Below are 123,030 nucleotides of genomic sequence, written 5' to 3'. Positions count from 1 at the left end.
TTGAGCAAGGACTGCTTGCAACTATAAATTGAATATTTAGGACAAATGCATGTCACGATTTATAATGAAATCGAAAACTAAATTGTTGCATTTTATTGATAGGACAATTTTACGTGAATTGAGAAGTATTTACAAACATTTCCTAGTTTAACGAGAAACATTTCAATGATTGTTGTCATCTACTGAAAGTCTAAAGTCATAATGTCCTTGCCATTTTTAAATTCATTGTCAATATAATCATCATTGTCCAAATCTTCAAAAATCTCATTTTGTATCAATATTTCGAGGGATACATCTGGACCATATAAATGAAAGAAACTAAATTGTTGCAATAAATAATTTGCTAAAGAAGTATATTATTTTGGATGTAGCCCTACACTAATGTTCTCGATGTAGCTCTACACTAATGTTGTCGCACAATAACACATGCGCTTGCAAATTATGAGCGGGTCCACAAAAGAAGGCCAAATGTGGTTCTTTAAAGGATTCTCAAGAAGTCTTCAACGTGATTCCACAAAAGAATGTAGGCTTTGTGGAACAATCTCATTACATTTTACATGAAACATGAGCATTATGAAAGTGCATTGGAATTTTTAAAACAAATGCAATTAGAAGGTATTACTCCTGACATCATCACATATGCATGTAGCTTGAAGGCTTGTAGCAACATTCGAGCCATTCAGAAGGGCAGAGAAATACATTGTGTGATTGAAAAGGCATCATTTGTAGACAGAAAATCAGTTATTGGCAACGTATTAGTTAACATGTATGCAAAAAACGGTTCCTTAAACACAAACACAAGATTTGTTTGACAAGCATCCAATCCAAAGTGTAGTTTTGTGGACTATATTAATAGTTGGATATGTTGAACATGAGCATCATGAGGAAGCATTGATTTGTTTCGAGCATATGCAAATCCCTGGGTATGCTGAAAATTGGCATGTTGTGGAAGCACTTATGTGCTTTAAGCAAATGCAGCTTGAGGGTATTTCTCAAGATATTTTAACATTTGCATGTACCTTGAAAGCTTCTAGTATCATTAAATCCACTAGGAAGGGTAGGGGAATACATGCTATGATTGAAACAACAAGCCTCTTGAAACAAATTCTATATACTAGAGCTGGAAATGCCTTGGTCAGTAGGATACATGAAACATGGTGGTGGTCTTGGTGAGGAAATATTGAACATTTTTGGGCAGATGCAAGAAAGAGGAGTACCTCCGGATGTTATCACTTACACATGCATGTTAATAGCTTGTGGTAGGATTGGAGCCATGGGTAAGGGCAAGTCAATACATGGTGATAATGAAAGAAAAGGTCTGGTTGAGACAGATTGCATTGTTGGGAATGCCCTGGTTGATATGTATTCAAAATGTGTTGGTCGAATTATATGCAAAATGTGGTGAAGCCCGTGAAGTATGGATTATCTTTAGGGTCTCTTTGCATGGGATATGTGTTATGGAATGTTTGGAATAAACCAAGATGGATATAAGGTTGTCCAACGTCTCAAATGTATGTTGAAATCAAGTCTAAAACCTAACGCACATTCACATGCAATATTCATTGTAATAGTGGACTATTTTAATACCAATGGAGGATATTTCTATGGAAAAAAAAGTTGTGAGCGGGTCCACAAAGGACTTGAACTAGAGAGGAAGGAATGGGTTTGGCCTGTCATCTCCAAACCTCGAATCTACTTTTGCTTCCTTTGTAAATTTGTGTTTGGCAAGGATATATGAGGTGGCAAGTAGTTTTAATTATATTGATATATTACATGTGTGCGTATTCACCGTTCAAAGAGCAATAAAAGTATGTAATTACTAATGTAAGTTTATACACACATAGACAAATGGAATGATGTGTTTCATAATTGCTTAACTTGTATCAAGGTGTGAGGGTTCATACGTGTGAATTTAGGGTCTGAATAAATATAAATATAAAAATTTATGTGTTTTTAGTATGGCTCAATGTGTGAGTATTTAAGTGTGAAAGTCTAGGTATGCTTGTATGAGTGAATATTTGTTGGAAATAGGAGGGCATTCATCGAAATGGGAAGGTTTAGTTTATGTGGGTAGGGTCTAAAGTTTAAGTTTTTTTTTTTTTCCAAAAAAACACTACTTCGCATTAGTTAGCAAACAAAATTACATCATAGAACACCCAAAGTTCTTCTCACCAGCCCTCACTTTGGCCTTCCCACCAAAGTGGACATAGTCCCCACCTCATTTTCAACAAACGTATCCAAACAACTCCAATAACCTAATAATTTGTACCATATCTATACAGATTTACAGCACCTAGACATTGTTGGAAACCGGAAGCAACCATCGGGGTGCTTGGTAGTTCCATTGAGGCCCTGATGAGGATCTGCCCACCATAGGAGTGAAAGGAAAAATAAAGTGCTTGGAATTGAGGGCTCAACCTTGGATTCTAAAGCTAGAATGATAGTTCATATTTCTAAGAATGAACTATCAAGCTCCGAAAAATCCATTACAATCCATATTCAATTACAAATCATAATACATGGATGATTCACCGAAAAATATATTATATATCAAAATTCTTGAATACACCGAAGGTTCTCGTAATAGTTGAGATACAAATGAGTTATGCTTGACCCCATTACATGGAGTAGATTGAAGTCATGGAGAAGAAATTATAAAAGAAAGCACGGAACATATTCGATCTCCTTGTCAATCCATTCAAATTCCTCTCACTTATCTTGTTGATGTTCACTTGACCTCTCACAGCCCAAACAAGACTCAAACCATTAACCTTTCCATTTATAGGGTAGCTCTTAACGATTGAGCTATCCTCGTCATCTCCCATTTCCATTTGTCGTACTTTTGCCCTACCTTTCAATATTTTAAGACTCTTAAGTTTAACGTATTTCCACTTGTGAGCTTCCCACATCGCAACAACATGCTTAGGGGAAGCTAATATTGACACTATACTAAAATCACTTGCATCTACTCTTTGGTAAAAGCTCTATTTGCCACAAACAACTACCAAGAAGATCAACACAAGGACACCGTTATAACTTTCTTATATTCTAAGAGGTGATTCATGGATGGGAAGTATAACAATTATTCAAAGAGGGCTTATTATTGCAACAATGTTCTCTTGAGGATTGTAGTTGTTGCAATCAAATTATCTTGATATACACAATTTGCACTAAAGTCAACCAAAGTATATATAGTTCCATACAGTGTATGATTTCTTGTCAAATTTGGGGTTACATTTCTCAGATTTGGCAAGTAAAATTTGTTGACAACAAGAACAATGGGTGTTTCACAAATTACATATCTCAAAATGAGATCATTTTCCTCTTTTTGAGATATTGGGGATTGCATCATAATTGGGATATGCATAATACTTTTTATTGGATGGCATGTAGGGAGTTAGAGCATATCTACAAAAGCTAAGGGGAGTATTGATGTGGCAAATTTCTATATTAGAGCAAATCAAATATCTTCCCTCAATGGAGCGTTGATATTGTTTATTGGTGATTTAACATGTCCCATTACCCATGTAAAGGAAGATGGATAGATTTTATTATTGTCTTTGGAGGTCTGTTAAGTACTTGTAACCTGACGAATTTAGCATGATTGAGAATATCGACGTTGATACCAAAATTGCAAGTGTGAGCCCAAGAGAAGAGAACACAAAAGAAATAATTCTAGAGCTTAAGACTTATGCCGATCCTAGTGCGAAAGGGGTTAATAATTTTGCAATAGACTATAAATATCACTTGTAGCCTTCTTCTAAATCGTCTTGGTATCTCTTTTAAGATTGTTGAGAATCAAACTCAACTTGCTGTGTGGGAACACACTCTAGGATACTCAAGTGTGTGACCACCCCACCTCCTTGTATAGTAACTAGTGAGTGTGTCATAGAAGTTAATATCCTATGACACATTCTTTAAGTAGTTAAGACTCAACCTCTTTCCCAAGAGGCAACTCTAGTGAGAGAGAGAACCTAGAGAGAAGGTGACTACATAAGCACCTTCTCCTTCTCTTTGTAATTGTTGGCTTATGCTTGCTTCTTGTTAATACCGTTTTTTTGTAACGCTCGAGTTCTCTCTCTCTCTCTCCACACACACACACACACACACACAGAGTTCTTCTGCTGCATAGAATCATCACCGATTCTTTACAAAGTCTTAACTTAGAGCCATCCCTCTCATACTCTTGAGAAATGAGTATTACATGCACATTGACAACCAAACCATAATCTTTTTCTCTAAAGTGTATGATTGTGGTTATCCTAATTAATGGATGTGTGGGTGGCCTATTTACCCGTATTCTCCTCACTTGCGCTATATAGCACATGCTTAAGCCTTAATATTAGCGATTAGTTTCTTAGTGAGGGCATCCCTTTGAGAGAGACAAAGAAGCATCTATTAGGTCTAGATATGTGAGGTTAGTGACGAGAAAGTGCTTGACAACCATTCTTGTCGAGCTCGCAGTCAACAAGGTATACAATGATTTTGGCCCTTTGACAAACAATCTCCATAAGGAGACACAATTCTATCAAAATGAAGATGTATGCTTGGTCCTTGATTGGACTCAAGGTCAAATATGACCTATGAGACAAAAAATGTAACAATTTCACGTAATACATGTGAAAATGATTAGTGACACTTGATGTTCAAGAACTTTAAAAATATATTCTCAATTGAGAGAGCACCTTGTGAAGGTCGGAATTGTGTTTGGTCAAACATGTGTGGAAAGCATAGTCGAATGTGATCAAAGGTAGAGCATTGTATCAAAGTGTGCATAGTCAATTACTCACATCAAATGTGCCCCAATGTCTCATTCGGATGGGATGGTTGACAATAGGAAAGCCTCTAACATGTATTGATATGTAAGATCTCCCCATTCAAGTAAGAAGATTATGGTTCTATAGCTAGGTGCACCATATGTAGTATAATGTGCGAAATGTGAGCCTCCACATTTTTCCCATGTCATGATACATTGGCGTTGCAAAAAGTCCCTATTCATTGAGGTCTATTGATGGATCACAAGGCAAGGGCGTTGTATCCCATCTTCCCAACCCTTTTCCATGTCTATTGCATCCAACTATAATGCAAAAAAGATTCTTTAATGTGTCATTTGGATCTCCAACGAGCTTGGGTTTCCTCTCGACGCACCTCCTAAAACTCTTGCACTTCCCATCGAGCTTGGTGGACCGAGTGGGTGTGTAGTAGACAATGTGTCCGTTGAGAGCGAACTGAATTTTCTACTACTCCAGGATCTAATAATCGTGTAGATAAAGCAAGGGGGGTATTACGGCGAAGGTTCCATTATTGCATTGCCGCAAATGACTATGTTGCATTGATTGCCTCACGAGTGATCACTACCGGGCCAATTGAGAGTTACGAGGTACTTCTGAGATACCACCAGAGTCTTCTTCTTCTTCAGGAAGCACAAAAGGAAAGGGTTTCACACATACCATTCCTTCATTCACTCATTCATTCATTCATCATATCATATGGTACATATACATACATACATACATACATACATACATACATACATACATACATACATATATGATATATGTATTATGCATACGGTAAAAGGCCTTACTTCCTTAAAATTAAGCTGAAGAAGAAGACGAAGAAGACGCAAATGCAGAAGCAGAAAGATCTAGCAGACAGCAGACAGGTGAATGATGTGGCTATGGAAGAAGGGAAAGGACGTCGTTAACAGAGAGGGACGTACTCTTTGATCCAGTCTCCTCTCTCTCTTTCTCTCTCTCTCTACGACATCACCATTCTTCGCCATGGTGGATGAACAGGAGCCTTCCAAGGTCCTTCTCCCCTACCTTCATCGCGCACGAGAGGTTGAGAAGTTCAAGCCTCGCATCTCCTATTACTGTAAGTTCCATTCCTGCTTTTTAACGCACTTCAAAAACTTGACGAGAATGTTGCAGACAATATACAGACACGAGACGTTCCATGATTGACTAAAAATTCCATCTGTTGTCGAGAAAGAGAGAGAATTTTAGTCTTCGTATATAGTAATCGCTGTACACCTCCTAGATAGGCACAAATTGAGGATCCTATGATTTCTTATACATATATGTTTATACTGTACTGCACAGATGAAGTGAAACTAGAGAGAGAGAGAGAGATAATAAATATGGAATTAAATTTTAGAATGAGACTTAAGCAGAACATTAAGGAAGGGAGATGATGATGATGATGGTGATATATTCATATTCTCGGGTGATTCAACATGACCCATACAACCAAGAAAATCCCTACAAAGAACTCTCCCAGTCCTGTAGGTGGGGATTTTAAACTGGTAGAACATATAGAAAAACTAAATTAAAAGTGGCAATGAAAAACGAAGCTTGTTTCCTAATTTCTCGATGAGTTTGGTTCTGTGGTCGAATTGATGAGCAGAGAACATTCATATTGTTGTCACTGATGGTTTCATTCTCATTAGGAGTTACTCAAAGCTAGTATAACCTTGTAGGTATTTCTGAAAATCATGTCTGATATACTCACGTGTGCGGCATTTACAGCAACATCTTCTTCTGTTTCTAGTTCATTGAGACAATTGTCACCTTCTATTTTCAATATCTGAACTTCTGTCAATTGACTGGGGACCTGCCTCTGATATTTACTAATTTTCCCAATATGAATACTTGAACTTAGATCTACGTTGGGCTGTTTTCCATTTTTTGTAGAGTGCTTATAGTATGGCTGGGTAAAACATTTGTTCTCTATTTCATTCCATTAGCTTGCTGATATATAGTCTCCAAAAACACGGATGCATCAATAATCAGTTGTTCTACCACAATGATGTGTAATCAAGGAATTTTTGCAAAACATTACTTTGGGCTTTCCTCAAAAAATAAAGCATGTTGCACATACTGTGACACAGCAGTTAAACGAAATTCAAACTGTGAAGGAGTATCTGAAAATTTCTGCTTCATAAATATGAATTCTTCACCTAGGTCTTTCAATCCCAGATTTATTGCCCCTACACACGAGGACCAGAAACGTTAACTTATGAGTCAGGTGTTGAAACTAAAGGATATACCTTTCATCGAGATAGTCTTTGTCCATCCTTAGGCGACGATTTCAAAGAGTCATTCCATAAGCTTACGGCACAAGATCCCTTCCATTTTGATGGTTGTAAGTTGTAACCAATGTAATTGACCAGATGTCACAAGATTATTGAACTATAATAAAATGGGTGAGTGGTAATTGCCTAGAGTAATGTACTAGTAGAGTTATCTTGCCTCACCAAATCATATAATGTCCAAGAATCCATGATTGTTCATACAATATACATTATTGAAGTTATTTTCAGATAACCAATAAATTGGGGGGTTATTCATCTTCATTGAAACAATCTTCGGCATGCTTATATGAATTGTTAGTTTGATTCATGCATGTTAAAGGTAGCATTGGAATGGTTTCAATTTCTGAGTATCTGAATGGAAAAAACTGTGACAAGCTTAAACCCTATGAAAAGTCCCTTGTCTATTCAGTAGAGTCCTTTTCAGTATGAAAGCTCAAAAATTGCATGAATTACTACCTGTCAAATTGCAGTATACATCGTAGAGTTCTTGCTATGTGATCAGGGTGCCAGTTCAAAAATGCATAATTATCTCTCCAATTTCTTTTAACTATTTTTAATGACTCCTCGAATTAGTCTTGCTTATTGAGTTTATTTCTACTATAATACAGTACAAGCTATCGTTTACTGAGTATGCTTCACAAAGAGGTCTGTGGTTTATCTTCGACTGATACAACTTAGTATCCAGATCCAGATCCAGATCCATCCCTAGACAGGCTGACCTCATCGTGCAGCTGGTTGGATAATTATGAAAATGACTTCATCCTTGGTCAATTTATGAACAGATTCCTGCCCAAGATTGCTTCTGTTCCAAATGTTTCTCCTGGTCATTCTAAAAGTTTTCCTGAAAATTTAAGCTGGGCTGAAGGTGAAGAGGGAAGTAGCAGTCATTCCCTGATTTGACCTTTTTATTCGTATCAAATTTGTAGGTTTCTCTATACTATGGTTTAGCCTGCCTTATCTTTAACTACTTGCATACGATGATAATTCTCATCCTAAACCCTAAACCCTAAACCCTAAACCACCCTAGACTCATTGTGAGAATCTGCAAGACTTGCCACACGGCATTTATTTGCTCTTTTTGATAGCCGAAGATTGTTTTCTTCATGAATATGCCTTTTTTTTAACCTTAAATGGGCACTCAATATGGCTAGATACTTTTGAATGCTTTTGTACCCTCTTACTCATACTTTAGTTGTGCAGTGCACTTGACTGTGCTCAGGAAGCCAAAACTGATGACTATCCTAATGCCAACCTTGGGCAGCTGTGAGTTGACTCCTACGTGGTTCTTCAGCCACTTCAACCGTTTGAAGGAAAGATGAAGTGTGTTGGTATTAGAGAGCTACTCTAACAAGTTACAATGATGGAAGCTTAAGGGCTAGATTATAGCTCATGTTCTCTAGAAGACAAGAAGAATCTTAAAAGACTGTTAAAAAGTGTCTTTTATATCTTTTACGATGTTTTAACCCTTTCCATACTATTCTTAGTCACCCCTTTGAAGAGTAAGCCATCATTTTCTAAGCTAAGAGGAATGATACCGGAAAGAGGGCCAACTCTTGCTTGCAGAATAGGATGTATGAGACATTTTATCGTTAGACTTCACACTTATGATTTGCATATGATCAGTTAAAAAATGCTTGAATTACCTGTTGAATCGCAGTATAAAGCCTTAGGAACCTCTTTGCATTCTTAGGGTAATTATCAAATGAGAGAATCCAGAGAAGCGTCTATCCTTTGTGTGTATATATGAGAAACAGTTGGTCATATCTTGTTCAATCAGCATTGACGAGAAGCTATGCTGGGTGTATTGAAATAGTCTCTTTTACACGTCCTCTAAATGGGTGAAGAAGCTTTACCCCAATTTTCGCTGACTGAATGATTTGAATCTTACTCTGTCGGTTGATAATCAGACAGGGTAAGAGAAGAAGAATAAAAAATCAAGTCTTTTACCATGGCAGATCAAGCGGAATTGCCTTTCTACAACAAGATGATGGATAAGACCATAATTGTGTAACTCATGAACAAGTTAGTTATTTGTTTTGGAATTGCATCTACTGCAAATATTCTGGATCAAGTTAACGTTTTAGGCTATCATCAAGCCACAGAAGCATCGGTATCATTATGCATTGACAATCATTCAGCAATACCCTCCATAAGATGGCTCGCATAAGAAGCAGAGAGGCTGGGCTATGTCTTGGAGCAGTAGTATTGTTATGGGAATCTGCATGCTGTGCCATAGTGTTTGTCTCCATTTTGAAAGATATGGTTAATCCATAATCCATTAGTTCTGAACATCTTACCTGATGTGTCTGAACCATAGCATTACGATTCCATGAGATTGAGAAATAAAGGATATGCGAGAATATATGTATATATTGCTACAAGGATCCTAATTCATTTTGGATGCCTTCCAATGGATTTCTTCACCAAAATCGCAATTTATTTCGAAGTTAATGTTTGTGAATTCTGTCATTTGTGAACCACAGATACTCAGGTATCTCAATGCATTTTCCTTAAACAATCATTATCCTTTTAAACTCACGTATCTTTTGCATATCATGTAATGCTTGTACAATCTTTTCTCTGTAATTTTGCAATGTGCTGGAAAGGATAGAATAACATTGTTTTTCTTATATGACCACATCACACGGGATTTTTAATTTCTTACATTTGGACATGGTGTTACAAGCTCACATATGCTGAGATTTTCATGTATATATGTCAAATACTTTATTGACAAGGAAGAATGTGATAACATTCATTGTATTTGTGTAATTTTTGAATATATTTTTCATATGTATATGCTGAGATTTGCATGTATATGGTTTCTATAATATCGATCTGAATGCATTCTTGCTTGATAGCTTTCTTTATTGAGTCTCTTCCGTGGCTGGCAGGCAGGCTTTATGCATTGGAGCGCGGACTAAAGATTCCCCTTGAGGAACGCACAAAAACAACTCATGAAATTCTACTCTCGCTGGTGCATCAACTGGAAAAGGTAACATTTGGACACTATACCTAGGGCCTAGGGTTGATAAGAGGCAAAGGCTCATATATTCACATCAAACTCAGTTTGATTTTGTAGTATATAGTCTGCATGTTGAAAACTTGAATCATCAAGAGTGCTATTTGGGAATGCTTTCTAGGTTCGGTTTGACCAATGTCATACGATACAAGAGAGAATGTGCTATATATTCCTTTTGTATGTAAGCATATGGGATGCTTCATAACTATGTAATACCTAATGTTGCAAATTACTGAATAGAAAATTTATTTTGTAAATGACCAAATATAAATTGAATTCTAGATTGATAATCGTTTTCTGCCATCTGCTTTTGCTTTAACAAAGAAATTTATGTACGTGACATATTTTTCAAATAAAAGTAGTGTACTACTTTTTGATCCTTTCATTGTTTGGCCAACTTAGACATAGTCACATCAAAATGAGAATCGGTCATATGCAGTAGGATGTCCTAGGAACTATAACAAACGATATATAGATTTAGTACATCGCAGAAGACTTAAAAGTCTTGTGAGAGCATGGTGTATCTTGGTTAGTTTGGCAACTTCTACTCTGAAAAGATTTAGATTCAAATGTTTACAAAGTGTTTATGTGAAGTAATATGCAGGATAAAGATTCTGGTAAACGGAGCACCGAAGATAAACTTTATGTTTCTCATTTTGCAATGGATGTGTTCATGAAAGCTGACAAGCAGGATAGAGCTGGAAGAGCTGATTTGTATGTGAGACAACAGAATTTAAATTAAGGGAAATTTCTGAAAAATCCCTGAATTTACTTATTTTCCCAATGGCCCTAGTTTTTTTATTAGTTGCCCAGTGATCCAGATCAACCCCCAAATGTGGAAATGAAGATGAACTGATCATACAATGCCCACATAGCTATAATTTTATAATTGGTCAAGGCAGGGTTGACTGAAGGCATTTGAGGAAATAATAAAAAGATAGGGGCCGATTGGGGAAATAAAGAAAAACTCAGGGTTAGTTCAAAGTTATGTTATTGTTTCTTAAAGGTGGTTTTGTTTAAGTACACATCTTTCCATCATTCAGAGACACTGCCAAGGCATTCTATGCAGCTAGTTTATTTATTGAAATTCTTCATAGCTTTGGTGAAATACAGTCTGATGTAAGTTCTCCCTCCCACCCACTATTTCAAGTACACTTCCTTTTTTTGTGGATAATTATCTCATTGGTTATGCACGATGTGCACAGCTTGAACAAAAACAGAAATATGCTGCATGGAGAGCAGCAGAAATACGGAAAGCTGTGCTTGGACAAAGGAAGTCTGTACCAGATTCAGTTCCTTGGAATGAAGGGAAATTATCCAATCATGAGGTGTCATTGTACTTTATTTTTCCATTTTGTATGGTTTTGGAAGTTTTGTAAGTGTTAGGTTCAATACTCCCCTTACAGTGCGAGTTTTTTTAATGCTTACTTATTGTTTATGCATATATCTTGCAGTAACTGTTGATTTTCCCTTTTTTGACATATGAAAGTGTCCAATGGCTAATGAAGGATAACTTAGTTCTTACCTTGTACAAACTCTGATATATTTTGATGATCAGAAGCACAACAAAAACCAGTGATATTGTAGGATCATGATTTTGGATCTTTGTTTAGGATCTACAACATTGTGATGAGATGCATTTGGTTGTCCCATGTATGCTGGTCTCAAATACTAGTCACATTTGTCATTCTTGAACACGAAAGTTTCCCTAGATGTAGTAACATATGTTTGCATTTTGAAAATATGTGCTGTAATAGGACTCTCACTGGGGAAGAAAGTTTTGTTTCTAATAAAGGTCATTAAAACTTTCATTGTGTTGATAATCATACCTGTCACCTGGGGTTCCCTGGTTACCATTCACAGAGCTAGTGCTATAAGGTGTTCGAGAATACACAAACAGAAAAGAGAGAGTGATGCTTACTTCTGTTTTTCCATCAGATTGTATAGTGTTTGCAATGGGCATGTTAAACAAATTGTCATAAAATTTGTGCAAACTCTTGTTTGAGTTTGAAGGATCTGCATGTATCACGATTTCTATCCTGTTTTGTCTCAAGTTGAGTTCCTTTAGTAAGTCTTGTATGAAATGTTGTAGTTCATGTAGGATCTGTTGTATCAAAGTTATTCTTTGATGCTGCTTATTGTACTGATTTTTTGTCTTATTATCAGGCTCCTGGAGATGGGCTACCAGATAAAAAGACATCAGAAGAGGAACTGGTGAAAGAGGCATCAGAAGTGAGGGCAGAGCAATCATCAAATGACGATTCTGAGAACGAAGTATGGGAAGATGCAGCTTCATCAATAAATGATATTGATGGTGTATATACATCTGATCAATCAGATATCGAAGTAGATGAAGAAGACACATCCTCTTCTAAGAATGATATTGATCCTGTATCTGCATCTCATCTGTTAGATGTTGAGATAGATCAATCATCAAGTCGTAGTGTTGTTTTGCCTGTATCTCTGGCAAGCTCTTCCTTTGATTTGCAAGAGGATTCAGACAGAGTCTATAATGAAAATGATGTCATCGAAGGTGATCTGGCAGACAATGATCATATTCCCATTGAATGCAATATGTTCAGGCCTTCAGCTGCAAAAATAGCTGAAGCACATAAAATTTCAAAGCTGGCTGTGAGTGCCCTTGCCTTTGATGATGTACCATCTGCTGTATCATTTCTAAAACAAGCCCTTCATTTATTAACCATCCCATAAATATAAATAGTAATTTGTAAATCAAGTTTGTGCAATATTGCCAATGTTACTCAGGAGAACCAATTTTGTAATAATCAAACATTTGTGCATATTATATAGGAAGATTGACTAATTTGAATAAGCTTATCTTTCAAACTGGTGATGTACATTGGGAAGTGCTGTGTTTCCATCCATGGTTGATATATATAATTTAGTATCATCATTTGAAGACACTTGCATAGAACACTTTCAAAGATAGCACTTATTAAGGATAGTTAAGGATCCTTTGTAGACGTAAAAGGTGCCTGGAGATTCAATTTCACATAGGAACAATACAGTTATTTATGTATGTTGTCAACTAAATATAAGGTAACATGGATTTTTCTATAAGAACATGAATAACAGGGAACAATGAATTTGTCAATATATACATTTTTCTGATAATTGCTAGAACTTGATAATAGCTTTGATGTTGATTTACAACAAAATAATGTACCTGCAACAAAACAATGCAATCAAGTCACATGCATGCCTACATTTTCTGGAAACAATTCAAGCACAGATTAATGTGCTGTGCCAGATATCCATACATGAAAGTTTTGTTATAATCCAAATATAACCATGCAACACAAAAAAATTTACATCTAAGTATACATTTGCGAAAAATAATTTTGAGGCTTCGTTATCCTTGTAAGGGTTTAGGGTTTCTATCATTATAAGATTGCTCATGGCTGTAGTATCCTTGATTTCTCATCTCTCCAGCTCATACTTTATGGAAGTTGTCCATAGATAGAAAAGGTTCGTCACGGAGAATGATTGGCCATCAATGTATACCCTAACCAGGACCAGCCCTCTGATAGCTTAATGGGGCTACTCTAGTCTATTGACAAAATAGAGCCATGCACTAGGTTAGTTAGACCATCATATATCAATAATCCCTTAGCTGCCATAAATACTACAGGGTCAATCATCCAATAGCTCAATGATGCTAATATAGTTAATTACATGCTCAATTGACCATCAAATAGCTTAATAAGGCTACTTAAACCCTGAACCCTGAACCCCTTGTAACACAGTTATGTAAATGCTCGTAATAAAGAGGGTTTTCAGCAAGGCTTTCATTTCTAACTGGGCAGCAATTGAACTTTTCCTAGAAAGAGGTGGATAGATGGTGGGCCTGGGAGAGATCAAACGAAGCATGTGATATTGTAAGGAAAAGCTGACATAACTTATAACGTCAAAGTTACAATGATAAGATGATGCACCATGACTTATAAGGTCAAACTAAATAATGTGAAGAATGAGAGCTGGGTTTCCTAATTGTGTGGGGGAAAGAATCTGGCACTTAAAAAACAAATTTAGTGCTCAAAAGTTAAAGGTAATCAGGCAAGGAACATGATCAATTTATTCCTCACCCAGGGATGATCCTGCCAAAGTTCTCCAAATGATGATTACCTAAAAAGAAATGCAGCAAGATGCAACAAGAATTAGATGCTATCATATCAAAATAAACAAGGGCTAAGTAATGTAAGGAATGTGCTCATTCTTATTAGAATACTTTATTTTTATATTAGAACAGGTAGTCCTTGGTTTAAGTTTTCAATTACAAACTGAGAAGAAAAAACTCCATTAGCGTATAAATCATGCATATCCTCTCCCAGCACAATTCAAACAGCGTTGCAACCTGCACAGGAAGACAAAATGGATGCAATACACTAAGATAATGTATTAAATTGTAAGAAAAGTATATTAAAAGTCACTTCATAGTTTATCATATGTAGAATTTATAATTTACCTATTTCCATCACACGTGGGACAAACACACGGTTTTGTAATAACAGGATCATATAGTGGTGTCCAGTCAATAGTCATGTTACCGTAGCATAATTTGCAATCCACGTGTCCTTTTCCTTTGCAAATCCAACAACAAGGTGCAGTTTTCTTCTGCAGAACAAGGAAACTGACTAAATAGCTAAATATATCACAATCACAAAAATAAAATCATAAGAGCATAACAGAACTTTGTCTGATATTCATCTTGGTCTAGCATAATAGAAATTTGATAGTATTCAGCTTCGTCCAATGATGAAACAACTTTAAATCAATAATGTGATACACCAGATTTAAGCCTACCATTACATCGAGTGAAATATCTCATTACGATCTTATAAATGTCAATATATACAGAAAATTCAACATCTTTCATATTTCCTTTTCTATTCATATTAATCTCTATCCAAAATATTTTATTTTGGTCCCATTGGTCATATTTGACCTTCAACGATGATAATAAAATCTCTTTTTCCTTCTGGTGAAAAACCAATTATAGCAATAAATGTGTGAAAAACACTACAACGATACCACAATTGAGTAGTGTCATTGGTACATGGGTAGTGGGGCCTGCTGAATTGCCAATAGGCAAGATCCATACTCCAGTGAGAAAAATATTTCAACTTGCTTTGATAAATAAACTTTCACATCAATACTCCCTTCACTTCCGTAGATATGCTCTACCTCCATGCCTACTATCAAATGTGAAAGCATTATGCCTATCCCAATTATGACTCACCCCAATATCTCAGAAAGAGGAAAACAATCTTCATCTCTGATCTCAAATTGAGCTATGTGAATTGTACAGACACCCACTCTCTTAACATCAAATAACAATATCACTAAACTTGTCACATCTAAGAAATGTGACCCCAAATCTGATGAGCCATCGGATATTGTATGAAATGATGACTAATATCTTCCACTAGATATGTGCAAAAGAAACAATTGCTTTTTGCTTGTCCAACTCTCTTTAGAGATAATATGAAAACCCCCAATCAATACTCTCCAAATTAAAACCTTTGTTACAAGTGGCAATTTAGAATGCCAACTATGTTTCAAGATCTGCCAACATCCCCACTAACCATACATCGTCACCAAAATGAGTGACTTATACCAAAAAGTGATTACAAAGATCATTATACACAACTTGAGGAAAATATTTATCCTGCATAATTAATACCACACCTGAATAATGATTATTAAGGTGGCACACAACGATCCTACACATACCTAGGTGTAACATTCACAAGGCTTCATGTCTTCTTAAGGGCTGCTACCTGTGCTTGACTTTCCATGAATATACATAAACCCTAAACCCTTTGTGCTCTTGAAAGATTGCAAATACTTCATCATAAATTTGGCATGTTCTCTCTGTTTTATTTCTTGTAATCAACTTACCCTAGTAGTAAAGGTAGACAAAAGGACTCCAAGACTCTACCTTTAACCGGCACTAACTAGTTGTTAATTCCCTAGAGATATATTAATTATAATTATGATTAATGAATCTAGAAGTAGCTTCACGTGGGTAAGATTTAGGACTAGATGAGTGATTTGTAGAATAATACAAACGATACTTCCAGAAATCATAAGGGTAAACTTGAACCTTTTTGGCTTCGATGATTGCTTGAAAAGCATGCATAGAAACTGATGTAGCAAATGATAATGTAAAGAGACCACCCAATAACACACCTCCAACTGTTGCTACTAATTTCAACGGACCACCTCTCATTTTCAATTCTGCATCCACACAACACATTATTGATGACAAGGCAATAGATGGATTTATTTTGCAAAAAAAAGACGTGTTTCAAATCAATAATTAAAAGACTATATGTTATATAATTTTATACAATAACAAATTTTGCTCAAAAATGTGTTTCTGAATTGATGGTCGCCCTGGGAGCTTCTTCTTCCATGAATCCACCACTTTAGAGTACTGAGGTTCGTCTTCTGGATAAGAAGCTATAAATTACTACAATATATGTGCCTAAATTTCGTTCTTTCATAACATATACCTAATGCATAAAATGACCTCGAGATAATGTTCCCCTCAAGTCGTGCATTTCTTTTTCCTTTCTTCAAACAACATTAATATGACCATCTTCTGACAGCTTTACATTTTCTGGCACATTCTCTAACGACCGACGAAACAAGGTTTAGGGTTGCTCACTCACTCGGGAAAAGAACGAAAGAAGCAAACATTTTGGCAGCCGATCCTGCTAAAAAGGCCATGGGAACGAAAAAACCTACTTGCGTTTTGGGAAACAACTCGCGAGGGGAAGAGAGAAGAAGCTGACCTGGAATGGAAGCCTGCAGCAAATGATGGAGGGTTGAAATGGTTGTGAAGCTTCAATTCTGTTTCATACAAAGAAAGAGCAGGGAACTAAGTCTCAATGTGGTAGGAAGAAAAAGGATATGTATTGTGTTAATTTGTGTATGTGTAACATATTGATATGTGGTTAGTTCCCTAACTATTAGCCGGGCCGATGATGATTCGATTGATTAATCAGGCATTTCAATATCCTGCATGTTATCTGGACACCAAAAATTCGAGTTCATGATTTAGGAAAAAAGGATGTGTGTTGTGTACCACGATGATATGTGGTTAGTTCTCTAACTTAACTATTAATCGAGCTGACAATTCAATCGATCGATCGATCGGGGCATTTCAATATCCTGCATGTTATTGTTATTTGGACTCCAAATTTCAAGTTCATGAGTTCCTTTCTATGTGACACAAGACACGCACACACAAAGAAAACACAAGGGTCATCATGGTGCAAAAGATAATGCGCTCATGTCTATGTGTACATATGTTGATGCAACAATTTGTTAACTTTTAAATGTCAAAAATGTTGTATTTTTGCTCCCTTCTTTTAAATTACAAGAAGTGTGCATGGTTATAAACTTATATATCACAAAATAGATTGTGCTAAATTTTAGCCAAAGTACAAAATTCACATGGAAAACGAACTCACAAAAGCCCAAAAAATAAACACATAAGCCCATTTGGAAATATCCACTAATCACAGACCAAGGTCTTTCATAATTTCCTCGCTTTTAAGAATAACATCTATGATGCTCGCTGATCCTCATTTGTGAACACTACTTGATACCCACAATTGTAGCCAATACACATTCATACCTCAAGATGGTATATAAGTGTTCTATATAGCATCCTCCATATCATTTTTTTTTGAAATCATGCTTCTCTCTACATGAAAATGAGCATCTTTTTGTTCATTTCAGATTTTATTATGTCTCATCATAAGTATGAATCTTTCTTATCATGAGATTGACCATCTTCCTCTTAAGTTGTTGACACCTTTCAATTCTAAATGATAGTATGGCATAGCACCACCATAAGCCAATCATCTTTCATTGCTTGCCACTATTTGTAATATTCACAAAACCAAACGCTTCACCATTGTTTGTTTGTCTATTACCTTTGCCATACTTCAACTACTCTGCCAACAGCATAGAAATCATTTATCCATTGATATAGCCACCCAATTGACGTATTAATTGGGGTTTGCAAACTAAAGGAGATATATCATTGTGAAGTTTTCACCTTATAATTAAGGCCCATATTAATTCCCTTGCTTAGTAAGGAAAATATAATAACGTATTTAGGCAAAAGTGTGCAAAGACCTTGATACATCAAACTATTCTAGAAATGGTTGTGATGCTCACATATAAACATTGTAAAACATAAATCATATTTCCATTACTTCAAATGGCTTTCCTTCCAATGATGTTGTGAAGTAAAGGCAAAAGAAAATTTATTGCGCATAGACGAAAGACAATATGAACCGTTATATGTGGAGGGACATTTTACAACGACTCATAAGCACACATCTACTAGCTAGATTTGATTTCCATTACTTCAAATGTCTTCCTTTTAATGATATTGTGGAGGAAAGACAAAAGAGAATTTATTGAGCATAGACCAAAGACGATATAAACAGTCATATAAGATAAGCAGGTCTACTCGCATCTTGTGACTTCAGACTCACTTCCCAATATTATATTGTGCCATTGGCTTTGACACCATTACTCACGGCATATATTTTTTTATCAATTGGCAATTCTTTATGTGAATACTCCACACCTTTGTCTCCATCTACAACCTGCCCATTTCCTCTTAGTAGCCTGCAAATTATCTTCTATATTAGCAAAATTCTTCACACAAGATGCTGACGGTGTAACTTTCTACTATTAAAATGGCAAGAGATGAGGTACTAAATTTGCATATGCATGCATATGCTCAAATGTATGTACAGATGTACATGCAGATATTACTTTTGTGGAATGTCACATATGCATGGACTGCTTTGTACTACATATATATCAAAAAGTAAGTATATATGCATGTGGCAATCCAATGTAGAAATTTGTACAAGGATAACTTAAGATGCACTCAATACTGAATTAACAATACAGTCACTTACCATCTGGTTGTAAGCAAGCCTTCCACACCAACTGGACCACGTGCATGTATCCTGCTTGTGCTGATCCCAACCTATGATCATATAGGATAATGAATAATGCAGTTGACAGTAGAAAACAGACCAAATAATATAAAATAAAACACAACACAGAATGTTCAAGATTTATGAAGAGACCTGCAAACATATAACTTCCATAACATGATTCAAAATAGTTATCTGATTCATATCACACAATTCTAAAATCAGGTCAAAATCCTTTGACCAGAACGTGAATCTCTTACTGTATAAATTTCAGAATCACAGTTTGTTTTCATTTTCATATGAATGAGTGGTCATTGAATACCTCAGCTCCAAGTCCAAAGCGCGCTCCATCACAAAAGCGAGTGCTAGCATTATGGAACACTGCAGCACTGCAAAAAAGAAGGAATTTACCGTGTTCATAAAACCTTTCTAAAATGTGAATGCCTACTATTTGCAATAAGAAGTGTACAATCAATCTAAGTGGAATGCCCTTCAAATGTGAATAGTCCTGTGCTTTATGGGGGAGACATGAAGCATAGACTCCACTCGTCACATGTAGCATAGACAGTCTCCCTCTATTAGGTAAAGGAGAAATTGTTGAGGTGATCTGCCCAGGATTCATCTCAGTGACAATCTCTGAGAGGCTTGCAGTGTCATTCAGGGGTGTTCAGTAAATCTATTCAATCACTCTCTGTATGAAAAACCGTTTGTCTGAGGGCCACCTAGAGTACGAAAGTCAACAGAATGAGATGTATGTTTAGCTTAAGATATTGGTTTGCAAGTGAAATAGCTGACACGAGCGAAGCAATCCTGACTTATTAGGTGCTTCAGTTCCATCTCCTCTGGGAGGGCAGGGAATCCTATTGAGTAGAGTCTACCATGAATCTTTCTGCCTTATCCAGGTGAAAGAGGACATCCAAATCTTTACAGAAAAAGGAATTCTGCAGCTTATTTCCAAGATTACTGAAAACAAAAATCTAATGAAATTCAGAAAGATAGATCCTTGCTGCCTAAGACTAAGTGCAGAGGTTCCAAATGTTTCCCTACATAGATAGTATCAAATACTGTAGACAGTCACCTTGCTATTACAATCAAGTTATCAACGACGAATCTTGATGCATAATTTTTGTTAGTATTGATGACTTGAAATATTCTAAATTTACGAGACTATCCCAAGTGTTGACTTCATACGTACCTGTCAACTTGACTTAAAAAGACTTCTGCTGTGTCTCCATCTTCTGTCACAATGCACTCTGTGTGGGAACTGTACTCAATAAACTCATGTTAGAACAAGCTAGTGTTCCTCATTTAAAATAAAACACAACAAAATGGTAGTTAAGAAAATTAACCTTCCATATAGATGAATATGATCAATGCCTGCATAAACATCCTCAACAACCTCAACAGTGCAAGCCAAAGCATTATATTCATGGTGAAGATCTACTGCCTTCCCAATTTTAAAAAGAGCAGAAGCTTTTGCACCACCATACAATGTAACACCTACAGGGACAACACTTTTTTAAGAGTTCAAAAAGATGGCAAAATGTGGTAAAATGTATTTAGCTCTTAAAATACACAACCTTTAGACTGTAAAGCAGATAGCAACTGATTGACTACTCCTGATCGAACCAAGTCTTCATGAACAAGCAGGGTCTCCTGGAGATGGTTTTAGGAACCGTGGCAATCAATCACTTAGCAGATCAATCAATAAATATTACATTGTTACATGTTTCATCATTTTATAAAATCAATAATTACTGACCATTGCATTGCAAGCAGCTGGATAATCAACCTTTGCATCTACTACAATTCTTTCAGCTTTTTGAACGTCAGCATATTTGTCCACATAAATGTGACACACACCATCTGATACCAACATAAAACTAGCATCATTGTCTGAAATCAAATAGTTCATTTTATGTTTCATTTAGGATAACACATTTGGGCTGTACATGACTTCTTGTGAGTGTAAAATGAAACATACACAGGACACTGTTACTCATTAATGATGTTTCATAACAAAAGCATAACCAAGGTCAATCACAAGAACCATACGAGGTATTAAATGAACAAGGAAAGGCCTTTCTTCGATTGCATGACTTTTGTAACAATTAAAGAAATTCTAAGACGTTTGACCTGCTGCAATACATAGAATTTCATGCAGACTTTCTTAGATTGCATGACTTTTGTAACAATTAAAGAAATTCTAAGACGTTTGACCTGCTGCAATACATAGAATTTCATGCAGACTTGCTTCACAAAGGAAGCATGTATCCAATGGAAACTTCCATCAAGGAAAAGTTGGCCTATTAAAAGACATATCTACACTTGCATGTAATGATATATGCAACAACTCTCCTTCATATACATGCATGGCACGCTTGACTTTTGACCTACCATATTTGGAAAAAAGGTGAGACTTAAAATCAAATCTGGTAGGGTAAGGGTTATTGTTGTTGGATGTTCATAATTATACTCAGGTTTTAGTCAATCAAAAAGAGAATGTGAAAACAGTGATATTGCTTCATCAACATGGATTATTAGTATTTAGAATTAACCACCTAATCTGAACATAGGCAAAGAGACATGGATTTTCTATATAAATAGTTGGAAGTAGCAGGTAATAACATTTACCAGCATGACCAAGCACAGGTATCTTTGTGGACTCTTTGATTTGAGATACCAGCTTATTGCTTCCTCTAGGAATCACCAGATCAATGACATCATCCAACTACATGAACACCATCACAATCAAACAATGCTCTCAAAATGAATTTCAACAAATGTGACAATTGTATTACTTTAAGAAGGTTGGGGATTTCATCTCTTGTCGATACAAGTCCAATAAGCTCCTTTCCAACTGAACTAGGAATGGCATCAGAGAGAACCTGACGTGTTCGCATTTCAGATGTAAGCAAAATATATATCATTTCGTAATATACATTATTAAAAAGAGAATTTCAAGTTGATATATATCAAGTGTGACATGCATTTTTTCACAGAAAAAATGGCAGACATAATCAAACTTTCAGAAACAACCCTGTGTCTGATTTGTTGTAAGACACACAATATTAAAATTTATCATTATGTACCTTGTGTAGTATCGTATTCGAAAAAGCAGCCTCTTTTCCGCCTTTCAGCAACAGACCATTACCGCTACGGATGGCCAGTGCTGCAATCTGGAACATTAGGTTTTAGGGTTGTCATATTGTTACAGGATTACAAGTACAGAAAGTATTTACAAATTGACAGGAAAAAAGGTGACAGAAACCTGGATTAAGGCATCAGGTCTAGATTCAAATATGACAAGAATAACTCCTAGAGGACACGTAGTCTTGTCCAATATAAGATCATCTGCAATCTAGAATACATATAAAGATATCAACTCAACAAGAGACTCTGCAGGAAATGTTAAATATGTGAATAGTAAGAGAGATGTCTGATTAAAACAAAATTAAGCCTGCCATATCACCATGGTTCTCTTCAGAATTCTTCCAACAGGCTCTTCCATATCAGCAAGCATCCTTAATGAGTTTGCCAAACTTGTTATCTGCAATGTATGTCCAATAAAGTTAAGGATAAAAATTTGAAAATGTTTCATATCTTTTAATGCATGGGATATTTGATGCAGGATAAGTGCAGGACCTGGCCTAATTACATCCTTTGCCATTATGTATACATACATACATACATACATGTATGCATGCTCATATTTTGAGCATTTTGAGGACATCACACAAGGTTTATAAGTCATTTAAATATAAGTATGTGCACAGCAAATCAAATATATAGCTTATGTCATAATTCCCAGGAAAACAGTAAAGTTTATACATCCATGGAATTATACAGCTGTGATTCATTAAAATAACGCATTGATCCATCATCACTCTTCATTCAATCAACTTAATCTAACCTTTCCAGGTTTGATTTGCAGTCGTGCTAACAAGGACTTAGACAGACCCATTTTTTCTGCAGCTTGTATATCCATGTCATTCTTCTCCAGTATCACTTCTATGTTAGCTTCCAGGGCATCTGCTATCCGCTGTAATATGCTGCTCCGTTCTGAAGAACTGAGTTTCTGTACCAAATGACCGATTAAGAAAATTGGGTCAATTTCCCTAACTAAGAACAAATATTTATTAAATTACCTGCAATTTCCGGCTTGCATCTCTAGATGCCACAGCCATCTGACGAGCATTAGCTTCTTTATTTGAAATCCATAAATGAGCGTCCTTGTGGAAAAGAGTTCCTATGTATTCACCATTCATCACCCTCAGTATACCATCTGCAGTAAATCCACTTCAAGAGACATGGAAATTGTTAGTTGGGCATATGCCTCATACGTGCTAAATTTGGTAATGATTTGATACACTCAATGAAAATTACCCAATATACCTTGTTATCACAACAGGAACTCCAGCACTTGCAGCAGTCCATGCAGCCAAGACTTTTGCATTCATGCCACCTCTGCCAACTCTGGATTTTTCACCAAAGGTGATAGTCTCCACATGCTTTTCTCTCACATATGTATGAATGAGTTTTGAATTTACATCACTTGGAGGCCCACTATATAGTCCTTCAACATCACTAAGAAGGATAAGAAGGTCTGCTTTTAGTTCCACTGCAAGGAGCCCAGCCAAGCTATCATTATCCCAAAATATGCCTGTAGAGTCCTGAAAAAATTGTTCAATACTCTCAGAACTCCAACCTCAAAAGTATATACGGAAAATCTTCTTCATATACAGAACCTCATATGGAGCTTTTCTTGTACTTATTGCATCATTTTCATTGAATACTGGAACAACACGTGATCCCAACAAGACATCAACTGTCTTTGAGAGTTGTTTTCTGAAATCTTCGTTTGAGAAATCCTGATCTGTAACAAGTATCTGAGATGACTGCACATCCAGCTGCATACAAAAGAAGCCTAATCACACATCAATGAGAACACATTAAAACATAAATATTTCGGTTACTTCCATGCTAGCTTCATTTACCTCCTTTCATCTATAAGGAAAAATATCTCATTAATATTGAAACTTGTGGCATTACAAGCATCTAATTAGTGCAACCATTAAGGATAAAGAATGATTCCCCTTGAATGATATTGAGATTTCACAAAGCATAAAATATCCATCATTGAAGATATTTTCTTCTGGAGCTTCTGTTGGATTATCAATCAAAATAATTTTTCTCATATTCAGATAATATTAGGGATGTGTTCCAATTGCCCCATCATATTGATTCTTCTTGAAAAATCAGCCTTCAGCTGGTGCAAAATTCATAATGATCGTAGATACATTTGCATGCATCTTAAACATGTAATGATGGTGAAAAAATTTTGGTATGCAGCCACATTCACAAAAAATCAAAAGCTCCAGGAGACACTATTTGGCAATCCACCAAAAATTTAGATAATTTACCAAGAGATTTTTCTTCAATAAGGATATTTGGAATCTTCTAAAATTGATGAAGAACTTACTTTCTTACCTGAGTTAGAAGACCATCATAGAGAGCCATTAGGCCACTCTGACCAACAGCCGCACAAGGCTTTCCATCTAGCTCTAGTTGAGGCTTCTGAAGATCTGCAAAACTATACACACCAACATACAAAGAACATAACATATTGGTACGATGTGCAGGACCTACGTTGCAAACACTGAACAAATACAAACCTAAACACAGAAAATAAAACGATGGTACAAGGTGTAACTCCTCTAAATTACAATCAATCACTAAAAATAAATAATAACCTACACGATAGAAGTATAATGCATATAGTGAAATCAGTAAAAACAAGCAGCAACCTGCTATTCATGAGACGTTGATATCGCAGTTTTTGCCGACCAACACCAATTGCACCAGATGTTACCATTATAACCTCAGTTCCACCAGCAATCAATTCTTTTACCTATAACATGTTATATGAGGTATCGGGTCAAAAAATACCACAGAAAACTGATGATCTGGAAAAAAAATATTAATACTACAAGTGTACAGGATTTGGGTTGAAATATTATACCTTTCTGCCTAATTGCATTCCCTTCATAAACATTTCCAAGCAGCTAGTTCAAGAAATAAAACTTTATACATTTTTTTATTTTTTTATTCCCTTGACAAATAGTTTCAACGGACAGTTTGAAAAGTTCAACCTGCATTTTAGCTTGAATATATTTCCAGCCAGCCGATTCAAATATTCCAATATTTTAGTGAATAAGAAACCTTTTTACTTGAATGCTGCATGATCAAATGATCTCAAAGCATTTATAAGAAGGAAAAATAGATATGTGGAATTATAGGATATTATTAGAAAATTTTGCAGAAATCTGGTGTAAATTTTTCGACAATTTTATCTGATTTTGTGCAATTTATATTCAGCAAGTTCAAAATTTTGGTAAGAACTCTAGTGAGTGAGGCAACCATTGTTCCTAAACACTCCAAGACAGGATGATGATATGAATGCCTTTAATTACAACACGAAAATACATTTCCAAAATAATTGGAAATTATGAAAAAGGATCCAGAAAGTGACAGAATTCAGCACGGATTCCAAATATGCCTGGCCAGCAAGTGCAAATATTTATTGATGTTTTGATTAAGAGACCAATATTTCTTACCGAAACACTGAATGATGAGATAATGATCTAAATGCATTTACAAGAAGAAGATCCACGTATAAAATAATAGGGATTTATGAAGGAGATCCAGAATTTTTCCAGGATTCTGGTTGAAACTGTATTATACATATGTGTGGCTGAATTCCTTTCTCTTTATTCACATGTCCAACATAATATTCAAATAATTGACTTACAAGAAGAAATTCCATGTACAAAACAATAAGGTTATGAAAGAGTTCCACAAAATTTACAGGTTTCACGTAGAAAATGTATATGTGTGTGTGTGGCTGACTTTTCTTCCCTTCATGAATATTTTCAGCCATGAAGCTCAAAAAACTTGACCGAAGCTTTTTAGATGAGATGATGGAATGATTTCAATGTTTTACAGGAAGGAAGGTCATGCATGAAAGGGTAGAGAATGTTCTGACGAAACATCACAAGTTTAGAGCAATTTGGTTTACAAAAGGTAAAACCCATTCAAATTCGGTTGCATTTAGGTGAGAGAAAACTCAGTAATCAGAATCCAAACCAAACCAACCTGTTCGCAAAGAGATCCGATTCTTCCTACAGCCAAACGGCCATCAGCTCGTGTGACAACTGCTGTTCCAACCTACGAAGGAAAGCAAAGTTTACACAGAGAAAGAAACAAGGAAGGGGTGTTATCTATTAGACGGCTATGTATATACAGCACCAATCACGATACATGCATTTGAGAAGAGATGTAGAAACAAACGAACGTCTTAACCTTGACTATAACTCTTCTCGCTTGTTTCAGAAACTCGCGGGTCTGGTCCATGGCGAGAGAGGAAGAAGAGACAGACGGAACGGCACCACCACACACACAGAGGCAGGCAGCAGGAGTCGGAGATGGAGATGGAGATGGAGATGGAGAAAGGAAGCTCAGTAAATGAACGAGGGAGCTTAAAACCTCAGGGCGAAGAGTTTGGATATTTATACGTCTGTATCTGTGTGTGTGAGAGAGAGAGAGAGAGATTGTGTGTGTGTTGAGAGAGAGATAGAGATTGTGTGTGTGTGTGTGTTGAGAGAGAGAGTGTGTGTGTGTGTGTGTGTGTGTTTAGAGAGAGAGAGAGTGTGTGTGTGTGTGTTGAGAGAGAGAGAGAGTGTGTGTGTGTGTTGAGAAAGAGAGAGAGGGTGTGTGTGTGTGTGTGTGTGTTGAGGGAGAGAGAGAGGGTGTGTGTGTGTGTGTGTGTGTTGAGAGAGAGAGAGTGTGTGTGTGTGTGTTCAGAGAGAGAGACTGTGTGTGTTCAGAGAGAGAGACTGTGTGTGTTGAGAGATAGAGAGAGAGAGAGAGTGTGTGTGTGTGTGAGAGAGAGAATCTTTGTGACTCTGTGAGTTGTGAGCCCATCCATGATGAGTTGTGTCCGGCTTGGACCACTTTAGGGTTTAGGATCTAGTTTAGGGTTAGGTTTCAAGGTTTAAACCACACTTCGGAAAGACCACATCCACGAAGCTCCTTCCAGACAACACCATCCACCATGCCCCAAAAGACCCTTGCCTTGACTTCGATCCATTCACACCCTTTGCCCATCAGCACCATAGCTCCCACAAAATGCAATTCGCTCATTCGCTCGCATCTAGATGCGTATACCCTCTTGGGTACGCGCCTTCCGAATGTATTCCATACCATGCTAGATTAATGACATCGTAGACTCCAAAAATGGTCCACTAATTCTTGCTTCAAGCCCATGTGCAAAGCAACTTCAAATATATATTACACAATCTCGACATTGTTTTCGATTTGTCCACACTTTCTACAAACGATGTTGCGATTTTCAAATATATGTCCACATACTCACTTGGATTCCTCCACAATCTATCGCACATGTTTCACGTGCTATAAAGTTGCTCCAAATATTAGTCTTCATTAATCCACATATTCAACAACACGCATGCAATGGATTCAAAGTGTTGGCTCTAACTCATTCTGGCTCTCGATTGATGACGCTTCCATTCATTCCATATTTGGACATAAAATACGAACAATGTGCACAATTTGGGCTAGCACTTAAGCATTATAAGGGAAGGTGCCATCTCTCTTCTTTTACTTGGATCATCATACTTTCAGACAATCATTTTTTAACGTTGTGAAAATTAACAACATAACTTTTGTCATCTCCACATGAGTGGTAGTCTATGTTTAGGCATGTTGTGTATTGTGGATATAAAACTAAGTGCTGGCGATGGTATGGATTTGTCCATGCATGCAAGTGGATAATGAATCTTAATTTGTAAGATGTGTGTGTGTGTTTAGACATATTGTGTATTGTGGAGATAAAAGTAAGTGGTGGTGATGGTATGGATATGTCCATGCATATATTTTACAAATTAAGATTCATTATCCACTTGCATGCATGGACATATCCATACCATCACCACCGCTTAGTTTTATCTCCACAATACACAACATGTCTAAACATACACTACCACTCTGTGACACTGTTTTATTTTGAATGGGTGGAGAATGTGAGTCTAGCCTTCTATGTGTTTTTAGTGACTAATAATGCTCCTAGTGTACCAAGTAAGACGTGCTCCTCCTAACAATACATAGGTTGGCTTTATTTTTATTTTTTAATCCAATCAAAATACCTTTCGTTCCATACAAAATGATCAAGAAGTGTTACCCAATTATTGCCAATAACATTTTGTTTAGGATAGCGTTGATCCATTTCATTTGAATTGTTGTTACCAATTGTATTACCAAATGATAAATTTTTAGGATTAAGTAGTCCGCCTTGTTCATTTAGGTGTGCATAAGTCTTATTATCTCGAGCGCAATGATCTAGTGGGCAATTATCAATGTAAAAAATCACCTATGAACATACAAGGTTGATGTCCTTGTTCTTGCAAAGTTTGTAAAATGTGAAAAAACGTGCAAAAAGATGTAGAATGAGTTGTAAATGTTTTTAATTTGTAATAATTGAAGATAGATATTTGAAATAACAATGGTGATGGCATCAAATTGAAGTAGAGCTCGTAATCAAACAAGTTATTATGTATATCATGTCAATAAAAGGTAGTATATGCATTGATTTTTTGAAGATAATTGAGAAAATCCACACAAAATAGGTAACGCTATTATCAAAGGGATGATCCAACTCGGTAGTTAGGATGCTCCTCTATATTTCAATGGGTTGCACCTCCTAAATTAGCACCTAAATTTGTATTACAAAGGTTTGTTTTTCGATTCCAATGATATATTGAGAACAAGAAGACAAAAATGTGGATAAGTATATTGTGTTGTTGCTTTACCAATGTAGAGTTTCGAATTTGTTGATTAAACACCTACCAGAATTCACTTGTGAGCCTCAGGTCCACATGGAGAACATGTGCACATGACGGGGAGAAGATGCAATATCCAATGAAATCAATAGGGGGGAGAAATTGCATGAGGTGGTATGACACTACAATGTGTGGTTTTGACATGCTACAATCCTCTGATTAGGCGTAATGTTGATACGAGAATGGAAAGGTTGGCGAGTGAAGCACATGAAATACAGAAAGTTGGAACAAGAAGATGACATAGCATACGAACACAAATTAGTGTTATGAGTGGTAAACTGTCTATCCCCTCCCTGTTTCAAGATTTTTCAACCTCAAGACTTGAATGTAAGTTGTTACGAGTGATACTTTATGGTCTTTATACCCATACTTTACACATCAAGCACACAACAATAATTGAATAGTACACCCTCCACCATTTTGAGGACGATTAAATTTGAGTCACCCTCTTCTTCTTCATCTACCTTCTTCGTGTTATTCTTCCTATGTTGTTCATGTAACATATTCCTCAAAGGATGCTTTACATGACGTCATTTATGATTGACATCCTCGTAGCCTAGAAACATGTATTCATTTCTTACTCCTTGTAGTGGGGAATTTCAAGCTCACAACAACTTACGTATTTAAGAATATCTCTGTTGTGGAGCTCTAATATCACTTGCACTCATTCTAATCACGCCATCAACAAAGTACATTCCTCTTAATAAATAAAAATCCCACCTAGTAAGACCTAAGGATTGTAATGCACATGGACAGAACACACACATCATTCAAGAGAAGAAAACATGCATGAATGCAAAAAAATAAAGTTGTCCAAGGTTTGAAATATATGACTACTTGCTTCACATACAAGGCTTCCACATCAATAAGGAAGATATATACACACAAAAGGGCATGTGAATACATTTAGATTGGACTTAGGTATTGTACCCCCATTTACCCCTTAATGCATATGGAAGAACCATTTCTCGCTATGGAGCCATAGCCACATGAGTTTATGTCTATATGCATAGTTGTACAAGCTTATTCGTGCAATATCATAGGTCAATAAATCATTTTTTGGGGTAGGGTGCATGGCAAGAGGAGGGCCTTATTGACGTTGCTATTACACCAATTCAAATGCTTGTTCGTGCAATATCATAGGTCAATAAATATTGTTTTTGTTGTTGTAGGGTCCATGGCAAGAGGAGGACCTATTGACACTGCTATTGCACCAGTGCTATTACACAAATTCAAACTTGATGTGAAAATCATTAAGGCAAAAGTTGGAGTTACTTTCATGTACATAAATTATTGTAAAGCCAAAATGAGATGACTGCCATATTGGAACAAATATCTACATTTTAGGGAAGCTAGCTATCCTTCGTGGGGAACAACTTATCAACCGATATTTCAATTACCCGAAGGCCTCCTACATTCAGAAAGATCTTACAATGCTTCAGAGGTATTGATTAGTACGATTGAGTTGTGCAAGGTAAAAGCCACAAATGGTGACGAGAAAGCAAGAAAAAGTTGGTGGTGCATTTGTATATGTATGTATGTGGGTAGGCCGAATGTGTGTGTAAAATCCAAATCCTTGTGTTGTTGTTTCTTTCTATTCGTTCTAAGACAAAGCCCCCGCCCCCCCCCCCCCCTTTCCCCTCAAAAAAATGGAGACATTAGAGTGAGCTTCTGGCAAAATATGGGCCCCTACATATGACCCTACCCCCCATCTAATTAAAAAAACAAAAGAAGAAAATTGAAAAAGAAAAATGGCGAAAAAAGGGAAGGCATGAATGAAATACATAATAAACAAATAGTGTTAAGGAAATTGACGTGGCAACAGAAAATAGAAAAGAAATGTTTATTTTATTTTCCTGCATGAAAAAATAAGAAGTCAAAAAAAAAAAAAAAACAGGGAAAAAGAAAAAGAAAAAGAAAAAGAAAAAGAAAAAGAAAAAGAAAAAAGAATGTTTTTTTTTAACAAAAGAAATAAAAAAAAAGAGAAGGATTTTTCGGGGAAGACGGGACAGAGGAAAATGATTTTTTACGGGGAGTCCGGCGATGAAATTCAACATAGAAAAAATGGAAATATATAATAAATAATAAATATATTATTATTTATTATTAAACATAAAAGGAAATATATAGTAAATAATAAAAATAAAAATAAAATCCTGGTGGAACGTCGTATTCCCAATCGCAGTAGACCCCCCAAAAAAAGGCGGGAAAAGAATGCGAACGGCCGGCAAATAAAAAAGAAAAAAGAAAAAAGAAAAAAGAAAAAAGAAAAAAGAAAAAAGAAAAAATGGAAAAAAATAAAAATAGAAAATAGAAAATAGAAAATAGAAAATAGAAAATAGATTCCGGTGAGATGTCGCTTTCTGAATCGGAGAGTAAACAAAAAGCGAAGAAAAGTAGTGTCGGTGAGAAGAGTAGACAAGCGGTGACCGAAGGAGCCGGTGGCCCCCCGGTCACTGAAGGAAACCAGGCTGTCTCTCTCTTTCCCTCTTTCTCTCTCTTCAGTTATCACCAAAGCTTCCCTTTCCTTTCGTCTTCATACCTTCGCTTCGCCACAAATCTCTCTCTCTCTCTCGCCATGGAAGCTTCCTGCAGGTAAAATAGTCTCATATCTCTCTCTCTATTCTTCATCTTCTTCTTCTTCTCCCGTATCTCTCTGTCTGTGAATCATTGTGGTTTTTGTGTACATTTCCCGTATCTCTGTCTGTGAATCATTGTGGTTTTTGTGCACATTTCCCGTATCTCTGTCTGTGAATCATTGTGGTTTTTGTGCACATTTCCCTTCTTCGTCTTCCTCCTTCTCTTATACCTCTTCTTCTTCTTCCCCTTAGGGTTTTGTATCTCTTTCTATTTGTTGTGGAGTTTCTTTGTCTGCTCCGCGACTCATTAGAGTAGATTCTGTATATCGTCTGTGTATCCTCAAAATTTCTGTATCTCCGTCTGTATAATAATGGAGAGATAATTGCTGTCTCCTTCTCCTTCCTCTTTTTAGTATTTTGTATCCATTTCTGTGTATCACTACAATTAACCCCCTCCTCTTTCTACCTGTGGAATTTGGTTGGTATTATCTGGACTCTCATTTGCCTTCTGCAGTTCTTCTTTATCCTCATTTATGTGGCGTAGCCTTTGTAAATTCACAATTTTTGGTTGTGTTTTGCCGGTGTAATGCCCCCTTCTTCTGTCTTTAGCTATGATGTTCTGATGCTAAGTTAATTGTCTCCGATTTGTGTATAAAAGCATTCAAAGGGAATGCAGTATCTTTGAATTTCATTTGGATGAACTCTCTATCTCTCTATTTTATTCCACGTTTTAATGCCTGACTTTTTAACTTAGGCATAGATTTATGCCTGACGCATCGACAAATTTTACATACTAGTCACTGTCCTAAGAAAACATTATGTTTATCAGTGTTTGTATTTAGTCAATGCGATTGGGATCCTCATTTTGTCGTTCCTTTGATCTGCCTTTATTTCACCTATCTCTGCTTGATCTAGCCTTGCAAATTGGTTTTACACCTTTTGTCCAGTTTTTTCTGAAGCATAGCGTTTTCTTTCTTCTGGTTTGTTTATAAATCTACGTAGAAAACACATGGATCCAACTTGGAGATGGTTTACCTATCTCTCCATCCATCCATCAATTAATTCCTCTTACATTGTGAAACCTAACATGGCTGTATGCTAGGTATAACAACGAATTGTACACAGAGGATGCGCCAGGAGGCAAAATTTCTGCTATTTAGCACGTTCTGCACTCTGTTACCAGAGTTTGTGAGATGCCGATATAGTTTGTGGATTTTAAATAGTGGATCTCTGAGTGCGTAAACACCGTCTTATCACATTCTACGTTCAATGCGTCATTGTCTAACGTAGTAACATCTGTATCCCGACGCAAATAATTTCTACGAAGGAGACATCAGTATCATGAAATATTTTTGCTTTCCTGCTACGTAAGAACCAGAGATGGTTTTTGGTCATTGAAATGCCGGTTTTCTCTCTATGTAGCAACAAATAATATCATTCCACGTTTAATGCCACATTGGTAACCCAAATTTGTTTATCTTATTTAATAGAACAACAAGATCTACTTAGTCGACACTGTTTCAGGCGAGGTCTGTTTTGTTTCTACCTCTTTAGAAGACTGGATACCCACCCTTAGGTCATATTACCAGGGTTATGTTAGACTTACGTATGGTCTACAAACACTTAATACTGGATCTGGATACTCATTCTTATATCATAGTACTAGGGTTATGTTAGACCTATGTATAGTCTTTAGGTATTAAATAGTGGATCTAGATATGTTACTCGGACACTAAATGCTAGATATACGTATTGTTATTGAAGATTAAATGCTGGTCTCTTTGTGTAAAGAATCCAATCTTAAATTACTGTTGCATTCGCCACATAATGTGGGAGAAGTAGTGATGGGAAGACTTGGCTTTACTCATCATAAGTTTAGAGGTAGTTTTTAGAATAAGTTGATATGGTAAGATATTAAATGCTGGATCATTTCATTTCTTGCATAAAGCGTAGTAGCAATGTCTGAAAATTTTCTTTACTTACCTGTGTTTTTGAGAGAATACCACCAATTTGTAGATTTTTGGTAGCAAATTGATTCCTTTCTGTTGGATTTGGTTCCACCTCTCTCTTGCTCACTCACTCACTCACCCTCTCTCTATCACACATACACCCACACGCACCGATCAAGGCAACTCAATTCAAATAATATTTCTAACATAATTTAGATGGAAGCAACTCAATACATGTAATATTTCTAAGAAAACTCAGATCAAGGTAACTCAATTCAATTAATATTTCTAACAAAATCTAGATTGGTGTTTTTAGATGTGAAAACTGTTCTCCAACCATGTAATGTCTAGAACAATTTAATTCAGTAAGCATTTTCCATATTATGTATGCTTTTCATGTGCAGAGCAATGAAGATATATAACATGCTTTCACTTGCATTCGTTGCTGTTTTGATGGTCCCTGGAGCTTCAGCATTCAATGCTGTCTGTGAGAAAGGGCATGCTTGTGTTGCAAACAAGACAATTGCAGAAATCTTTACTTCAGAACACTTTGAGAGATTCTTCCCAATGAGGAACAACCCCTTGGCACATGCCAACTTTTTCTGGAATTATCATGATTTCTTACTTGCTGCATCGACCTTTGAACACCTAGGATTTGGTACAACAGGTGGAGATGAGATGCAAAAGACAGAGATTGCTGCATTCCTTGCTCACGTGGCCCACGAAACCACATGTATGTATATTATAGATTCTCGTTGAAGTTTTTATATTGCATCTTTATGTAAAATCTTGTTAAATGTGTCTGTTTTCCTATATCACGTATAAAGTGCTAAGTACAGAGTATTTATTATCGAGTCATCAATATTGAATGTCGAGTGTATATGGTTGAGTATAGAAAGTTCACCATAAAGTTTGTTGTGTATGTGTGAGTTAAAATAGTCTTTAGTATAGAGAATTAATTATAAAGCCGTGTACAATGTAGGTGGCTGGTCAATGGCTTTGAAAGGACCTTTTGCATGGGGTTTGTGCTATAATGAGGAGCTTGCACCAGCTCAGCTTTACTGTGAGGCCAGTGTCGAGTATCCTTGTGTTCCAGGAGTTAGCTATCATGGTAGAGGAGCCTTGCCTGTCTACTGGTACATTCCTAACTAATATTACTCTCCTCAAACTTTGTTTGCAAGATTCTGGCTAATACTGAGTTAGATATGTGAGCAACTTGATTTAATTCGCTTTGTAGTATGTGTCTTGCATGATCTCTTACGGTTTGTGCTTGAGAATTGCAGTAAAATGGTGACTTGATATATCACTCTTCTTTTGCTTTTTGCTAGGAACTACAACTACGGAAGATTAGGGAAGTTCTTGAAACTGAACTTGCTCCACAGGCCTGATTGGATTGCATCCAATTCCACGATTGCATTCCAAACTGCAATTGCAACATGGATGCTTCCAGTGAGAGAGAAACAACCGTCTTGCCATGACGTTATGACAGGAAAGTGGAAGCCTTCAAAGAATGACACAGTCAACAACATCACCCCTGGGTTTGGAATGACCATTAACATTCTCAATGGATTCGTTGAATGTGGTCATGGGGAGGATATCCGAATGACTGATAGGATCTCTCATTACTTGACATTCTTGGATTTGATCGGTATTGGAAGAGACAATGCTGGACCTTATACTGGATGTGGTCTTCAGAAGATGCTCTACACTCCTTTTGACAAGATGTGAAATGATCTGATGATTCAAAAGATAACCATGGTTTGCATATTCTTTGGTCTACCTATTTTATTACTCTTATTTTCCAATCCGCTTGGAGGGAGCTTTCTGGTCTGCTGCTCAATGCACACACATTGCGCAATAATTGGAGATCTTCCAATGCTATGTGCTCTGCAATTATATAAGCAATATTCTAAGGATCTAGGAATTCCTATATGCTCTATAATTATATGAGCAACATAAGGGCTTTGTGTATGTTTGGTTCAAGTGTACTATGGTTTTTTTTGGTTATTTATTATATACTGCTTTTACACAAGTCTAGACATATTGTTTTCTTGCAGAGAGCATATTTTTGTGTTATAATCCTTGTAGAGGTCATGTGTTGGGTGGAAGAACCATAGAGTGTGATACCTGTGCTAAAAGCTTATATGGTTGTTTAAAAATTATATTTGTAATCTATGTTCAGAGGAACAAATTGAGAGGTTTATTTGGAATTTGTGTTCACTGAATGGAATAAAAAGTTATGTATGCATGATCTGGGATGAACACGGTTTCTTCTAAAATGTGTGCTGCTAATGTCTTTCCATGTTCATGTGTAGTTTGTTGAATGAAAATCAGATAAGCAGATGGCTGAACAATGCAGTTAGCTTTGAAGTAGTCTTAAGTCTTTCCATATTCATGTGTAGACTGTGAAAACCAGATAAGTAGATAATTGATTAGGTGAGATAAGGTTAAGTTTCTACTGAAGCATAAAAAGTTCAGTAGAAAGCGAGTTCTATTGAAGACGACACAACATTTTAAGATTTAGCTGGGCTGGATAAAAGATGTTTGGGTTTCTCGCATGGAAGGATTCGAACCTCTGAATGATGGGATCAACCCACTGCATCTCTTTTTATCCCTCCAGATCAAATCAACATACACCGACGCAAGTGGATCAGTAGAGTCTCTGCTCTGCCCTCTACTATTGGAACATTTATTTCTTCATTCCTTTCTCAGTTTTCACTTTGTATGTATTGTATCATGTAATTTACAACCCATGATTTGAAAATACTGTGACTTGAACTACATCATACTCACTAGGGTTCATCAATTCCCTTTGTGTAATTGTACAAGAATTTAGGTTATAATGTATGATGGAGAAAGTTGCTTGCACTACCTAAAATTTATATTTTATTGTTGGTATGTGTTATGGATCTGGTGTTTGGTGTAAGACATTGATTGATTGCTATATATTGTAATTTGTCTCTATTGTTGCCTTTTTCTGATTTAAAGGCATCATGTGGTGGCAAACAAAAGTAGCAAATTTCTACCATATGTTGAGTGATAATGAGGCTTGTTGGTTTGACGTGGTAGTAGGGCAAGCTTATTATATGCTGTAGCCTTTATGATGATATCACCACATATGCTTTCCTTTAGGGATTTACAAAGTGTAGGATTTTGATTTGTGGTAAACCACGTCACATGAAGTAATCTAGAAACCATGTCACCCGAAGTTGTATGGAGACTTCCATGTGCTTGCTTAGCTATACTTGAGACAAATGTGTCTATAAATAAAGGCATTCATCTATGGCTTATCAATAAACTCTAAGGCATCTTTCTTATACATTGATCTATCATATTTGATCCATTCCTCTTTTTTATGTTTCCCTCATTGGTATCAATACGTTAGAAAATATGTTGACTCCAAGACATCTTTCTTATACATTGACCTATCAATTTTGGTTTGTTCCTCTTATGTTTCCTTGATTGGCATAAATATGTTAGAAGATGCATTCATCTATGGTCATGTATATATAAAAGTTTGATAAGTTAGAATTTTTATGTTAGATGTAGGAAAATGTCTTAATCCGTATCAATCGGTTAGCTCCCTTTTTTGTAATGCCCTAATTGTCACCAATAGCTTAGAAAATATATCAATTATTTTATATAGAAGTTAATCAAGTTAAATTTTTTTATATCATAGCTATAGTAAAATGGCTTAATTTGTATTTAAACTTAAATTAGGGAAGATTTTAGAAAACCACATCAATTAAATGTCATTACAATGAAGAACATGTAAATTTTACATTCAACCAAGGATCTCTTAACAAAATGACATATGGAGGAACTTGTTTTAATAGCTAGCCACATTTCCTTGTGAGCTCTCTAATAATTAGTTCAATGATGTTGTGTTGTAATATTTGCAACCTACTTATCCTATAATGACCCTATTACATTTCCTCAAGAATTTTACTAATGAAAGTCACAATCGAGAGTGCACATTGTGATTGTGAGACAAACAAATCTGACCCATAAGACAAACAAATATAACATTTTCATGTAGTACATGTGAAAATGAGTATTGACTCTCGATGCTCAAGAACTTTACTAATGAAAGTCACAATCGAGAGTGCACACCGTGATTGTGAGAGAAGTTCATGCAAGGCTTGGGTTTGGTTAAAGATGTGTGGGAAGCATAGTCGGATGTGATAAAAGGCGGAACATTATATCAAAGTGTTGCTCAGACTCCTATTTAGGGCAAAGCGTGCAACGTAGTTAATAACACTCATCACTTGTGCCCCAATGCCTCATGTTACATCATAGTGAGTGTGAGCAGAGTCACATAGAAGCAATGGTTCAGATGGCAGACAAATGGATGGGTTCTAACATGTATTGATATGTGTTGTTTCCTCGTTCTCAAAGAACATGGTTTTGTAGCTAGGTACAACATATGTAATGTACAAAGTCTGAGCTTCCACATTTATCCCATGTCATGAGACATTGGCATTGGGGGTTTGGGGTTTAGTGTTTAGGGTTTACACTCTCACATATGTGCACACACCCACACACAAACCAAGCAATTGTTGGTGTGAACAATTGAAGGCTACAAAATTATACCCGAATGGCCATGTCTGGATTCGAACTCCCAACCTATAACATTATGTATAATACCCAATGCCAAAAAAATGAAGGAAAGAAGAAGGCCTTCATATATTCATTCATTCATTCATAGCCATGTCTTCATATTGGTATTGATAAGCTTGATTTGATGAAGAATTCATGGCATGAACTTACATACATACTTCCTTCCATACCAGGCCAGGAACTGTTGTACACAGTCTTGTTGTAGCTATGGTGGGCAGCGAGACCTTCTTTCTCATGCCCCATGCCTTCTCCTTCCCCATCACTCCATCGCACTCTCTCCCTCGAACCCCCTTCCTCTGTTCTTGCTCTGATGCTGCCGCTTTCAACACCTCTGTTTTCCTAGCAAAGCCTGACCATGACATCCATGGCCAGCAGAAGCTTCTCCTCCATCAGATCGCTCTTGAACTAGAGAAAGAGAAAGACAAGAGACCCTTTGCTCCTTCCGTTCGAGTTCTGTTCAATTCCCTAAAATCTATACAAGACGTGGACCAGGTACAGTCTCTCCTTGATGGTTTGTATTTTCCTTTACCAGTGTTCTGTACAGTTATAAGGAAGCTTGGCAGCGCTAAGCTCACGAAATCCGCGTTCTCTGTATATGAATGGCTGCACACAAGAGAAGAAAAACCAGATATATTCATCTATTCCAGTATTCTTGGCGTGATTCATAGAAGTGGTCAGTTTGAATTTGTAAGCAAAGTGATTGAACACATGAAGGTGAATGATGTAGAACCTGACCTTGTTGCATATAAGATCATTATCTCATCTTATGAGCGCATGGGCCTTCATGAAGAAGCCATGGGTACTCTTAAAGAACTCAATGAGAAGGGTTTTGTGTTAGATGATCCGGCAACTTTCCGATCGCTTCTCGAGGGCGCAGAAAAGATGATTGATATACATAGTGGTTTGAAACTATATGAACTTTCAATAAAAGCGAATTTGGATAATGAGATTGCTTCACAATTCAAAGCCGTGGTTTCTGGAATAGCTTATCGATCCATCCGAAGCATGTTGTCTTCTCGTAGAAGATCCGACGCCGAAATACTTGGTCTTATTGAAAAGGTAGAAGATACCATAACAAATCTATGCCTAGGGGATTATCAAGGGATTATATGGTCTTGTGGGCCGGGCCCTGAAGATCATATGGTTGCATACCGGATGCTAACTCGCATGCAAAAGGGCTCGAATTATCCAGTTTCGGTTGGTGTTTGTAACCATGCTATGAATATCCTTGGTAAAGCAAGGAAATGGGAAGCTTCATTAGAGATTTTTGAACGGATGCTAGCCGATGGCCCTGTCCCTGATAAGGATTCGTATATTATAGTAAGGTCACAGTTTAACTTGCTTTTGAGTTCGTCTCGGGAGGTTCGCAATAGCCATTGGAGTGTAGAAATTCTTGAGAGGATGGAATCATGCGGTATTACACCTGATCAATATGCATGGGATACTGCCCTCATAACTTGTGCTAAGAGAGCTGATCTCCATGGTGCATTACTTGTTTTTGAGAGAATGGTAGAGAAAGGTCAAATACCGAGCCTCATTTCTTATGGAGCTTTGCTAACGTCTCTAGAGAAATGTGACTTTTTGGATAAAGCCGAGCAAGTTTGGCACCACATGAAAAAACTTGGTATCAAACCAAATATCGAAGCATACACGATCATGATCTCAGTTTATTCAAAGTCTTGTAATCAAGAAAAATTGTCACTACTCATCGATGAAATGAATGCAGGAAAGGCAGAATTCACGCTTATCACATACAATGCGCTTATAACATCATGTGCTAAGGTTGGGGATGCAAAAGGTGCACTCAAATGGATGAAAAAGCTTGTTGAAGATGGGTTCAGTCCCAACACTATATCGTATGATCAACTTGTAAAAGCCTTATCCCATGGTGGGGAAGCCGAACTAGCTCGTGATATGTATTTTGAGGCAAGCAGGATGAATTTAAACCTCTCTCAATCTGCTTGCAGTGCTTTGGCTTCAGCTTGTAAAATGCATGGTATACCCCACGATTTGGTCACTCAATCCATACAATAACCTACCTCATGGCCCTTAATACTTTAAACAGCAACTTGAACCTCAGTTCATAATTACAAATGATGTAATATTAAAATTGTGTATAGCTATATAAGCTAGTTCATTGCCTGAGAACATGTATGAAATTGGTCTCAATGGAGAACACGAATACATCCAAAACACTCATAAGACAATGGTTATGCCATTAAGACAATCCAACTTCAAATTGAAATTGTCATTCTTTTCTTCGAGTGCATCTAAGCATTGTTAACATGTGCTCATCACGTCATGGGGCTGACGGATAATGTGAAAACATTTGTAGGAATATCAAACTGGAGTGATATTGAAGACAATCTGATATATTGATGGTGTGCCTGAACATCACGAGTAAGATGGAACGTTGACATCCTAAAATACGATTGTTAAATCTAGTTGTTGAAGCATACACTTACATGGGAACTCGGAATATCAAACAATGTTAAAACATTTTGGAATATCACAAGTAAGATGAGAGCTTACATTATAAAAAATATATCTGGTTATGACTCTTTGCTAAAACATACATACACCATGCAAAGTGGTTGTCATGGACCATACACAAGCGAGTAAAACGAATATCTAAATAACACTTTAAACATATTTTAAGTTAGTATTGTATCAAAAGTTACACCATGCAAAGTGGTTGTAGTGGACCATATACAAGCGAGAAAAGCAAAGATTTAAAAACATATTTTAAGTGGTGAAAACATTTGAAATTTGTATTGTGCAATTTGATGCAATGACAAGTTTCGGCCAAATAAGTGATTATTCCTACTTACAATTGTGTGAAATATCCTCTTGGTACATAACTTTCAAGAATTGACATACCATCAAACCAAAATAATTTATGATCGTACAACATACAAGTATAGCTAGGACGAGATTTGTCCCTAGGGTTTCGTTTGCTTCAAAACTCCTCGGTGTACCCATAGATGAACATATAGGAATGATCATCTTCGTCAACATCATCTTGGCAATGTATTATACTACAACTTGATCAAAATCCCAAGCAATCAACAAGTGTAGGAAACCATTGAGTGAAACATCTCCATAAAACTACATGAATTGTTTGGCATAAAACTACAAGTTTGCCAAGGTGGTTGTGAAAGAGTGATTGACATGCATAGAAAATCACATTGAAATTATGAGTAAGAGGCTGTTAGAAGACAATATTGAGCCTGGGAATGCTTTGTTGAACATGTATGCTATATGTGGCAATCTTGAAAAAACACAAAAAACAGTCGATGATATTTCAGTTCGAGATGTAATTGATATTCTTGCAAACAAACATGTTCTCTTGTGAAATGCATCTATTACAAGATATGGTGAGCATGGCTTAACGGAGATTGGTAGTGTAAATGCGGAGCAATAATTGAAGCCTGAGCAGAGGGATTTGTCGTTAGTACCAAGGTTAATACACTTTTCAAATATGAAATGTTATTGGATGATGATATAGAAATGGTAGCTTGAAATAAAAGCAACCTTGGATTGAAGAGAATAGAAGGATATTAAAACCTGGGTAGTCATACCTCCATGGCTAGTCATTGGGATAGTCCTTTTTCCTCTTCTTTTTCATCTCTTTGAAAACTAATGGAAGGATATTTTGTTTTGGAAAAAAAATTAAAATTGTTTGGCATATTATAGATGGATTTAAGATAGCCTTAAAGTCATTGAATTCATCAATACGTTATCAGGGCACATGTTACATGCATGTTATTGGCTCAAACATCCATGGTCTAGACTTTTCCTGACACATTCAATTGCCTCAGACCTTCCATCACCCTGCAAAGATGAATGTGATGTGCATCGACATGAAGATCATTCCTGCAACTTCGTAGGACCGAACATATATTTTCGTAGGATATATATATATATATATATATATATATTTCGATATGATGCGAGAGGAGACCATTCATGTTCCGAGATGATGTGCAATGAGACGATTGTCTCCATATGACACAAGCCAACGTCCCCATACAATATGGGGTCAATAATACCAAATCTACTCTAAGAGCAATTTGCTTTGTCGTTGGTAGTTATTAATAGCTATCATAATGATGTGTTTTCTTCTTAAACAAAAGAAAAAATAGAGTAGAGGATGTTGTTTTAGAGCACTTACCTCATAATGAGTCCCAAACTCCCTATGCCTTACAAACCAAGCAATATTCTCGTATACACATATTCCATGACCTTCCATGACACATTCAATTGCCTCAGACCTTCCATGACCTCTCGAAGACAAATACGATGTGCATCGACATGAGGATCATTCCTGCAACTTCATAGGACCGAACATATATTTTCGTAGGATATATATATATTTCGATATGATGTGAGAGGAGACAATTCATGTTCCGATATGATGTGAAACGAGACGATTGTCTCCATATGACACAAGACAATGTCCCCATACAATATGGTATCAATAATACCAAATCTACACTAAGAGCAATTTGCTTTGTCGTTGGTTGTTATTAATAGCTATCATGATGATGTGTTTTCTTCTTAAACAAAAGAAAAGATAGAGTAGAGGATGTTGTTTTAGAGCACTTCCCTCATAATGAGTCCCAAACTCCCTATGCACAAACCAAGCAATATTCTCATATACACATATTCCCCGTGCTAAATTGCAATTGTTTTAGTAATAGATACATATGCATGCATGGGGGTGCACCATGACACTTTGTAGTTGTTGGTCAACCTCTAAGCGACAATTAATTGTTTCTCATTTTGCTTTCATATGAGATAGACATTCATGCCATGTTGCTTCCTACTTCCCTCAATGAATGTATTAGTAATGAGGATGGAAAACTTAGTTGGGTTTGCTAGTAATACATTTATTATATTATTCACATTGATTGATTTTGTAATATCTGCGATGGAGCTAGATTTGTTGTATAGAACAATTAATGTTGACATCGGGCATATTAATGCATTGTTCTCCTCATAATCCATAACCTATATTTTTTCAAGAGGGTCGACTCTAGGCCATGATCAACAAATGTTGTTATTAGAATGTGATTTCTCTAGCTACATGTTATTAGTGACATGTAGCTAATTATAATTAATGGCAAATTGTTATTTATTTTGGATGCGTCTAGTCATATATGCACTAGAGGTGAAGCTTAGACCTACACCATAATCAAGAGACCTATTTGTCTAAGATCATTTTTTTTGCTTATAGTGGTGGATTCATTCAAACACAGAATCAAAAACTATATTCCATTGTCAACTAAAAGGATGATGCTCACTTCATGAATCCTCCATTTTTTGACGAATACTCTTCATTGAGACCATGTTGTTATTGGAAGCATGTGGTACATTATCACATAGCGGAAAACAAAATAACGTGGAACTCATATAGTGCCTTTTTCAATTTATTGGTCATGGCACCTACCCTATATACTTATAACTCGTGCAAACCATAGACTATAGTCTTCCAACCTTAGAATAAGTTTTCATAAAAGTAGTTATGGAGGATCTCCTAAAAATAGGCATAGCCATTAATTAGGAGCACTTGTTTTCTTCCAAAAGAGTCAAAGTCTCACTCACTTATTCTCACCACATTTAATCATTGTATAGTGTAGTTTTTGCAAATGTTCATTGGATGTAGATGGCAACTTAACACATTAAATATGTGAATGAATGTACATTTGGGAACATAACTCCTTTATCCACCTCTTGATTTATTATAACATGATTCCTCTAGTTTAAGTGAGTATTGAGCCTCAAGTAGGCACAACCATATTGTTGGATATTTTCATGCGACAAAGTAGCTTTCTTCTTCTCATAACTTCATAAAAAATCAAATATTTTGTTTCACCTCCAACATATTGATGCATAGAGATGTAAGCTCGCTTCTACAACACACAGCCACACACGTGCCTTGTTGCAATATATAAACCTTTTTGACTTTATGTTGTTTGCAATCTTTATTTTTTACACTTGGAGTTGTTTTCGTCCCATAAACATATTACTTTAACAGAGTTCTCTCTATGTTTGGATATAAAGAGGAATTGCAAAGTGGGCAAGAGGCTTTGATTTGGAGCCATTGGTCTACACACAATAAATGAAAATGATGTGAACAAGGTAGTGTTCTAAGTTCAATATTTTCTTTGTATCTTCGCAAGCAAATGCAACATACCTGTATGGAAGTGGAGCACATTGTTAGACAAGGACATAAATAGTTGAGGTTGTAAAAGGATGCAAATATAGTAGAAAAGCAAATGTAGTGCTCTATAACACCCTAGCTAGAAAACTAAGGTGCTCTAGAACAATGTGATAGAGAGCATGACCCTAGTTGGGAAACAATGATGTTCTAAACTAAAAGAGATCCTACGAGATGTAGTTGTTTGAAAACAACTTTGTGATAAACTATGAGCCCTAGTAAATTGAGATGTTTTTGTTAGCAACATTGTCCGATAAAGTGTGACCCTATGACACTAACATGCTTTTGTAGCAAAACTGTGACCCTCGAAAACTAAGACATTTATGTAGTAACCGACTATGCTCTGCAACGCACTAGGATGCCCTTTCTTACGATCCCTTACCCCCACAACATCTAATGTTCCTCTAACGATGTGATACCTCACACTGGGTAAGTCTTTGACCCTCGACGTTTTTCACTCACTCATGCAATATTGCTGGATCGGGCTTTCGGTCGCAATAAAGGGTGACCCTAGGAAATCGATTGTTTTTGCCAAATGTTGTCATAAAGTGTGAGCCTAGGAAATCGACTTTGTATGTTAAATGTCTATACCAACATTGTGATAAAGTGTGACCCTAGGATACTAATGTGATGTGTTTTATACCAACATTGTGTGTGATGGAGTTTGACCCTAGATAAGTTTGGTCATATGTTGTTACGACATGACATGACATGACATACCGCATCCTCGGCTTCGACGAGTAGCTCGTTGTGTTGTAGATTCGAGCACTTGATGAAACCACCTGCACCTCTACCAGTCGTGTCACCATTATCACAATCATTATCATCATCATCACACTCATCATTAACATGATAGGCATTCTTATCATCCAATTGAAGTGAGGATTGTGGGCGGAATCGTGCGGTCGGGATTGTGGCGATAAGTGCCGCACTCGCCCCTCCACCGCATGATGATGATGATGATGATGATGATGATGATGCATTGACACCATTATTATAAATTTGAGCCGCGAAGTATCCGTTGAGAATTCTCCCTCCTCTCATGTTCAAGAAGCAAGGAAGGCAGCAACAGAGTGCAATGCAGAGCACAAACGGAAGCGCGTAGCTCACACAGCTCAATGCGAGGAACGCGACGCAAAGCCTGCAGATTACAAATATCGTAAATAAATCATAGAAAGAGAATTTTCAAAGTAACAATGGATTTAGGGTTTACATGATTGGGGTTTAGGGTTTAAACACCGGGGTTATAGTTTAGTGAGCCACACAGCATTAACCATGAAAAGAATGTCAAGCTATGGTGCTAGGAAGCCCTGAATAGAATGACTTAAGAAGAATTTCCATAGCTTAAAGAATGTGATCAATCTGTAAGTGTTTTGCCACACACCGACTAGATAGCTAAGGAGTTCGACATTTCCCCATGTTGGAAAGAGCCCATTTTCCCCTCATATTTCCTGCCCCAAGTTAGTGTTGATCTTTCCAATGTCTAAAAGAATTAATTTCCCCTATACATAGTGTAGAACATGATGCGAAAAACCCACATATTTCCCTATACATTGGAGCCCAGAATGTGATGCGAACCTCAACCTCATCGGACATGTAAACCCAATCTCCATCGTGTCGAGGACGTCCTACATTATTGACTTGCATTTGGAGATTCTCGAACAAATGTAGGATTTGTAGATAAAACTAGCCGGTCGAACCTAGGAGAGACTTTCACCAAAAAAGTTGTGGCAAGATAGGCCACTTTCCCACTGTTCTTTCCGAATCATCATAGCAAGACACCTTTTTGTTCCACCATGGCAAGGAAAAGAGCCACAATGTTTGTTTGACATTATTGGCAAAATGCGAACGAAAATCCCCACCATTGACCGGCCCCGTGATTCCTTAATAGAGAGTATGAAAGTCACAAATTGGTCTCATGATCCCTAAGAGGTGATTTGAGTGACATTGTTGGTGCGAAAAAAGACACATAAAAAGGAAGTGTGGTTTGGAATTGTGATTAAATAAAGACATTTACTTCCAATGGGTTTTAGGGTTGAGTGTTCACACCTGTAGAGCCTAGGAGTTTGTTGTGCCAATGATGGTCTCCCAAATACCCACACATTTCCGAGCACAAACCAAACTGCAAAGAAGAAATCCAAGCACATCCTCATCTTCCTCGTCCACACTTTGATCAATCTATTGGTATAAGCAGGCCTCAATGGAGCAACATATCCATGATGCATATTCTCATGGTGAATGTAGATGGTGGATTGGTGATGATGATGATTGGATAGGTATTGGTTATGATTGGCATAATGATTGGATCTATGTCTATTACTATGCTGAGAGATTAGCTTCCATAATGCTAGAAGTATGCTGGCAATGCATCCCATTGAGTAGCCAGCTAGCCATATCCAGAGCGGGGCGAGCTCGGCTTCCCGAGAAGACGGCGAGGACGACATGAGCATTGCCATAGCTAGGATGACTTGCCCAAGTGTGAACACAACTTCAATACAGGCCCAAAGCCTTGGATGGATGAGAGCAGGATTGGAAGACATACTAGAAAAGTTCCTTGGATCTCTACCAATCAAAGGGTTGGCATTGAATCCCCCATGATATTCATCATCATCATCATCATAATCATGCTCTTCTTCTTCTTCTTCTTCGTCTTCGTCTTCTTCGGTGTCGTAGCCGTATTCGAACCTTCGGCTCCGCCTCCGCGTGCTCGAGTTTGTTAATGTGGTTAGTGTGGGCTGATGATCTTCACTAGTATTACTCCCACTACTAACTAATATGATTGTGTGATCATTCAGGGAATTTTGATGATGATTTGGATCACCATCATATTGTGGGGGAGAATCAGCAGATGAGATTAGTGAAGGATTGCTGCTACTAGGAATTATGTGAGGTTTTGGGAGCATTCTTATCGAGCTCTCCATTTGCTATTTCTTTTTTCTTCTTTTGGTTGGGGTACGATATTTCAGGGTTGAAATAGAAATAAGATAATTTTGGGGACTGGGAAGATTTTCTATATATATATATATATATACATACACAACATACATATACAACACACACATATATATATATGTACATATAATGACAGGTAGAATTAGTTATTGTTAGTATATTAATTCTTCAGCATTGATGGGGCCAAGGAGGAAGTTTCAAACAGAAAAAGGAGGAGGAGAAGGAGAAAGAGTGATGAAGAAGTGGGGGGGGGGGGGGGGTATGGATTTATTTGGAAACTGTAGTAACAAACAAGAGAGAGAGATAGAGAGATAGAGAGAGAGGGGGTTTTTTGTAATTGTATACGGATACCCCTATGTGTCAATGCACGAGTGTGTATGTATGCATGCATGCATGTTATGTGTGTATGGAGAGAGGTTTTTTTTTTTGTAATTGTACAAGGATACCCCCCTATGTATCAATGAATGACTATGTATGCATGCATGTATGTTATGTATGTTTGTATGGAGAAAGGGTTTTTTGTAATTGTATAAGGATACCCCCTATGTATCAATGCATGAGTATGTTATGCATGTATGTCATTATTGTATGTTAACGTATGTTATGTATGTGTGTGTGTGTGTATATATATATATATATACATGGCCCATGGGCACATATTAGATAAGAAGAGATGGAGGGCATGGTGTGAAAATAAATGAGTTGGAGGAGATCCAAACGGATGGTTGGGAGTTGTGACTTCTTTTAATGGGTGGGAGTGTTGTGTGTTTTTTTGCTTTTTTCTTCTTGTGTGTGGAGCGTTTGGGGGGGGTCTTTGTGAGTTTGTTATGGTTATGGCATACACACATATATATGTACACATTATTATTGGACTTCAATTTTCATTCTATTTTTATGTTCCCATATACGTTGGTCTTGCTCGTTGCATCACATTCCTCGTAACATCACCCCCCCCATCGCCTTCTTTTTTTTAACTCTCATCCCCCCATTTATTGTTTTCGTGTTTTACGGTTTTTCTCGCACCACATGTGCTCTGCTTCAGTATCGATCTCATCTCATCTCATCTTGTTTTGCTTTTTCTTTTCTTTTCTTTCGATTTGCTTGAACCGGAATAGCTCTGAATTCGATCCCAATTTTTGTGACATTCGGTCTACTCTCACTGAGATGACATGCTTTCAAATCGATCCCATTTTTTATTTTATTTCGCTCGCTCTGAAAAGGACGAGCTTGTCCGACATCGATCTTGTTATGTTAATTTCAATATGCTTGAAATGCCAATGATATGTTTCAACAACTGATCCATTCATTATGGGAAATTCTAACATATACCGCTTCCCTCGTATTAGGTGCAATATGAGACGTGCTTTCTAGTGTTTGCTTTGCCCACAAAGTCCATTGCCTTCAAAACTAATAATAAAAAATATTCAAGAAACGTTGCAACGTTGTATGCTAGAGAGAAATAGGTAAATAATCAAACATATGCGGTTCAACCGATAGTCTCATGTTGCCTACATCACATGATGTGAAATGTGATGTATGTGAAACCACCTCCAAATCAGGTTCACACTATGTGTTGTAGGCAACATGACAATGGGAATTTTTATTACCACCACACTTTTGAAGCATACCAGTGTCCACGATACTATTAGAATCATACATTTGAAGGCTAGAAACATACCCAATGTGAAACACTTTGAATAATTTTAAAAGTTGGGAGTACTTTCTTTGTTCAAAATTTTTTGGTGTATACTAGCCAATTCCTAGCTATTCGGGTATTTTTGCTCCTTCCCCTTGAGAAATTTGTAGTGTATGACGTGGCTTGTTCATGTTAAGAAGCATGGAAGTAGCTAAATGATTATTGCTTAATTTGGTTATTCAAAGTTCACAACGCTCTTCCAGCCATTCGAATAAACTAGAATCATTTCTAAGCAGAATATGAGTTGAAAAATAGGAAAGTTTCAAAGTTTGGTTTAATTGTTTTGTTTTGTTTTGACTGTGTGAGAGAGGGAGGGAACTAAATATTTTGTTTTTGTGTGTTTAGTGAGCATTTTTACTTGCTCCCAAACATTTCTAGGAGGTATGGTGTGAGTTTCTATAAAACCTTGGTGGTATGTTTCCTCTAGAACCCCTGTCCACACCCATGATCTCCCAATCTGGACATTTTCAAAATCTTTCTAGTTTCCCACCCAATAATTCAATCCATGGTTACCTGGAACATCTCCCATTTTGGACATTCTCAAGCTTTTTACAATTTAGGAACAAGGGCACAACATTCAAATTTCCAATTTTCAAAATGGATTTGCTGTTAATTTTTGTGTAAAGGATCATATAGAATAGTTGGAATATAAAAACAATACACGGGAACCAACTTACAAGCAACCATATATTTTAGTCACTCTGTAATGATGCTCAGAAGTAAAACAAAAGTCAAAGACACATCAAGACATAAAAGAACAGAAGGATGCATAATAAGATAACCTAAACTCTTATGACTTCATAAATCCATACTTCTATTGTTTTTTTGAGAAAAAACTACTTCCCATTTGTTAGGTGAATCGCATTTACAAATCCGGCTATATACACTCTAAGTATCTATAGATACTCTACTATTTACAGGTCGCTTTCATATATATTTGGCTATCGTTGTGTGACACCTTAGATAAAAAAAGATGGGACAATCGTTGTCCACATAACAACAAACGATTGTCTAACAAAACCTGTTATTTTTCAATGTCATTTTGTTCTTCCCTATGTGACTCCATCAATGTCTTGGATACCTTCTTCTTCTCCTAGATCCTCAAGTTATGACTTTTCTCCATTTTCATTATATTTGGTTGCTACCAAATATGAGAGAGAGAGAGAGACCAATGGAGACCAAGTGGTCATGGGTTCAACCCCTACATTCCATAGTGGCATCTAGTGAATTAAGAGTATATGAAGTATATAATAGAGGTGAGGAAATTGGGTTTCAAACCCATGACGCAGTGCTTATAGTGTTAACAACTTACCACTAGGGTAAGGTAATTACCATAAAAAAAGAAGAGAGAGAGAGAGAGACACACACACACACATATTTGATTGGAGTTTAAAGAATTTTGTTTTTGTTTTTTTGAGCTTTAACTTTTTATTTATTTTCTCATTTATTATGAGGAATGTGGTCCCAACAACGTTTTCGTAAGATCCTAAATTGGAATGTGGTTGGACATTCTTGTCTTAAGATGTCCGATCCTTGGGAACGAAGTCAAACTAGGAACAACATTCCTAGTAATGAAGCGTCAATCCCATAGTGAAGCATTGTCGTTTGCAAAGTGCTAAAGAAGTATTGTTTGAAAGTGAAACATTTGATTTCTCCTTCATTTAGTGTGTTGTCAAATGAATCATGAACCATCTTTCCACTCACAAGTAGAGAGTAGAATAGAATATTTGTTCCCTCGAAGATTGGAGGTAAGTCAAGACTAAGTTGTTCTCCAGGGCCAAAACGAAGAATATTGTAGAAGTTGGCATGGAAGAAAAGGAAAGGGAAAAAAATATATACATAATCTAACAAGAATACAAGATTGTGTTGAGGATTGGCGTTGAACAAGAATGGTTACCATCCACACATATATAAATATTGAACCCATGCATGTTGCCACTTAGATGTCATGCATGACTCCCCTTGGCTATCATGCATTCTTTCCCCTTCATGGTCATTCATGCTTTCCACTTGGGAGTCTTGCATTGTTATCATGGGAGACATTTTGAATTATCAATATCATAGTATATGTCAAGTGTGAATAAATTTAATGTCCTATTGGTTAAAGTTGACGCCTTTCATTAAGGCAGGTATGAGTTTGAATCTCTATAAGGGTATGCATTTCGTATACTTGTGATACTATCCTACTCTCTCTTGGATGAGTTTGAGAAGTTGCAAGGCCCAAATTGGGACTTGGCTTGTCTAGAAAAGGGAAACGAAATCCTTCCATTAGAGAGATTCTTGGTAGGCTCCTACCTTTGATATTGGGCATATAGCCTAACAAATCCATAGAGTAATGGAGTTTGTTTGGAAAAGGGTAATGAAAACCTTCCATTAGAGAGATTCTTGGTAGGCTCCTACCTTTGATAATGGGCATATAGCCAAACTAATCCATAGAGTAATGGAGTTTATTACGCATGATCATGGAGTTCAAGTTGCCTTCAACCTCATACTTTGGTCCATCAACATGTTGAATATGATATTGGGGAGGAACACCACAATCTTGAATAGAATTTGAAGCATGAGGTTCTAAAAGTGGCATGGAACATCATACTAGAGATAAAAACTAGAGTATGATGTTGATAATCTAACTTCTCACATTGCATTAACAACTATACACAATCCCCAATTTGAAACTTTTGGAATTGTATGAAACTTGGGTTTTGCTTAAATGGTGTGAAAGCTCAATTTGAATCCCTTGGAGTTGAAATAGGTGATTCCCTTAGCCAGATTTGTAGAGACTTCATGGGTGCTCAAGCATTATTCAAATGAGGGTGATAACCCGTATTTCCAAAAAATGAGATATACTCGGTGGAAGAATGCATTGAATTATCGTAAGAAAACTCTGGTAAACATAAGAAATCAATGATGATATTGCCCCAAGGTCTGATTTGTGCACTAGGTTTGATTGTCACACTATGGGTGATAGTTGGAAAAGTGTTTACAAGATATAGAAGTCAATCTGAGCAAATGCTTCCTAAATTTAGGAATGTGAAGATATTCTTCAACAAATTATGTAGATGAGATCACTACAAGTAGTTTCAAGTACCCAACTCCAAAGTCTTGTGGACTTAGTGTCTAGCCATTAGAGTGTTGTGGTAGTATTGTAGTACTTAGAGTCAAGAAGAGAATTCAAGGACATACAAATGGCTATTTCAATAGAGTGTAATCATGCCAAATGAATTGATTATAATCTTTATTAGAATTCTTAGACCTCAAGCATGAAACATGATCTAAAACTAAATGATTTAAGACATATTGGTTGTACTAATATCTATATAAATGAAATCCAGAAGGCTCAAATTTATGGGTGCTTCAAAGACATTAGCTACGAACACCCATAGTTGATCAAGATCCAAGAATACTTGCTTTTGATGGTCGATGCAAATTCTGATATTTGATGTGGTAGATAAGATCATTGAGATACAATATCTTTGTTTCCCTTATATTCCCTTGGGAAATACATGATTAGGAAATCAAAACATGTCAAAAATTGGGCCCAACAAACTTAGCATTGACTCGAGACTCAATAATTCTGAATATATGTAAGGTTCTTGTGAATAATAAACATTAGCCTAGTGAGGACAACCTATCTCTAAAAGATGACATTATTACTCAAATGAATCTACAAATAGTTATAAACATATTGATTTATAAGCATATTGGAGATAAGATTAATGCCTAGTTTGGCTAACAATAATGGGTATGGGGATAATGAGGCAATAAAAAGGGAACTCTAATAAAGATTGTCACATTTCATGGAGTTACCAACATAAAGGTTCTTGCCATTTTACCAAAGGTATATCCATCAATTGTGCCAGATACATACATACTCCCAATATGAGATTTTCCAAAGATGATCGAAAGTGACTTTTATTTGCATCTTTGCAAGACCTATTTAATTGCTTTCCTTGTTCCAACCGAGGGGTGTTTGAGATGCCTTATTATCTTATTTGAGTAAATTATATGCCATCGCCATACATGTGCATGCCAATAATCGTGACACAAGGGTCAAAGTTTTGACTTGCAACCAAACAACTGGACAACACAACTCAAAAGCAACCATTACTCTTTGCATATGTTCCAGATCTTTGTGCAACTCATTGACGTACGTTTGAGTCACAACATCTATTGCATTAGGTAGTTACAAACCACTTAATCCATAGTTGTGAATCATGATTAGCACATTTGTTTGCAATGCCTTCAAAAGGGTGGTGTGATTGTTTAAGGTTCCTTACTCATTATAAGGAAAATGTCACAATGCCATTATTGCATTTTTCACATTGCCTTCTAGAGAGGAACATGACTATTTAAGACTCCTTACATTGTAAGAAAAATGTCAATGTAGTTAATGTCATATGTTAATGCATTTAATAATGAATATAAAGTTAAAAGGCACATGCAAAACAAAAGCTTTATCGTTATTATCATAATGCACAATAGTATAGCAATAATTAAGAGGGATATCTAAAGTAACATCAATGCATTGCTTACGTCTTTGAGGAGAGTAACAAACAAATCAAATTTGTCATCACCATTAGTGTCCTTTGGCAATTCTTTGTGGATGTAACTTACTACGAAAGCTTTATCATTATTATCATAATGCACAATAATATAACAATATATGCAATAATTAAGAGGGACATAGGCATAGACTATTAAATAACCTAGCTCAAGAATCATCGTTAGGAGAAACACGTACAATAAACACGGAAATTTGTAAAGTGATTTGTACATTATGCGATGCACGATGATTTTCTTTTGTTGATCATTGGTAAGCAATTTTTTTGGTTAGAAATTGTAATAATCTTGATGGCAAACCATCCCCTATGACTCTAAGATTATGAACAACATAGGGATTCATAGCATTTCATTTGCGACTATGTCATACATACATAATACAACTTACTTGTTATAGTAGGTCGACCAATTACTACATTGGGTAGGTGATGAGTATGAAGAAAGCTCACCAAACAATATGGAACACAAAAGGGCATGTCTTGTGAAACCTCACCAAGGAACTGCTTCCTAGTAAAAAGATGGGCCCAATCAATGAAATCACGGAGTGAGTACATAAATGTCCATAAGATATATGGTATAAAGGGAGTAGGAATGAGGGGGCAAAAACCACAAGGCAATTTGAATAAAAAATTGTCTGATTCTTATAGGTGGTACAAAGAAAAGTGTACTCCACATGGAGCATGAAAGTGTAGAGATTTTTTGTAGTGTCTAATTTTTGTTATGAACAATGGTTTAGATACACACACACATTCACAAATTCTCTCTCTCTCTCTCTCTCTCTCTCTCTCGCTCTCGCTCTCAATGGGTAAATACCCCATTTTTATTGTAAACCAATTGTCTCATGGACCAGTTTCTTTCTTTCTTTCTCTTTCTGTGTGCATATACACATATATACATTGTTATTTACATGCTCTATTCAAAGGGCTACATACCTTTGGGTTCCAAAAAAGGAAATAATAGGTGTATAAGAAAAGGTTATAAAATGTATTAAAGTTAGTTAAAACAAATCTTTAGCCCCATTCTGCTCACACTCTGCTCTCTCACCACCCATATTGAACTTGAACAAGGTAACCAACCCCCCTCCACATTTTTTTGTTCTTTACTCCCAATGTCTTTAATCATGTCTTCTTTCACTAAATGATTCATGCCTTGTACATACATATGCACTAGACACATTAAGACATTCATGGGCATGGTTCATCCAACATGTGCCATGATTTTGGTCTCTACCTTACTCCTAATTAGCCTTCATGGTGGTGGCGGTGGCGGTTTCACACTCGCAGCTCCCTCGTCCTCGTCCTCGTCCTCGTCCTCGTCCTCCTCGTTGCCGGCCGTACCCGTGTTCATATTCGGGGACTCGCTCTCGGACGTGGGCAACAACAACTACCTCCCTTTCACAGTGCTCAAGTCCAATTTCTTGCCCTACGGTGTCGACTACGGCTCATCGTCATCGAAGAGGACCCCGACCGGACGTTTCTCCAATGGTCGCCTCGTGCTCGACATCATCGGTATACATACATACATACCATACATACATACATATACTTGTATGCATACATACATACATACATACATACATAAAATGAATGATCAGTCTACAAGATTTATAAACTGATAAGCCGCCATATCTGATTGCATCCCCCAACCCACATCTTTGCCCAAATTCTCAATCACTACTCTCTCTATAACATCAGAAATACAACCAATTCCATGCATATACATAGATCAAATTAATATGAAGATGTACTGCTAAATCGGTAATTCCTGCAGCAACTAATTAACTGATTATGTATGTATGTATGTATGTATTGTGATTTGACATGTGAATTCTGTGGATGGAAATTGGGTGGAAGGCGAGAGGGTGGGATTTCCTGCGGTGCCGCCATGTCTGTCTCCCAAGGCCACAGACTCGAAGCTTCTTCTGCAGGGCCTCAATTATGCGTCCGCAGGCTGTGGCATCCTCGACGGAACTTCCATGAATTCCGTGAGTCTTCCTTCCTTCATACACCGCATTTAACTCTCTCTCTCTCTCTCTCTCTCTCTCTCTCTCTCTCTCTCTCTTTTCTCCTTAAATCTGCTTTTCTTTCTTGCTTTTTGCCCTTTTTGCTTTTCGCCTTTTTTGCTTTTTGCCTTTTCACTTTCTTGTCCTTCTCACTTTCACCTTTTCACTTTTTCACCTTTCACCATTTTGCTCCTTTGCTTTTTGCTTTTTGCTCCTTTGCTTTTTGCTTTCAACATTCGGCCTTTTCGGTTGCCTCGATGCAATCCACTAATCCACTCAGTGCTTCTGCTTGCAAGTGTCCCATCCCACTTGCATGATCTCAGCTTTTGCTTTTCTACCCTCTCCGCTTTCCCATTGTACTCTTGGCTTTTCGTCCTTTCTAGCCCTTCAGTTTCGTTCGTGTCGCTAGATTGAGCGATTAGCCAACCCATCATGATTCGTACCCCCCCCAATTGTGTTGATGAGAGCTCTTTTCCGTTCCTTGTTGCCAGTCCGGGTGCCTCTCATTATCCACCCAAGTCAAATACCATGGAAAGACGATCACGTCCCTTGTTGCACAGCTCGGCATCGACCAAACACAGAGCCTCTTGTCTTTGTCCGTCTACTTTATGGCTATCGGCAGTAACGACTTCATCGGCAACTATCTCAAGAAGAACTCTCCCGATGCAAAGGCTTACTCTCCGTCGCAGTTCGTTACATTGTTGTCAAATTCCTTGACAGCACAGATCATGGTATGTATGAGTCAAGTGTTGTCGAGTATGTGTACGCATCAGTTAAAGATCATAAGTTGATATACACTTGAGAGTATATTTTGAAACATTTTAACTTATTCATCATCATATTCACACCTTGTAACCCAAAGTATATGTTTGTGTTCATGTGTTTGGTAAGTTTTTATTGGCACTAACTATAATGGTTTGATCCTTGGTTCATGTAGAAACTTTATGGCCAAAGTGCAAGAAAATTTGTCATGGTAGGACTTGGTCCATTGGGATGTATTCCTTCTCAACGTGTAAAAGGAGCTTGTAATGTTGATCTCAACAATTTAGCAATTGACTTTAATGATGCCCTTAATGAGATTGTAAATGAAATGGGTTCTCAATTCCCTGATATGAAAATGACATTTGCCAATCCGTATACGATCATTGAAGATTTTATAGAGAACCCTTCACAATACGGTATGTAATCTTACATATTTTCACTTACCATTATATCGTAACATTTAGAATGCATATTTAGAATGCTCATAATCATTTCCTTCCAATGTTTACATAATACAATAATGTGTTTAATATGGATTTTACTATATACTATGGTCTATATTCATTTTGTGCACTTTGTGTTTGACATGAAGGTTTTGTTGATACATCAACCGCGTGTTGTGGTAGAGGTTCAACAAATTCCCCGTGCTTGCCATTGTTTCCCTATTGTTCACATAGAGACACCAATATATTTTGGGATATCTGGCACCCTTCTCAAGCTGTCAACATACGCTTGGCTGATGCTTTTCTCACAACAAATGGTAATAATGTAGCACCTTATACGATTATGGAGCTATTTTCGAGCTAGCTATTCAATATTGTATCATAATTATGAAAATTTACTAACTTAACTACGCCAATGTTTCCCAAGCATGAAAAGGAAACCCCAAATAGATGACGAGAGTTCTCAATAATGTGAAAATTGTGTCACTTGTATCAATAAAATAGTTCATAATCGTACTATGCATATAGTTTCTTAATTAAATTATGCATGTTTCTCCTTAACTTTGATGTAGTAAACTATTAATAAACTTGTGTCATTGATGCACTAGATTAATCATATTGTTGCGCACAAGAAAGATCATGACACTACATGAAGTATGTTGTTTAAACTCACAATATCATCACATTTCTTTCGATACAGGTTTAGTAATCTTGCCAGATCTTTTAAAATTCTAAAAACCACAACATTAATGATAACAACTTTAGCACCCACAATGACCATTGTTTAATGTTCTCTCACCCTTTTCTTCACCTGTTTGATTGTCTTTATTCTTGTTCTTATCATGACATTGAATTTGTTGTAATTATATTGTCTGTTCAACTCCATTGAGTTTGGTTCATTTTTTATGAGATTCTTTCTCATGTAACCTTGTTCATTGAACAATACATCTTTTGTAGACTTTCCAATCTCATGGATTATATTATCTAATATTTCCTAAATGTAGAAAACAATTAATTTCCCCCCGTCTAATGGGAAATGAAGCATTTCGTACAAAAATGAGGCTCGAGTAAAACATTTCCTATGCATCAAGATTGATCGAATGGGAACTTTTCTTTGCGAGACTTATATGGGAAAGCCAAATGATAGTAAGGAATTCATTCTACAGATGAGCATGTGAAATTATTCAACAAATATGTAACAATCGGTGCCTGTTCGGTTCAGGTTCAGGTTTTTTAAAACGGTTCGGTTCGGTTTCAACAGTCAAAAACCGCAGTTTAAACGGTTTAATGTTTTTTTTTTTTTTAATTTAAAAATCTAAAAAAAATAATTTAATTTGTTTTTAAACAATCTTTGCATTTTTAGACCTTATTCTCACATTTTAGGAACATCTTAAAAATTTAAAAAAATTTAAAAAATTTAAAAATTAGACCTATGTTGAAAACCAAAACCGAACCACGAAATCGCGGTTTAACGGTTTGAAAAAAATTTAGCGGTTCGGTTCAGTTCAAGTTTCAACATTTGTAAACAGTTCGGTTTGGACCCTCTCAAACCGAACCGAACCGTTGCCGATTGTTACAAATATGGGTTCACCATCAATATGTTATAAGTAGCAATATCAATGCAAAATTATCTTCTTCTTTTTCCCCTAAAGAGATACGCCTTGGTATTATAAAATCAGAAGAAATACAAAAGTTGTGTTGGATAAAGGAGTATCTACCTTAATGTTTGCAAGATGGGCAAAGACACTTGGCAAACATCTTTCAGTGCTTCCAATGAAGTCAATAGTTCACGTCGGCAAACTCTCGAAAGAACTTAACTCTACCATGTTACTTAATTAGACACTCAACAAAGAATAAACGTGAAAATTCAAAGATAAACCACATTGCGTGCATATATATTACCAACCAACCGCTCTCAATACAAGGTAGGCTTGAGTACTAAAGATGGATGTTTAAGTCTTAGTTCGTTGACCAATACAAGGCATCATAGAGGCACCGACTCCTAACCTAGTGTTTACAATGTTGGTATCTCTCCCTTGCTGCCTTGTACCAATGTTGGTGTTTCCAGAAATGTTTTTGAATTAGAGTCTTCAATAGATACTTAATAATTTTATAGTTAGCTCAAGGTTTGATTAATATGAATAAGGTTGTGAGATAAGTGACTTAAATCAATAAGTGTAGGGTTCAAGGATACTTTTTAATGTTCAAAGATAAATGCCATCGTAATTAATGCACTATAGGATACTTTATTATTTTGAAATCAACTCAGTGATTGTCCATGGACCTACAACTGTTTTGTTGGTGGAGAGAAAAGCATTCACCAAAAATATATTGGATGCTTCTGTCGGATGCCAAGGATCCCAAAATACGTGGTTGCTTCTATTAGAGCAATACGTAAATAAAGGAAAGCATGGTATTTGGGCATGCAATCGGCCTCCCCCACAACAAGCCTCCGCGGTTACTGAAAATCCTTCAATATGAGGAAAAGGATGGTAAACTCTTTAGATAGGAAGAATAATCTTCTTTGTAAATTTAACAATAGTAATGTATAATGACGAAACATAATAGTAATTTTACCATTTTCTAAGGGATTTTGTATTAAGTTCTCTAAAACAAAGTAAGGGTTGGCGAGCGTGATTATTGTGTCGGTATAATTTGAGGCGAATGTTCCAACAAGTTCTTGCAAGGCACTATTAAAATGTTGGGCCCAAGTGTTGAGGTTCTCATTGCAACTATCATTACTTGTCTTTGCTCGCATGTTAGGGATGCAACCTAATGGTCCCAACCCAACAAGCACAATTTTTCTTGCATACAAATTGTATAATGTCTGTGGCAAAATAGAATATGACGATATGATCGTTACATTAATGCCAAAAAATATTCACATTAAAAAAGTTTGATTCATAAACACCACTTCCATGTCTTTCTTTTAAATGAATCACCATGACAAGTTAAACATGATTGTTCAAAGGCCCGACAATGATGAGGGGTTGAACAAGAGATACAAATGGATAAATGAAGAGCATTATTATGGGAAGGATGATTTGTTTGTAGTTTATTACACACAACTTGAAGAGCCTTATCCTTTGTGTGCTATACCCTAGGAGAAGCATGGCACAAGGTTCTCTATTTCTCTCTCCATATGATAGGCTAATCTTTATTGAAAGTCGGTTGGGTTTGACACCTAGCTATTTCATCATATATATGTATGTTCAAAGTTCAACTCAAAATTCAATCATTTCTACCAAATAGCCTAGAACCCTTCATTTCCCTATCTCTCTCACTATATTTTTCATCGGATATATTTTCAGAGTTCAACCCAACATTAAATAATCTTTACCAATATATCCTAGAGCCCTTTATTTCCCTATCTCTCTCACTATATGTATATATATATATATATATATATATATATATATATGATCGGTCCCATCCCATAGATCACAATTGGTTTCCCGTAGGCATTTAACTTCTCTTTCTCAATCTTTCTAATTCTATCTCTATCTCTACCCTAGTGCTAGACAACCCTAGTGTCTCGTACTATCTACTCATAAAATCTATTTATCATTCTCTCTATCAACTTCTAAAGACTATGCAAGAGTATTACATTGTTTACACATCTAAGTGACACCATAACACCATGCATGGATTGTAGTTCGAAGCATTGTCAGATCTAAATTTATGAAGCTATTGCAACACCCGAGAAAATTCAAAAGTATGACATCAATAAGAAAAAAAAATGGAAAACATTATTTAAGTTTCTTACCTTGAGTTGAGTTGTATAAGACGATATTAAGAGATCGATAAATTGTGGTGGAGTCAATTTGGAGTCACGGCTAGAGTTGCGAATGTAATTACCCAAGAAGTCATTGCTCCCAATGAAGACAAAATAAAGTGATTGATTTAGGAAACTTTGCCCAGCATCAAGTCCTACTTGTTGTGTGATTTTGTGTACAATGTTTTTGTGGTAACTCATTTGTGTTGAGAATGAGAGGCATCCACTCTATTTTCCATGTAAAACCAAAGTTACGCAAAATTGAATAACACAATGGAGCAAACATTTTAATTAGCTACAAGTCACTTATCACAATGGAGCAAAATTTTTAATTAACTACAAGTCGTTTATCACAAATTACAATGGAGAAAAAAATTTAATTAACTACAAGTTACTTTTGTCCTAGATACTGAGTAATTTTCCATGTTTCATTTTGATATTGGCAAAAGAGTTATAATGTATAGTTTAGTTAGGAGACATAATCTTCGTAAAGAAGTATATCAATTCCAATGTTGCAAAGTATGTTTGTAAACATGTTACATGACCTCGTATTAAAATTACATACAAGTGTTATAATGAATGCAACATCAAGCCCAATGCCATTATTTGAACTCTTTGTAATGGGAATGTGTTGATTTCAATGTTGTAAACCATTGTTTGTCAAGGGGGGACACCTACATGAAGGTTAAACATCGTTGGCATGCAAATCAACCCTTATGCTTAAGAATTTGAACCCACAACCTTAAGCTAGAAGCCTGAAGGCACAAACTTTCTCCACATGTGATCTTGCTTACGTATTTGCATTTTAAAATTACAATAAGGTACCATGGGAGTCTATACTAAATATAATTATTTGAAGGAAATGCTTCAATATGCTTTAGCACGTGATGTGTCATTTATTCTCTCTCACAATTCCAATGTATTGAGTACTAATGATTTCTATTTTTTTATCAATTTCTCAATGCCCATCTATGGGTGGGTATGTGAAGCTTACGCTTTCACCCTCTTATTATAGTATAAAAATCTATTTACTTTTAATCTAAATGAAATTGTGTCATTTTATTGTATTGTTAAAGCATGTTGTATGTTTTGAGGTTTCAATGTCACAAACCGAATTATTAGTCGTCTCATTAAGAATACCACAACCAGCTGATGCATAATTGACACCTTGTAGTATTGTTAACCCCTTCGTGTTGGGAGAGAGATATGGCGATGGTATAGAAACTCCCAAGGTATTAGCTACAAGTTCCGAGCAAAATTTCGTTAGCTACATTTGGAATACATCCAACCACACTTTAAACATGACTTAAGATGTATGAATAGTCACAAACCCCATTTTAGACCACATCCATCAAAAGTTAACAATCGCGATAGGAAAATGAATATTTTTCTCTATAATACTCATGCTTAGATTCAAATAATTACGATGATATATGTATGTACGTATGTATATATACATATATAGTGGAAATGGCAAATCAAGTTTTGAGAGTTGCTTCTGTAATACTAAAACGGTATTGTCGTAACTCAACCTTTGATAATTGTCATTTGTGAATATATATTTTGGAGTTGGCAAATTAGGTTTAAAGTTACACTCACATTTGTAAGAAAATCTCATTTCAGTAATCAAACATCTCCCCTTTTCTTTTGATTTGTTCTCATCAAATCCCACCAATTTTTAAGTTAGTTATGTGGATTATAGGGGATAAACACACGAACTAATCAATTGCATCATACAAACATATATTCAAAGTAAACTACATTTGTTTGGTCTCTTCCTTTCTTGTGTATGTGGGGAAGGGGATAGTTACCAATGATATCAATTACAAGACGACCATAGGGGACAAACACATGAACTAATCAACTACATCATACAAACATATATTCAAAGTAGGGACAAACACGAGAACTAATCAATTGCATCATACAAACATATATTCAAAGTAAACTACATTTGTTTGGTCTCTTCATTTCTTGTGTATGTTGGGAAGGGGATAGTTACCGATGATATCAATTACAAGACGACCATTGGAGAAACGACCAGTGGCGAGTTGACGACCAGGGAAGTCGATACCATAAGGTAAATAATTGGATTTGAGGATACTTTGGGTTATGTAGTTGTTGTTGCCAACATCTGCCAACGAGTCACCCATAACGAACAATGCTGGAACATTGTGATGACGAAAGTTGGCAAGAGTGAGAGCGAACCCAGAAGCAACTCCAATGACAACCCTACAATTTTGATAATAATAAGTGTGACTAGTTACCATTAATAGTATGGACATGGCAATGACCAATGAACACTTCATACTCTCTCTCTCTCTCTCTATCTCTCTCTCTCTCTCTCTCTCTCTCTCTCTCTCTCTCTCTCTCTCTCTCAGTATGCTTTATAATTACCCCTCCCTCTCTCTCTTTGTTCCATCTATCCTCATACTAACACACAAATTGATTGTAATAGAATGTTTAACTACTTTCACAATTGTGAATGAGATAGATATATGGATTTTGTGGCTCAAGACCCTCCCCCCCCAATGGCCATGGCCAATTATAGCTTCTCGTGACCCTCTCTCCCTCCCCCCCAAAAAAACAAAACAAAAGTTTTCAACACTAAAAAACAGGAATGTGTCATTATCAATACTACATTTGTGAGCAATTTCATTTTTTGTGACACAACATACAGACACTCTTGTGTGCTTGTTTGTTTCTTTTTGTTCTTTTAACAAATGAGTTGTTAAGCTAAGGTGGGTATTGCTCATTTAGAACCCAACACTATTTTCGCCAATTATACCGAGCTAGTGTTTGTCTCTGGAGACAAGGATATCCGGAATGCCCGCAAAACTAGTAGCTAGTGTTTGTCTAGTTGGACAATGATACCTTGAATACCCACAACATCTTGAAATAATTTGACAAGATAAAAGTGAAACACATGAAAATTTTACAAACATCCCAAGAACAATGATGTTCAATTATTAGTCCCTTTGCTATTCCATAAGCTCGAGTTTTGTAACCTAACTTTTAATCACAATTTGCTATTTATGTAGACTTTACAATGTTCCATGTTTAATTTATGGGTCTCGAAGGAGAGAAAACTAGTCTTACTCTAATATGTAATCATGTATATGCATGTTGTACAAAATAGCTATAGTTTACCATGTTTTGTCTTGCCTCAACTTGTCCTCTTTGTACTAATACTACAAGCATAAGGGCACGTGACAAGGGCAAGTGACATTATCAATGCAAACAACATAAGAGTTCGCCCGTTTCAACGATGTATTAGTTAACATGCAATATCCAAAGTAGTCAAGAAGGATTATAGGTGAATGTTAGCATTCTCTTTCTATATACATTGTTGAGGTTGCTCAATAAGCTTTATGCCACTACTAATTATTCTTGAGCTTCCCTACATTTTAACACCAAACCTCAATAATTTGTCATTGTGGCAACGCATGCAACTATAGTAAATCAATATAGCATGTGGGTTGAAGCAAGAGGTTCTTTAATATACAATTTTTACTTTTGTTTTGCAAACATAGGGGTACTATTTGAATAAAAGGCTATGCATAATGGGTTTCTAAATATGCTCCAAGTGCACCGTTGAATATAGTAGTGCCTCCCTCGAGGATTGCACACAAGAGTGCTTTATTATTATTTTACTAGACCCCCCTTACATTGGTAATTTTTATCTACTAAAGATTATTTACTCTTGCTAATATTACCATATCATACAATTTGAGGGGCCCATGCAAAGTACAAATAAATTGGAAGACGTATGTTGGTGTCTAGAACACTTGGTTAAGTTATTAAATTTAATGTTAGGAGGCCTTGGATGGACAAGCAGTAGCTACAATGTTGCCTTTCCAATATCAATGCATACCAACTTCTTAGTTTCACCAATTTAACATAACTCTAGATTGACAGTCAAAATTATAGTCTTGACTCTTGAGCATGGGATTATGATGAACCGACATCAAAGTTGATAGATGGATAGTTTAAGGCATATGATCTTCAACAAAGTGGACTTTAATGTGGTTGTGCATTGTGGGGTTTTCATGATATATTGCAGGTTGAGCTAACCCTAGATATTTCGGCATCTCATTGACAAGATATAACCTTACCTAAACTAAAAAACCAACATTGAAGTAAGTGAACACGGTTGAGAACAAGGGAAATCTAGTCTCTCTGTTAAAAGTTACACACACAAAAATAGGATTTCATGAATGATTTAGGAACAAAGCAGAAATATTAAATTTCAAATTGTAATACAAGTCATATGTGTGAGAAATATAGAGAGAAGGTATGTAAAGGCTATAATGTAGGGCGGGTGGTGTAGTCTTCGTAGATATAAATGTAAATGTGTGCGCAGAGAAACATAATTGGTGAGAAGTTAGACTAGCCAATTATTTTCACAAGAGAGCTAATGGGATATATATATATATATACCCTCTTCTCGAGGGTAATATCGGCTCTACCCCCATGTAGCTTTAAAAATATGAGTATTACCCGTGTTCCAAAAGCAATCGTCAAAGACCAAAATTTCCCTTTTACCATGGAAGTAAGATTTCACATATTATAAATTTGTAATCAATATGAATCATTATTGTTTTTGTTGTCATCTCCGAAATTTTCTTAATATATTATAGGGAAACTAAATATTGACCAATAACGATTCAAAGCCACAATGTAGAAGCCCCTCATACATAGTTTTGTCCACCCAAGTGTACATTAGCTAGATGGCTGATGTGGTCGAATTGAAATAGGTCTAACTTATTTTTCCATGTTCAAAGGTTGTAACTTGTTTCTGTCTTGACCTTAGGCCTTTGCCCTTAATTAACCTCACTATGTGTGTACATGCTTACACATAAACTAGAATGTTGAATCGTATGAGATGTGGTGCATGCACACACATAAATTAGTACAGCATGTCAACTTCGTCATACAATTGTGTTGGCTCCACACGTAAGAGGTTTCTCCACACCTCGACATCTCAATATATAACTTGGATTACGTCTCTTGGAGAAGTTATCTACATCATGCTTTCTTTGTGTGCACATATATCTATGTGCCCTTTTAAATGTTCAAACAAACCAATGAAGGAAACAATGGCAGGTGATGTTACTTATTCAGGAGCTCCAAAGCCATAAAGCCTTGCATTAAAAAGGTGTTCTATACATAAGCCATAAACCTAAGGTACACAAATGATAGAGGATTGCGTAATATGTGGGCTTGCAAATTTAGCACTAGCACAATTGGTACATGGAGCAAGAATCAAAATAGTAGAAGAGAGACGCATTTGCTTCATTTCTAAGACAAGCATATAATATATGTAAAGATGTGCAAAACCAAATAATCTCCTCTTTACATAAATATTACTCCTCAATATATCGACTTAATGATGGCATCTAGAAGAAGAATTGGATCCTCTAACCTCTTCCTTACCCTCCTCCTAAATCTTGCTAATTTCTTTTGGCTCTCTAAAGGTATTAATGAATTTCTATCTTCATTAATTTCTTTCTTCACTAATGTTCTTTGTTTGATTGTGGCCACATTTCACCATTATTCATGCATTTGTACACAAATATACAAAACTTTGTCCATGTACATGCCAAAGAACCTCATTTGAAATTGTAACCATGTCATGCTTCACATTTTACACAAATTACTTGATATGTTATGCATGTGTAAATACTAAGATCATGCACGTACATATATGAGTCGACGGACATTGTGGATTCAATCCCAACATTCGTTTGGGCTTTTGAGGGAGACAATGGATCATAACTAGGTTGATGCAATAGGGGAACATCAACCAATGGAAGGCCGGGCTTTTCCCATTTTCAATTATATGGCTTAAAACCCCCTCATCCTATAAAATCATGTGTGAATTGTTTGGTGGTATATGTGTGTGGCTCACTTGGACACCCATCACACTTAACTAAGTAAGTATTCCACATGATGTAAAAGCTCATAATTTCAAGCACTCTAGTTATAGCTAAGGCCGACTCTTTATGAATTTAACACTTGGAACATCATAATATTCGGGCATTTTGTCAAACCTTTCTTGTGAATTTAACACTAAGCAATCACACCAAGATCTCATATTGCTCAAATGATAAATATTGGACAGGAGGGTTTGTGGGAGTGAACTATGGAACCCAATTCTCAGCAACGGTATTGCCAACACAAGTTGTCGATCTACTCAAGAGGCAATCAATCAACAATATTAGGCTATATGATGCCGATCCGGCAATGCTAAAAGCCCTATCGAGGACGGGAATTGAGGTCATGATAACCTTGCCAAACACACAACTCCTAAGTGTAGGAGAATCCAATGTGTCCGCGGTGACTTGGGTACAAGCTAATGTGCTACCCTACCTTCCCTTCACCAATATAACATCTATATGTGTTGGTACCGAAGTTCTGACTTCATATCCAAATGCCGCACTTGTGTTGGTCCCCGCAATGAAATTCCTTCACTCCGCGCTATCCTCCTCGAATCTCACTAATAACATTAAAATCTCCACTTCACACGACCCCTCCCTTATATTGGACTCCTTCCCCCCTTCTCAAGCTTACTTCAACAAGACCTTTGGTGCATCCATCATCCAACCATTGCTAGATTTCCTCTCCCAAACCTCCTCATTTTTCATGCTCAACATCTTCTCATATGACATCTATAAATCTAGCGATGGAATCATCCTCCTCGACTACGCACTTCTCAACCCGATCACGCCGAACAATGTGGTTGTTGACACCAACACGCTCTATCAATACCGGAATCTCTTTGATGCGGTGATAGATGCGGTCTTTTTCGCGTTGGTGAAGATGAACCATACTGAGATTCCGGTCGTGGTTTCGGCCACGGGATGGCCTTCGGCCGGGGAAGAAGGTAGTGATCCCGATGCTACTATGGATAATGCATCGACATATAATAGCAACCTAATAGCACACATTCTCAACAATGCGGGGACACCAAAGAGGCGAAATGTGAGCATTAATACCTTTTTGTTCGAGCTATTCATCGAGGATACGAGGGTTGGTTCTGCGACCGATAAAAACTACGGCCTATTCAATGCATCGACCATGTTACCCATGTATTTGTTAAAGCTCTCGAATTCGGGGCCCTTGTTGGCAAATGACACTGCCTCTAAGCTTTATTGTGTTGCAAAAGGTGGGAAAGATGTGGAGGATGCCTTACAAATCGCATTGGATTGGGCATGCGGTGTTGGACGGGCAAATTGTTCGGCCATTCAACCCGGACAACTTTGTTATGAGCCGGACAATGTCCTAGCACATGCCTCTTTTGCTTTCGATAGCTTTTATCAAAATAATGGTCGATCCCAAGGTAGTTGTGATTTCAATGGCCTTGCCACCATCTCTACCACAAATCCTAGTAAGTCTCATCTTCAAGTTTCCTTTTCTAAAGGACATTTCTAATCATACCACAAAATGATATAATCTAAAAACAATGGTTATTTGTTATATTGTAGCCAACTCTCAAGCCTTTTTCTTCTAGTAACAATTCCTCTTTGCCATTTTGCTTACATGTGTGAGCTAACTCTATATAACATGATATTTCCTTGACCGCAGGTGTCGGCACGTGTATATTCCCGGAAAGGTATCTTCTTACACAAACTTGTCATTAAATTAAAGGTACTCGGATATGGACCCTTATTGAACCCGAAGAATGTAGGTAAGTTGGTAATGTTTTAGGGGGGAGCCAAGGAGATCATGTGTCCAACCCTTACATCAAGGTAGTAAATTTAATGAGATTTGAATTTGGGTGTATGGGTGAATACAAGTATGGCTTGCCATTAGAGAGATTTGGAGTAGACTATCTCTGAGTGTAAAATTGTGATTGGTATGATCATATTTCCATCTCCAAGGCATCAAGAAAGAAATTTTAAAAAATAAGAAAGATTTAGGCTTTCATTCATTTGTAAGTTTCTCACATATTAATTTCTTCGATTCCTTTTCACCAGCGCGAATACCATGTACAATGTGAGTGTCGCTGGCAGCGGAAACGGCATCAATGGAAACTCTAGTGTTGTATACGATGGAAACTCTAATAACCCAACCTATGCAAATCATACTGCCTCATTAATTCATCATCTCTATTTTCATATGTTATTCATCTTATCCTCAGTTCTAATTCTGTTTGTTTGTTAATACACAACATGCCTCATTTAAAAGCCCATCATCAATTGTACTCTTTGCTCTTTCAAAAGTCTAGGAGAAACCCAACATGACATCTATATTATTAGAAAGGCCCTTGTAGAAATATAACAATTTTTATGAATGAGCTTAGTCTTGGCCTCATCTTTTAGTTTACATTTTTTGCAAAGGAATGGAGTCAAACAAATATGATCACATATAATGCATTGTGTATTTATAACATGGCTCCATTCATCTTTTATTATTGAGAAAGTATATGATAAACTCAAACAAATTATTATTATAAATGCAGTTCTCAAAACATGATGCCAACAAAAATCACGTTAATTGATAAGGAGGTTACAATATCATATAATTGATTTGCAATCTGACAACATCACGTTATCGTTAGGTTGTAACCTCTCAATCTCATGTAACTGATTGCGAGTTCACAGTACCATCATGTCATTGATTGCAAGTGCACAATATACCACAGCATTGATTGCAAATTCATGATATTATGTGATGTATGTATTTTTCTCTTGATTTACTTCAACATTTGCTATGAGAATAGAGGGACTTCTCTTATTTTAGTGAAACACCGAGCCATCGTGGAAAAAAACTTGTGAGCAAAATAATGCAGCCAATGATGGCCATTAGTAAGAATCAATTACATGACAAAATGGTAGCCTAGAAACACTGAGTTATATATGACCATGTGACAATGGTATCAAACCCACTTAAAATGAATAAATACATGAGAAGGAAGCAAAACAATTAAGTGAGCCAAAAATAACCCGATAGACCTACATCAATCAGGTATGGAGTGGTAGGGGGTTGATGTAGTCCAAAGGTTTATTTAATGCCAAAATGGAATTGAGAGGATAGCAGGTTTTGCCTAGGGTTTAATGCTTCGATATTAGGTCTTGGGATTAGGAATTAGGGATTTAGAAGGAATGGGATTTAATGATTAGAGTAATGAGGCCTTTATACTCTATAGTTTAGTTGCCTTTCCACAAAGAAGAACATTTGTTGGTATAGGAGCTTCATTGCGAAGAGAGCCATCCGGATTTGGCACCTTAATGTAGAATTGCTCCCCTAAATACACACGCTCCCACACTTGAGACCTCACATTCCACATGCCCACATTGTCCAACGATAACATTACCGCTGTCCATGAGCGCGGATAGACCTATATCATGACATCAAACCAATCTCACTGAGCCTTTGTATAGAGCCTGCCTAAGTCTTGTTCTCTCAAGTTTAAAACTTCATTTAAGCCTTCATTTGCATTAAGTAGCTAGCATGTCACCTGAAATGTGGATCGCGCTACCGCATCGATGAGATTGTACTCTCCTCGGCTGGCTGTGCTCCATGGGCCTCCATTAAAACTATAACATCACATGAGAGGTTTAGTCTTAATTGACAGCATACATAGATCAACGCCTAGGAAAAGAGTTGTTAAGCTCAAGCATATATAGTGTGACAGGCACGAAGGGACACCACAATATATATCTATATATAGGCTAGATAGATAAAAGAATGCCAAGAAAAAACATTTGCTAGTCTTATCTTACCCAACAACAAAAGCTGTATATCCATCAATGTGCCAACTTTGCACAATGTCCTCATTGTTTTGAAAGACGAGCTCCATAAAACCTCTATATCCAACCGAAAGGACAGAAGTCCCGAGGGATGGAGCACCGCCAACAACACCTGATGGGGATCGAGGGAAATCGAGCGAATATACACCATCGATCTTGAAATGATCGGCAAGCTTGAGTGGCGTATCGGGATTCACAAACGAGATCCCATTGGCTGAATAACGGCGTTTCGCATCGACAAGGCCCCCTGATCCTTGGACGATAACGAGCTCCGAGACATTGATCATGCCATAGTGGAAGGAGCCTTGTGGATTCGGACGAGCCGCATTGGCTGTCAAGTTCCACCTACAAATAAAAACAATCACAAAAAAAAAACTTTGTTCATGAGTTTTTTTCATGCTTACATAGGGTTAGGGCTAATTCTTCTCTGGTCAGAATGCCCAAAACATGTAATGTTGTGGGTATTTTGCATCCTGATTCCAGAGTTGAGATTATTATATATACACAAAGAAAAAAAAAATGTGTTTTTTTCATGCTACCATAGGGTTAGGGTGAATTCTTTCTGGTCAGAATGCCCAAACCTATGTAATATAGTGTGGGTATTTTTTCCCCCTTAAAATTTGTATCCTGATTCCTGAGTTAGAGATTATTATATATATACCGGATCGATCTGGCTTGGTCAGCCGAGTACTCGATCTCGGCGGTCGGCCCCGGGGGTAACGGCCCAGAGACATTGCTGCCTGAATTTGAATAATGAAGGACTCCAATTCCAGTCAGGGACTGCTGCTCAGTAGTAAATCTGGAGCTGGCCACAATGTAGTAATCTCCAGGAGCTTGATTCAATGTGACAAGAACAGAGTAGGATTGGCCGACATGTATGTCAAGATTCGGGTAGCTGTTCTGCTGTGTGTGGGAGCCCTCTGCCTCCACAACGGTGAGGTTATGGCCAGAAATCCTGAAGTTGAGAGATGTGGAGATGCCCACATTTGAGATCCTTAGCCTGTAGGTTTTGCCTTGCTCCAGGCTCAAGACTGTGCCAAAGGGTGCTTTCCCATTGATCAGGATTCCGTCTGGTGGGCCCAGAGATCCACCTCCATCCAGCAGAGCTTGAAGATCCTAGGGTTTATTTCCAGACCAGAAAGATTTAGGGTTTCTTCTCTGGGATAAAGTGAAGCATCCAATAAGCAAAACACACGAGATGAAACTGCAGATTAATCACATAACCTAACTAACCTCCACATTTGTCGTAAGACTAAACTAAATCCTTTTAAGCTTTAGCCCCTCTAATCTTAAACCTAAAATTCTTTAACAGCCCTAGCACACTAAACCATGAACTCCACACACACTACACGCTAATTGCCAAACCCTAAACTCCATGCACTACACGTTTAATGCTAAACCCATCCATTAACTCTACACAGTATAGGCTACATGATAAACCTCAAACCCTAAATCCAAGACACAGTAACCGTGAAACACTGAAAATTAAACATTAAACGATGACCAAAAAACTCTAAACCTTAATCCATGACATAGGAGGAAAAGACTTACAGTGTGATTGGCATTGTACCAATCTCCAATATGCAGGAAGAGATCAGCATCTGGGGTTGCATAAGGAAGAGGGATGATTACTCTGTTATCAACCTTGATGCCGCCATAGCCACCTGCAGCCTTAAGAAACCCTGTGGTAGGGAAATAGAAGTAGCTCCCTATCTGATCCTTCACTTGAAAGAAATACGTGAAGTTCTGTCCGGGAAGAATCGGACAGTTCGTACCTAACACTCCGTCTTGCCATGATGATCGTCTCTGCCAAATGCCATTCCTGCACGCACAGACATTCAACTTGGCTTCTCATTCGTTCCTTTGTTCTTAGGACTTTAGTGTTTAGTTTCTTTAAACAAAAATTAGGGTTTTCTTTCTTTAAAGTGCATCGAGTCATACTTAAGAGTTTAGTTTCTTTAAACAAAAATTAGGGTTTTCTTTCTTTAAAGTGCATCGAGTCATACTTAGGGCATATGGAACTAGGGCCATTGCATCCAAAATAGAACATGTTATGTTTTCTCGTACATTCATGAGTACGAATTAGGTTATTCATTTCTTCTGGCTGCCATGGAGAACTCAGGAAATGCATTGCCTATCGTTAAGGAGAAGGAGAAGGAGAAGGTTTTTCATTCATTACAGAGAGAGAGAGAGAGAGAGCGAGAATAGGGGTTCCATCCTTTCAAGAGGTGCATTAGGGTTTCGTTTAATCAAGGGAGAACACTCGGGGTCTTAAACTGCACTCTTTCTTTTGCTTACCATGTGAATAGCAAAGGCTCGTCGATACTGTTGAACACATTGATCTGAAGGTTTACATTTGTGACCGTCTCGATCTGAGGACCAGGAAACTCGCCATTGATCAACAAAACCTAAACACACACAGACACAGAGAATCAAACACATCTGATAAAGAAAGAAGACAATGATATGTATGGTGATGGCGATGATAGTGATGATGGTCATATAAATGGTGATGGGCGATGGCGAAGAAGGCGAAGAAGGAAAGTATGTAGAAGGATCGAGATTATAAAACAATCGGGAGAAATGGTAACCTTCTTTGGAACGCCAAGCGGTGCAGCGATGGCGTAGGTCACGTTCCAAGCGAGGGACTGCACGGCATCGTCTTTGTTTTCTTCCCATACCAAGCTGCCAGAAGCTTCGATCACTGTAGAGAGACAGAGGAGGAAGAGGAGCAGGGACAGAGGCAGGGTCCTGATAGGCATGGCCATAGCCAAGGAAAACCAAAGGACAGAACAATCCCTATACCCTAAACCCTAAACCCTAAACCCTAAACCAATACTAGAAGAGAAGGAAATGGGGAGACAGAGCAATCCAATGCAAGCAAGGTACAGAAATGGAGGGATTGGGATTGCGATGAGGATGGATTTTGTCTGCAGAAAGGGATTTGGAAATCGAATTGAAATTGTATAGCAAGAAGGATTTAGAGAGGAGTGGGGATTGGATTGGCGGTTTTGAAAAAAAGGAGGCGCGCAGTGTGACTGACAAAACCGCCAAATCCTGGACTATTTATTTTTTGTTTTTGACCGAAGCTTCAACTCCCCCCAAAAACGGTGGTGTTGCTGGTAACGGTTTTGGTGATGGTGGTGGTGGGGGTTTTGATGATGGTGGTTTTGGTTATGGTGGTTTTGATGATGGTGTCCATAGTCGTGGTGGTCATGCCGGTTGGGCGGTGTCCGTGGCCATGGCCGTAGAGTAAGTGGATTGCAAGCTTGGATTCGATTTCACACCACACGGAATGTGATCTCTGACCGAAATCCTTATCAGAATGTTAAGACAACCGTTTTTTGTGCCCGATTAAACATTTGTTAAGCTACGAAGTTACAACGGTTGAGGTCCTCACAAATGAGCTCCCACCCCCTTTTGATCCTAGCAGTTGTTACGTAACCATCGTTGTTGTATTTACTCTCATCATGCCCATGTAAATCATGAGAGTAGCACGTCAAAGTCTAATAATAATACCCATCTGTGTTCTCGAATTGTTTCTCATGTTTGTGGGGGATCCATGCAGGGTCCATGTTGTCATGGACACACCAAGCGTGGACTAAGACGAAGCACGGATGATGAGACTACGACAGAGCGATGACGGAATGACACAAAAGCATAAAGATAGATATGAAGATCATGGAGACAAGATTGGGCGAAACGAAAATACTAGATTGATATGTCCATGACTGGCATTGTTCACCTTGAATTCCATCAAGGTGAACTCAACTATTTATACTAAGTGGCATGCATACCTGTTGCACGCATGTGATACAATAGAGCATGTAGGCAGTAGGTACGCATGCATGTGCCAAGTGTTAATAATACAAGGGAGAAATTATGCACATGATGCTAGCTAAAACCTACAATGAGGAAGTATATACATGATTATATGTTAGATGTGTGGTTAACACATAACACTCGATTATAACTTGGTCATGTCAAGAGTTCGAATCTTGACATTATCCTCCCTCAAACGATGCCTTCCCAAATCGTTTGTCGACTTTAGGGGACATTGTTGATGAAAATCTTAGATCACCTCAAAAGTATTTTGTAAATCCTAGACAAGGAGTAACCCTTCCACAAGACGAGGTATTTAACACCAACGGGCACGAGCGACCATGTGTGGTCCACGCGTAGGACTGGAACACAAATATCAACGGGTGTGATCGACCATGTGCGGTCCTCACGGGGAGCATGAACACCAAGGGGCATGAGTGACCATGTGGGGTCCTTGCCGGGAACTAGAACGTTCCTCGCTAAGAGTTGGAACACGAACACCAACGGGCGTGAGCAACCATGTTGTCCTCACCAAGAAATGGAACACGAACGGGTGAGCGACCATGTGGCCCTCATCGGGAACAGGAACATGAATGGCATTAATCGACCATGTGTGGTCCTCACTGGGAACTGGAACATGAACAACAACGGGCAAGAGCGACCATGTTGGTCCTCACCGGGATCTAGAACACGAACAATAGTTGGAGTGAGCGACCATGTGTGGTTGTCACCGGATACTGGAACACGAACGGGAGTGAGCGACCATGCGGCCCTCACTAGCAACAGGAACACGAACGGGAGTGAGTGGCCATGTGCGGCCCTCACCGGGACAGGAACACGAACGGGCGTGAGCGACCATGCGGCCCTCACCGGGAACTCGAACGCGAACGTGCGTGAGCGACCATGCTCACCGAGAACAGGAACACGAATGGGCGTGAGCGACCATGCAACCCTCACCGGGAACTAGAACACGAACACCAACGGAAGTGAGCGGCCTTGTGCGGACCTCACGGGGAACTGGAACATGAACACCAACGGGAGTGAGTGGCCTTGTGCGGTCCTCACCGGGAAGTGGAACACGAACACCAACGGGAGTGAGCGGCCTTGTGCGGCCCTCACCGGGAACTAGAATACGAACACGAACGGGAAAGAAACTAAAAAAATAGAGACAATGATGAGGAGAAACTAAAAGCCAATGAAAATGATGAGAAGAAACTAGGAGATAGAAATGGCGAGGAAGATAGGAAATGAAGCGATGTTGATGATGGTACGGTGACGATGGTAACTCTAGAAGCAAGGGTGATGACGGAGACGGGTGATGCTTCTAGTTGGAAGGTGAACAAACTGTCACGGACACACCAAGCGTGAACTAAGACGAAGCACGGATGATGAGACTACGACAGAGCGATGACGGAATGACACAAAAGCATAAAGATAGATATGAAGATCATGCAGACAAGATTGGGCGAAACGAAAATACTAGATTGATATGTCCATGACTGGCATTGTTCACCTTGAATTCCTTCAAGGTGAACTCAACTATTTATACTAAGTGGCATGCATACCTGTTGCACGCATGTGATACAATAGAGCATGTAGGCAGTAGGTACGCATGCATGTGCCAAGTGTTAATAATACAAGGGAGAAATTATGCACATGATGCTAGCTAAAACCTACAATGAGGAAGTATATACATGATTATATGTTAGATGTGTGATTAACACATAACACTCGATTATAACTTGGTCATGTCAAGAGTTCGAATCTTGACACATGTGAACTTTGATGTATCATTATTGGTTACATATATTCCACCCCTTCGCCGATATAAAGGTTCTTCTTTTTTTGTATCTTCGCTATATTGGGAACGTGATGAGCTTCACAAGTGAACCTCCATTGTAAGACTCGGTCACCATTGTGTCCGTGTCACGAGATATGAATGTCAAGTAACTGGTCTCAATAGTGTGGCCTCGGTTATCACCTAACAACACAATACATAGTGATGGAAACCTCCTTCATGCCATTCAACATGATGCGGACAACTTGTATGGTAAGGCCCATATGATAATTCAAAACACCAGTGTCGTATTATTTTTTCTCCCTTCTTTACTTTGATACCTTTAGTCTCTATTATAGGCTTTAAAAATCTACAATGCCATTCATTACTCCATCCCAATATATGAAATATTATTGTATGCCTCATACGTAACTTCCTTTGGGGTGGAAAAAATGGATCTTGTGCAGTGGCCAAGGTGGCATGGGATGTTTTGATTAGACCAAAAAGTCAGGGAGGGTTGGCTCTAATAGATCCCTTGATACAATCTCGAGCTCTCTTGACAAAGTTTGTAGTCAGAGGATTGTTGCCAGGGACAGAGGCATGGAAGGGTATGTTGCTTAATCAGCTGATGCAATTATTTCCCAAGACAGGAGGAAACTGGTTGCCGTCTTTGAAATGGATGTTCTTGACAGATATTCAAACACCGAGACGGAATCTAACATCCAATAGATTTCTACTAGGGATCGTTAGAGCATGGGATGCAATTGAGATTTTTTTACGCAAGGACATGCCTAACACATGGGATGGTTGGATGAATCAACCGCTTTTGGCTAATTCTCTTGTTCGAGATTCTACTAGAAATGTATTGGGCCTTAGACCTCGTCTTGCATGGGGAAAATTACACAATGGGCCAGCAGCATCAGTAGGATCCTGGATTCATTTTCAGCAAATGCCAGAAGTGGATCGCCTTAAGCAGTTACACTCGATATATGGGGCGAAGACAATGACAATGGATATTTCAACAGCCTTCTCTCAGGCCTCATCATGACTTCAGCCAATGCAAGAGCATATGTGGTTTGGTTGCCTAACGAATGACATGATGCTCTTTGTTAAAGGAATTTCTACAAACGGGTGTATTTTTTATTTCCATATTCAACAAGATAATAAATTGCAGCCTTATACACCCTCTGATAATTTGCTGCGAAACCTGCTTGTTGTTCCAGTTAGGGTGATTGCCAAAACTGGTAAGAAATGGCTCTTGGATCCACAACCGTCAATAGCCAACACCGGGACATTTGAAACAGGTAATATGTCGCATTCTCTTTTTCACATCTTGAGGAGATGTTAAAATATGCCTTATTTTAGCAGAATTTCAAAAAGGTACCACGCATGCGTACATGGTTCCTTAAAACATAGCAAAAATTTCAACTAAATAATTTTATGTCAAGAAAATCAATAGCCTTATATTTCATATGTCATGTTTTTTGTGAAATTCTAAATTAACGGAATGGAATTATATGCAACTTTAATCATTTGAACCGTAATTGTGGCGAAGATAAAAATAGTTGCCCACGCCAAGAATCACATAGATGCTAATTTTATAATATAATCACATATAATACGTCAAACTTTAAAACTTAATAGTGTTATAACTCTAGAAGGTAGAAGTCAAAGATAAACATTTAATACCCTTAAAATTATAGACTTAGTCAAATTATACATAAATCAAATACTAAAGATTATCCGCACACAACGTTTCTAGATGACCCATCTTTGCACTATTGATGGCCAAAATCATCTATAAAAACCCTTGCAGACTTTCCAAAGAAAGGTTGAAGAACATGTAAAACATTAATACCATTCAAATTATACACTTTGCCAAATAAACTCAAACTTTAAGTTTTAATTGTGTTCAAATGAAACAATAGTCACAAGTCAATGTCTATCATTTAATATCGTTCAAATAATACACCTAACCATAGAAATCAATCTATAAGCAAGTCAGGCAATGTGGGCTCTTCTGGATGAATGGACTCTTCTAAATTGTCCTCTGTAGCATTGATTGTTTGCTCCGCTGAACCATGCATATGTTCAAATTCTATTACATCTTCTAGGTCCACAAGGTCCCCTGCGTCTTCATCTATAGGTTCCATTGGCTCTCTCGAAGTCATCTGAAACCTCTCTGTTTCATTGATGTGCTTCGCTCCGACTTCTTGATCTTGATCCGGACAATCCCAGATTCCTTGGATCCTCATTTTGATGTAGTTAACTTGTTCAGGGTCCTTCTCCAACGCGACACAGTTTCTGAACATTTTTAATGCACAAGCTGTAGTAGTACCTGATCGTAAAATAGAAGTGCAGAAGTCAAAATAATAATGAAAGTCTATAACTTAATCAAATTAACGAGACTAAACTTATATTACATATACCTGTGCCAGAGAACAAATCCAGAACCCAATCATCTGGGTTTGAGAAGAGCTCGATTAAGCGGTTGATCAATCTTTGAGGTTTTTGATAAGGGTTCACAAGGCTCTTTTCACCTGATACATGTCGAAGCTTCTTTGTCACAGCTGGGCACATTATATAATTTACAACGTTTCTTTCATTAACGTGTGCCCGAGCCTTCTTCTTCGTTATTACATCATAATAACCCACACTAAGATGCTCAACTGCACTAACCATACGATCGCCCGGGCTACGTGTAATATTTGTTTTAATCCTATTGAACCCAAAACAATTGAGTTAAAATTTGAATGGAACATATATAAACCACATATCTAAGAGAATATTATCAAAAAACAACGTATAACTAACCAATGCATATGCTCTGTTGCATGACATCGTGACTTTAAAGCAGTTGTGACTGACAATGATTGACCCATGCTATGAAATATGACTATCCTCCACAATGGTGCTAAGGTCAACTCTGCGAAGTCCTTTACCATCTTCTCAATCTGGGGGTACTTGAAAGGCACATCATCGAACATGGAACCCGTGATCCGGAATCCGTACGGTATATCAGCAATAAGTAATGTATAGTGCCTTTTTGGTAATATGTCGAGCATATTCACCACATCCCCCTGGAATACACTATAATGTAATTGTTTGAAAGGGTCAGCTCTATGCAAAAAACTTTTTACTGTTGCGAAGTCCTCCGGCACTTCCAACTCCTTTCCCTTTGTCATTCTTTTTTCGTATTTAGCACGTTCCAAGTGCGTAATGAACGAACTTGGAATACCGTCATTACTATCACCAACTTTCTTTGATCAAGGTGGTTTCTGCAAAATTCATTTCCTGTAAGGAATATATCTGATAAATGATAATTGAATCTTTTCAAATTGAAAATACACATACCCATTCTCTAAATACAATGAAGAACTCTTCTAATGCCTTATATGATGATGTTATTGGGCAAGCTTGTTCGACTTCTTCCCAGGTTGGTAGGCACAATTTTTTCATCATCAATTCTTGTATCTTCATGTATACTTTATGACTAAAAATAAAATATTAAATGTGAAATCAGTTATCAAAGGAAATGCACAAGAATAAAGAATAAAGAAAATAATGATCGTCGAGACTTTTCTTTTAAAAAACTCTCCGAGTCATGTTTTGTCGGAGACCGGAACTTCAACTTGAAAGAGGGCACCTTCGGACGGGGCTCACTGGGGAAGAAAACAAAATATTTTCGTGAAATAAATGTAAAATATACGTGAATACACCAAAACACAACTAAATTCTCTTTAATACACCGTAGTACACGTAAAATACACATAAAACGCACCTAAATACACGTAAGTGCACCTAAATACCCTTAACTACATGTAAAACACACCTAAATACACTAAACCCTAAACAGAATACTCTCCAATACACCTAAGTACACGTAAAATAAACATAAAACACACCTAAATACACGTAAGTAGACCTAAACACACCTAAACACTACTAAATACATATAAATACACCTAAGTACATGTAACAGACACGTAAATACGACGAAATACACCTAAATATACATAAAATACATCTAAATATACCTAAAATAAAGCTAAAATAAAGCTAGCACGTCCTCTGAAATCCGATGCAGTGCATCGGATTTCAGAGGATTTCCTATCCTCTCCTCCCTAATCCGATGCACTGCATCGGATTAGAGAGGACATCCTCTGAAATCCGATGCATTGCATCGGATTTGGGAGGTTTTCTGATCATCTCCTCCCTAATCCGATGCACTGCATCGGATTTCAGAGGATGTCCTCTCTAATCCGATGCAGTGCATCGGATTTGGGAGGTTTTCTGATCATCTCCTCCCTAATCCGATGCACTGCATCGGATTAGAGAGGACATCCTCTGAAATCCGATGCATTGCATCGGATTTGGGAGGTTTTCTGATCATCTCCTCCCTAATCCGATGCAGTGCATCGGATTAGAGAGGACATCCTCTGAAATCCATTGCACTGCGTCGGATTTCAGAGGTTTTCTGATCATCTCCTCCCTAATCCGATGCACACTGCATCGGATTAGGGAGGAAATCCTCTAAAACGAGAGGTTTTCTCATCATCTCCTCCCTACTCCGATGCATTACATTGGATTTGGGAGGATATGATACGACATCCTCTGAAATCCGATGCATTGCATCAGATTTCAGAGGATATAATACGACATCCTTTGAAATCTGATGCATTTCATCGGATTAGGGAGGATTTTCTCCCTAATCCGATGCAGTGCATCGGATTTCAGAGGTTTCCTGATCATCTTCTCCCTAATCCGATGCACTACATTGGATTAGGGAGGATATGATACGACATCGTCTGAAATCCGATGCATTGCATCGGATTTCAGAGGATGTCGTATCTATGTGTGTTGTCTTAATTTCCTATCTACCCCCATGCAGTTCATCAAGTTAGCGAGGAAGTACTTTCTAATCCGATGCACTGCATCGAATTAGAGAGGACATTCTCTCAAGAAACCGAAGAAATTATACATACACCAAACTAATTATAATTAAAGTCACTCAATTTTATAGATAATAAAAAAGAATCTTTATGGTATCTTTAGGAATTTTTAAATTTGGGTAATAGAAGACTTACTTGCCAACTGTCTTGCTCGATTTCATGTTAGACTAGTTGTTGACAATGTGTTGATGAACACAGAAAACGATGACTTTTTCTAAAGAGTGCTCTGAGCTCTTGAAACGTGTAAGAGATAATGAGTGGTAGATCTCTATTTATATAGTTAACTTAAATTGTTTTTTTGGAAAATAAAATAATTATTTAAAAAAAAAGATTTTCTCTTAAAAAAATACAATATTACACAATAAATTATTATAAAAAATTTACAAAATTAAATAATAATATGATGTCAATATACCTTATCTTTTATCCCAAGATGTCTTCATATGGTTTATGTTCATAGACTAGATCTTCAATTCCTAAACTTCTACTTAAACAAGAGAAAGGTGTTAATTTAAGTTAGGCTTCAAGATGTCTTGTGCTTCGAGTAGATCATCCTTGTTTTCAGTGGACCCTTATGTTTTATCGAGTAACTCATATTTCTCAGTCGATGAGTACAAGGTCCCAAGTGTTTCAAAGGGTCCAGGTGAAAATGTTAGTTGTGATGTTGGTAATAACTCAAACTCACTTTTCTCAATTGACCCTTTCAAGAGGCCAGGACAAAGTGGTATACAAGATAGCAAAAGTTGTGCAAGCATTGACAAGGATGAAACCACATCTGGCGAAGCTTGCGTAACAAAGCCTCTCACATTCAAAAGAGTTCCTCGACAAGTTAGTGTAAAGAGATATAACTTTTTATGTTCTGATCGTCAAATTGTTTGTGATTCGAGCAAGACATGTTGTGGGAATCTATGTCTTAATAAATTTGGAAAGTCAAACTTACGAATAATGCGGGAGAAGTATCTATCACTTAATGGTGAGGAACAAGATACTTTTCTTATTTCACATATGCAGCTTGTAAGAGATCACGCCACTGGGGCTAGTTCAACGCACGTTGAATATTACCTTGCATTGAGGACTAAGTGTTGTAGAGTTGCTTTCAAAATTGCTCATAGCATTGGGAACATGAGGCTTCAGAGAATACAACTAAGATTGGTGAAGGGATCGTTTATACCTTTTGATATGAATTCCTCTGGTAGTAAGGGTCTTATAGGGCGTCATTCTATTAATTGGATGGAGATATATTTCTCAAAGCAATGTGATATTATGCCCACTACTGGGAGATTGCACTTGTCTGATAATTTCACTCGTCGTGAGGTGTATCAAGAATATAAAGACGACATGTTGTCACAAGGTGTACCTTACATACAGTATCGACATTTCAATCGATTATGGAGGTTACAATTTAACAATGTGGTTATACCGCGTAAAGTTCGAATGGGTGTTTGTTCAATATGTGCAAGTTTAAAGAGTATGGCAAAGGGTGGGAAATCAGATGATGAAATAAAGAATTACAAGAATCTATTGAAAGAACACCGTGAGAGTCAAGCATTGGAACGTTCTAAAGCTATGCACCACCGACGAAAAGCTCTCCAATCACCTGAAAGGTATATGTGTATGATTATTGATGGCATGGATCAGAAGAAGACTTGTTTGCCACACTTTCAAAGGTTGCCAAAGGATATTGGAGATGAATGCCTTGTACAAATGCATTTAGTAGGTTGCTTGTCATATTGTCAGACAATAAGGCCTCAAGTATTCTTAACTTATCCTAATATCCACAACAACCCTAATCTTACAGTTACAGTCATGCAAAGAGTGTTGTAGTCTTGGCCAGGTATACTCTCGCCTGTTCTATACGTGCAACTTGACAATACAGCTAGAGAAAACAAAAACTCGACTGTTTTCGGTTACTTAAGCATGCTAGTAGAGAAGGGTTTATTTAAGAAGATTAAGGTTAACTTCTTACTAGTTGGTCATACCCATGATCATATAGATCAAATGTTTAGTAGGTTCTCAAAGAAATTAGCACGATGTGATGCTTTCACGCTTCCTACGCTAACAATGTTGATCAGTGAAGCTTATACCCCGAAGCCCGAAGTACATCAGTTGAATGAAGTGTATGATTTTAAACGCTTCTGCATGGATGGTGATGGGGCTCAAGGTAGGGTTCTTGCACCTCTGAATAATATAAGTTTTAACCATGTCTTCCTCATAAAACGAAGTGATATGAGCCACAACACGACGATGTTGTATGCAAAACAATACTCATCTAGTTCACAATGGGAGCCACAAGAGGGTTGTAGGTTCTTACTTTATTTTCCAAATACAGAAATCCATGGTGCAGAACAAATGCCGTATGATGACCATAAAAAAATGGTTCATAGCAACTCAATTGATGAGAAAAAGATATATTGGATGCGATGCCTTGAAGAGAAACAAAGAAATATTGAGCGCACCAAGAAGTATGTTGGTGATCAAGATGTTCAATGGTGGGATACCTTCTTTAACCATCAACATACAATTTTAAACAACTACATTGCCGGAGTATGGCCAATCCAAAATGCTTTCACATGGAACATTGGTATGCCGTCAATAGTTTCACCTGCTAACCATCAATTAATTGGTAATGTTGAACTCAATAATCTAGTTCGCCCACGACAGAGAGATATTTATGTGGGACCAAGAATATCGCGTACTGCAGAGGCAAGATGGCAAGGCAATTTGCATGAACTACAAGTTGGGATGTTAGTTGCAACATTAGCTGGGGATGATGAGTTGGGCCATCCATTTTGGATTGCTAAAATTTTGGATATAATGAAGGATGAATCAGGCAATCAAGTTAAGTCCATTGTGGTTCATTGGTATCACACCTCTTCACCAAATCCATTCTCTGGAAAGTACTCTTTAGAGATGGTTAAGGATGTTGAAGGCACAAGTAGAAAGCGAAGAAGAAAGAATCTACCAAGCACGTATGTTCTTACATTGGATAATGTTGACATACTAGTGTATGACTTCTCCTTGACTAAAACAGGCCATCTAAGACAAACCACAATCAAGATATTAAAAGAGAAGATCCCAAATGCGGCTCCAACCACTACACAAAGACAAACAAGAAGCATGTCTCATAACCATGGTGATGTTGGATTGCAATTGGATGAAGACAATGCATTGGTTGCCAGTGATGATGAGGATGATACCTCACAAAGCTCTTCTAGTTCATCGGATGGGTCTAAAAATGATGGCATAGACTTGGAAAGCGATAGTTTGACACCTGATCTGTAGATATTGAATTGTACATCAAAATGTCAGTTAACGAATATGTATAAATATAGGTGGTAGTCATTTTGTACATTCTTTTGTAAGTTTGGCATGTCTATTATTTAGGCATTTTTTGAAAGACCTACAATTTTGGACATGCTTAAAATCAATATATTTTTGGGTCATTTTTGAAAATCCTTTACGCATGCGGCACCCCTTTTTGTCAATCGACCTATTTTGTGTCTTTTTTTGACGGATAGTTCTTAAAATGCGACATATTACCTGTTTCAAATGTCCCGGTGTTAGCCCATTTGTCGGATATGCTTTGGTTATATGCACGACAACCAATTAATAGGCTAATACGGGACCCAGGGGGATTGTCTTGGATTAGTCCCATGATGGATCCAATGCAAAAAGTTCCGTTCTTTCAGTATACTGTGAAATTTGGAAGAACCTTACTCATGTCTAATAATATTCCAACTCTTGTGGCTCAAAAGCACTGGAATAAGTGGGGTGTATCAAGCAATCACTTGAAGGCTTATTGGAAATGGATTTGGTCTTTTAGGGGACCAACAAAATACACTCTCTTCAAATGGCTTTTACTACATGCAACACTACCAGTAGGTCAATCTTTGAAAGGAAACATGGCACCCGTTCTTAGACAATGTAGTTATTGTGGTGACTTGCAGTAAACTACCAAGCATGCTCTTTGGTCATGTTCAATAGCCCAACAGGTATGGGATAAAGTTCTTTCTTTATTCCTAACAATTAATGTAGGTTGCCTATTCTCTTGGGGATCAACGGTATGGGGGATTCTCCATTCCAGTCTCTTATTGTATGAGGCAGATGATGCTCTAGAGGCTAAGACAGTCAGTTGTCAACAGGCATCTAATATTTGTCTCCCCTTTTCAGCAACCTCGAAAGCAAATGCGTGCAGTGCAGCCCATGTATGGAAAATAGTATCCACGGTTACATTATGGACCTTATGGAAGTATCGGTGTAAAAGACTATGTGATTCTATAATTCCCCTTCTCTCATATATATTGCTAGAATTATGGGACAACTTATTGGCGGTAGTGCGTGGGCAATATGACAATATGTTGGGCCCTTCGGAGGTTGTTCTTAAGAAAAGGAAAAAATTAGCGCAATTATGGAGGAAGTTGCCTCTATTCATGATCTCCTCTCAAGGACCTATCTGGAAATATCATCATCCCTGGCCCTTCCCCTGATTATCCTTTTTGTATATAACACTGTCTAATTGTACAGTTTGTAGCCTTACGACGTTTTTTCTTAATACTAATGAAGGAAACCTTTATGGAAAAAATAAATAATAAATAAATAAATAGTATTGTATGCCTATCTAGGACACCTAGAGTTCTTGAACAATTGTCCCACATGTGTTCAAATGAGATCAATCAAGTGTTGTTATGTCAACAACAATAAGCTTCTTGCTTCACCTTGTCAGCCCAACCTTCTTGGTAAAAGCTGAAATGTAACATATTATCCAAACTTGTTTATTACAACCTAAATAAAGTTGACCACTATAGAAACATATATGTAGTAGTATCATGAATCTTATGACTAATGACAATATGTAACATAATGAACATGCAACTAGAATTAACAAATAATGTACATAGAAATGCATGAACATAATAGTATGAATCTTCCGACTAATAACCATGTATAACATCATCTCAAGATACTCAAAACTAAAAGAAAATGTACATAGCAAATGCGAGTATCTTCTAGATGCATGTATGGTTTTTGATAAGTCTAAACATGATGGCATCTCATGGAATGCACTAATTACTGGACTCTTAGATTGTGGATATAGCTCACATGTAAGCAATTGCATAGAAAATATGTATTTAGAAAATATACTTGTGGACTGTGGCATATATGTTGTTGCCTTAAAAGCATGTAGTAGCATTTATGCTCTCAATGAAAACAAAAAATACATATTGAAATCCTTCAGAAAGGATATTAAAAATATTATTTTCTTGGAAGCAGCTTGGTTAGTGCAACCCACGAAGCATGGATTATCTTCAACGGTCTCTCTGCACGGCATGATGCGTTATGGAATGTTCTACTTTCTGGATATGTTGATAATGGATTTAGTCAAGATGCACTAATGTGCTTACACATAATGTAGCAAGAGAATCAAGCTCCAAGTGTTGCAACCTTAGTTTCCATCCTGAAAGCACGTGGAGGTTTAGGAGTTGTAGATAGGCTACATGAAACACACATGAAAATCATTGAGAAGGGATTTGAGAGAGAGATCTTAGTCATCCCAATTGCTAAAGAAAAGTTCAATCCAATCTTTAGAGTTGTTGGGGAGTGGCACAAGGTTCAATTCTACATTTTTAATCGGTCTTGGTACTCTTCCCCGCATATCAAAAGGAATAACATATGCATGTAACTTCTTTCAGGTCATTGCACATTAACTTTTGTGTTCAAACATGTATGTCGGTGGTTCGTTTTTCTATGTTTACCCTTCATGCCAATTTATTATAAGGTCACTATCGGCCAAGTGTTTCAAGTTTCCGTGTTGCACAAATTTAGGGTTCAAACCCATAGAGTTGTCGTAGTTTCCTTCTATATCAATCGCCCACCCTACATGCCAAAGTAGAAAAAAAAATGTTAGTTAGTAGGGTTCTTGTATCTTGATGTTGATTTTTCTCCTTCAATGCGAATGTACTAAAATGTTGCTTAGGATTGTACAGGTGCCTTGGCGTTCAAATCCTTTTGCCGATGTTTGATTTCTCTCCCCATATTCCTGCTCCCAACAAGAGAACTAACTAGCAAGGTTAACTCCTCAAGGTACTTCAATTGCGATCATAGAAGTCATACAAACATTTCTTTGACATTCAACAATGTTTGTTTCCTTCTACACATGCCCTTCACGCAGGAAAGTACTCATACAACAACATAGAGTTTGGGTTTTGGTTTTCTCGAGTGGCTCCGCATTTAGGATGAAAGGAATAAAAAGGCTTCTTTTGGCTTTCTCTTTTACAGGTGTGGGTTAGGAGGCATGTGTCAATGTACTCAAGGTAGATCAAACTTATGACTTCAGGCGAGAACTCGGAAATGGGTAATCTCTTGTGACACCCTAGAAGTCTCCAACTTGAAAGGCAAACACCATCTATTACTAAGCTTACGGCCCCGGCCCTAGGAATCGACAACGGTTCGGTTTTTAGCATAACTAGTTTACCAAACCGTTTGACGAGGCTCAAGCTGAACCCGGCTGAGCTCGAAACGGTTAAGGAAGTTCATGTCTGAACCGAGGCAACCCCCTTTTTGTGATTCCTTTCTTTCTTGTGTTGTGAGCGACCGCAACCCAGGGCCTAGGAATCGGCAACAGTTCGGTTTCAGCATAACTGGCTTACCAAACCGGTTTGACGAGGTTCAAGCCGAACCGGGCTGAGCTCAAACCGGTTAAGGAAGTTCAAGTCTGAACCGAGCCAAACCCTTTTTGTGATTCCTTTCTTTCTTGTGTTGTGAGCGACTGACACGCACTCATCCGTTTGTGGCCACAGTTCCTCCGCCTGCTCCTCTTTCGTTTGATTACGATAACACCCATCTCTCTGCAATCGCCATAGCCCAATCTCCCTCTCTGCCTGTGCAGAGAAAAGAAGGAACAAAAGAAAGAAAGAGAGAGAGAGAGAGAGAGAGAGAGAGAGAGAAGGAAAAGAGACTAGCAATGCAGGCCCCCTCTTCTCTCTCCTCCATCGAGGCTTCTTCCTTCAATGGAATCTCTCTCCCTCCCTCATTAATGACCGTTACCCCCCTGTCATCGCCGTCTCCTTCTCCTCGTCGACTCAAGGTCATGGCCATGGCGCCAAAGAACAAGGTAAAATATTCCCCCTCCCCCATATATCAGGGAAATGCATATTAGGGTTTTTATAGATCAGGGCTTCACGTATTTGTAAAGGTTTTATAAATTATGGTTCTGTAATTTAAGGTTTTGGAGACTAGGATCTATTGATTGGAGTTTTAAAGATTATGTTTTACAGATTTCAAAATCCGCAGTTTAGAGTTGGGATTTTAGTGACTAGGGTTTCACGAATTATGATTTTTATAGAATAGAGTTTGTATCACGGTTTCTGAGATTAGGGCTGTACATGTCTGGGTTAAAAGATCCATGTTTTACAGCTTGGGTTTTGGATGGGGGGGTTTCAGGTAGATTAGGGTTTACTAGAAAACGGAGCCCCTTCATTGAGGACTTTTTGGGATTTGGTAATAGGATTCATTCCAAATGCTAAGACGTAATAGAATTGAAAATAAATTTACAGAATGTTAAAACATAGGACTTTCTAATTTGCTTTCATGAAGACTTCAATTGAAGCATTGCTTTTTCCTGATGTGAGTATCCATTATTCCCATAGGTGAATGCATATGACGATAATTGGAACAAGCAATGGTTTGGGGCAGGAATATTTGCCGAGAACACTGAATCCGCACCTGTAAACATTGTCCAAAAGCTTGAGAAAAAGAAGCTACTAAGCCAAGTAGAAAAATCTGGTCTCCTCTCTAAAGCGGAGAGTGCTGGCCTCACTCTCTCATCGATCGAAAAGTTGGGTCTTCTATCGAAAGCAGAGGAGTTAGGGCTATTGAGCCTAGCCGAGAATTTCGCCACGTCATCGCCACCCGTGCTCGCGTCATTGTCATTGCCACTTTTTGTGGCCGCCATCGTGACGATCGTGGCTGTCCCTGATGACTCTGTGCCTCTGGTGATTGCACAAAATGTTGCTGCTGCAGCCTTTGGCATCTCAGGCATTGGCCTCTTTGTTGCCTCTGTCATCCTTGGTGGCCTCCAAGAGGATTGATTGATTGCTCCAGATGAGTGACATTATTCAAAGACCTCTCTTAGTTTGCCAAGCTGATGGATGGATGGATGGTTTCGCACGTGTCCAGGGATGTCTTTATTATGTCAGGAGGGCACTAGACTCAGGCCACTGCATCATTGTAACAAATCCATCCTTGTTATCATATTGTTTGTAATGTAGAGCATTTCTATGCTTTCTAGGATTCTCCATTGTTTCCCAAGATGTGAGATTTGTGTCAAGATGTTATTGTTTACCTGCCGCATTGTGTTGGTCATGATATGACCATTAAGGCTTTTTTCTCCATCCGTTGCTATGCTCCTATTTCTATATGCATTAAACAAAAAAGAAGTTAAGATTCTCCTACTTGAACATATATTTATGAAAGGAGTTGCTTAGTGACAACTTTATATGCTTGAATGTTGAATTGTTCCAATATTTCATAGGCCATAGGTGTATATGTCTACGAAAGGAATTGTTTGGTGGCATGATAATACTTGAATGAGGATTTGTGCCTATATTTCAGGGGCCATATGTGATAATTAAGCCTTGCATTTGATTGCAGAGTGGCAAGTTTACATTTTTCCCTTCTCATTTTCACTTTGTGCTATCTAAGGAGACAATAATTTCTTCACATGGTGGAATTAGAAGGTATCAAAAAGGGAAAGTAATTCCAAACCAAAGTGGGTCAACATGCAAATGAAAAAAGCAAAACATTCAAGTAATGAATGAGGATGCAACCAAAAATATAGCCTTGCTTTGAGCAACTATTAAGCCCAAACCCGTAAGGTATGCTTGCTATTGAGATTGGGGGAAACCCTCAACCTTCTTCAACACATTTAATGCATTTGAAAGATTCATGTACTAAGTTCAATATCTGGATATTTAGCACAGGTTTGAGAAGCAAAACTTTGGTGATGAGCCAGTCAATTGTAGGCCCCATTCTGAGGATAAGTGACAATTGAGTCTATAATAGGTCTTGCAGTCACCCACGTTGGTCAAATTTATAATACGCTTAACACCCTCTGCTATAGTTAACTCTGCATTTACCATGCAATTGGCAATTGCTAATTACACCTTATTTGCAGAACAAGGTCATGCTTTTATTTATTTGCATGTGTTGTACAAGGTTGACATATATCCATATAATGTATTAATCGTATGCAATCAAACAAGTCTGGGTTTCAGATTTAGAAGAGCTTCAATAATATTTCAAAGTAAAGCACAACTCAAAAATCAAGAGATGAAAATATTTGAATAATTCTCTGAATGTTATTTACAATGCCAATTTTGAGATTGCCTTGGCAACAAACACGCCCCAACGATTCAAATGCACTGAAGCGGCTAAACAACAAAATCTCAACCAGCATTTAGGCTCAATTGTATAAATATAAATCTCAGGTTTCCCTCAAGAGATCAGAATCTTTTGCTACGCCTCTTGAGATAGTCAGGTACGTCGATTGGACTTCCATTGGTCATTGATGGTGATAGGCGAGTCAGTGAAGGAAGGGAGACTTGCTGCATTTATTCGACAAAAGGGAACAAAACATTAGACATTGCAAAAATGAAACACAATTGCAAATTAGGGTCCATATAAAACATGTCTTACGCGTTCTCCTTCGACATGCCCTTTGAAGCCAGTAGCAATTAAAGTGATGCTGACCTGTAAGTTTATTTTGAAAACGATTCAACTCAGAATTTTACTGCAGATTAACAACGTTAAACTGGTTTGTTTTCTGGTGGAAGGATTATAATCTGTTCCTTCAACCATATCATTATGACAATAAGATAACATTATAAATGTATGACCAAGATAAATACCTGGCCACTATAAGATTATTTGACTAAAAGATTTATATTGTTCATACCTGGCCACTATAAGATTCATCAACGACAGCACCAAATATCAAATTTGCATTAGGATCCACAAGATCATAAATAACCTCTGCCGCAGCATTAACCTGCAGACAATACTTCAACATTATTGTGATGATGTGCAAATAAGAGGTTCAAGCTTCAGCAAAGATGTCAATAGCCTGAAAACAAATGAATTTACCTCAAATAATGTTAAATCTGCACCCCCCGTAATATTCCAAACAATTCCAGTTGCTCTTTCGATGCCCACATCAAGGAGAGGAGATTGGATTGCATTCATTGCTGCATCTCTTGCTCTTGATTTACCTGTAGATTGGCTATTAGAATCAGCCTCTCCACATGTTGTATAACATATATTTATATTTACGTACATACATATATAAAAGACCTCTGTTCAAATCTTCCCACCATCCAACTCTTTATCAAAACTAAACTGAACTGACTTCATGAGATCTAGAAGTTGGATACTACAAGTCACATAGCATAATATGCCATACAATCGTGAATCAGAGCCACCACTGCACCCCAAATTATAGTGTACGCAAACAAACCAAATCCCAGAAGCTATCCTAGAATGCACAATGGCATTTTCTATACTCAAATCTTCTGTCTAAGCATGATGACACACCTAAATTCAAAAACTACATATGAAATCAGAGCATACACCCAAATAAATTGTCACATGTATATATATGCATATTGGCTTGAGGTAACCACACATTTATGCCTGTTCATTTATATATATGTCTTACACACAGATGCAAGTGTATACATGCACATTCATGATGATTATATGCACACAACCATTAAAAATGTACAAACATAGGTACGTAAATACATGCATGTGTATGCCTATACTCCTGTAAGTGAAACTGTACGTGTTCCAAGTCCACTTCTACTTTTTTAATTATATGCTATTAAATGAAGCTTCTTGTCCATCCAAATTCCTGAAGATATATGTAGATTATGTATCTATGAACGTAGAGAGACAGAGAGTAAGAGATGTAACCACTAGCAGTGCCAATTCCCATTAAAGATGATCCTGCATCAGTCATAATCGTTCGTACATCAGCGAAGTCAACATTAACCAGACCGGGCACCTGGACAAGAGAGGTACCTCAATTTCCAAATCCTTGAATAACTAAACCTCATACGTTCAGGACAGAAATACATACTGTAATGATGTCTGAAATGCCCTTGACACCTTGGCGAAGAATATCATCTGCCAAGTTAAACGCTTCAGTCACTGGTGTGGACTGTGACACTGCTGTCAAAAGTCTATCATTAGGAATGGTAATAAGCGTGTCAACATTATGTCTCAACGCATCAATTGCTTCTTGTGCTTGACGTCCTCTCCGACGCCCTTCGAAAGAGAAAGGCGTGGTCACAATACCCACAGTCAAAATCCCAAGTGATTTCGCAACCCCAGCAATCACAGGGGCCGCTCCACTACCAGTTCCACCACCCATGCCAGCCTGGAAATAGAAGTTAAAAAACTTAAAACTACTTTGAGAACTGCTCAGGGGTTAATTTCTCTTGTTATCTAATCATCCACTCTATTAACCTCTGATTTGTTTGAACAAATTGTCATTTTTCTTCTTTACATAAAGACCATTGAGCGAGACACTTAAAGATATATGCTTTGTAGGCATTTGGTCGTTATCAAAAGAACTGCTCCAATTCACCATTAGAAAATTATATGGTAACATCTAATACAGTTCAGAGAAGTGAGTTGAGATTATTTCCACTATCAAAATGATCCCTCTCACAAAAACCTAATATGCAAACATAAAATCTAAGAGTTAGATTAGATTTGAGGACATTTGAGACCTTCACATTTTTCAGCATGTTGCAATTCAATTAATTAGTTTCCCATTCCATCGCAGAAGGGATAAGTTCACCTCGACACTTTAAAAGTTCCAATTGATACAAGTAAATTTCGTATGCTTTCGACACTTCTCAGTGTGACTAATAAAGCTTGGCATGCAATTAGCACTTCTCAAATTACCTTCCACTTCATCATTCGAGAGTAGAATGTATATGTTCATCTCATTTCAACTACCAGACATCCAGACTAAAGATGTCAAGATGATCTTCTCACAAAACTCAGCTCCAAATAAAATTTGATGGAGAGCCAAATGTATGCATTGTTCTCATTTCAACTATTATATATCCAATCAAAATATCCATGAGCACAAAAAATATAGTTCATGAGCTGTTTCAACAGGATCCTTGTTGCAAAACTCATGGGAACATAAACAACACCTAGGGGGGAGAGAGAGAGAGAGAGAGTTGTACCGTGACAAACACCATGTCAGCACCTTGCACAGCTTCTACGACAAGATCTCTACTTTCTTCAGCAGCCTTCATGCCTATGTCAGGGTTACCTCCGGCACCAAGTCCTCTAGTGAGATGAGATCCAATTTGCAAACGATTTACCGGAGGCAGAGGTGAGCTTTTCAAAGCTTGCAGATCTGTGTTCACTATCAAAAACTCAACACCTTTCATCTCACTTTCAACCATCCTATTGACAGCATTAGAACCCCCTCCTCCCACTCCTATGACCTTGATAGTGGCCTCGTTATAGCAGCTTTCTAACTCATCTGAGAGTGGGGATTCCTTACTATCTATCTTGAAACCATTGCCAAAAGCATGTCCTGATTGAACAAATGCATCTTTGTGGTGCCATCCATACCCAACGGAAGAAGCAGAAGTTATAAAAAGATCTTTCTTCTTAGCCCTTATTCTACTATTACTATTATCGATAGCATGTCTAAATTGCACAATGGCGGCATCTTCGTCACGCCATCCATATCCAACTGAAGAAGTAGTTGTTGCATGAGAAACGTTTTTGGAGCTTCTTGGTGCAAAAGGCTGGAGAGAAACGTGCATTGAGGGGCATTTGGCATCGTTGAAAAGCCGACGACTGTATCTTCCGCAAGAGGAATTTATCGAGGAATTTATGGTACCATGGAGAAAGCTGTGTTCACGAATGCCTTCTTCTTTCTGCAAGCATATTCTCCGAGAGCATGGATGTGGAGGATGGTCAGAGAGTATAATTCTGGTACTCATCCCCACATAGAGAAACTTTCTCACCGATGATTGCAGTGTTCAAGTCGAATGAATTGGGGAGGGGGGGGGGGGGGGGGGGGGGGGGTTATTAAACTAGGCAAAACAACTGCAAAGGCCGAAAGGACACAGACAAGGAGGAGGAGGAGGAGGGTGTGAGAAGGTTCATGAGGTCGCTCGCCGCTGGCTATGGAAGCTCTGTTTTTTTTTGCTGTTTCCTTAAGAGGTGGGTGTGTTGGGTTGTTAGTACGTAGTTCCTCTGTTCCTGTAGTGGTAGTAGTAGTAGTAGTTCCTCTGTTTCTGTAGAAGAAGAAGAAGAAGAAGAAGAAGCCCCAGAAGAGAGTTAAGAAAAGGAAAGAAAAGGAAAAGGCCTTCTGTTTTGTTTTTTTTGTTGGTCGAATGGTTGTTTTGGAAACTCTATCCCTACACACCTCTTCCATAGGATTGCAATTGAGTGTGAGACCTTTCATAATTGGGTCTCCGAGAATCAATCAATCCGTCCGCCCGCCCGCCCATATGATGGGCGGACATGACTCTGGAAAACAGCATCTCTCTCGTATCCATAGTTTGTCAAGCCATTCATACACATGCCAAGATATAAGAGTTACTTCTATCGCCCTTATCCCCCCCCCCCATATGTCTTGATTGCTTTCCCAGATCCTCGTGAATCTCTCTGGCTTTTCATGCTCGTAATCTATATGTGAAAACCCTAGGTGTATTCGATAGAATGATAACGGCGCAAAACTGCCCCTTCTTGCATACCACTTAAAAACCCGATGCAAGTGTATTATATGAAAGATGTAACATGATCTTAAGAACCATATCGTAATACGGAAAAAGGAACAGGAATCCTATGCATCCTCACATGCATCGCCGTACGAACAAACCCATATCAATTGAATTCAATGGCCTTGCACGAAGCACATATTACATTCATGAAAAGATCCAAAAATTAATCATGGCTCAAACAATATGAAAAGCTGCAAGTGCTTTATCACAACCACATCATTTGTAGAAAAGCTAAAATATACCTTTCCTTTCTAAGATACAACAAAACAACATGAATGTGTCTACAATATTATATGTAACTCGAAGGTCTCACTTAAAACTAATTAAAAGACCCGATGCTAATAGTTTTTAGAGCGCATCACAAACCACTCGTAGATAGATGCTAATGATTAAGAAAATATTTCGTTTCTGTGTCAAATTAGATGATTACAATGCATTGACTTGAGAAATGACAACTTTGTGAACAACAATTTCTGGCCCTTAATTCTACTTCAATTTTCACTAACAATTGTTGGTTGCTTGTAATTATAGCTAAAGTTCGTTAACGTAAGGAACGGCCAATTTTGTAGCATTAAACGTATCTAAATTTTCAATAGCAAATGTCAGGTCTTTTCTCCCTACTCGTATCCTATCAACTTTTTACTTAGGAACCCTTTCACTAGATTTTAAAGAAAGTGGTTATTCCATATTTCACATCACACTCCCCTCTTCTTGGGAACCCTTTCCTTTCACTTGATTTTAAAGAAAATAATAACTCCACATTCAACATAGCACGAGAGGAGTGAAATCTCTCCCTCTTGGAAATAATGCCTTTCCAAATCCTACATACAACAAACTCAATCCCATCCTACATACCAATTCAGATGACAAATATAATGGGGCATGTCACCTTGCACAATTGGCTCTCTTCATGATTGAGTTTCCGTGACTTCTCTAACACTACCAATTGCCACAAAAGAATCCTTCTAACTTTCCAGCATACTTCCTCAACCCAACTTGCTAACCAAAAGTGATTAGCAAAAATGAAGGCATCGCCCATATTCCAATTGAAACATTGCCCCCAATTCCTCAAGAACTTAAAAATAATTTGGAGATGAAGCATCACTCCAATGTTCTCCATATGCACAAATACCCAGTTGAATGAACATAGGCTTACTCCAATCAAAGACATCCACACTAAATTGACACACCTCCAAATGATTATTGCCATCGCTCAATTCCACTCGACAAAATAACATTCCACTTGCAATCTTTCTTTTGTTTAATGAATCCCCCAATTGCCCAACTCCAACCATAACTCTCCAAATAAACACCTTAGGTTGTATGTAGCATCAATCGAGAATACCAACCTACCTTTAATGGGTTGGCTTACAAAAACTCCATTACCTTTAGAACCCTTTCTCCCATCCACTTAAGCCATCGGAGATTCGCTTCTCTATGGACACTACAAAAGATACTCACACAAAACCCTTGGTTCCTATTTACACAGCTTACATGCGGGCAACTTGCCTTCCAATTCCAAATTAGCCTATTGTTTAGGTAGATTCCAAATTAAGACATTCATAATAAACCATTACCACAATCCTTGACATACATGAACAGTCATTTATATGTTGACAATCATGTATATGCGCAACCCCTAATATGTCATGATAAGCACAACCCCTAATATGGTAGAAATGTCCTCTACAAGCCATGATTAGAGTCCACCTTGTCCGAAACCTTCTTTGGAGGAGGTTTCTACAGCCTTGAGATAATAACAGTCAAGTATTAGTAGCACATCCTGTGTACCTTCTTGAGTTTGATAAAGCACGTGCAAATCTGCGACCATTCACCTCTTCATGCAATGGATGATTTAATACGAGAAATCATTCCCTAGCGCCTTGAGAGTGTCCCTTAGCGCCACATTTCAAATAGGGTTCAAGCACATCCCACAGCCAAAATTAGAGTTAGTGAAGGTCATGTGATTTGGGGCATTCATGGAGTTTCAATACTCCTCTCAAGTTCCAAACATCACCCTCTACTGCGCAAAAGTTGTCATCAGAACTGCGGATATAACAGTATTGGATACCAATCTCCGATAATCAATCAAAAAGAAGGTAAGCCACTATGCAACGGCTTGAATCGACCCATCCGATGAGTACGAATATTATCTTACACCTCTCAAAGAGCTTCATTCTGGGGAATCAAGCAAATGCATCTCAAACTAGAAAGTGAAGTGACCATCAACATCACCATCACCATCAAACTAACATGTAAACCTTTATTAAAAAACAATGGCATGAACCTTTAACACCACTCTTAACAAAATAGACAGACGAACTTTGTACAAGGCAAGTTTGGATGGAGACAGAAAACAATCGATTGTCACTACCACCACCATCATCATATACAACTGAATTGCATTGCAAACTAGACGTACAAAGATATGTCTACATCTTCTTCTTCATCATCATCATAATCACCATCATTGCCATAGTTATCCCAACAAATTAGGATCATCATAATATACTTTTAGGTAACAGTTTATGAAGCATGGCTTCTCAAACATAAGATTTACAGATATAAGAGAGAAAGAGAGAGTTCAGTCGAGTTACAAGGAAGAAGAAGAAAAAGAAGAAAAAGATCAAGAGCGAAAAGAAAATATTTCGAGACTTTCGTTAGGGATTTTACTTTCTTTCGTTTCTATTGGTATTGTTGTTGTAGATTGCTTCTTCCTTCTTCCTAATCTTCATAAACCCTGCACTCATCGGCCTGAGGCTCTTCTTTGCAGTACTGCTCAAGAGGATCTTTCGCAGCTTTAGCTGCAATTCGCTGGTCAGCCACGGTGGAACTCAGTTCTTCTACTTGATCCCACGCAGCAGCGCACTCTTTAGAAGCCTCTTCAGCAGCGCAGACCTCTTGAGCTTCCTCGATACTCTTCGAGAGCGTATCTCCGATGTCTGCGGAGGGAGGCTTGGACATGGATAGGGTGAGCTTACGCAGAGGGAGGCGGGGGAAGCGAGGGCGAAGGTGGGGCAAAGGGGGCGAGGATTTAGGGTTTGAGGGAGGGAGAGTGAGGGAAGAGAACGATGAGGGGGACGTGGAGATGGAGGTCGCCATGGAAGCTGTGGAGTGGGAGCTTCTCTGCAGACACAGCAAATATACAGAAACAGAAGAAGAAGAAGAAGAAGAAGATGAAGAAGAAGAGGCTCTGAATTGCTCTCACTTTTCTTAAGTCTCTTCACACCAAGCTTTTTATAATTATAATTAACAAGTCACATAATTAATAAATATAAACATAAATAGCACAAGCTTCTCAGCAAATAACAAAACAATATTGATCTCTTTACAATAATGGCCCTAGATATTTATCTCTTTACAAAAGAGTAGCCCTAGATACTTTATCTCTTTACAAACATAAGCCCTACATATTCATCTCTTTACAAAAAACTAGCCCTACATATATTTATCTCTTTTACAAAACTAGCCCTAGATATTGCTCGCTATCTAACGTGCTCTCGATCTTGACTCTCGGGTCTCCCATGTCATGTCATGTATTCGTTATTGAAAAGCACAGAAATAGAATAACGAGAGCATTAGAGAAAGCGGTCATTGGCGCGCCATATATTTGTTTTGAGAGTTTGTGGAGAAATTGGTGGTGCAATACCATTAGGAGAGAGGGACGACATTAGCATCGACACCGAGCAAGGTGTGTTTGTGGAGCCCCCAAAGAAAGTAGCAACACTTTGTGGTTGGTACACTATGTAGGCTCGAAGACACTATGTGACCGGCGAAGGGAGTACACAAATCTGGGGAGGAGAAAGAAGGCACGTGTCACATATAAGCATTGGAACTTTAGTTTGAGAATATGTTTTGTTTCATTTGTGGACCATATTGCCTTCAATGGCACATCCCCATGCGATGCTAAGAGCATATGCCACGTGCATGTCCATAGATATTTTTCCTCTTGATTTCCCACACTGATATTTCGTCTTGATTTCCCTGTCTTTCCAATTCGACCACATCCCATTCCTGTGGCTTGAAGAAAATAGAGAAAATCAAATTTCTCAAAGGAGAATCTTAGTATGACATGGCTCCAATAGTTTAACAACATTACATACTTGACAATTAAGATCTTGTTAACAAATAGTCTCGACTCTCAAACATAACAAGAGAGAAAATTGTGATTTATGTAGCTCTTAAAATCCTTGAAACTCATGGAAATCCAAGTTCTCTGACATTTCTAACTTAACATAGGATTAAATGAGCAATAAATAATACACATTAAAATTTTAACATTTTCCTATAAAACATTTGTGGACGTGGGTCTTTATGGCATCAGGATCTAGCTTCTTTCGATGCCCAACTAACATACGATCAATTTTCCCTCCAATTCTTGCACATTTGATCATGATAACACCTCGTCATCCAATAACAATCAAACCTTCATTCCTTATCCCCCATTGCCATTGGATCATGTTATGACAAGTTTAATTGTTAACATTATTATGCATATTAGGACAAATTCCCCACACCAAACAATGTTTGAACCACGTGACACTAAACTTAGAACATGGTGCATATCATTCGATGGCCTCGATTCTTTTATTGTCGGCAAAACTTGAAGGCACAATTTGTCTATCTGAGCCACACACGTGTCGAAAACAAATGTTTCTTTTGCATGCCACGTATTAGAGATGAGGCATGCTAGATTACAAATGTCTCAATAAATTTCATGCATACATACACACATATATAGTTTGTTACTTTGTGGACTCTTCCTTTTGGCTCCTTTGTTTTGTTTTGTTATATTCTTTGTGTTATTTTGAAGTGGGGTTTTAAGGATGGGAACATCAAGAGGGTAAATTTGTCAAACCACTCCTAGAAGGTCAAAGGGAGGTTGAGGATGACCTTGACAATGAGTACATGAATAGCATGTTCAAACAAGACAAACAAGACAATTGTGGCTACAAGTTGTGACAAACTTCCAAATTCACTACTCTAATCAACATTGAAAGGATGAGAAAATGAGAGGATCTCGACCACTAAAGCTTCAAGCCTGAGCCTGAGTCTAAGATTACGGCCAAGAAAGACCCATGTACCAACAGTTTTATAAATAATTATGAAGAGGAAATTTCATCAATGGCTCTTTCTTTAAAACCAAAGGAGAACACAGACATGAACATAAACAACATTGAATGCACATCGAGTATAAAAACATGTTATTAATGTATATACAGTGTACACTTGTATAACATAAACACATCATCTTTATCAGTTTTACAAGCTCAAATTTATGCAATAAGAGAGTTATTTTAAGTTTGGTGACAAATCTGATAGAGACACAAATAACATATTTAAACATGAATGAAGAATATTTTACTTCATTTAACCCGAATTCCCCAAATTCCAATTAATGGAAAACGGCTAGGTAAATATTTGCTGCTATGGCATAAATTTGGGCTATCAGTAAATGTTATTCAAGATAATACTCATTCGAAACCAAATTATTTCAATAGCTGACTAATCCTGAGAAGATAGTTCATTTCTCCACAAAAACAAAGCCTAATCATCATCGATATAGGTAAAACATAATAGGCAACTAGAAGATCTAAGGATAGAGCCACTTTATTATTCTATTTATCTATGACATATCCTACCTACTGCATGAACCCTCATACAGTTCACAAACCTCAGCTCAAATGGGTATGCATGGTTGAATAGTTAAGGGGCTTTCAACTGGGCAAGTTCAGACCTACAACCCAAGGGGATTCGGATCATCAAAATCCTAGGCAAGTTCAGATCCAATATCTCAAGACATATGGATATATTGCCAAAAAATTCCATTCACAACGGAAGCAAGATAAAATAGAGAGATGCACAACGAACAAAAACTTTGATTGCTTGGTAACAGTTGCAGATACAAAACTGCCAAAGTCAAGATGAAAAGCTCTCTAGAGTATGCACCTATGGTATGCGAGAGAATTTGGATCAGCAATAATAAACAACAAAATCTTCATGAATTATTGAAGAGGTTGCTGCATAGGATATAATAACTTTGTACTTCAGCAATCCATAATGAGACTTCTTTTGTTGCATGATGTATGCTGATCCAGCTCAAATCAGCTCTCATTACTGCAAGGCAAATTTAACCATGATTTATACAAATGAGTGAATGATTTCTATAATCTAGGTAATACTTAGTTACACAGGTGTACTAGCTAGCTCACCTCTTTGTCCTCTTCAATATTCCCTCCTTTTGGTTGTTCATCCCCTGCATGTTAAACAATCAAGTTCATTTACTATGTTATGTTATCATGTAAATTCAGATAAATAAGAATAGATGTTATTCTATCAGATGAAAACATGAAAGAAAAAGGTCATGTCATAAAGGAGGAACTAAGTGAGCTTCAAGTTTATGCTGGAAAATCGAAAAACTTAGGATTAGGAGCATGTTAAATAATCAAGTTCTTTTACTACAAATGCATAGAAACTGTTATCGTTGCCATGTAAATTCAGATATATAAGCATGTATGTCATTCTATCAATTGAACGTGAAGGAAGACTTTGAGGAAAGCTGTTATGATGGAGCAGTACCACCACAATGAATTATTTACCTCCATCATCTGGCAAATCAGACGTCCATAGTGTCAGGTTATCTCTGAGCAGTTGCATGATCAGAGTGCTATCCTTGTATGAATCCTCACTCAAAGAATCAAGCTCAGCAATGGCCTCATCAAAAGCTTGTTTAGCTAAATGACATGCCCTAATGGAAAAATAGTGCATTTGGAGAGAAAACTTAGTAACATATCATAAACTGCTGATACATAAAATATGAAACCATATTATCCAAGACAGAATTTTCAAAAGTACGTACTGTTCAGGTGAGTTCATAATTTCATAGTAAAATACTGAGAGGTTAAGAGCCAAGCCAAGACGTATGGGATGCGTTGGAGGCAAATCCGTTGTAGCAGTAGTCAAGGCAGTCTGCAGAATCCATGAACCATAACAATCCGTGAGATTGAAGAGTACGATGACAAATTAACACTATAAAAAAAATCATAAGATGTTTTCTCTGGACTCAGATCAAACTCTTTTTTAAATCACAAAAGAAAACACAGCTACACATCAGAATATTTCATATAAACAAAAATATCATATTCCACAATCTTATTAGAATAACTACCACAGTTAGCACAATGAGCACACAGAAAGCCTAACCTACATCAAAATCCCTTTAGTTTTATCGTATGCAGATCTTCAAAACATTTATGAATACATATATAGACTCATATGAGAGAGGACACTCAGTGACAGTAAAAATAATCCATTTGGTCTAGAAGAAAATATTTCTATCATGTCTAAACTCATCGTATAACTAGACAAGCAGCTTTTGCACTGTGCGACAGACTTCACCAACTTTGATAGACTAGTCTGAAAATTAGTTAGTCATTGTTTGCATCTGACATATTAAACCTTGGCAAGAAAGATCAATCCAAACAAATTTCAGATCAGAAATAACATGAATGCTTCTGTAAGCTTCAGAATACAGCTTCTGTCTGGAAAATTTAAATACAGATATAGTCACATGCCAGAAACCTAAGCAACTCATATCCACATAAACAGATAAATTTAGTTTCATATAATATAAACACTATACTTTTGAAGGGTCCATAATTATGCATATATCTTAATAAAATTACAAACTAACATTATGCAGAGCTCCAAAGCTATGGGAAAGGTTTATACTTGGTATGATGCTTGTGAATGATCAGCAGCTTCCTTTCTTTCTTGACCAGTCTTGAACTCTGCGAGATATCTGAAATAGTCTCCCTTCCTGTATCATAAACATAAACGTAAACAATCAACACATAGATACGCAATTAAAAACACATATATATATAGATTCAAATATATTTGGGAGGGTACATCTTATGGTAGAAGACAGCAAACTCTCCGGTACTTGAAGATGGGATCAAATGCTCATCAATAGTAGTTAAGATATCATTGCAAATACTAGTAAGTTCTTCCTCTACTTTGCTGCGGTAATCCTTGATCCGTTTAACATTTGTTTCATTTCCCTTGCTCTCTTCTTTCTGCTCAATGGATGATAAGATGCGCCATGCGGCTCTTCGCGCACCAATGACATTTTTGTAGCCAACCGAGAGGAGATTTCTCTCGTCTACAGTAAGCTCTACATCTAGCTTCGCAACCTTCTTCATGAAGTCCACCATTTCTACATATAAAAGGAGACGCATGTGAATATCATCCGAAAACCGAATAAAGCAAAGCATGTGCATTCAAATGAACAAACAAAATTATTGAGGTTAAAAAGAAGTGCAACACTGAATGACTCGATTTGACCATCACAGAGAGCGAAAGCAAAAAGCATATTCAGTGTTGCACAATAGAATGGCTACTACAAGACAAGATTTGGACTTCAAAAGAAGGGAGAGAGGGATAGAAATAGAAATATGTTATCGTCAACATCACGACCTGAAGTCCACTATCTCTACATCGACTGTTGCAAAAAATGACACTGAAGCAAATCAATGCAAGTGAACAAATCAAGATCAAAATGGCAGTGCAGGGAATGTGGTTAAAAGAGGACGCATTGTTTAGCCGGACAAATCAAAGCTGCCAAAAAGACAGATTTTTTGCCATCACAACTAAAAATGGGAAGAGAGAGAGAGTGGCAAACAAATCATATTTGTAGACGAAAATGAAAGCACCATAGTATTACACGACACATAACGAAATTTCATAGAGATGCAATGAGAAAGAAATATAGAGAGAGGGGATGTGGAGATTAAGAGACAAAATAAGACATAGCGTTCGCTGGTGGTAAAGAAAAAATACAGATAAAGATGAAATGAAAGAAAAAGAAAAAAGGAACGATGCACATAGTCAGCATTATCAATCTTTAGAGAAAGGATGCAAAACAGAAAGAGACGAACGGATGGACGGACGGACAAACAGAGAGAGAAGGTACCAACCATCATAACGTTCGGCCTGCTCTGCTACTTTGGCCATGTAGACATTGCTCTCGCGTTCCTTCTCGATGGTCATGGCGATGGGAGGAGGAGGAGGAAAAGGCGTTAGGGTATCTGTCTGTGTGTGTGGGGAGAAGGGAGCGCAGACTGAGTGAATGGAGCAGGAGACGGCGATGAAGAAGAAGAAGAAGAAGAAGAAGAAGCAGAGAATTAGGGCTGAAAAAGTCCCTCGCGATAATGCAACTCTACAAAGACAAGACACACTCCATTTCTTTTGTCTGAACGAATGTATGTATGTATGTATGTATGTATGTATGCCCATGCATCTATGACTACATATATGTATGTAATGTATGTGTATATGTGTATGTATATGTATGTGTATGTATATGTATATGTATGTATGTATGTATGTATGCATCTATGACTACATATATGTATGTAATGTATGTGTATATGTGTATGTATATGTATGTGTATGTATATGTATATGTATGTATGTATGTATGTATGTATGTATGCATCTATGACTATGTGTAATGTATGTGTATATGTATGTATGTATATATGTATGCCCATGCATCTATGACTATTGTAATGTATGTGTGTATGTATACAATATATGTATGTGTATGTGTATGTGTATGTATGCAAGTATGTATGTATGTATGCCCATGTATGTATGTATGTATGTATGTATGTATGTATGTATGTATGTATGTATGTATGTATGTATGTATGTATGTATGTATGTATGTATGTGTGTATGTATGTATGTGTATTGTAACGTATGTATGTACATATTGTTATGTATGTTATGTATGTCATATTGTTATGCATGTATATATGTATGTATGTTGTGTGTGCTTATATATATATATTTGTTTGTTTTGTTTGTTCCTTTGTGCATGTGTGATTGTTTGTTTCATTTTATGTTTTTTTTAAAAAGATGTCCTTTCATTATTTCATTAGTGTAAACAATTTGCAAAGGTTTTGAACTCTGTGTGATCTGGCAACGGAGACTGCCATTTTGGTGGTTGAATGTACCAGAAAGGAGTGCCATTCTTGGAGGTCATAAGTGGAGTAGTTGTCCAGAAGGTAGGAAACTCATGAAGTTGAGCAACTTTATCGTCAAAATCTCCAACAATGCAATCCCATTGACCCCTTCAAAGTATGAACCATGTATAACCAAATACTTTTTACCAACTCAGTTGGTGAGGCTCTCTCTAACTTCATGAAAAACGAGAGAGCACCAAGCCTTCTAGATGTAATATGCAATAGTACTACTCAATATCTCCCATAATGATTTGATCTCCTTCCTTATGCCTACAAACTACGTAGACACTAATGGAAGTGCACGAACAGTTCCGAATTAAGTGTAAAAACCATGGTCCATAGATTCAACGTCATAATGGAAAGTAGAGTGGACAAGTGATATCCGAACCACCATGCCCCATGTGAATTCCGATATGGGAAATTAGTTAGCAAATATTCTAATGAGGTGTTGCCATACTAGTTGAGACTCGATGCAATCCCATAGACAATGTTATTGAGTTATAGCTTGTATGATATTGAGCACAACCATGTGCCAATAGGCAAGGCTCCATGGATAAGTAACCACTATACATGTATTGGTTGTGGTTGTTTTCTTGCCCATAGATTAACCCATAACTTAGCAAGGAACTTCGGAGTTATACCTTATTGACTCCGGTATTGAAATGCAGTCCCGTTTATCCGAAATAACACGTCTTCCCAACTATACAAACCATTGGAAAAAATTAAAGTTGTTACCAATAAATGGATCCATCCACTGATAATCATTTGGGTCCTTGTCGAATCTGAACCACCCACAACTTCCAATGTGACCTTATATTCTCTATTGGTGGATCAATATACCATTTACAATCAACGTATCAGATTACCCTTATCTTGTGTTTGATAGCATCAAACTATTGTTAACCATTTCCTCTGACCAAGACAATTGATTTGTTTTATCCACCTCAAAAAAATGGAAGGTCTTGTTCTCTAAATATCTCTTTACAGTCAAGACTACTTCCAATATTGAAAAAACACCAACATATCTTTGGTAAGAGATATTGGGTGGTATGGCAACTCTACTCATAACTTCTTGATTTTAATGATGTATTATTTGTTCTCCATGCATCCTATCTAGTACTTGTTTTTGCTCTTCCCATGGGCATGATAAAAAAATCTACGAAGTCCTAACTAAGTTAGCAAGACACTCTGCCATTTTTCACCATGGCAACCATTGTCTAGAACCCAACACTAAACCATCTAATGTTCTAAACAACGGGTTCCATACTACCCTTTGTTTGAGATACTCAAGAGTCAACATAATGCATATGGTTGGGTTTATTGAAGAGTAAACCAGGTAAGACTTGTTTCCATTAAAAAAAAACAGTCCTAATAAATATTGTACTCCCAATCATGGGAGGAAGGTACTCAAAAAATTTCCCTAAATTTTCCCTTTGACCAGGGTGCACCTAAGCGAGGAGAGCTTTGTTTTATTGTTTGAGTATGTATGTATATGTACGTATGCATATGCATGTAGTTACGTGTTGCTTGATCATAGCATAAAGTTTGTTAGAACATATTATACATGTGCACTTTTTTGAGTTTTTGGGAAGCTTTTGAATGTTTTTCGTAGTGGAGTTTTCAAGTGTGAGTATGGATTGGGAATATGTGCGTAGTGCCAAAAAGCTCGGCAAGCACTCGTAAAGTCATACAATCATGTCGGGAATTTGTTTTTTTTCCTATTGCCTTTACCTATATATGTTAACGAAATGTGTTTATATTATCAACGCACACTACAATGTTTGGAAGCCATACATTTTTTGGTTGTATCATTGAACCACAATTCTCTTCTCGCATAACAAATCAATACCAAACCATGGTAAACTTCTTAGTGATAATTTTAACGTCGATATGATCTAGGTTCACAAGCAACAAATAGTGATTTGATATAAATTTTGATTTTTTTGATGATTTTTATTATAAAATCCAATCAATGTAGTGGTATGGTAGGCACTTCCCCTTAAAACACACATTCTTGTGATTTTGAAAGTTTATATAAGTCATTGAGTTGCGTAATGATACATCCTTACATGAAATGTGGCATAGATATATGATAATTGTCTACGATGAAATGGGCTTAAATTTTTACTCTTGCTTAGGTGGCCTTTGGGGAATGGCATGCACCCTTGACCCGTATTCAAACCTGGATGTTGAGTTGTTGTGACACATAAATGAATTGGATGTAGCAACTATTAATTCAAACCACTGACGTAAATCTTTGCTCCAAGCTCATGTCACACAAAATCACGGAACTTGGAAAGACATGTTTGAACCTAAATGGAACTACGAATTGTAGACCTAATATGGAACTCGTTTATAATATGTTTGGACATAAATGGAAATCCATGTTACGCTTGACGCGTGTGAATAGTGGATGGTAACTTAGCATTAAATGATGGAACCTCGGGATAATATGGCTTGAATCGAATACAAATCCACATTCGAATATGATATGGCGTGAAATTGTTGGTACACACATAATGAGACCCTCACGAAAATATACACTTGAACTTTGTGAATGACCAAAAAATGATAATCTCCCCTTTAAGACTTAAGTTAGCCCAATGGATATATGCATTTTGTCTTGTCTTTTTTCTAAACATTGAGGTGATGAGGAAGAATGAAAACAAAATCGAGCAAGAAAAGGTTCAAGTGTATCATAACTTTGGAACCATTGACCAAAAATCTTTATAATTATTCAATTACTCCGGTCATGATCCAATTTATGAGCACAAATATGTTCATTTTTTGTTGGTCGACAATCTTAATCACATTGAGTAGTCTTGGGTAATTGACGACAAAAAAAATCTAAATTTGAAAATGCTTCCATATGCCTAAGTTAAATTTCAAACACACTCCTACATAAAAGTAGATTTCACATGTTGAGTAATAAAAAATTTGATTAATACTAAAAAAAAATTGGTTGATGGCTCAAGTGTCATGCATTTTCAACACATGTTTTATCTTTTCTCATTCAAACGTATTGTGCTGCCTACATTCAATCTCTCAAAAGCACAACCATCCAACGTTAACATATTGTAAAACCCTCTTCTCTTTATAACATGGAACGTTTTTTTCCCACTAACTCTAACCTTTGTTTATGAATATCCATGAAAGCGTATGCATTGTATGTTATGCGAAAGGCCATACAATAGTGTTCCCTTCCACAATTTAGTTTTGTCTTTTATAAGGAATAAGTGTAGAATTTGCAAAGTGAAATTATGAAGCCATTTCTCTCGAAGCATAAATGTATATGTTAATGTACCGATTCATTAGACAACACTATCATTTTCAAAGCTTGGAGTTTTTTAAATTGAATTCTCGAATCCGTATTGCCAACGCAAAAGTCACTTGCATGACCTTCAACATTAAATACGAGGAATTCAATTTTAACCAACCACCATATTTAAAATTTAGATATTTAGCAAGATAAGCTCGTGAATCAATAAAAAAATCGTTGAATTGAAACAATGGTACCTCTGTTGGTACATGTATTCTTAGACATATAAGCCATTGATGAAAAGTATTATTGGTCCAATTTATGATACATTGAGTGTTTGAGACATGGTTTCTGACGATTGTCCAAGAATAGCTTGAGTGCGTTTTCATACTATATTATTGAAGTTGAAGGTTTTGACTATTCACTAGCTAAGTTAGCAAACTTCACTTTTCATTGTTTTCCTTTGTCGGCCATCAATGCATCTTTTCTTCATGAAAGTCTACACCATTGCTCCATGTGATCAAACATTTGTTGCCCAACTTTACATAAAGGTTCGTAACCAAGAAAACAATGTTTTGTTGACTTCGGATCTATCCTTTGGCATAATTCTTCAAACACATGGACTTAAATGATTCATCATTCTTGAATGTTTGATCCTTCCAAATATCCTTCACCTTCCTAGTTGAGTTCAATAGAACATGTCAATCATACTTTTATTTGTATCTATATTTCTATAAATCCATGAATATCAACAATATTTATTCCAACATGATTGGTTCTTCATCCTCGTCACCATTCTCCCCTTTGTGTTTGCTATTCATATGACATTCACAATCGTTTATCCCTATTATCACCAAATAGTCATTGACCTAATTGTCACTCCACTCTTGACTAATGGATATCGAGTGATGATTTCCTTGTAACTTTATGTGACAATCTATCCACTTTTGGCTAACTACTATTGTTTATCAAACTAGTTATCACACGATTCTTGACTATGGCTAAATGATCAACCCTTGGTTGGCTCCTAATTATAGCTACGGGATTGACAATTACTCAACCCTCGTTTGGTAGTTTTCTTGCATCATCCTCATCTCTTCTTTCTGACTTACATTTTGGGTGATGGTGTGTTCATTAGTGATGATAGAGATAATTGTGCTTCATTGCGTTCTAGGTCCATTAAACCCTAAACACTAACAAATATAGTTGGGTAACATTAGCCTTTCTTTTAGACTTAACCTTTTTGCATAAAACTTGCCAATAAGTATTGTAGAGAAATTATTATGGTATCCGTAGTGCCACTGTCCACATATAGATAAGACATATTCATGAATATTAGCATATCCTTGTCTCTCTTAGAACACAGGTGTACCTCTTATTAATAGCTTGTTTCTTTTTTCGCTTGCGCGATGGTGTACCTCTTATTAATTTATCTCATCAACATAGGGAAGATATGTTATATCTAGAATCACTATTGAAATATATTAGGACTACGAGGGAGTATGCATTAAATGGTGATATTTTGTTCAATGGTAGAAATTTAAGGAGAGCATATTCCCAATATAATATCACTCATAGTATGAACCATACGTGCATTCACATTCAAGTATACTTCGATCATTCCAATATGGTAAACACCCTTGAAGTATGGTAAATACCATACTTTTGTATTCATTATTTACTATAATATTTATTTACCCTCGAAGGACCGAGAGGGCAAAGTAGTGGAGAGACCTGGTGAAGGTGCATTGGTGGAGTTGCACGAGTTCCATTCTATGGTAATACATATGGTAATGACGATCATTTACATCTCCATACATACATACATTGAGGTTTTGTGTGAACCCAAAGTGTAAACATCACATGAATATTCATGAATAATGTAGCAAACCCATCATCATGCGATCCAACCCCACCCCACACATAAATCATGACAATAATAATATTTGTACTATAGACATGTTATTATTATTATAATTGAAGACATCACACTCATCATTTTAAGTTGACATTTGCGGTGGCCACTAATTGCATCTTAATTACTAATTGGCCATACATACATACATTGATAATTAGCTACCAGAATATACTCGCTTGCTCGATGACCTTGTCAACCTTGTCATGCCATAATTACCGTTTGGAGTTGTCCTAATCAAGGACGAGCTTCAATGGGTGCTAATTCTATCCTAATTTGGCAATTTGTCATGAATTAATCCATGTCTCCATTAGAGTGGTGGAGAGATGTGGTGAAGGTGGAGGGGCAAAAGGGCAAAAGCAACATGGAGGCGCAATGAAGGTGGACCGTGGAGGCATGGTGAGGGTCGACGTGTTCGGCCCTTTGGTACCCGCTCGACCCTCTATAATGCATCCAAATCGCCAAAAGGGAGCACAAAAAAAGAAGCCAAAAGTTAAAAAAAAAAACATAAGTATGTTTGGATAATACATGCATTTATTTACAAACATATGAAAAGGAAATTTTGAGCAAACGAATGCGTATATTACATTCTATGATATCATGAGGAAAGAGCATATTCTTGATATGAAAAAAATTGTCCACTTGTTTAAGATAGGCCAACTTTGAAAGAATAGGAAGAAGAAGAATGGTGTTTTGGTTCAAATTGTGACCAAAGTTAATGTATCTCATGTTATCCTTTCCTTTGGAAACACCTTCGATATGCCTACAGGCTATCGATATCAAGGGAAGTGTAACGTGAAGACTTGTACACGAAGGCATCGTTAGGGGAAGAGAACGGAGAGCATACCCGGAATATAACCCGAGGGCGTATACGTAGTTGAGAACGTAGGAACGAAGGAACACAGATGAAAACAATAAGAGCTAATAGATATGTATTACTGCAAACAGTTATCGATGATTACAAAACACGGCTCCCAACCGGTGACCTTACAGAGCTCTTGTAACTATGAAAACGACCTCGCCTATACCCTAGATATCTCTCTCTGCCGAGGTACACGGACTTCGGTTTATATACTTTTTCTTGATACAGAGCCGAGCCGTCGGCTGACTGTGAGGCTCGAAACTCGGCGTTTTCCTAAACTCTACCTTCCTCACCTACTAGCCTTACCTACTGACGTATTAGATTTAACTAATTTATCTTTTTGTCCCATGGATAACACCTGGCACGCCTGTGGGACAAGACTTTGTCCATCAGACCCACAATTGGAACATCATCTGATCATCGTTGAAGTCTTCCAGCAATTGCTCGATCGCCGCGTTGTGTCATGAAAACATGACCATTATGGCATTACCCGGACTTGAACCTCGAACCTTGTAATTCATACTTGAAAACCTCAACCATTAAGATAGCTTATTGTTATATGAAACAATAAAAGCTACTTCTTGTATTACATTGATTATTGTAAAAACTCTAGATTATTCTAGAATGTCCTAGAGCATTCTAGGTCTAGAACATTCTAGAACATTCTAGAAATCTCTAAGCTATTCTATAGGAACCTATAAATAAGCGCATACATGTATTCTCAAATCAATTCGAATCAACACCAATCTTTAGCTCTCATTACATATCTTGTATCCATTCTCTTTCTTTCTCTATCTTATACATCCATTCTTCTCTATCCTTCTTCCATCACTCTATCTTTTATCCTTGGTTCTGACAGTTTGATTTGAATTCTCTCACACTCTCTCTCTCTCTTATCCTCCTTTGTAACCATCCTGAAACCATGGCTGCCATTAACTCAGAAGAATATCTCACCCTTGTTGCAGAAATGGAGAACCTTAAATCCAAGTTCGCATCTCTTGAAGTAGAGAATCAACGTCTACTTGGGGATCTACAAAAGGTTACTATAGAGAAGCAACAACAACAAGAGGAGTTCACGCGACGAGTGCAACAGTTAGAGTCGACAATCGTCGTGTTATAACAACAAAGGGTTGAAGGTCAGGGACTTATCAAGGAGCCCAAAATTAGCCTCCCAGCTAAATTTGATGGGTCGAGGGCGCATTTCCGAGGTTTTTTGAATCAAGTACGGTTGGTGATTCAAATGCATCCCGCACGTTATCCAACAGATGCATCACGAGTCGGGCTAGTGGGCACTTTATTGACTGGCATAGCGTTGTCGTGGTTTGCTCCATTGCTAGAGACCAATTCTCCTCTACTGAATAATTTCGAGGAATTTATCAAGGAATTTAAGGCTTGTTTCGGAGATACTGATGGGGTGAGAACAACTATCAACAAGATTCGTACACTTCGTCAAGGTGATCAACTAGCTTCAACATATGCTGCCAATTTCCGTCTCATCGCAAGCGATATTCCTTGGGATGAACAAGCCCTAATGGAGCAATTCCTTTCAGGCCTTCGTAGTGATGTCAAAGACTTACTTCTTACCTTCCCCGAGGATCCAAGGTCACTTACAGAAGCTATTAGTCGAGCAATACGGTGTGATAATCGCCTTTTTGAGCGTCGATGTGAGCGACAACAACAAATAACAAGATCTAGATTCACACCAACTTATGCATCAGTAACGGCGCAATCATCCCCAAGGCAAATGTATAGCCCTGCTCCAACTCCAAGGCAAACACGTAGTCCAGTCCCAATGGATAGTCCTACACCCATGGAGATCGATATGACTCAACGACGAGGACCGTTGTCAGACGAAGAGAAGCAACGTCGTCGAGCAAACCATCTGTGCTTATATTGTGGAGGTCCAGGACATATAGCCATTCATTGCTCCCGTAGGCCGAGACGTCAGGTAAATCAAATTCACTATGACAATAAAAATGAGTCCAACATTTTAGAAGTAGTTAGTGAATCTAATATTATGAATAATCCACCCTTGTCCATATAAATTTGAAGTCCTAAGCCAATTAGAAGAGGAGTCAAACGAATAAGTCCGGCCAAAATAGGAGCCATTTGGTTGGACAACCCTAGATATGTACAACCTAGTATGGGTTCCATTTCTTCCAAGCATGTTAGTAGAGTCTTCTCAGCCCTAGTACAAGTTAAGACACCCAGTTGTCAACTTCATGTCCAAGCCCTCTTAGATACTGGAGCCAATTCTTGTTTCATGGATAGAGATTTTGCCCAAAAACACCAAATATCCTTGCATACACTTCCTTGTCCAGTTTCCGTAGTAGTGATTGATGGACGCCCCATAGCTTCCGGGAAGATATTTGAAGAGTCTGAGCCAATACACATACTCTTGGGTGATTTAGGATGTGTAGTTTCCTTTAACATAATCCGTAGTCCTGAGCATCCAATTGTCCTCGGTTTGCCATGGTTCGAGCTACATAACCCTAGAATCGATTGGAGGAAGCGAGAAATTAGGTGCCCTTTAGCAGAAAATATCATTGTCAAGGATCGAACTCGGGATTATCCTCCCAAAGTATATAGTTCTACCGATGCACCATATCCTTCTCATCAAATTTCAGCCATCACATTGCAACAATTGCACCAAGTGGGAGGCAAGGAGGACCTTTACTTATTTGCAGTATCAGTGACACCTTCTAGTGTCACTCAAGGGAATTCAGACATCCAAATTCCCAAAAAATATCAAGACTATGCTGATGTTTTCGACAAAGTCAAAGCTAGTGTTCTTCCAAAGCATCGGCCGTACGACTGTCCTATTGATCTCCAACCAGGAAAAGAGCCTCCGTGGGGTCCGATTTACAATTTATCACCCACTGAGCTTGAGGTTCTTCGAGAATACATCAAGGAAAATCTTGCACATGGGTTTATTCGACATTCAAAGTCTCCAGCTGGTGCTCCTATCTTTTTTGTGAAGAAAAAGGACGGCTCCCTTCGTCTGGTCGTGGACTATCGAGGCTTAAATAAAGTCACCATAAGGAATAGGTATGTTTTACCTTTAATCTCCAATCTCTTAGAACGCATTGGTGGGGCAAAGCATTTTACCAAATTTGATCTAAGGGGTGCATATAATCTTGTTCGAATTCGGCCGGGAGATGAGTCGAAAACAACATTTCGTACTCGGTATGGTCATTTCGAGTATACAGTCATGCCTTTCGGGCTCACAAATGCACCTGCCGTATTCCAACATATGGCAAATGACATCTTTCGGGATTTCTTGGATATTTTTCTAATCATCTACCTAGATGATCTATTGATTTACTCTAAAACACAGGGGGAGCATGATATACATGTGCGGCAAGTACTTGAACGCTTAAGGAAGTATGGTCTTTACGCCAAACTTGAGAAATGCAGTTTTGATTGCAAACAAGTCGAATTTTTGGGATACACTATTTCATCCCAGGGTGTTTTCATGGACCCGGCAAAAGTCCAAACAATATTGGAATGGAAACCCCCATGCTCAGTTCGGGATGTCCAGTGTTTCCTCGGATTTGCGAACTTCTATCGCAAATTCATACATAATCATTCAAGCATTGTGTTGCCCCTTACTCAACTCACCAAGAAAAATCAAGCATTTTTTTGGAGTATCGAAGCGGACAAGGCTTTTACGCAGCTAAAAGAGGCATTCACATCAGCACCCATCCTAGCACATATTGATCCTGAAAAGCCATTTACTATTGAGGCGGATGCATTAGACTTTGCATTGGGGAGTATCCTATCGCAACCAGGCGAGGACGGGCAGATACATCCAGTCGCGTTTCACTCGAGAAAGTTTACTGTTTCAGAGATAAACTATGAGGTGCATGACAAGGAGTTACTAGCTGTGGTCGACTCATTCGAGCAATGGCGTCATTTTCTAGAAGGATCACCTCATCAGATTATCATTTATAGTGATCACAAAAATCTCACATATTTTCAAACAGCTCGAGTATTAAATAGATGACAAGCTTGGTGGGCCCAATTTCTAACGCGTTTCGATTTCAAGATCATTTTTCGCCCCGGAAAACAACAAGGGAAAGCATATGCTCTATCTCGGCGTTCGTATCTAGCACTTCGACCTGGAGATCCGGCCTTTGACAATCAAAAGCAAACTCTCCTCGGGCCATCAAAGCTACAGGTAACAACAATTTATGCCACACCACTTGATTCTACCCTTCTTGACACTATTCGGCAACAACTTCATTCGGATGATTTTGCTAAGGATGTCTTAGCCCACTGTGGTTCAAGTCGTCCATCTTGCTCCACATTGCCAGGGTCATCTCAACATTATCAGGACTTCAAGTGGCAAGATGGTTTACTCTTCTACAAGAATCTCCTTTACGTCCCCGACGGATCACCCCAACTTCAAGTGTTGGAACATTGTCATGATGCCCCCATGGCTGGACATTTTGGTATTTCCAAGACCATTGAGCTGGTGAAACGTTCGTTTTGGTGGCCTCACTTGCAAAAATTTGTCGAAGATTATGTTCGCACTTGTGACACCTGCTGTCGCGCCAAAATACCCCGACATCACCCTTATGGCTTACTACAACCATTACCCCCTCCCAACAAGCCATGGCAGTCTATTTCTATGGATTTCATTACGGATCTGCCACCTTCCAAAGGCTTTGATACTATTTTAACAGTAGTGGATCGGTTCACCAAGATGGCACATTTTGTACCATGTGTAAAGACCATCAGTAGTGAAGAAACTGCAGATCTCATTATGCGTGAAGTGTTTCGCCATCATGGTCTCCCGAATGATATTATTAGCGATCGAGGTCCTCAATTTATCTCACACTTTTGGAAGCACCTATGGGCAGGCCTCAAAATCTCTTGCAAACTCTCTTCGGCTTATCATCCACAAACTGATGGACAAACAGAGCGCACAAATCAGACGCTCGAGCAATATCTTCGATGTTTCATTAGTTATCAACAAGATGATTGGAGTAAAATTTTACATCTTGCTGAGTTTGCATACAACAATACGGTCCACTCTTCTACCAAAGTTACACCTTTCTTTGCCTACACCGGCAACCACCCTCGATGGTGTATACTGGATCTTCCCGAGGTGTCACGAAACCCTAGTGCGGCGCATCACCTCCACCGACTACAACAAATCCAGTTCGAGTTATCGTCACATCTTCAGAAAGCGCAAGCACACCATAAGACCAATGCCGATCGACATCGTCTTAAGTCTCCGTTTAAGGTTGGTGACCGTGTATGGTTGCTTCGTCGTCACATCAAGACTACCCGACCGTGTGCTAAGCTTGACTATCAATGCTTAGGTCCTTTTGTCATCACGACGCAGATTAATGATGCAACATTTCGTCTTAACCTTCCTGCACATATGCGGCTTCACCCTGTCTTTCATAGCTCTCTTTTGGAACCTTGCCACACCTCTTTAATTCCTGATCGTGTCGTGCCACCACCGCCTTCTGTACAACTTGTGAACGGCCCCGAATACGAGGTAGCTGCTATTCTCGATTCTAAGATTGTGCGCAATAAGCTTTATTATCTAGTTGATTGGCTTGGTTATCCTCCGAGTGATCGCACTTGGGAACCCATCGATAACGTTTGTAATGCTGAAGCTTTGGTCAACGACTTCCATCGTCACTATCCAAACAAGCCCGACCCAACAATGTTAACGCCGACTTCCACTCGGTGTTCTCGAAGGAGGGATAATGTCATGAACACATGACCATTATGGCGTCACCCGGACTTGAACCTCGAACTTTGTAATTCATACTTGAAAACCTCAACCATTAAGATAGCTTATTGTTATATGAAACAATAAAAGCTACTTCTTGTATTACATTGATTATTGTAAAAACTCTAGATTATTCTAGAATGTTCTAGAATGTCCTAGAGCATTCTAGGTCTAGAACATTCTAGAACATTCTAGAAATCTCTAAGCTATTCTATAGGAACCTATAAATAAGCGCATACATGTATTCTCAAATCAATTCGAATCAACACCAGTCTTTAGCTCTCATTACATATCTTGTATCCATTCTCTTTCTTTCTCTATCTTATACATCTATTCTTCTCTTAGTATTTCATTCCTTTCTTCTCGTGTTCTCTAATATCCTTCTTCCATCACTCTATCTTTTATCCTTGGTTCTGACAGGTACAAACAATCGAGGCAGCATCACTGCACCCCCAAACCAGCCACGCCCCAACCCAAATAGAGACCCCACCTGTCAAGGCCACCATCGACACATTTCCAAAAGCGGACAGGGCACCATCACTCCAGACCTGTTTCTTTTGGGGTTTTCGTGGGGGTGGTACCCAGATGTGGGTAGGGTTTTGAGCGGTCGAAGGAGGCGAAGGGGGTGTAGACTCTTCCCATGCTTCCTGGTTTAAGGCCAAGAGCTTCTCCCTCTGCTTCCGTGGTTGTGGTGGGGAAGAGAGGGTGCGAGGGCAAGAAAACGAAGGCGGTGGGTAGAGGACTGTGAAAAAATGCGTCATCACAGAAAGCAACTTCTTACCCGATTGAAACGAGGCCAGTGTAGCACGTACGCCTTCGCCCGTGATGATACCCCAGTCGATTTTGTTTCCCTCGTATTCACTGATAATGATCGTTGCTTTGTTCTATGGCATACTTGTAGGGTTGGTATGCATGAACGCGTACTCCATTAGGATGCGAGCGATTTCTCCGAATGCCTTGTTGGATCCACCGTATGTGCGATAGGCCTTACCAGATATGGAGTACACACCAAAGTATTCCTTCAGGGTCGTGGAAGGGGGAATCTCTACTTCATGATCACCTCCTCGCTTCAGGTCCAAGGTAGCACGAATCATATTGTTGGTGACTGTGTCCGGGTGGATTCGGCGTGCGACCGCTTGGGCGTCAGGGTGTGTAGGGGCATCGATCACCTTTAAATAACCACCTAATCTTCGTTCCTGAATCCATGAGCGGGTTTCCTGTGAAGTTGCAAGAGGCATAATGGACTCGGGGTTCTGCTATGTTGAAGATTGGGGAAGGAGGATGAGACGAGGCCGAGACAGAGTGAGGGAAGGAGATGGTTGTAGTTCGGCAGAGGGGCTACGAGAACAAGAGAGGGCTTGTGAGCCAGAGCGGTGGGAGTGATGAAAGCGCTGAGAGCGAGAGGAGGCTTGAGAGCTTGGGAGCGATGGAGGCTGAGTGTGCAAGAAAGCGTCTGTGTGTGGTGTGCTTGGGGTAACTGTTTTTTATCGAACGCCTAGGGTTTTGTGCAAGAAGAGGATCATGGAGATTCTTGGTTGTGGGTGCCATAATAGGATATTATGGCCACACGTCCTAGGGAGTTAGTGTTGTGCCTTGGGTGTTGTGCATGTGCCTTAATATACTTAAGTGAATGTGAAAGTGACTAGTGTGTGCCTCTAAACATGACGTGATTTGGGTGATGTGGTAGGTGGTTTAGGTGGAACTAACTAATTGTTAAAACTATGCCTAATCCTACCTAAAGTACGCTTTGGAATGTTGGTGGGTTCTTACCGAAGGGGACATGTGGCCTCATTCGAGGCATTGTCCGTGCCGTGAGACTCGGCGAAAGGGTTGATTGGGGAAATACCCTGGTACGGTCACAGTCAGAATCCATTCACCCAGTTTTTGACAATTTCCCCGTCGAGGGTGCCGAGCTGGAACGTGCCATTGAACTTGTCAATAATCCAGAAGGGGTTGGTCCATCGAAATCGTAACTTCCCGGGCATGGCACCGAGTCGTGTCTGGAAAACGAGGATCGGTTTGCCGATGGTTAGTTCTTGTTCCAATCCTTTCCGATGTCGGTTCACAAAGGCTTTTCGTTGTCGTTGGCGCTGTTCAAGTTGGGCCATGCTCGCTACTCGATCCTCGCCAAGTTCGAGGAGTTGTTCTAGCCTATATTGTTCGGATTGGGCCTCGGGGAGCCTTGCTTTAACTAGAACTCGGAGACTCGGAACTTGGAACTCGATGGGCATAACGGCTTCGAGACCAAAAGCCATCCGAAAGGGGGTGGATTGAATGCTCGTTTTGAATGTAGTGCGATAAGCCCATAGTGCACTCTGGAGCTTGTCATCCCAATCGGTGCGGTTCTCATTGACGATCTTCTTCAGGATTGTTTGGAGAATTTTGTTAGTCGATTCTGCCAATCCGTTTGCCTACGGGTAGTATGGTGTACTTTTCTTATGTACAACCGCGTAGTGTGTCATAAGCTCGCGTATTATATGGTTTATAAAGTGCCCACCTTGGTCACTAACGAGCTCTATTGGGCATCCATAACGGCACCAGAGATGTTCGTACACAAATTTGGTTGTGGATGCTGCCGTGTTGTCTCGGCCCATTTTGTGCAGTAGTCCGTGGCCACGATGATATACTTATTACTGGTTCATGCCGCGGCTGGCTTGAAGGGTCCCACAAAATCTAACCCCCATTTTTGAAATGGTTCCAATGGAAGAATGGGTTGGTGTGGCATCCGAGCTTGTTCCATCGGTTGTCCCAACCGTTGGCACAAGTTGCACTGCCAACAGAACTCGTGGGCATCCTTTTTCGTTGTAGGCCACCATAACCCACTCTACCATACTTTCCTTGTTGTGAACTCTTTGACGTAGTGTCCACCTGCGATTCCTAGGTGGGCCTCTTGGAGGATGGCCTTCTTCTCGAATTGTCGAATTGCCTGACGCCATATTCCGTCCGAGCCTTTGTGGTAGAGGATGTCGGAAACGAGACAAAAGTTCCGGCTTCATACTGCGAGTCGTTTCCGCGCATCGAGGGGCATGTGGTTGGTAGGCAGGCCAGTACTAAGGAAATGGGTCATCTCCGTGATCCATTCATCTTCTTTGTCGTCTGGCAGCGTTGTGAGATTAAATAGGCCGACATCGGGTAAATCGTCATACGTGGGCTCGACAGGGTCCCCTAACTCAAGGCGGCTTAGGTAGTCCGCAACGACGTGTTGGACTCCGGGTCGATGTTGTATATGAAAATCAAACTCTTGTAACAGGAGCATCCATCGAGCCAGGCGACCTGTCAGGGTTCTTTATTAACAAGGTAAAGGAGGGCCGAATGATCAACGTGAAATGTGATTTTTCGGCCTAAGAGGTAATGCCGAAATTGACTGATGTTGTAGATCATACCGAGGGCCTCTCGTTCGGTGGTTGAATAGTTCTTTTCAGCGGCCGAGAGACGTCGGCTAGCATAATAGACTGGCCGATACCAATTTGGGGGCGTGCATTGCGTAAGTGCGCTCCCGATGGCGATATCTGATGCGTCCACGAAGATGTGAAAAGGTTCCGACCATATTAGGGGCTGTACAACTGGGGCATGCAAGAGCATTAATTTCAAAGCTTGGTAAGTCTCGTCCTCGATTGAAGTCCATTGAAAGGGAAGTCGATGCACCACCGCGTGTAGTGGTGTCGCGAAATCGGCCAGGTGGCGTATCATCCGGCTGTGCCATCTGATTTGCCCCAGAAATCGGCTGAGGGCCTTTGCGTTCGAGGGTGCGGGGGCGTTTAGGATGGCTTGTACTTTATCCGGGTCCATGGCAATACCTTCTTGACTGACGATGTGCCCGAGTAGGTTGTCGCTTGTCACCAAGAACGCGCATTTTGCCGGGTTTAAACTTAACCGAGCCTGGCGACATCGACCAAGACAGAGACGTAACTGGGTCATGTGCTCCAGTCGCTGGCCATACACGACGAAGTTGTCGAGAAAGACTTGCATGAACGCCGGGATATACTCGTTAAAAATTTCGGTGATGATGCGCTGGAACGTGGCCGATGTCGTTTTCAATCCGAACATCATTACTTCTGCCACGAAAACACCCCATTCTGTGACAAATGTTGTTTTCTCCTGATAATCCGGGTGCATTCGGATTTTGTTGTAGCTACTGAACCCGTCTAGAAAGTTGTAGCATTTGTGACCTGCCACCGTGTCGAGAACGCTATCTGTGAATGGGAGAGGGAATCCATCTGTGACCGTTGCAGCATTAAGCTTGCAGTAGTCGACGCAGACTCAAATTTTCCCGTTTTTCTTGGGGACGACTACAATTGGGCTTAACCATGTGGCGCGTTTTACAGGTCGTATGAACCCGACTCGAAGGAGCTTGTCTATTTCTTCCTTGACCTTAGCCGCATAATTGGGGTTCATACGATAGCGTCTTTGCTGAACCAACCGACCGTCAGGGAGAAGATGGATCTAGTGTTGGTAGTAATGAGGGTCCAAACCCTTCATATCCGTGTAAGACCATGCGAATACATCCTGGTAATCAGTGAGTAAGCGTATGAGGGCTGCTCGTTCGCCGGCTGGTAAGTTATTAGCAATCTGTAGGGTGCGAGGGTTCTCGTTCGAACCGAGGTTCAGTGTTTCGAGCATTGATGCCTTCACTCGTTGGGAGATGGCGAGTTCACGTTCAAAAGCATCCCGAGCGTGTCGTCATTCTGCGATGGTGGTGGGATCTGGCTCGTCCTGGGGAGGTGTATTCTCCGTGACCTCCTCGCCTAGAGGTGTGCCGACGGCCGATATCGCGTCGATTTCGAAGAAGGGTATGATAGTGGGATGATCTTCTAGGAAGTTCTCCACCTCGTCATCGGCTAACCCGTCGAGCATGTGCACACCTTTCGTGTATAACAGCAAGGTGTTGTGGGGCGTGGTTACACGTTCTTTGGTTATGATCCGGACCTTGGTCTTTCCTCGTCGAAACGAAATCATGTTGCGATGCCAATGCTGTTTGATATTTGCTGTGCGCAACCATGGTCTTCCAAGTAACATTGGGTAGGCGCCCTGTGCTTCGAGTCGTAATACAATGGCCTAGATAGTGAACATGTGGCCTCCTAGAGTAAAGTCGAGGTGGCGGATTAATCCGATGGGGCGAACCGACTGTGTATCGGCCATCCGAAGCCAAAAGGGGCAAGGTTCCCATTGACTCAGGCCGAGTTTATGACAGGTAGCCTCGCTGATGACATTCACGCTAGAGCCGCCGTCGATTATGCACTCGTGCAGGTCTCGTTGTCGTGAAGAAAACCATCGTATGGTAGATAGGTAGGCACAAAGGTTAGATCCTAGGTAGCAATATTCTATAAGGGAAATCGAGGAGTATCTCTGTCCGAAAGGACAGAGAATTAATGTGATGTAAACAGGTGAAACGGCCTCCCTCCTTGAGCTATAAAGGAGAGGGAGACGAGGGGAGAGAGGGTATCGCGCGCTAAAAGGAACGAAGTGCTGTCAGACTGGGGGGGGCTCTTCTTCTCTGTCGTTCTCCATAGGTTTCTTTGGCGCAAGTTCTCAAGAGGCTGATCTTGCTCTGCGGAACGCCCATGTGCTTCCGGAAGGATCTCCATCTTGCTCTCCTGTGTGTGTGGGTGATCAGGCGTCGGCATCCACCTCGCCGACATGGTCGGTTGTAACCATTCGAGTCATCTGTATACATTTATATACATACGCTAGTGTTCTCAACTCGTGTCTCCTGTGTTGTTGGGCCGCGTCCCCGTGCACTTCTCTGTCTATACATGTGTGAGCGTCTCTCTCTCTCTCTCTCTCTCTCTCCCTCTTCTCACCTATTCCTCGGTCCAAGACCCCAGTGGTCCCGCCTTGTTCTCCACGCACGCCCGTAACAACGCGACATATTTGGTGAACCCGACGTGAACAGACGGTAGAGGAGTAGAAGATGAGGGGGTCGGACCTTGCAGAAGCCATGGCTTCGGATGTAGACCGTATAGTGAGTGCGCGCGAAGGCACTGGCGCCCTTGATAGGGCTATCGAGGCGGTTGTCGGTACGATTGGCCGGTTTAGTGGAAAGGATGCCACGAGCTACTTGGCGTCCTACCGGGCTGAGATGGTAATGAGGGACATTCCGGAAGAGAGGCGTCTAGCCGGGTTCCCTCGAGTGGCGATGCCAGGTATCCATACGGAGGTTCTCGAGGTACGGGCCGAGAGCCGGACCTGGGAGGAGTTCGAAGGTCGGCTCCTTGAAAGATACGAGCTTGAAGATGCGCTTCGACTTTCGAAGCGGGACTTCATGGAGTGGGTGGAGACCCCCGACAAAGGAAGGAACGCGTCAGTGCTCCTTCGGGAGTTTGAGGAACGCTTCGCGCGCCTCTCGGTGCTTGATCGGACCGTTCTGGACACAAGTCGTGTCCTATTGTTTGTTAAGTCGGTTGACGAGCGGGATCAGGAGCAGGTAGGCCTCCTATTGGAGACTGATGACGGGCTGACGGCCGAGTGGGCCGTGGTGAAAAGGTTCTGTGGCCAT

The 123,030-nt window shown here is 38.3% G+C and overlaps 13 protein-coding genes and 1 pseudogene across 20 annotated transcripts; 6 read left to right on the top strand and 8 right to left on the bottom strand.

Annotated features, from left to right (window-relative positions):
- The first annotated feature begins 5,758 nt into the window (after positions 1–5,758).
- On the top strand, positions 5,759–12,965 carry LOC147859487 (uncharacterized). 3 transcript variants are annotated; one of them, XM_087326008.1, is made up of 6 exons: positions 5,759–5,877; positions 9,995–10,091; positions 10,713–10,832; positions 11,162–11,237; positions 11,324–11,446; positions 12,285–12,965. In XM_087326008.1, the coding sequence occupies exons 2-6, from the start codon at positions 10,054–10,056 to the stop codon at positions 12,828–12,830; spliced, it is 903 nt and encodes a 300-aa protein (XP_087182134.1). In that variant the 5' UTR covers positions 5,759–5,877; positions 9,995–10,053; the 3' UTR covers positions 12,831–12,965. The 3 variants fall into 3 exon arrangements, with proteins under 3 accessions (XP_087182134.1, XP_087182132.1, XP_087182133.1); XM_087326006.1 differs by having other exon boundaries at positions 5,765–5,877; positions 9,991–10,091; positions 10,723–10,832; XM_087326007.1 differs by having other exon boundaries at positions 5,769–5,877; positions 9,991–10,091.
- Positions 12,966–13,252: 287 nt separating this feature from the next.
- On the bottom strand, positions 13,253–16,720 carry LOC147859486 (plastid transcriptionally active protein). Of its 4 annotated transcripts, none has more exons than XM_087325291.1 (5): positions 16,246–16,379; positions 14,605–14,753; positions 14,445–14,493; positions 14,225–14,249; positions 13,253–13,305 (listed from the first exon to the last, which is right to left on the bottom strand). In XM_087325291.1, the coding sequence occupies exons 1-3, from the start codon at positions 16,369–16,371 to the stop codon at positions 14,451–14,453; spliced, it is 318 nt and encodes a 105-aa protein (XP_087181417.1). In that variant the 5' UTR covers positions 16,372–16,379; the 3' UTR covers positions 13,253–13,305; positions 14,225–14,249; positions 14,445–14,450. The 4 variants fall into 4 exon arrangements, with proteins under 4 accessions (XP_087181417.1, XP_087181418.1, XP_087181419.1 ...); XM_087325292.1 differs by lacking the exon at positions 13,253–13,305 and adding an exon at positions 16,658–16,680 and having other exon boundaries at positions 14,104–14,264; positions 14,368–14,493; XM_087325293.1 differs by lacking the exons at positions 13,253–13,305; positions 14,445–14,493 and adding an exon at positions 16,675–16,720 and having other exon boundaries at positions 14,104–14,264.
- Positions 16,721–18,346: 1,626 nt separating this feature from the next.
- LOC147859485 (delta-1-pyrroline-5-carboxylate synthase-like) lies at positions 18,347–26,622 on the bottom strand. The gene is made up of 20 exons (XM_087326010.1): positions 26,477–26,622; positions 26,270–26,341; positions 24,922–25,025; positions 24,605–24,707; positions 23,863–24,024; positions 23,510–23,787; positions 23,263–23,413; positions 23,028–23,192; positions 22,587–22,664; positions 22,386–22,475; positions 22,207–22,293; positions 21,916–22,002; positions 21,749–21,845; positions 20,877–20,980; positions 20,695–20,770; positions 20,464–20,614; positions 20,310–20,378; positions 19,437–19,503; positions 19,094–19,164; positions 18,347–18,794 (listed from the first exon to the last, which is right to left on the bottom strand). The coding sequence occupies exons 1-20, from the start codon at positions 26,525–26,527 to the stop codon at positions 18,668–18,670; spliced, it is 2,190 nt and encodes a 729-aa protein (XP_087182136.1). The 5' UTR covers positions 26,528–26,622; the 3' UTR covers positions 18,347–18,667.
- A 4,886-nt stretch (positions 26,623–31,508) lies between these two features.
- LOC147859484 (chitinase-like protein 1) lies at positions 31,509–35,591 on the top strand. The gene is made up of 4 exons (XM_087326011.1): positions 31,509–31,626; positions 33,964–34,292; positions 34,542–34,695; positions 34,888–35,591. Exons 1-4 carry the CDS (start codon positions 31,610–31,612, stop codon positions 35,285–35,287), a joined length of 900 nt encoding a protein of 299 aa, XP_087182137.1. The 5' UTR covers positions 31,509–31,609; the 3' UTR covers positions 35,288–35,591.
- A 2,770-nt stretch (positions 35,592–38,361) lies between these two features.
- On the top strand, positions 38,362–40,321 carry LOC147859483 (protein LOW PHOTOSYNTHETIC EFFICIENCY 1, chloroplastic-like). The gene has a single exon (XM_087326368.1). It carries the CDS (start codon positions 38,387–38,389, stop codon positions 40,211–40,213), a length of 1,827 nt encoding a protein of 608 aa, XP_087182494.1. The 5' UTR covers positions 38,362–38,386; the 3' UTR covers positions 40,214–40,321.
- A 3,866-nt stretch (positions 40,322–44,187) lies between these two features.
- LOC147859482 (E3 ubiquitin-protein ligase At1g12760-like) lies at positions 44,188–46,644 on the bottom strand. The gene is made up of 3 exons (XM_087326150.1): positions 46,452–46,644; positions 45,123–45,543; positions 44,188–44,378 (listed from the first exon to the last, which is right to left on the bottom strand). The coding sequence occupies exons 1-3, from the start codon at positions 46,625–46,627 to the stop codon at positions 44,208–44,210; spliced, it is 768 nt and encodes a 255-aa protein (XP_087182276.1). The 5' UTR covers positions 46,628–46,644; the 3' UTR covers positions 44,188–44,207.
- Positions 46,645–54,780: 8,136 nt separating this feature from the next.
- Positions 54,781–57,333, top strand: LOC147859481 (GDSL esterase/lipase At5g37690-like). The gene is made up of 5 exons (XM_087325243.1): positions 54,781–55,118; positions 55,464–55,594; positions 56,104–56,343; positions 56,550–56,790; positions 56,967–57,333. Exons 1-5 carry the CDS (start codon positions 54,797–54,799, stop codon positions 57,179–57,181), a joined length of 1,149 nt encoding a protein of 382 aa, XP_087181369.1. The 5' UTR covers positions 54,781–54,796; the 3' UTR covers positions 57,182–57,333.
- Positions 57,334–58,946: 1,613 nt separating this feature from the next.
- On the bottom strand, positions 58,947–62,974 carry LOC147859480 (GDSL esterase/lipase At1g71250-like). Its single transcript, XM_087325569.1, has 5 exons — positions 62,595–62,974; positions 61,704–61,831; positions 60,584–60,820; positions 59,395–59,644; positions 58,947–59,287 (listed from the first exon to the last, which is right to left on the bottom strand). Exons 1-5 carry the CDS (start codon positions 62,899–62,901, stop codon positions 59,067–59,069), a joined length of 1,143 nt encoding a protein of 380 aa, XP_087181695.1. The 5' UTR covers positions 62,902–62,974; the 3' UTR covers positions 58,947–59,066.
- Positions 62,975–65,870: 2,896 nt separating this feature from the next.
- LOC147859479 (glucan endo-1,3-beta-glucosidase 2-like) lies at positions 65,871–69,051 on the top strand. The gene is made up of 4 exons (XM_087325568.1): positions 65,871–66,069; positions 66,717–67,982; positions 68,180–68,207; positions 68,572–69,051. Exons 1-4 carry the CDS (start codon positions 65,982–65,984, stop codon positions 68,756–68,758), a joined length of 1,569 nt encoding a protein of 522 aa, XP_087181694.1. The 5' UTR covers positions 65,871–65,981; the 3' UTR covers positions 68,759–69,051.
- Positions 69,052–69,388: 337 nt separating this feature from the next.
- On the bottom strand, positions 69,389–73,165 carry LOC147859478 (monocopper oxidase-like protein SKU5). Its single transcript, XM_087326097.1, has 7 exons — positions 72,939–73,165; positions 72,646–72,755; positions 71,899–72,169; positions 71,009–71,463; positions 70,321–70,692; positions 70,056–70,134; positions 69,389–69,935 (listed from the first exon to the last, which is right to left on the bottom strand). The coding sequence occupies exons 1-7, from the start codon at positions 73,113–73,115 to the stop codon at positions 69,738–69,740; spliced, it is 1,662 nt and encodes a 553-aa protein (XP_087182223.1). The 5' UTR covers positions 73,116–73,165; the 3' UTR covers positions 69,389–69,737.
- A 14,492-nt stretch (positions 73,166–87,657) lies between these two features.
- Positions 87,658–89,187, top strand: LOC147859477 (uncharacterized). The gene is made up of 2 exons (XM_087326217.1): positions 87,658–88,009; positions 88,545–89,187. The coding sequence occupies exons 1-2, from the start codon at positions 87,860–87,862 to the stop codon at positions 88,983–88,985; spliced, it is 591 nt and encodes a 196-aa protein (XP_087182343.1). The 5' UTR covers positions 87,658–87,859; the 3' UTR covers positions 88,986–89,187.
- Positions 89,188–90,215: 1,028 nt separating this feature from the next.
- Positions 90,216–93,984, bottom strand: LOC147859476 (cell division protein FtsZ homolog 2-2, chloroplastic-like). Of its 2 annotated transcripts, none has more exons than XM_087325768.1 (7): positions 93,156–93,984; positions 92,033–92,332; positions 91,867–91,957; positions 91,039–91,163; positions 90,851–90,955; positions 90,592–90,645; positions 90,216–90,500 (listed from the first exon to the last, which is right to left on the bottom strand). In XM_087325768.1, exons 1-7 carry the CDS (start codon positions 93,927–93,929, stop codon positions 90,399–90,401), a joined length of 1,551 nt encoding a protein of 516 aa, XP_087181894.1. In that variant the 5' UTR covers positions 93,930–93,984; the 3' UTR covers positions 90,216–90,398. The 2 variants fall into 2 exon arrangements, with proteins under 2 accessions (XP_087181894.1, XP_087181895.1); XM_087325769.1 differs by having other exon boundaries at positions 90,851–90,943.
- A 3,150-nt stretch (positions 93,985–97,134) lies between these two features.
- LOC147859475 (calvin cycle protein CP12, chloroplastic pseudogene) lies at positions 97,135–97,904 on the bottom strand (annotated as a pseudogene).
- A 2,670-nt stretch (positions 97,905–100,574) lies between these two features.
- Positions 100,575–103,859, bottom strand: LOC147859474 (14-3-3-like protein D). 2 transcript variants are annotated; one of them, XM_087325757.1, is made up of 7 exons: positions 103,694–103,849; positions 102,627–102,933; positions 102,447–102,534; positions 101,575–101,684; positions 101,315–101,463; positions 100,928–100,971; positions 100,575–100,832 (listed from the first exon to the last, which is right to left on the bottom strand). In XM_087325757.1, exons 1-7 carry the CDS (start codon positions 103,764–103,766, stop codon positions 100,830–100,832), a joined length of 774 nt encoding a protein of 257 aa, XP_087181883.1. In that variant the 5' UTR covers positions 103,767–103,849; the 3' UTR covers positions 100,575–100,829. The 2 variants fall into 2 exon arrangements, with proteins under 2 accessions (XP_087181883.1, XP_087181884.1); XM_087325758.1 differs by lacking the exons at positions 100,575–100,832; positions 100,928–100,971 and having other exon boundaries at positions 101,307–101,463; positions 103,694–103,859.
- Positions 103,860–123,030: the final 19,171 nt, after the last annotated feature.

The sequence above is a fragment of the Azolla caroliniana genome, unplaced genomic scaffold, assembly GCF_043228905.1.
Source record: "Azolla caroliniana isolate FFs.n. ecotype wild unplaced genomic scaffold, voAzoCaro1.0.p SCAF_10, whole genome shotgun sequence".
In the NCBI taxonomy this organism is placed as follows: domain Eukaryota; kingdom Viridiplantae; phylum Streptophyta; class Polypodiopsida; order Salviniales; family Salviniaceae; genus Azolla; species Azolla caroliniana.
This window is presented reverse-complemented; position numbering and strand designations above follow the sequence as displayed.

What these genes read in the sequence shown, in the direction of transcription:
- LOC147859478 (XM_087326097.1), bottom strand. Translation starts at nt 73,115, where the DNA reads ATGGCCATGCCTATCAGGACCCTGCCTCTGTCCCTGCTCCTCTTCCTC. An exon ending in GGTACAATGCCAATCACACT is followed by an intron (nt 71,464 to 71,898) that starts GTAAGTCTTTTC and finishes AATAAACCCTAG; the next exon opens with GATCTTCAAGCTCTGCTGGA. An exon ending in TAGCGCGATCCACATTTCAG is followed by an intron (nt 69,936 to 70,055) that starts GTGACATGCTAG and finishes GTCATGATATAG; the next exon opens with GTCTATCCGCGCTCATGGAC.
- LOC147859482 (XM_087326150.1), bottom strand. Translation starts at nt 46,627, where the DNA reads ATGCATCATGGATATGTTGCTCCATTGAGGCCTGCTTATACCAATAGA. An exon ending in CAAACTCCTAGGCTCTACAG is followed by an intron (nt 45,544 to 46,451) that starts GTGTGAACACTC and finishes TGTAATCTGCAG; the next exon opens with GCTTTGCGTCGCGTTCCTCG. An exon ending in TCGTCGAAGCCGAGGATGCG is followed by an intron (nt 44,379 to 45,122) that starts GTATGTCATGTC and finishes ACTTCCATACAG; the next exon opens with GTATGTTGCATTTGCTTGCG.
- LOC147859487 (XM_087326006.1), top strand. Translation starts at nt 5,784, where the DNA reads ATGGTGGATGAACAGGAGCCTTCCAAGGTCCTTCTCCCCTACCTTCAT. An exon ending in TTGGTGAAATACAGTCTGAT is followed by an intron (nt 11,238 to 11,323) that starts GTAAGTTCTCCC and finishes CGATGTGCACAG; the next exon opens with CTTGAACAAAAACAGAAATA. An exon ending in GGAAATTATCCAATCATGAG is followed by an intron (nt 11,447 to 12,284) that starts GTGTCATTGTAC and finishes TCTTATTATCAG; the next exon opens with GCTCCTGGAGATGGGCTACC.
- LOC147859486 (XM_087325293.1), bottom strand. Translation starts at nt 16,705, where the DNA reads ATGCACGACTTGAGGGGAACATTATCTCGAG. An exon ending in GAGGGGAACATTATCTCGAG is followed by an intron (nt 16,380 to 16,674) that starts GTCATTTTATGC and finishes GTGTGGATGCAG; the next exon opens with AATTGAAAATGAGAGGTGGT. An exon ending in CAATCATCGAAGCCAAAAAG is followed by an intron (nt 14,754 to 16,245) that starts GTTCAAGTTTAC and finishes CTTGTTCTGCAG; the next exon opens with AAGAAAACTGCACCTTGTTG.
- LOC147859485 (XM_087326010.1), bottom strand. Translation starts at nt 26,527, where the DNA reads ATGGACCAGACCCGCGAGTTTCTGAAACAAGCGAGAAGAGTTATAGTC. An exon ending in TGCAAATCAAACCTGGAAAG is followed by an intron (nt 22,665 to 23,027) that starts GTTAGATTAAGT and finishes CATACATTGCAG; the next exon opens with ATAACAAGTTTGGCAAACTC. An exon ending in CGAATACGATACTACACAAG is followed by an intron (nt 22,003 to 22,206) that starts GTACATAATGAT and finishes CGAACACGTCAG; the next exon opens with GTTCTCTCTGATGCCATTCC.
- LOC147859476 (XM_087325768.1), bottom strand. Translation starts at nt 93,929, where the DNA reads ATGAGTACCAGAATTATACTCTCTGACCATCCTCCACATCCATGCTCT. An exon ending in ATGAATCTTATAGTGGCCAG is followed by an intron (nt 90,646 to 90,850) that starts GTATGAACAATA and finishes ATAAACTTACAG; the next exon opens with GTCAGCATCACTTTAATTGC. An exon ending in GGCATGTCGAAGGAGAACGC is followed by an intron (nt 90,501 to 90,591) that starts GTAAGACATGTT and finishes GAATAAATGCAG; the next exon opens with CAAGTCTCCCTTCCTTCACT.
- LOC147859480 (XM_087325569.1), bottom strand. Translation starts at nt 62,901, where the DNA reads ATGAAGTGTTCATTGGTCATTGCCATGTCCATACTATTAATGGTAACT. An exon ending in TCTTGTAATTGATATCATCG is followed by an intron (nt 61,832 to 62,594) that starts GTAACTATCCCC and finishes CGGAACTTGTAG; the next exon opens with CTAATACCTTGGGAGTTTCT. An exon ending in CTTATACAACTCAACTCAAG is followed by an intron (nt 59,645 to 60,583) that starts GTAAGAAACTTA and finishes ATTTTGCCACAG; the next exon opens with ACATTATACAATTTGTATGC.
- LOC147859477 (XM_087326217.1), top strand. Translation starts at nt 87,860, where the DNA reads ATGCAGGCCCCCTCTTCTCTCTCCTCCATCGAGGCTTCTTCCTTCAAT. An exon ending in CCATGGCGCCAAAGAACAAG is followed by an intron (nt 88,010 to 88,544) that starts GTAAAATATTCC and finishes TTATTCCCATAG; the next exon opens with GTGAATGCATATGACGATAA.
- LOC147859481 (XM_087325243.1), top strand. Translation starts at nt 54,797, where the DNA reads ATGGGCATGGTTCATCCAACATGTGCCATGATTTTGGTCTCTACCTTA. An exon ending in CCTTGACAGCACAGATCATG is followed by an intron (nt 56,344 to 56,549) that starts GTATGTATGAGT and finishes TGGTTCATGTAG; the next exon opens with AAACTTTATGGCCAAAGTGC. An exon ending in AGAGAACCCTTCACAATACG is followed by an intron (nt 56,791 to 56,966) that starts GTATGTAATCTT and finishes TTTGACATGAAG; the next exon opens with GTTTTGTTGATACATCAACC.
- LOC147859483 (XM_087326368.1), top strand. Translation starts at nt 38,387, where the DNA reads ATGGTGGGCAGCGAGACCTTCTTTCTCATGCCCCATGCCTTCTCCTTC.
- LOC147859479 (XM_087325568.1), top strand. Translation starts at nt 65,982, where the DNA reads ATGATGGCATCTAGAAGAAGAATTGGATCCTCTAACCTCTTCCTTACC. An exon ending in TTTCTTTTGGCTCTCTAAAG is followed by an intron (nt 66,070 to 66,716) that starts GTATTAATGAAT and finishes AATATTGGACAG; the next exon opens with GAGGGTTTGTGGGAGTGAAC. An exon ending in CATCTCTACCACAAATCCTA is followed by an intron (nt 67,983 to 68,179) that starts GTAAGTCTCATC and finishes CCTTGACCGCAG; the next exon opens with GTGTCGGCACGTGTATATTC.
- LOC147859474 (XM_087325757.1), bottom strand. Translation starts at nt 103,766, where the DNA reads ATGACCATCGAGAAGGAACGCGAGAGCAATGTCTACATGGCCAAAGTA. An exon ending in GCAGGCCGAACGTTATGATG is followed by an intron (nt 102,934 to 103,693) that starts GTTGGTACCTTC and finishes TTTTATATGTAG; the next exon opens with AAATGGTGGACTTCATGAAG. An exon ending in ATTCACAAGCATCATACCAA is followed by an intron (nt 101,685 to 102,446) that starts GTATAAACCTTT and finishes TGGATTCTGCAG; the next exon opens with ACTGCCTTGACTACTGCTAC.
- LOC147859484 (XM_087326011.1), top strand. An exon ending in CGTGGCCCACGAAACCACAT is followed by an intron (nt 34,293 to 34,541) that starts GTATGTATATTA and finishes TGTACAATGTAG; the next exon opens with GTGGCTGGTCAATGGCTTTG. An exon ending in GGAGCCTTGCCTGTCTACTG is followed by an intron (nt 34,696 to 34,887) that starts GTACATTCCTAA and finishes GCTTTTTGCTAG; the next exon opens with GAACTACAACTACGGAAGAT.